The sequence below is a fragment of the Lissotriton vulgaris genome, unplaced genomic scaffold (assembly GCF_964263255.1).
Source record: "Lissotriton vulgaris unplaced genomic scaffold, aLisVul1.2 SCAFFOLD_599, whole genome shotgun sequence".
Taxonomy (NCBI): Eukaryota; Metazoa; Chordata; class Amphibia; order Caudata; family Salamandridae; genus Lissotriton; species Lissotriton vulgaris.
In genome coordinates, this window is record NW_028243097.1 from 721,282 (window position 1) to 865,460 (window position 144,179).

Here is a 144,179-nt window from a genome sequence, read left to right on the forward strand (position 1 = left end):
AAGTAGGGGTGGGCGGAATTGGCGCGAACTTGGTACAATAAATCCGCAATATTTCGTTCCGTCAGATTTCCAGTTAATAAAATAGAAACCTCATATATTCAAGGTAAAATAACAAGTATTTCAACATGCTAAAATGCATATAGTCATTTCACAAAAGTGAAATTAGCTTCCAGCAAGCAGTGAGAGAGGTGATGATTTTGAGATCAAGCCCCTGCAAACCATTATGGGACGAGATTAGCAGTGGGAAGTGAATATTATAGTATCCAAATAATTCTACAAAGAGCTGCAGTTCACCTCGTTCTCCCCAGTTGTCCCCAAGAGGCAAATGCAATAGCATTTAAAATATTATACATCAAGCTGCAGTTCACCTCATGGTCCCTAGATGTCCCTGATGAGGCAAATGCAATAGCATTGAAAATATTACACATCAAGCTGCAGTTCACCTCATTTCCCTAGATGCCCCTGATGATGCAAATGCAATAGCATTTAAAATATTATATATCAAGCTGCAGTTCACCTCGCCGTCCCTAGATGTCCCTGATGAGGCAAATGCAATAGCATTTAAAATATTACACATCAAGCTGCAGTTCACCTCGTCGTCCCAAGATGTCCCGGATGAGTAAAATTCAAAAACATTGAAACCCTTTCATGAATGCTAAAAATTATGCTAAACTTATCCCATAATGCTTTGCAGGGCCTTTTAGTTGTATTTTTGCCCATAACTGTGATTGGGGTGGTTCTAAGAGAATGGGACCTCCACTGAATTACTATTTAAAGGGAGCAGCAATGTATAGAACCTGGGAAGAAAAAACAACTTTCGTGACGGAATGCCCCCAGTGATTGTCACGCCCCCAGCACACACCCACAGCACAATGCAGACACGCCCACAAGGGACTACTTTGCTGGCACGGTTCTTTTACATTTTAAATGTATATGGTGGGCGTCTGCATAGCCTATGTCCTTCTGCTGCAACTGCCCTTTCCAACGCTGTATTGGGTGTTGTGATTGGTGCTGTGGTTCCCGAGTTTACCTGGCCAAAAGGTGCAAGTTCTCTCTTTATAATAGTAGTATAGATTAGTATGGATGGATAATTGCATCTACATTAGCAAGTATACAGTACTTATATAAAAAATTACAACTTTATATCAATTCCCATATTAGTTTTATCAATACTCTTTTCATGTTACAAGCTTATTACACCATTTAGTAATTGAAACATTGCTAAGCTAAATTTTACAAAAAACAAATTATTATAGCATTGGTTATCTAATCAATATCGGTGCTCACGTTCCATTTTCTCAATACCTAAAACGACTTTATTCATAGACGTATAAGGAATTTCTATATTATCGTTTGCCTGTTATTGTTCATTTATGCATAAAGAAAATACATATCAATATCTTTATTAACTTCTCATTAGTTCATCAGTGGTTAGGTATCATCACAAATCTACTTCTAACATTGTGCATGCTTTTATGATGCAGTATCTAGATCAAACTTCATTTGCGTGCACGGTTCTTAAAGCATGATAACTCTACACACATTTGTCATATCTGTAAATTATTGTCCTTTTTCCAGGGAGAATTCATCGAGATCAGATGAACGATAAGACCCAGGCTCTATCAACTGCATTTCTGTGCCTCTCCAGGGACTTTAGGAAGATTCACTGGAACCGGTCAGAGGGAGGTGCTGTGAACAACCATCATGCAGACAGGTCAGTGGCCCCTCTGCAGGTTGTCTCCACCCCTCGCATGGCCTTGAACCCACAACCCAAGGCAGGAGCCTGTTTCTGTAGCAGGCGGCGGCACAGGCGCTGAGCCCACGTGCTGCCTGTTGGTACTGAAGAAGCCTGACCCCTAGCGACAGAACAGAGCACTGCGTGCCTTCGCTCCTTGCAATTTCAATTTAAAGGTATTAAAATCATTCCTACCTATGTCACACAAAAACTAATTTATTACGCCATTCGAGAAAACGAAGCTTACGCTTTTCACGCGATAATAAGCAGCATTGTCCAAGTTCATTGCGTGCAACACGATTCTTTTATGACAATAAAGCGGACAAATCCTCCAGGAAATGTCTTTCAAAAATTCTGTCATATAATAAATCACTGCCACGCGAAGTGCAAGTTTTTTTTTTTTTTTTTTTAAATTTCAAAAACCTTTATTTAGTATAAAAAGGCAGTACAAGTTAGCCAGTCCTTGAACAGGTGGCACGACAAAGAACCATGTGTAGACTGTACACAGTACATAATCAGCACTCTGGTGTACATATCAAGTATTGTCATCAGAGGTCAGATAAAATCTTTATAGATTTTAGTGCAAGTGACTATCAAAGCCAGGGGACTTCGTGTTAATCCGCAGTTCCGACGAACACTTTATTTCAGGACAACCTAATAATCTTATTCACCTACTGATGGTAGAGTGACGCCTCAGCTTTTTGCAATCAACACTTTATAGTATAGTAGACCAGCATACTGTAGTACATATAAATCAATACATTATTTTTAATCCACAAAAATGAAAGAGATTTTCCATGTGGCGCTGTATGTAGATACGACGCAAAGGATTGTGGGAGTGTGGGTGCGCCTCATGGCCGAGGATGCTGCTGAGCTGCCTTCAGACTGGACTCGGGCGAGGCCACGTGATTGGACCTCGGGTGCTGCTGCTGCTTTTACGCAGGCCTGGCCATGCATGAGAGGGGAGACTGCCCGGGGTACCAGGCGCGGTGGGTTCCTCTCTCCTGGAGCCGCTGGAGAGCTGTGCTTGTCCCGGTTGCCTCCTCTGCCAGGGTGACCAGGCGTCCCGGTTGTTGTGTAATATCTGGTATCCCCGTGGGATCGTGTATCCCCTTCGTTTCGGCCGTTTTCGGAGAATTCTGTCAGCCCGGGCAGGATCAGACAGAAGCAGTCGATCTCTGCTCGGGCTGAGTGCGGGGGGGGGCATATTATCAAGGGCCTTATCACCGCTTTAGCGGGACTAAGCTAGTATTCATCTTGGGGCCCACTTTGCATGTCAGCAATAATTATCGTTAATGACATGCAAAGTGGGCGTGCCAAGATGTTAGCGACTGGAAACAGTCACTATCATCGCTATCTCTTATTACCAGTGCTTTAAATGGGCCGGTACTCACCGGTACTGAGTACCGGCACTTACATTTTTTTTATCCCTTCAAGTACCGGCACTTCTCTCCACGCCAAGGAGAGTACCGGTACTGTCATATACATATTGTTCATTGCTAATCCTGGTGGAGGCAGGGTGGCGCCTGCCTCTATGATGATACTTCGACAGGCAAAGTGCCCCTGTAGCCTTGTGCTGAGCCCCTGAGGAACCGGAACCTTTCAAATGCAGCTCAGTTGCGTTACGTCTTTCATGTGCAGGTGTCGAGAATTTCACCTTCACGCTGAGCTTGACAGAGCATTGTCCATATCATTCAGACATTGCTCTGTCAATCACATTTACACTATGGTGTGAATTGTGCGCACCCTGGAATCCGGGCGACCCACTGTGAGCGGCAATTAAGGAACCACTGGACGTAAAGAGGTAAAAATGCCCTTTACCCTGCGTGAGCCTTTTGTGTGAGTGTGTGACTGCTTGTGGGTGTTTAATGGCTTGTGTGTGTGTTTATGTGTAAGGGAAAGAGGAAGATGGATAGACCGAGAAGGTGTTTTAAAGAAAGTGTGCGTACTGCTCTGTATCCATCCAAGAAAGCCCCGAGCTTTAGAAACGCACACCACAAAGAAGAGTTCATCTGAACTTTTATTCACCTGAGGCAGCAATTAAAACCAAATTAATCCCCATCGCAAGACCTCTGCAACTCCCTCGCCTCATACTTCCACAACAAGATCGCGGACATACACAACAGCTTCAACAACCAACCAACGCACACCATGACCGAACAACCACCCCCCACCACCACCCTCCACGCCTGGACCCCGATCAGCACCGAAGACACCATCCGCACGATGAACTCCATCCACTCCGGATCACCGACCGACCCCTGCCCTCACCACGTCTTCAACAAGGCCGACGCTGTCATCGCACCCCACTTGCGAGACATCATCAACACATCCTTCGACACCACCATCTTCCCTGAGAGCTGGAAACACGCCGAACTCAGCGCTCTACTCAAGAAACCAACAGCAGACCCCACCGACCTCAAGAACTACCGCCCCATCTCGCTCCTCCCGTTTCCAGCTAAAGTAATCGAGAAGACCGTCAACAAGCAGATGGCCGCCTTCCTCGAGACGAACGGATCCCTCGACCCCTCACAGTCCGGCTTCCGAGCCAATCACAGCACCGAGACCGCCCTCATCGCCGCCACCGATGACATCCGAGCCCTGATGGACAATGGAGAAACAGTGGCCCTCATCCTCCTAGACCTCTCCGCGGCATTCGACACGGTCTGCCACCGCACCCTAGTACGGCGCCTCAGCAACATCGGAATCCAGGACAAGGCGCTGGAATGGATCATCTCCTTCCTCGACGGAAGAACACAGAGAGTCCGCCTACCACCGTTCAAGTCAGAGGCCTCCGAAGTCATCTGCGGCGTCCCTCAAGGATCATCTCTGAGCCCCACCCTCTTCAACGTCTACATGAGCCCCCTCGCGGCCATCGTACGCAAACACAACCTCAGCATAATCTCCTACGCCGACGACACCCAGCTGATCCTCTCCCTGACCAACGACCCCGCCGCCGCCAGAGCCAACCTGCACGAAGGGATGAAAGAGGTGGCCGAGTGGATGACGACCAGCCGCCTGAAACTGAACTCGGACAAGACGGAGGTCCTCATCCTGGGCTCCTCGCCCTCCGCCTGGGACGACTCCTGGTGGCCTCCCGCCCTGGGCACCGCACCCAAACCGACAGACCACGCACGCAACCTGGGCTTCATCCTGGACTCCTCCCTCTCCATGACCAGGCAAGTCAACAACGTCTCCTCGGCGTGCTTCAACATCCTACGCATGCTACGGAAGATCTTCTGGTGGATTCCGACCGAGACTAGGAAGACCGTCACCCAGGCCCTCGTCACCAGCCGACTGGACTACGGCAACGCCCTCTACGCCGGTACCACCGCCAAGCTCCAGAAGAGACTCCAGCGGATCCAGAACGCCTCAGCCAGACTCATCCTCGACATCCCACGAACCAGCCACATCTCCGGACATCTGAGAGACCTTCACTGGCTCCCCGTCAACAAAAGAATCACCTTCCGCCTCCTCACCCACGCACACAAAGCCCTACACGACCAAGGCCCGAGCTACCTCAACAGCCGACTCAACTTCTACGCTCCCAAACGCCACCTCCGATCAGCCAACCACGCCCTCGCCGCCGTCCCCCGCATCCGAAGAGCGACTACAGGAGGAAGGTCCTTCTCCTACCTGGCCGCCAAGACCTGGAACTCCCTCCCTCCCGACCTGCGCCTGACCCAAGACCACCTCTCCTTCAGGAAGAAGCTGAAGACCTGGCTGTTCGAGCAGTAGCGGCACCCCCCCCCCGCCCCCCAGCGCCTTGAGACCCTACGGGTATGTAGCGCGCTTTATAAGTGTCACTGATTGATTGATTAATTAGTGTCCCTGACGCGTTTCAATGCCTCCTGGCATCTTAATCATAGGGTGGGTGGTTTGGAAAATCAGGTACGGACTACAGCTTCTTTTTCCACAGTATGCTTTCTCCAGTGAAATGCATGCTCGTAGCTGTAGTCCCAATTATTCCCCTTCGGTGGGGTCCGTTTTTTCCAAGTTAATTTTGCTCCCCATTTCACTGCAAATGTTTTCTTGGCCCTCCGGTGGGCTTCAGGTTTGTAATTCTGCCTAATAATGGTTTGCTTCTTTGTGCTGGAAACAGGCTGCAACAACGTTATGCAGCCCCACAGACCTTCAACATGATGCTCGTGGCGGTGCAGTCTCTTACGGCCGGAGTTGCCGTGTAACATATCCATCCAAGAAAGCCCCGAGCTTTAGAAACGCACACCACGAAGAAGAGTTCATCTGAACTTTTATTCACCTGAGGCAGCAATTAAAACCAAATTAATTAGTGTCCCTGACGCGTTTCAATGCCTCCTGGCATCTTAATCATAGGGTGGGTGGCTTCTTTTTCCACAGTATGCTTTCTCCAGTGAAATGCATGCTCGTAGCTGTAGTCCCAATTATTCCCCTTCGGTGGGGTCCGTTTTTTCCAAGTTCATTTTGCTCCCCATTTCACTGCAAAAAAAAAAAAAAAAAGTACTGCTCTGTATGTGTATGTGTGCTCGGGCCTGTGTGAGTCTGTGCGCGCACGCGAATTTGAGTATTTAAACCCAATGCAAATAATCATAATAATCAGAGCCACTTCAATTATGCATTAGGGTTGATTAAATTAAGCAGCAAGAAAAGGCAACTTATGCTGCATAATGCAGAATAGTTAGTGATTGTCTTACTTCATTATTTTGTCATTTGTATTCTTGTTAACACTGTCTGGGCATAGGTTGCCCTTCAGCTTAAACATAACAATAAGCAACAGAAAGGTGAGAAGTCAGCCTTTGGAAAGGACATTCCAATGCGCCGCAGCACGTGTTGGTACAATTTTACTAACTTTTGAACTGTTTGAGGTAGAAACGATTTTTTGTTGTTAAAATATGAAGATTATGCATCAGATGATGTGGCAAATGCGGCAGATCCATAATTTATGTGAAAAGTGATTACTTAATTCTAGGTATGAGCGGATTTTGCGGATTGGCAATACGCGAATTTGCGGATTTGCGGATTTGCGGATTGCCAAAATCCGCAAAATCCGCGAATCCGCGCGGATTTTTATTTTTTTTATGTTCGCACGGGTTTCTGCAAGTTCGCACGCGTTTTGTACAATTTCGCAAATTGCGAAATTGTACAAAACGCGTGCGAACTTGCAGCAACCCGTGCGAACACGAAGAGAAAGAAGCTCCTGGTCACAGGAACAGCACGGGGATTGCGCTCATGAAAGTCAAGGATGCAAAGGCCTCTACCCAGCATCACAGCTGATTTTCCACGGTAGATTTGGGAAGAGGCACACCTGTCCAGCCTCGAAGACGCTCATGATTGTTTTTGGGCTAATGAATGAGTCACTGAATTTGAGCATCAACTAGTTCGAGTGACCATGTGTGTGTTACTATGCAATCGCCCTGAAGGGCGCAGGGGTCCCTTGAGTGACCTGGCTGTGCTGGCTGTAACTATTTTACAATGGCGCCAGCAAGCTGCCAGCGCCGTTGTAAAATAGTTACAAAGTTAGCTTGCACAGGAAGCACTTAGATAAAATAAAGCAGCACCTGCTTCGTTTTATCTAGTGGTTCCTGTGCAAGCTAACTTTGTAACTATTTTACAACGGCGCTGGCAGCTTGCTGGCGCCATTGTAAAGTAGTTACATGAGTGTGGGTTCAACTTTTGAACCCGTTACGTTCGCGGATTTTTTTTGAGGATTTTGCGGGAAATCCGCAAAATTTGCGGATTGCGGATTTCCCGAAAATCCGCAAAATCCGCGAGCGAAACGGATTTCACGCTCATGCTTACTTAATTCCACTTTCCTGACAATAACAGTGTGGTATCAAGAAGCTGCACTAGATAAACAAGTATTGGCAAAGCCATTAGGTGTCGTCTTGGTAATGCTAGTGCAATTGTTAATTCAAAAAAGATTATTCCACTAATATGCGACAAAAAAAGAAAACATGCCTCCTATATGTGGTGAGCTGAAGCATCCAAAAATGTATTTAAATAAAAAAGGATTTACCATTGCATATAAATTAACAGTATCAGTGCGCCCTATCAGGCATGTGAATTAGAATTGTTTTTTGGTTGTGGGGTGGGGGGGGAGTTTAATACAGTGCAAACTAGACTCCAAGGTATTAAAGCACTTTACATGAGCACCAGTTGCGTTACAGATGGGAATTTTGTCGCGAGGCACAGGGATATTCATTGATGTTGAGCATCCTTGTTGAGACTCAAACCCTGTTCTCCAGCTTCAAGTTCAACTGCTCTAGTTGTTGGGCAACATCCTCTCCTCAAGTGCCCTAATTAACATACTAAACTACCAACACCCAGTATCCCACAGTGCTGAGATCTCATTGCCTTTAAGGGCAGATGAGGATGAGCCCTTTAAATGAGGATCTCCTGAAAACTATGGTGTTAAAGGAGGGACGGTGCCCAGGACTGTACAAATACGGTTTGCTGTTACCTGGTTTAAAAGAAAAAAATGATAAAGCAGTCGTCTAGGAATGTGCATGTTGAAGCTGCTGTGCCAGGGGTTTCCCCCGCAATCTCCTTTCATGTAGTAAAGATAGGTGGGAGGACCATGGCTACTTACATTACAGACCCCCAATGCATGCATGTCAACAGATTCGGAATACCGAAGAGTTATTAGAGAGATACATTTCAATTGTATTTCCTGTTAGGTTTCCAGAGAATGAAACAAAATGGATGAGAAACTCCAAATATAAGTTAAAGCTAAAAATCTCCTCTCTGTTTCACCAGTTTTTGCAAGCCTGTCATTATGAACCAAGTGCTATTCTTCGGGAGCTCATCCTGATCTTTTCGTGGTCTGTGTTCTCCGTGAGAAACAAGGTACAGTGCGAAGATCTGAAATTCCAGAGGCAAGGTCTGATAGGGCTGAACCAGGACCCCACATCACTGGCACAAGATACTACATAGGTTGCCCAACATCACTCAGTGCTGGCTAAATACATCAACGGCTCATGATCAGACAAGGAAGGTTTAAAAATCACACAGTGTTGAGCAGTGTGAAAACATTTCTGGCCAAAGACCACACAGAATATGTCAAGATCACTTTTAAGTGCAATGGGCTGCATACATATTTTAGTAGTTAAATAACAACAAATTGCCTATTAATTACTAAGCATGTAATATGCCACGTGTGCAGAGGGACATATAGGGAATTTGAGATTACCAACAAGGACAATGCAAATACAAAATGAATATACATCAGATGAAAGAAGTGCCATTTTATCATATCTCACCCCTAGCCCCGCCCACTAGCCACACCCCTAACTCAATTTGATGAGTACCTGCACATATTTTTTTTCCATTTAAAGCACTACCTATTACCTACTTTTGAAAATAATCGCGCTAAGCGCGATTATCTCCAAAAGCTAACGCCTGCCCAGAGCAGTTTTTAGCCATGTTATCCAATGGTAGGTGGATAACATGGCTAAGAGCATTTGCTCAGTAATGCATGAAAATCGCTGACTTTTCAGCGATATTCATGCATTTCGGCCGATTTTTATCGCTTAGGAGATAAACCTTGATAATAGCAAGGCTCCTAAGTGATAGAAATAGGCGAAGCACTTCGATATGATTATAGCCGCTAACCAAGCTTAGCGATATTTTTCGCTTATCCTTGGTAATATGCCCCACGATTCCATGGGATACCAGACAGTCACAGGCTACAAATGATCTCCCGTTTCTTTAATACTGGAGCCGCAGCTGCGCAGAAGACAGGGAAGCAAGTCGCAAGCAGTCCACAGTAGGAACGGTTAAATAAACAACATTAAATGGACACCGAGTCGAAGTGAAAGAATGGAGGGGCATAGAAGCCATGTTAGATGTCTTCACATCTAACATGGGCTTCAATTGGAATTCATAGAGCATATTATCAAGCACATTATCGTCGCTTTATCGGCATTTTCCTGCTGATAAAAGTGGCGATAATGTAACGCCCGTTCTTGATAATATGCCCCGGAATGCTTATTTTCCAAGCAAATCGCAACAAGCACAAAGAAAGAAAGGCGAAATAAAAGAAAATTAAATGAATGCACGCTCGGAGACAAAGGGGCATATTACCAAGCAGGGCGATAGGCAATTATCGCCGCTTTAGCGGCCGTTTTCAGCCGCTAAGCGGCGATAATTCTATCGCTCTTTTAGTAAGTTATTAGAACGTACCCCTGTTTGCTTTCAGGTGATCTAGAGGCTGATTTGGACCTCCTGCAGACCTGGCTTATGCAGCGCCTGGATGAACTAGCTCCTCTCCAGGCTGCTCGTAAAAACTCCTCTCGCACATCGGCTCCTTGGTTCACACCAGCTCTCAATGAGAGTCCGAGGCATTGTAAAAAAGCGGAGAGATCGTGGTGTGTCAATTATGATGGACTACTAAAAGGAATTTATAGAGAGTGCATTAAGACTTATCACAGAGACATCTTTCTAGAGAAACAGTCTTTTTTTGCGAGGAGAATAGAAGATGCCTTTAATACCAGCAAGGAAATTTTTGCGATAGTAAGGGAATTTACATCCCCTCTTTCTATAACATCCGAGTGCTCCCACTCTGAACTGTGGGTTGCTCAACTAGAAGATTTCTTTGCTAACAAAATTAAGAGCATTCAGGCATCTTTTTTGCCGGCAAATGTGGCAGCAGCGGCCAATGTAACTCTCCATTCATCTCTCTCTGTCTCTGAAGGGCCCATCCTCTCTAACTTTCCTACCCTCTCCCTTCCGACCTCTTTTGACCCTTTAACCAAATTGAAGTCGAGCTCCCCACTGGATCCTTGCCCGGCCAAACTTTTGGCCAAAACAGCGCATGTCATGAATCCCTTAATCAACCCAGTGCTTAATCTATCACTCAGCACGGGAGAGGTTCCTCAGGCCTGGAAGCAGGCCCTTATCCTCCCTCTCTTAAAAAAGCCTAATCTGGACCCCAATTCACATGCTAACTACAGACCTATTTCTCTTCTTCCGGCTGTTGCTAAAGTCGTAGAGAAGCATGTTCATGCTTCCCTCTCCAGTTTTTTAGAGACGTATGACATTCTCCACCACACCCAGTCTGGGTTCCGTGCAAATCTGAGCACGGAAACAGCACTGTTGGAGGTGACGGAAGCAATCAAGGAAGTTATGGATTCGGGAGGAAAGGCGATGTTGGTGATGTTGGATCTTTCGGCGGCTTTTGATACCGTCCCCCACAGCCGGCTCCTTTCAATACTCTTTGAGATCGGCTTGAGGGGGACGGCTTTTAGCTGGTTCGAATCTTTCCTGGTTGACCACCGACAAACAGTCTGGGCCCCTCTGTACCCAGCCGCAGTGCCGCCTCTGGAGGTAGGAGTCCCGCAGGGCTCGATCCTGATCCCTACTCTATTTAATATCTATATGGCCCCACTGGCGGTGCAGGCTGATTCCCATGGCACCCATATTGTTTCGTACACAGATGACACTCAGCTTCTCTTTACCTGTGACAGGAATATCGATTTCAACGGAGAGAGCATTATGAGCTGTCTTGGAGCAGTTTTTAGTTGGTTCCAACTGAATAACCTTAAGTGCAATTCAGATAAGTCTGAGGTGCTCTTTTTCGTCTGTCCTCCCGATCCCACTGGAAGTCCTGGTGGCCGGTGGCCATGTTTCCTCCTTCCATCGCCTCCTCTGCGGCCAAGAATCTGGGAGTGAAGGTGGACAATGGTCTCACTTTCAAGCCACAGATCCTTGGCTTAGTGGGTCAGTGCTTTGGGCTCTTAAAAATGCTCAGGAAGTTTCTACCACTATTATCCTTAGCCCATAGCAGAATCATTGTCCAGGCGTTGACAGGTTCGCGTTTGGACTATGCCAATGTGTTATACCTGGGCCTTCCTGAATATCTTCTGTCCCGTCTGCAAATTGTGCAAAATTCTGCTGCATGAGCAATTTTCGGTCTTCATCGAAGATCTAGCGCAACAGTCCTTTTAAAGGCCCGCCATTGGCTTCCGGTTCATAAACGTGTCATTTTTAAAATGCTAACTTTAGCTTTTAAAGCTCTTTATGGCACTGGCACCAGATATATCAGGAAAAGATTGAACTTCTATCAGCCTTCTAGGTCGCTTCGGTCCTCTTCACTGGCCTTTGCTACTGTCCCGACAATCAGGCGAGCGCGCATTGGTGGACGCTCTTTTAAACGTCTTGCTCCCCAATTGTGGAATGCCCTGCCCCAGTCTTTACGGAAGACCGACAATCTTTTAGCCTTTAGGAAAGATCTCAAGACATGGCTATTCGGACAGTAAGCTTGCTACCCTCTCCTGCTCTGTGCCTTTTGGTCTATAGCGCCGGGACACTCTTCTTGAGTAGCTGAGCGCTTTACAAAACCCAATTTAACATAACATAACAAGCAGTCGCTAACTGGTGTTAGCGACAGCTTTAGGCGATAGCAAGCGGTTTGGGTCCAGCTTTGCATGTCAGCGATATTTATCGCTAATGACATGCAAAGTGGGCATACCCAACCTGTTACCGACTGAAAGCAGTCGCTAACGTCGCTATCGTCTATTAGCAAGGCAGGCGTAGCGATGGAAATATTCCCGCTATCGCCAAAAACTAACGCCTGCTCTGACCAGTTCTTAGCCATGTTATCCAATGGGAGGTGTATAACATGGCTAAGTGCATTTTGTCGCTAATGCGTGAATATCGCTCTATTCTCAGCGATATTCACGCTATCGCCGGAAAATGTTTCGCTTTGGAGATAAACGTTGCAAATAGCACGTTATCTCAGCGATAATTTCCGGCGATGCTTAGCGATAAAAAACTTGTTGCTAAGCCTAGTTAGCGATAAATATCGCTAATATTGGTAATATGCCCCAAAGTGAAATAATTGAATGTTTACCGATATTTATCGCTAAATAGGCTTAGCACATTTTTTTTTCCTCTGAGCATCGCCGGATATTATCGCAGAGATAACATGCTATTAGCACCGTTTATCTCTGAAGCGATAAAATATCCGGCGTTAGCGGCGAAATGCATGAATGTGGCTGTAAATCCAGCGATATTCAGGCATTATCGCAAACAGGGACTTAGCCTGAATATCCACCTCCCATTGGGTATAGAGGCTAAGAACTAGTCTGAGCAGGCATTAGGTTTTGGAGATATTCGCGCTTAGCGCCAATATTTCCATTGCTATGCCTGCGTTGAAAATAAGCGATAGCGATGTTAGCGACTGCTTTCAGTCGCTAACAGGTTGGGTATGCCCATTTTGCATGTCATTAGCGATAAATATCGCTGACATGCAAAGCAGTCTCCATACCGCTTGCTATCGCCTACAAGCTGTCGTTAACTGCTGTTAGCAACAGCTTGCTAATAGGGCGATAGAATTATCGCCGCTGAGCGGCCGAAAACGGCCGCTAAAGCGGCGATAATCTCTCATCGTCCGCCTTGATAATATGCCCCATTATTTTTAATGCAAGTGGCAAGTAGTACAAAGAAGGAAGCCGTAAACTAAATGAAAATTCAATAAATGCACGCACGGAGTCACAGTGAAAGAATAGATTTTTTTTTAAGCAAGTGGCAAGTAGTACAAAGAAAGAAGCGTGAAATAAATGAAAATTAAACATATGCACGGAGTCAGAGTGGAAGAATGGAATTTTTATTTTTTAAACAAATCGCAAGTAGTACAAAGAAAGAAACGTGGAATAAGTGAAAATTAAACATATGCACAGAGTCGGAGTGAAAGAATGGAATTTGAATTTTTGAGATGGAATCACATTGTAAATTAAAACATGAGGAGAGAGAATGACAGAGCAGGGAACATAACCGCCAAGGTTTTAGATTGCTATGTGTTATATTCTCATAAATTCAGTGTAATTATGAGTGACATTTCAACAACTATCAATCAATCAATCAATAATTTGTAAAGAGCACTACTCACCCGTGAGGGTCTCAAGGCGCTGGGGGGTGGGGGGGTGGGGAGGTGCAGCTACTGCTTGAAAAACCAGGTCTTGAGCCATCTCCTGAAGGTCAGCAGGTCTTGGGTCTGCCGTAGGTTGATGGGGTGAATGTTCCAAGTCTGGGCAGCGAGGTGGGAGAAGATCTTCCACCTGCGGTCATTCTTCGGATGCGTGAGTTGGTGGCGTGGGCGAGGTCAGCGGAGCGGAGCTGGCGGTACGGGGTTTAGAAGGTGAGTCATCTGTTGAGGTATGCTGGTCCGGTGTTGTGGAGTGCCTTGTGGGCATGGGTGGGAGTTTGAAGGTGATCCTTTTGTTGAAGGGATCCAGTGTAGGTCTCTCAGGTGTTTTGTGATGTGGCGGGTGATGTCTAGGATGAGGCGTGCAGAGGCGTTCTGTATGTGTCGGAGTCGCGTCTGGAGTTTGGCCGTGGTTCCTGCGTAGAGGGGGTTGCCATAGTCCAGTTTGCTGCTGATGAGAGCCTGGGTGACCGTCCTTCTGTTCTTGGTGGGGATCCATTTGTAGATATTGTGGAGCATGCAGAGGTTGTTGAAGCAGGAGAATGAGACGGCGTTGACTTACTGGGTCATTGATAGCAATGATTCTAGGATGATTCCCAGGTTGCTTGCGTGGTCAGTGGGTTTCGGTGCGGCTCGCAGTGTGGCCGGCCACCAGGAGTCATTCCAGGCTGAGGGGGTTGATCCGAGGATGAGGACCTCCGTCTTCTCCGAGTTCAGCTTCAGGAGGCTGTTCTTTATCCATTCGGCGACGGCCTTCATTCCCTCGTGGAGGTTGGTTTTGGCTGTGGTGGGGTCATTGGTGATGGAGAGGATTAGCTGGGTGTCGTCTGTGTATGAGATGATGTTGAGGTGGTGCGATCGGACGCTGTTGGCGAGCGGTGCCATGTAGACGTTGAAGAGTGTCGGGCTGAGTGAGGATCCTTGGGGTATGCCGGAGATGATCTTGGTGGCTTCCGAGCGAAAGAGGGTGAGGTGGACACATATAATTTATATATCTTGACCATTTCCTATAATAATTAGGTCATCCCTTATAAGTTTATGCCTCATATCCTCAATTGTTTCTTTTGATATCGTAGAGCTATTCTCAGTTTCCTCTATCAGTTGTTTTTGTGCAACTAGATTTTCTTTTTGTTGTGTCAAATTCCAACGTACTTTTGATGCATTATTTTGGTCTTGGCCAACATACCTTTGTTTTTCATTTTGGCTAGTTAGTGAGGTTTCAGGATCAAGGGAGGTTAGGGATCTCGGGCCATATTATCAAGCCTGGGCGATACATTATCGCCACTTTTATCGGCAAGAAACTGCTGCTAAAGTGGCGATAATGGGCTTGATAATAGGCTCAATGGAATTCCAATCAAAGCTCATGTTAGATGCCCTTCACATGTGACATGACCTTCAATTGGAATTCCATAGAGCCTATTATCAAGCCCATTATCGCCACTTTAGCGGCAGTGTCCTGCCGATAAAAGGGGCGTTAATGTATCGCCCAGGCTTGATAATACGGCCCCTTGTTTTTTAATCGGGGTTGATTTGAATATCAATCATAAGTTCATTTGTTAATACACAACCATCTCCTTTTTGCCTATGTATTTCTTCTTTATCTTGGGCTTTCTTTCCCTCTAATTTTACTACGTCAGCTTTTCGATCAGTATTATCCATTAATATAATTGTATTTGTTGGGAGTGGTTTTAGGTCTGCAAGGTGTTTCCCAGGCTTTATAAATATATTATAATATTTTTCATTTTTTTCCAATAATTTTGCAGACTAACTCCCGGATACATCGCTATCAATTTTTTTACCACCAAATACTATTTGGTGGTAAATAACGAATACCTGTGTACATGCACATCTGTGCATGTAAACCTGTGCCATGTGGCACACAGACATGCCCTAAGGGCATGTCTGTGTGTCACATGGCACACAAGCCTGAATCAGGGGTGCAACAGGGTTTCCAAGTGACACCCTTCCCCCTTGCAAAATCGGTAATTGCCATTGATTCCTATGGGCCTCAAGGCCCATAGGAATCAATGGCAATTACCGAATCGGTAAATACCGATTTGGTCATTTCCGAATCATACAGATTCGGTAAAAATTACCGATTTTTTTACCTACATCTGATTTACCGAATCTAAAATACTGAATCGGTAAAATTCGGTATTCTAGAGTTGGTAAATCAGATTTACCTACATCGGGCCCTTTGTGAGCAAAAAACATGGTAAACATGGTGGTAAATAACGAATCGGTAATGGCCTGTGGCACTGTTTAAAGTGCCACCTACATCTGTATTTACCGATTCGGTAAATGTACCGATTCAGTATTTTACAGAATCGTTAAATTTACCGAATCGGTAAATATACCGATTCTGTAACTATAGTTGCCAGTTTGTTTATTATGGGTGCACATGTGCAATCGAAATAATTTGAGGCTGCTTCTTTTGGAGCTTTGTTTATTAGGTTGTTTAACTCAATTAATTTATGATCCATTCCGACGACTGCATTGGCAATGTCTCCAAGGGGCATATTTATGTTGCCTGACACATCTCTGCAAATCAGCAGAGATGCGCCAGGAAAGATGCGGCACGCAAGTTTATCCTTGCGCCACCCATGATGCGCCGCATTTACAATGCGGCGCACCATGGCGCAGGAATAAACAGATGCGTGTCGCGTCTTGGTCGTGAAGTTGGTGCAGTGCTGAAGTTGTGTTGCATGCGGCACGCAACTCCAGCACTTTTCCAACTTGCCCTATCTGTTAACGTGGTGCATCAAGCCTTACGCCTGCTTCAAGCAGGCTCAGGGTTTTGACGCATCAGCGTTGGTAAAGTGACTCAGTGAAAACTTGTAGATTTCACTGAGTCACTTTTCAGGGGCGTTCCTGCGATGGAACCCCGCCTTCGTGGAAACGCCCACATGAAACCTGACGCAGGTTTCATGTGGCGCAGGGCTTTACAACGTGATGCATCTCTCAGATGCGTCACGTTGTAAATACCCCGCACCATGGCACATCTTTTGCGCCGCCGCTGCGTCACCAAAGTGATGCAACGGCGGCATAAAAGAGGCGCAAGGGGCTTGTAAATCTGCTCCTAAGTATTTAAATGTAAGTATCCATTGTATTCGCTTGATATGTCAGTGCTTCCGGAGTTAGTGTTAAAGTTTGATAAAATTGATCCAGTATGGATCCTAGATCCTGATTGCCTGCATTTTAAAAATTTTGATTAATGTGTATTTTGTCAGTGTCAACCTGGCGAATTGCTTGGTTTTCTGTTTGAATTTTTGATTTAACCGAGTTATTATGTTTACAGGATGTTAGACCTGTCAGCCCTAGGGTGGTCTTTCCCTATTTTATTTTAGCCTTGGCCTCATGTTTCACACCTACTTTTTGTTGGCCTTAGGTCTATGGGCACCTTCCCATTGTTTCCCAATGTTAAGGTGCAGGTGCTCTCTTCCCCTAAGATGGCTGCCACTGACCCTTGCTACTGCAGCGTGGTCTTTGTAGGAGCACTCTAGTAGCTAGGAGCTGGCTGGAACCCTTAAACAATGTTGCGATGCCTGCCTGGCACCCTGCCCATAGCTAGAATGAGGGAAGCTCCTAGAACCTTCTAGAATAGGGGAGGTGACACCAACAGCCACTGCCAACTGCCAACTGTCGATATATAAGGAAAGGGAGGGAAACTTTCCAGTCAGAGCAGAGTAGAGCAGTTGGGGCATCACTGACCAGGGGGACCCACGCAGGAGACTTAGCCAGTAGGGCCTAGTCAGGAACCTACACCACTGGGGGTGACAGGGTTTAGGCGCTGCCCACCAAGCTGTGTGAGGAACACTGAACTAGCCCGCTGATCTGGCCCGGCGGGAGGGGAACCCAGGGACCACCTGAAGTGACCTGCTGAGGAGAACCTTCAACTCCAACCCCTCCCCTCCCCTCAATAAACCAAAGAATTGACTCTTAATGACGCAGGACCCAACAAGCGCCGGGAAGACCCCCTGTCTGTGCCCCTAAAAACTGCTGGGAATCAACCAGGTAACCAGCGCCTGTCATCTGTCTTGCATGAACTGCCTGATCTGTGTTATCCTCCTCTCCTATCAACCTGAGGCACCTCACTGTTTGCGCTGTCCTGCCTGGTTTCAATGCTGACATTGCCCCAACACTAGCCCTCTGCACTGTCTGCGCAGCGCTCCCCGTGACTAGCGCTCTCTCCTGAGGTGTCCTCCTGCCGGAAGCGCTAGATCCCTGAGACGCCCCACAGCTCCCTAGCGCTGGGCCTGGACGCTCTGCGTCCCACAGAACTGCTCATAGCCCTGAAGTGCTAGACCCTAGCGGCGCTATCTCTGCTGAGTGCTGTGCTGCCAAAAGCGCGGCTCGACCTACCTCTGAGCTGGCTGGTTGCCCGTTGCAGTCCCGCACCCTGTGAGGAGCCATTCTCGCCGACCTTTGCCCCGGCGGCCCCCGGTGCCAGAGGAGGGCCGCCTTTGTGCTGGTGTGGGCCGCGCCCGGCCTGAAGCCTGTGAGAGACGTTGTGATCAGTGAACGCTCCACGCTAGGCCTGAAGCCTGCAGCACAGCTCACGTAACGGGGACGTCGGAAGAGATTCCACCCCCGCCACACCGTGACTGGTCCCCCAAGCCCTGCCTCTAAAGCACCTCCCTGTCAGGCTGCATCTACGGGGCCGGCCCGTCCATCAGCGCGTCCCCGTCCCCCGCAGTGCGGGAGATACCTGGGAGGGCCCCGGGAAGAGCGAGGGCACTCCACCCTTACCCGGGAGACGCCGCAAGGGCCCTGAAGGGCCGAAGATCGCAGGTAACCCCTGGGGGAGGAGGGCGGCACGCTCGAGTGGATGCGGGACCCCTAGAGTGCCTGAAGGAGGCCCGGGATCGCCCCTCTCCCGGGAAGACTGTTAGTGGGCCCGGTTGGCCCTGTTTAGCCCCACAAGAAGAACCAGAACGGGACTGGAGCCCTGGAAGACCATTTGGGCCCTTCAGTACAGTAAAGTTAACCCCTGGTTAGGGGTCGGTACTACATAGTGAGATGCTGTGTAACTCTACCTGATGGTTAATGACTTGTTTATCCCGGGGTAAGGCAATGGTTACTCCTGATTAGGGAGCTGGTAAATCTCCATGAAATGCTTACTCCTACACAGTGCCACATCTCTTGACCGCTTACAGCAATATAAGGCCTGGTTATCACTGCGTAAAGAAACGTTATTTCTTTCCTGATAGGAATATTGAAATGTGATGATAAAATGTTTTAAGGAAGAATTCATGCCTTTATTGCCAAAGACTCCTGGATGTTTCCAGACACTAAATGAAATGGTTAATGATGCTCGATGCAATGTTAATTGAATACCTTTAAAAAGAATTCCTTGCAGGTGCTAATTAAGAGCAAGGCCGTTGCCAGACATACAGGTATCTAATATTTAATATTTATTCATTTTAGTATTTATTGCTGAGTGATGAAACCCAAGTGTTTTTAAGAGAAGCTAGTAAGTTATACTCCTGTGAATTTTTGATCACCCTGATGCTAATCTTATATAAATAACTTATTGATTTGAATCCAGTATACTTGTGTGGTCTCAGTCATTGCGTGCACAGTTATTGTCTCAGTGGATGCGTGTGCTGTGTAGTCACTTAACACCTGAGCCTTCGGGTGCCTACCTGCTCGTGCCAGGCTACACCCGGGGAACTGGTGACCCCAGTTCCTACACAGGTGTATTCAGGTTTTTACTACCACTTGCTCATTGCCTCCCATATTTTTGATAATCATTGTTTTTAACTGGTTAGGAGTGTCACAATCTTGATTTCTATAACTCAATTCCAAATTTCTTTCTCCAATCTTTCTTATTGGCATGATTGTCACCAATACAGAATTCATTATATCAGTAGTTGGCGTTTTCTTTTCTTGTATGACTTTGTCGGCATTACTTAATATGTGCTCGTGATCTATTGACTTACTATGTAATGTGCAGTCATTAGCTGGTTCACTTTTTTTTCCTTATTTCAACTTCAACTTCCAATGGTAATGGAACCCCCGCAGTCATTGGGCTCATAGGCTTATCAACTTGTGACAGATCTTTTGTTGGTTTTCCAACCCATATCCCTCTCTTCTGTTTGAGATAGCAATACTGGGTTTTGTAATTCCAGATCCACTCTTTGTTCAATTATTTGGCCCTCTAGATCCTTGTTTTGCGTGTTGCTAACGTAGTCGCACTCCCACTCTGAACCAACTGCTAGTATATTTCTTTCCTAGATGTTAGTTGGCTTAATCAGTGTCTGTAACTGTTTTGATTCTGCATCTGATTCCATTGATATAAGTGCTCCTGTTGGATCGCTCATAAAATCAAATTTCTGTGGTATTTTTGTCGATTTTTCGAACATCCTGTTGGTGAAATTAAAGTTTGATTTGCTCCTTTTATCTGTGCTTTAGCTTTTTTTTAACTCGGCACCACCCGTGTTCTCCAAGTTCAAATACGACTACGACTTTTCAAATTACAATTTTCAGTTCCATAGTGTAAGTGTAGTTACAGCTTTCAATTTTCCATGTTGCACAAGTGGTGGATAAGTTAAACCTTATTTTACGCAGCTTATTTCCAATCCTTATTTGCACAGCTATGCCACAGCTCTGCCACAATTCTGCCACTCAATTTACCAGACAACCTCTGGGCCACACCACAAGCCACACCGCAAGCCCACTACAAGCTGTGTTCCGTCTCAAACTCAAATGAGGGACAGCCTAGCCGCTTCCGTGAAGGCAAGGTGGGCACGGGGGGGGCATGTAGGAGCTATATAGGCCAACGCTTTAACTCCCTCAGTGGCTTGAAAAAATGGGAACTGGTAAATGGCAAATGGTAAGACAGCATAGGCATAGGCTGTAACTCGCTCCCACTTGCTCCCACATGCTATTACTCACTGCCACAGATGTCCGCACACGGTCTGACCCACCTCAGTGTCAGTGTCCGCATCTGCCGTCAGTCGTCACCACTTCCGCCTCAGTGAACAACCCCAACCGCAGCTGCAGCTCCAACCGCAGTGGCTGTAGCACAATGCACCGAAGGGAGTAAGTGCAAGTCCGAAGTGTAAGTGCACAAAGTGCAGAATACGGAGCCATCCTCGCGGCTCCTGCACCAAAATGGGGTAGAGAAATGCCTGCGGACCGCTCTCACTCGTGTTACCCGCTCCCCGACTCCCTCCCAGCCGTGCACCAAAGGAGGGGAAGAATGCTTGCGGGACCGCCCGCTGATCGCAGCACTGCAGCTGTTCTTTTTCAGCTTTTTCGATGTCGCAGCGCAACTGCAGCCCACCTCTCCCCGCTCCTGCCTGTCAGCTGTTGCGGGGGCTATGGGGGTTTGGGGGCTTCAGGTAGAAGAGCGACGTCCTCCCTGCTCCTCACCCGCACGCTCACTCACGATTCATTCCAGCGTCCGGCGTCAGCCTACTCCTTGCACAGAATCGCTGGCTGACCGGCGCAGCCTGGAAAACATGGACTGGCTCAGCAAACCTGCATGAGTAAACTTGTGTTCAAAGTCACTCAAAATACAGCAGTCAGTGGGAATACATTATCCGTATATTAACTGTCTCCTCCTAGAGAGGGAAACATAATTTATTTTCTTTATTGTTTTATTTGTAAGTTTACAACACATACAACAACAGCAATACACAATTGCATATGAATAGTGGTTGACTAGACAATCAGAGTCATGAGGGCACGTTTATACTCACTGAAGCACATGTTGTATCTTTCACTTTGAGAGTCCCAAGAAACATCCAATGTCCCTATATCCATAATAACGGACTGCCAGCCTGCATGGGCTCCCAATGGGAGACACTAGCAAACCAATAGAAAGAAAAATAAACAAGCATTGGAAATGCAATAGGTCTCGCATTTGTTGGAGGTGAAGGTATTGGCATTGTAAATGGCAATGTTTTTTACTATTGCAATAGTTATTTATTTGTTGGAGCTGGTTTGAGACCTGGCTCCGGTTCAATATTCTATGGGCAATTCATTTAATCCCAATAGTCATAAAACACAAAAAATAAATAACATGACCGTACGTTTTGTTACCTGGTGCTCTTTCAATTACTCTAATGCCCTTACCTACATGTGTGCTTCATAAGACTGCAAGAACACATAAACAAATATCTGAAACCTGAAGGCTCACATTCTGATTAGGGTGTTAGTTATCTATAAGCTCCACACCCAGTGTGTCTCCTCTCCTAATGCCTCACTCCCCTAACCCAACAACATTGCAAGTTCTCAGAAAAACACATATCATTGTCTAAAGTAACTTAGAACCAACGTTGATGTAATATTATGCCAGTCTCTAACCTAGGGAGAGGATCAACAGATGCCTTGCACACAAAGAACATAAACAAAAAGCGCATTTTGTTAAACTTCATTGGTGGTCCCATCTTCTTAGGACTACCACCAGCACAGTTATTGGCATAAAAAATAATCCCAACCAAAGTCCCTGCAAAGCATTATGGGATGAAATTAGCAGTGGGCAGTGATTATACTATCCAATGTCAAAATAATTCTACAAAAAGCTGCAGTTCACCTAGTGATTACTAGATGTCCCTCACGAGTCAAATGCAAAGCATTGAAATTATTCTTACATCTAGCTGCAGTTCCACTAGCTGTAACTAGATGTCCCTCATGAGTCAAATGCAATACCATTGAAACCCTTTCATCAAGCATTTGCATTTGACTCGTGAAAGTACTATATGCTCTTTAGCATAAAAAAAAAAAAGCATATAAAGATAGAGATACTTATTTTATCATAACTGGAACTGTGTAGGATGCCATTTGCAATTATTTTACAGTGCAGAAAAGTACACAGTGCCATCAGCTACGCTATGCAGTACTACGTGCTGCTACGCAAACTGCGCCCAGGGTTATTCAAAACACAATAGTGAAAGACATTTTAATAATGTGAGCATGCGGCGTGCTCTTAAGGTGTACGGTTTACGGTAGACCCACCTGCACCACTAGGCCTGGGTTGTAGAATTCAGAGTGAGCCTCTTGTTTATCTTTGTGCTGAAGGCAAACGGTGAGCAAGTTGCTATGAAAGGCGCAATTCGGCAGCCAAACTGGTAGAGGGGTAATGAAACTCCCACCGCTGGGTGAGTGTGTCACCCTCCAGTAACATTACCGATTTCACACAAGATCAGCAGGTTGACAAACTGGAAAGAAAAAGAATGTGGCCTACATGAACAGTCGGTGCCCTAAAGCCACAGGGGCAGGAGCTGGAGCACAGGGGTCCGGGGCTCCCTTAACCCCACCTTTCACTACGCAAGGACAGGGTCAGCAATGCCGCTTTAATGTAAACCAGGAGACAGTCTTTATCCTTTGAACAAGGATCAGTAGTCAAGAAGTAAACAAAGCTTGCATTACACTATTGGTGAACAGCAGCCAGTCATATTCAAACAGAGGTGTCACCTTGCATTAGCCACGCCCTGGTATCCTGCCATTTTACAGTGCTGGGTTCCGATGAACTGGTGTGTTTAACTGAATATGCGAAGGAAATCTGTGAGGGGTAATGCAGGAAGCTGATCTAACTTTCAAAGTTTAAATTTTCAGATAAACGACTGGCAGGTTTGAATTCCAATTGCCTTCATTTTTCAATGGAAAACACACCAGAATGAGGGTTTACACAGTTTACCTGACTTAAGCCACGTCATAGAATCGAACTGGTGCCCTCCCAAAGCTCCGATAAGCATGAAACAAATACGTCAAGGTAGGGGGAATAGCTTTGAACATGCACCCTCCCTCGCAACTGAAATAAAACAAGCTAGGGGTGTGGCATAATAAACAAAGCTATCGTAAGTGTTTTGCCGGTGCAGGCCGTGCCTTCATAGGAATATATGACGTTACAACACAAACAATTACAATGCATGCCTTTACAACGCAGGTTTTACATTGCAGCTACCTTTACAACTCAAGATTTTTCAAGGCATGCCACTACAGCTCATTTTTATAAACTACCTGTACAACGCATTCCATTTCAACGCATTCCATTACAACGCATACAATTACAACGCATAATACTTTTAGGGTAACAGTGGGGTAAGTGTTGGATAGTGTAGGGGTAACATCCCACTCCAGTGAGTGCAACAGTAGGGTTAGTGTTCGACAGTGTAGGCGGGGTAAAAAAGTACTATCCCCACTCCAGTGAATGCAACAGTAGGGTAAGTGTTGGACAGTGCAGGGGTAAACATTAGTCTTCCTATGTGCCCCCAAGCCCATACCCACCCTAAAACAAAAAAACACCATTACTGACCTTATAATGTGTTGTAATGGCATGCATTGTAATGGTATCCATTGTAACGGCATGCATTATCTATACTACTATTATAAAGAGAGAACTTGCACCTTTTGGCCAGGTAAACTCGGGAACCACAGCACCAATCACAACACCCAATACAGCGATGGAAAGAGCAGTTGCAGCAGAAGGACATAGGCTATGCAGACGCCCACCATATACATTTAAAATGTAAAAGAACCGTGCCAGCAAAGTAGTCCCTTGTGGGCGTGTCTGCATTGTGCTGTGGGTGTGTGCTGGGGGCGTGACAATCGCTGGGGGCATTCCGTCACAAGTGTTGTTTTTTCTTCCCAGGTTCTATACATTCCTGCTCCCTTTAAATAGTAATTCAGTGGAGGTCCCATTCTCTTAGAGCCACCCCAAGCACAGTTATGGGCAAAAATACAACTAAAAGGCCCTGCAAAGCATTATAGGATAAGTTTAGCATAATTTTTTAGCATTCATGAAAGGGTTTCAATGTTTTTGAATTTTACTCATCAGGGACATCTAGGGACATGAGGTAAACTGCAGCTTGATGTGTAATATTTTAAATGCTATTGCATTTGCCTCTTGGGGTCAACTGGGGAGAACGAGGTGAACTGCAGCTCTTTGTAGAATTATTTGGATACTATAATATTCACTTCCCACTGCTAATCTCGTCCCATAATGGTATGCAGGGGCTTGATTTCAAAATCATCACCTCTCTCACTGCTTGCTGGAAGCTAATTTCACTTTTGTGAAATGACTATATGCATTTTAGCATGTAGAAATACTTGTTATTTTACCTTGAATATATGAGGTTTCTGTTTTAAAAATTGAAAATCTGACGGAACGAAATATTGCGGATTTATTGTACCAAGTTCGTGCCAATTCCGCCCACCCCTACTTTAAATACCCCTGCACCCCACAATCATAACCCACCCTTACTCTATAAAATACCCCAACTCCCTTAAACACTAACCCATCTTAACCCTATAAATCTACCCTGTACCCCAAAACCCAAACCTATCTCTAAACCCTAAAAATACCCCTGTACCCCAAAACCAAAACCTAGCCCTGAACCCTATAAATACCCCTGTACCTCAAAACCCAAACATACCCCTGAAACCTAAAAATACCCCTGTACCTCAAAACCCAAACCTACCCCTGAACCCTAAAATACCCCTGTATCCCAAAACCCAAACCTAGCCCTGAACCCTAAAAATACCCCTGTACCCCAAAACCCAAACCTAGCCCAGAACCCTTAAAATACCCCTGTACCCCAAAACCCAAACCTACCCCTGAACTCTAAAAATACCCCTATACCCCAAAACCCAAACCTAGCCCTGAACGCTAAAAATACCCCTGTACCCCATAACCCAAAACTATATCTGAACCATTAAAATACCCAAACACCCCAAAACATATACCTCAGTACCCCAAAACATATACCCGTATACCCATACTTGCCTTATCCAAACATTTTTTTAAAACATGCTTTTACCATTCATGCATTTACAACGAATTTCGCTGTAAATGTATGTGTGTTAAAAGCATATAAAATGGAATGCCATGCGTTATAAGGGCATTGCAGAGTCATGGTACTTTCGTAATGAAAGTATGCAGAGTGATGGTATGCGGAAAGAAATTTGCGGAATAATGGATGTTTACCCTCCCCCGTAAGTACATTGGTGGCACAGCGGCCCACATCTCCAGCAACATACTCATATTTTTTCACCACCAATTGGAAAATGCACAAGTCTCTCTCATTGATACCCAGCACCGACATACACTTTTAGACACACCTCCCACCACAAGTTCTAGAATTGCGAACTTTAGAGATGGGCAGCTACGTTAGAATCTCGGCATCAGCTCAACATCCTGTGATTCCAGGCAAATCGCTTTGTCTCCCCGTGCCTACCACAAATCAATGTGTTCTTCTGTAATGTAAATTGTGCTCATGCCATGTTGTCGAGTTCGCGCTGTATAATATTGCAAGGAAAATAAAATAGGGAAACTCGAGTTCCCACACTACTGGACGCGCACTCTTAAGTGAATCAGCAGTGCACTGTGAATCGGAGCGTTTCACAGGCCTGTCACAGATAAGAAATGCTATCAAAATGAAATCTTATGAAACAATATACTACTGGCCGGCAGCAATTCATACCCGGACAACGTCGGGACGGGCTGCTAGTCTATACTACTATTATAAAGGAACAACTTTGAACCTTTGAGGCGGGTAAACTCGGTAACCACAGCGCCAATCCACACACCCGATACATCATTGTAATCGGCAGGGTGTGCAGACGGACATAGGCTATATAAACGTAATAAATATATGTTATTTAAAAAATGTACCCAAAAAAAAGTAGTCCCTTGGAAGAAGCGCCGGCCGGGACGTGCGTGCCCGACGTGAGGAGCGCGGGGAGGAGCGGCGTCCAGGAGCACGAGGAGGACCGGCGGACATGGCGCGGGGAGGAACGGTGAGGAGCGGCAGACAGGCGGTGAGGAGCGGCAGACAGGCGGTGAGGAGCAGCGGACAGGCGGTGAGGAGCAGCGGACAGGCGGGGAGACAGGCAGGGAGGAGCGGTGAGCGCAGATGAGGTAGGTTATTTATTTATTTATTTATGAGTGGTGAGCGGCGGAAAAATGAAGCAAAAATGAAAATCTTGAGCAGGAGGAAGCAAATGGAGCATTACAAAAGTTAGCCAAACGGTGCATTACAGGAGGAAAAAGTTACGTGTGCAGGTTACAAAAGCGTACATCGTGAGCAAGAGGAAGCAAACGGAGCATTACAAAAGTGAGCCAAACGGTGCATTACAGGAGGAAAAAGTTACATGTGCAGGTTACAAAAGCGTAGAAAGTAAACATAGAGGTATAGGAGGAAAAAGTGACGTGTGCAGGTAGCAAGAGGAAGCAAACTGAGCATTAAAAAAGTGAGCCAAACGGTGCATTACAGGAGGAAAAAGTTACGTGTGCAGGTTACAAAAGCGTACAAAGTAAACATAGAGGTATAATACTGCAATATATGGAGGAAGGCTTCGGGGGAACCACGGACAACATCGGGGTGGGCGGGGGCCCTGAAGCCTAATTGCTCCCGGACAACGTTGGGACGGGCTGCTAGTATGGTATAATTTGTAATTGGCATGCGTTGTTGTGACAAAATCCTAAACTTACTACCATTTTGGTATTCACAGATGGCACTTATCATTTTGGTATTCACAGAAGGCACGTACTAATTTCGGCATTCAAAGAAGTTAGCAGTCCTAACTTTAGGACTCCCAAATGCCTTCTGTGAATATTGAAAGTCATAAAGTTAGGATTTGTCTCAGTTTAGGAGTAGTAAACTTAGGGGTCCTAACTTTAGGACTCCTAAACTGAGAAAAATCCTAACTTTAAGACTTTCGGTATTAGGAGTCATAACTTTACTACTCCTAAACTGAAAAAAATTCTAGCTTTAAGACTTTCGGTATGCACAGAAGGTATTTAGGAGTCCCAAAGTTAGGATTCCTAACTTCGGTGAATACCGAAATGAGTAAGTGCCTTCTGTGAATACCAAAATGAGTAAGTGGCTTCGGTGAATACCAAAATGAGTAAGTGGCTTCGGTGAATACCAAAATGGTAGTAAGTTTAGGATTTTGTCTTAAGTTAGTTCTGTGAATCGGGCCTGTAGTGCAATGTAATGACTGCGTTGTAATGGTTGTTTCCCTTTCATACAATCCTATCGCTCTGCCTGCTCATTTGTATTGAGTGCCTCTGCTCGAATCAGGAGCAAGGGCTCCAAGGTAGCCCTGCAATGGCTCCCATATATTCCGAGGGCACGCCTGCACAGGCATTAATTCCCATTCTTTAAAACTGGGTTTGTGGTTGCGACACCAGCAAATTGCCACCCGCCTCTTAGCCAGGAACAACAGCAAAGCCGCCAGCTTCCTATTTTCGGCCGGCCCTTTTTGTACATATCCCAGGAGTGCAGTCAGCGGATAACGGTCAAATATATAACTTATCATTTCATCCAACACATCAAAGACTCTACCTCAGTTCCTGTCAACAGTCGGACACTCCCAAGCCAGGTGCAGGAAGGAGCCTCTGGTGTCCTGCAATGCACACATTATGCATCTGCAGTCAGCCCAGCTCTATGCAGCCACACAGGGGTCCTATACAACCTATTAATAAATGTAATATGTATCAATCTCAATCTTTAGTTGGGTGACAGCTCCCTGGCCTGTGTGCAGCAGTAGGCCCAAATACCCTCCTCAAATGGAACTCCCTGGCATTTCTCTCATTCTTGCTGAGCCGGGGAAATACTTATCGGAGATTCACGCTGCATTCCTGAATATAAGCGTGTAATGGGTTTACAGGGTATGGGGTTAGCTAAGAACTCTTCTAGGACTCAAAATGTTGGTGGTGCAACCGGGAACGAATCGTATAGAGCGCGCAGCGCTGCCCTCAACTGAAAGTATGTAATTTGATCTAAAAGACCTGTGCGTTCGTCCCCGAGGGCAGGATCCATGAAAATGAAGATGCCGCCCGGAAACGCCCGCCCCATCATTTGCAACTGCAGCTTCCACGGTCGTTGGCATACCCCGTCTCTACAGTACAGGATAATGCGGGCACTGTGAGTGCAAATAGTGAGTGGCACTGAGGGTGCAAATAGATTGTCCAGGCGTGCCCTGCGCCTGAGTTCCCGCCATGCCCAAACTGTGCAGCCAACCGTAATAATCTCAGCCTGAGGGCGGCTCTGGGGCTTGTACAATGCCATGTGCAGTGGGGTCGGGTCCACCTGGCCACTCTCAGGGGCAGTGTGTGCCATGAATGGGGTGGGCTAAATCCAGTGGAACCTGAATTGGGCCTGTGCACATTTATAATACAACTCCATGTCCGAGGCTCCCAAACCCCCTTACTCAAATACAAGCGTAAGAGTCTCCCATGCCACTCGGGGGTGCCCACCCGCCCATACGGGGGATATTAGATTCCAGCAGAGCCTCCTCTTGAATTCCGCAGTGCTTTGAAATTTGGGGTTATAATAATAATTGTGCTAAGCTACAAATCGTTGAATTTTTTAAAAAAAAATTAAGGGGCATATTACCAAGCAATAGCTATGCATGGTTAGCGGCTATAATATTATCGCCGCGCTCCGACAATTGTTACCGCTGAGATACCTTGATATTATCAAGGTTTATCTCAAAAGTGGTAAAAATCCTGCGAAATGCACGAATATCGCTGAAAAATCAGCGATATTCATGCATTATCGTAACAATGCTCTTAGCCATGTTATCCACCTTCCATTGGATAACATGGCTAAGAACTGCTCTGGGTAGGCGTTAGCTTTTGGAGATAATCGAGCTTATTGTATTGTATTGTATTGTATTGTATTTATTATTTGTATCGTGCAACTGTCACCCTACAGGCATCCGGATGCCCAAACAGGAAGTAGTCAGATGGAACAACAATGCACTAGCTGTCATGACATATAAAACAGCCGCCAGATCTATTAGATAGAATCAAGGGGATTATACTTTGGCAAACAGCCATGTTTTCAGGCTCTTTCTGAATCCTAGCAGAGTGTTAATTTGCCTGATGTTCTGGGGAAGCTCGTTCCACAGGCTAGATGCGGAAGTGCAGAAGGCTCTGCCTCCCATCCCGATCTCCTGATCCTGGTGGTTGCAGCCAAACCCAGGCTAGAGGAACGCAGGGACCTTTTAGGCTTATACCAGTTGAGCCTTTCCTGTAAAGGAATATGTCCCGTGTTGTGCAGAGCTCTATGCACAATACATAGGGACTTAAAAGCGACTCTACTCCCGATTGGCAGCCAGTGTAGATCTCTGAGCGCCAACGTAGTGGAAGAGCTGCGAGGTCTTTTAAGTGCCAGCTTGGCCGCTATGGACTGGACCCTCTGGAGCCTCTGTAAGATGTATAAGGGGGCCCCTAGATATAGGGAGTTACAGTAGTCCAGTCTGGCCAGGATCACACTTAAGCATGGGCGAATTTTGCGAATCTGGCGTTCGCGAATTTCGCAATCTGCAAAATCCGTGAATTCTCGCAAATTTGCGGATTTATTTTTGTGTTCGCAAGGGTTTCTGCCAGTTCGCGAGGATTTTGTACCAGTTCGCGATTGCGAACTTACTTGTCGGCACGCAATGGTCGCGACTATGTTGTTTCTACGTCTGGTTCATCATCAAAGGTTCCCAGCACCCTCTGTTTCAACACTGCCACCCTCTGTTTCATCCATGCCACCCTCTGGTACATCAATGCCACCCTCTGGTTCATCATCATCACTGTAGATTATGGGGGGAAAAAGGAAGCACACCTGCCCTGCTTCAACTGATATGAATTAATTTGGGGTTGATTTATTAATGTGTCACTGTTTTAAAATTCCAGTCTGGCACCTGCTTCCTTATCTGTAATTTGCTTTCTGTTGCAGTGCAATTTTTTTCCAGGACCTTTTGGCCTACTTGTAGCTATTCTATGATCCGGCTGTGAGGGTCAGAGCAGGGTCATACAATTGTTGCAACTAGCAACTGAACTCTGGAGGAGCCCCAGTCAGGAAGCACTACAGGGAATGGTTACTAAGGACGAATTTGAACTTTTGCACCTGCTGCTGAGTGCTTTCAGTTTAGCACAACTCGTTTTTCTACAGAACAGCAAATGTAATGCCCCAAACAAACTTACATGTGAAAGTTTATTTCTAATCCAAAAGTGATCCAAAGGAAGTCAAAAGGCCTCAAATCCAAAAAAGGGCAGGCAAATGTCAACCTGAGGAGTTATTCTGATAAAAATCATCATTTTCAGAAGGTCTATGCTGCTTGCTAGTGGATTTCTTGTGTAGAATTGCAAATGTTGTAATTTTGCGAGTGCGAGATTGTTGCTGCCCGCCGCACCTACATGTTCGCAATTGCAAACTTACACCGCACGCCGCAAAATTGTATCACCAAAAAAAAAAAATCCGCTGCGTGCGAATTTGCGGATTTTCGGTTAATTCGCGAGCGTTCGCGGATCGCGAATTTACAGAAAATCCGCAAAATCCGCGAGCTTAACGGATTTTCCGCCCACCCTTAATCACACTCCTAACCACTAGCGGTCTAGACTCATCAGGCAGAAGGGGCAAAATCTGTCTGAGCGCTTTAAGCAATCCAAAGCAGACACTGATGGTTTTATTGGTCCGAGAAGTCATTTGGAGATCCGCATCAAACTTTACCCCTAGATTGCGCACGGTCCTGACTGGGATGCAAGGATCAGCTCCTGGCGCAAGCCTGATCTCATAGGAGGGTTGCTGACTCAATTTGGCTGACGAGCAGTAGACTACCTCTGTGTTACCCTCGTTAAATTGGAGGGAGTTTATTTTCAGCCACCTGGAGACCTGCTCATGCAGTTCTGAAAGGACTCCATGGTCACCGCCTGTCTTCCTTCTAAGGAGAACACTAGTTGGATGTCGTCAGCGTAGTTTATCAAATCTATTCCATAGGATTTGATCATGGGGATCAGAGGCTGCAGATAGAGATTAAAAAGAATAGGGCTGATCGAGGAGCCCTGAGGTACTCCATGACTGACTGGGGAATTGGGAGATGAAAAGGGTGCTAGGGTCACCACCTGTTGTCTGCCTGTCAGGGAGGATTGTATCCACCTCAGGGCCTTGCCCTTCACGCCCAGTTTTTCCAGCCTACTTAGCAGAACTGCATGGCTAACCGTATCGAATGCGGCCGACATGTCCAACAGCACCAAGACTGAGGAGTTGCCAATGTCGGCTCACATTCGTAGGGTGTCCAACATGGTTGCCAATGCAGTTTCTGTTCCGTGGCCTGGGCGGAAGCCAGATTGGTCCTTGTCCAATAGACAGTTGTCTTCCAGATATCCTGACAGGGATCTACTGACCACCTTTTCCACGATTTTTATCGGGTAGGGCAGGAGGGATATGGGCCTGAAGTGCGCCGGAATAGTAGGGTCCAGCGAAGGCTTTTTAAGCAGGGGGGTAACTACTGCCTGCTTCCATGCTTCCGGAACTGTGCCTTCCTCAAGGGATTGGCTGCAAATCTGATGCATCCAGGGGAACAGCTGTGGCCCATATTCCTTCCAGATCCTATGCGGAAGGGGGTCTAGAGGCGACCCTGATGACACATTATGGGCCAGACTAAAAAAGAGCTCCTCTGTAAGAGGGGTGAAATTTTCCAATGATGACAATATTGGTAGAGGTTCCTCTTCTTCTATCTGTGCCACTGCCTCTTTGCAGCTAGCCATTTCCTCCTTCAGTCCCCCCACAATTTTAGCAATCTTTTCCTCAAAATAGAATGCAATCTCATCACATAGTTCTTGAGTAGCAACCACCTTATTACTCATACAAGTGGGGTGTGAGAGATCCCTTATGATGTTAAAAAGGGTTTTAGTACTGTTAGGGGACTGAAGAATAGTAGTGGCATAGAAGAGTGCCTTAGCTTTGGAAATAGCTCCTTTATATTTTGCCTGTTCCATTTTCAGCAGTTTTTTTATCCCGCTCTGAATAGCATCTACGCCATTTCTTTTCTGCCTGTCGGCGTGCATTGCGTAGGGATTTCAGCTCCTCATTAAACCAGGGAGCAGATGGTTTTCTCTTATTTTGTATATTTTTCAGAGGGGCAAATGTATCCAGGGTATTTATGATTTGTTTACAATACTTTTGAGAGTTCAGGTCTACCGATTCCTCTGGATCATAGGATATGTTGCTTATAAAGATAGGCTTTGTTTTATCCTTTGGTAATTTAGACCGATTCCGTCCCTTCCTATAAGTCACCGGGCACTCACTTCCTTTCCCCTCAGTGAGTATGGAGATCTGTAAATGGATTAAGGAGTGGTCAGTCCAGCACTGAGGTATGATATCAATCACCTTAGTCTCAGTCTGGTTTGCCAAGACCATATCTAGGATATGTCCCCCTGAGTGGGTTGGTTTTTGTACCAGCTGATCAAGGCCCCAGTTACCACAGATGTCATTCAGATCCCTCAGATGGCTCCCCAGGGACCCATTGTCCCATAGATTAAAACCTCCCAAAATCAGCATTCTGAAGTGAGACAGGTCAAGGGTAGCAATAGTGTCAAACAGCGCCTGGTATTGTGTATCCGCACCAGGTGGTCTATAACATAACAATCTATAAAGAGGGGTCCACAAAGTTTAGTAGTAGATAAACAAATTCAGTTTATTCAGCATACATGGAAAGACCTCCAGCTCCTTCTCCAGCTTCTTCTTACTGGCACAATACTCAAGGCATAACATTCTAAGCACCCAGCAACTAACAACGAGTTCTATGAATGCAGCTTCAGATGCATTGAGCATAGATCCCAACACATCTCCCCCATTACAAATAATAATAAAAATACAACACGAAGAAAGATAATACAGTTATAAGGAAAGCAAAATACATTAAGGAGCAAAACACTTCGCAACATTGCCACAGCTCCAGGCAGAGCCATCTGACAAAATTAGAACATTTCTTTTGACACTCCTGATTTGCATGGGTTGAGAGAACTTGCTATCACCTTTGACAACAAATCCTCCTTTCTTAGCCACAACCCAATCTCCCACTTTGAAATCATTTTCACGTATCCTCGTTCTTGAATTATACGACAGAGCACAATTACCCTGCTGTTTTTCAACCCCATACTTCACTCCCTTGCGATCGACCCATACACACTCCTTGCTTCTCAACCAACCAGGAACCTCCTTGAGACCAGGCTCCCGACCTTTAAGAGAAACAAACGGTGAAACACCAGTAACTGAATCCGGGGTAACTCTGTAGGACCACATCATTTTCTTTAGTTCGTTAGACCAAGTCAAACCATTGACAAGAGACAATTGAATATTTTCCATTAGCAACCTATTCACCCTTTCCACCAATCCATTGGCTTGTGGCCTGAATAATGCCACTCTTTCATGGCAGACTCCCATTCCATCCAGAAACTCCTTCATTTCCCTAGAAACCAATTGCACACCGTTATCCGACACTAAAGTTTTAGGAATCCCCTCACTCAAAAATGCCCTCTCCAAAAATCCTATAACTCTTCTGGTATCAATAAACTCAGTGGACTCTACCACAAACCATTTGGAATGATAGTCCACAAGCACCATCAAAAACCTGTTACGCACGCCCAATCTGTGAATAGGACCTAGAAAATCTATAGCCAATTTCTCCCATGGCTGTTCTGGAAATTCAACACATTGGAGGGGAGGTTGTCTGACCACTTTGGTCTTGTCGCTGCTTGCACATGCATGACAATTCTTCACAATCTCATCTATTTCCCCATCCATACCTGGCCACCAATAAGATTCACGAACTCTCCTCTTCGTCATGTTACGACCCAAATGGCCTTCATGTGCCAAGCTCATAATTTTAGATCTGAGACTGCACGGTGGAACCAATCTACTTCTACGCCACAATTTTCCTTCCGAAACACTTAATTCCCCCTCCACATGAAAGAAACCTTTTAACCTAGCACCACATGACTCTCTTGACCAACCACCAGACACGTTATCCATAACTATTTTTAACAAATGATCATCATTCATGGCACCTTCCCATTCGTTTTTATCAAATGCCAAAATTTCATTGCAAGTCGCACAAAATTCATCACCCACAAAATCTTCAGACACCACATTGACTGGCATCCTAGATAAATAATCCGCAGCCACATTTTTCTCACCCTTGACATACTCCATATCAAAATTGTACTCCAGAACCGACAAAATCCACTTTGATATTCTAGGAGTAGCATTACCCTCAAGGCCTCTACCCCCTTTGAACAGATGCACCAGAGGTTTATGATCTGTCCTTACCCTGAATGGTAACCCCCACAGAAAATACCTAAAATGCTTGATACCCCAGGTACAAACGAGAGCTTCTCTCTCAATTACTGAATAAGAAGTTTCCGCACCTTGAAGCCTTCTAGAAGCGAATCCAATGATTCTTTCAACACCATCAGAAACTTGAGTCAACACTGCTCCAAGCCCCACACTACTTGCATCTGTAGTCACCAAGGTTTTGGCCCGAACATCAAAATGACTCAAGCTTGGAGCATGCAATATACCATTCTTCACACTTTTAAATGCCTCCTCACAACTTCCACTTCAATTGAACACAACACCATTCTTCATTAGCAATCTTAAGGGTTCCACAACGTCAGCAAAACCCTTAATAAATTTTGAGCAATATTCCGCTAAGCCTAAAAATGACCTAAGCTGATTCTTTGCAAGTAGGTGTGGGAGCATTAGTGATCGCAGAAACAATGCTCTTCTTAGGTTTAATTCCCAGACCAGATATCTCATGACCCAAGTAAGTAACACAGTCACGTTTAAGCTGACATTTCTCTTTCTTTATGGTTAATCCATTCTTTTCCATTCGCACCAACAGTTCAGTCAAAATCTTATCGTGATGTTCACAATCTTTTCCGACAACCAACACATCATCTTGAAAACACAAGACATTTTCTATACCAGTCAAGACTTTTTGCATCACTCTCTGAAATACTGCAGAAGCAGATGCCAACCCGAAGGCATCCTACAATACCTGAAAGCCCCTAGAGGAGTCACAAAAGAGGTAAGATGACGTGATCCTCTTCCAAATCTATTTGATGGTACGCAGCCGACATGTCGATTACACTAAAAACTACGCCCCCACCCATTGCACTAAGCATTTCAGAAATATTGGGTAAAGGCTGCCTGTCCACCCAAATATTTAGATTCAAATCACGTAAGTCCACACATAGACGAATTTTTGTCCCCCCATCCTTTGGCGCGACAACAATGGGCGCAAACCATTCAGAGGCTTCAATGGGCTCAATTATTTTCAAATCCATTAATTTGTCTAGTTCATCTTTCAGGGGAGCCCTCATTAAATGTGGAACATTCCTAGCCTTGTGAACTACAGGCACTGAATTTTTTTAAAAATTATCCTGTGTGAAAATCCTTTTAATTTACCCAGCTTATCAGTGAAGACATCAGGAAATTTTTTCATAATGTCAATCTCATACCCATCAACATTGAGAACAGTAAAGGAAGACACTGGCTGAGCTGCATTGGGATTTAACGTAATGCCTAAATCCTTCTGGTGGCGCCACCAAAGCAAATTAGATCCTTGCTTGGTCAAGTAAACCCTTCCAAATACTTTCCTAGAAGAAAAAGTTATTACCATCCATTTCAATCCCAAAATGTCAATGGTCTTACCACCATAACCTACAGCTTTGATGTCTGGAGACTCCCAAGAAGAAAGATCACTATCATCCGCCCAAACACTAATGTACATGTCTCTAGACAATAACTTGTAGAGACTACCTGAATCAATTAACATTTTGACATTCTTTGATCCAGGATGTTTGGGATCTCTGGAGTCAAAACTGATTAAGCTGTGTGGTTTCTCCAACTTATCTGTACTCTCATTGGGAATATCAATTAAACATACGGGATCTCTAAGGATTATTAATTTCCTCATCTACCCCATCAATGCACAACATAAATTCTTGAACATTTTCACAACAGTCATCAATTTCACTGACAGATTGAGACTTTAAATTGCAAACTTTTGCTAAATGTCCCCTTTTCCCACAATTTCTACAAATGGCATTTCTCGCCATACAACGTGTACTCGAAGCTATATGTCCAGGAGCTCCACACCTATAACATTTCACTAATCGAAAACTCCCTTGTTGCACAGAAGTCGTAGAATTAGAACGGAGAATATTAGCAGATTTACTTGAAGACTTGAAATCACTCTTCCCTAATGGTTTAACAATTTTAGTTTCATTAACACTAGTTTGAACCAAAGAAGGCTTATCAGTACTATCAGATTGTTTTGTAGAAATTTCCTTGGACATCGCTGAACTGGAACATTTATCCATTTCCTTTATCCATAAATCAGTATTTTCAAGTCCTTTAGAAATCTGGATTGCTTCTTCTAGTGTACAGTCTTTTGTAAGCAACTTTTCTCTAATTCTTTTGTTATTGCTGCATTTTACTATCTGGTCGCGAATTAAAGAATCAGCCAAATCTTTGAACTGACAGTTAATAGATAAGCCTCTTAAAGCTGCTACGTAGCTTGCAACATCTTCATCACTTCTTTGCACACGACAAAAGAATTTATGTCTTTCTAACACAGTATTAATTTTAGTCATAAATCTTTTCTCGAGCATCTGCATACTCATCTCATATACATAATGAGGTTCTCCATTACCAATGCCCAAAGAAATTTCAGGCAAATCCTCATAGAGCCTCCTTTCCTCTACTCCCAAAATATGAAGTAAAATTGCTTGTCTGCGAATGGGACCAAACTTATCTGAGCCACTAGCTAAAATATAAGTTAAAAAAAATTTCTTCCATTCTTTCCAAGGCACTACAGGCTCACCAGGAGTAGGAAGAAAAGCAGGAGGAGTAGCAAAAGCTTGTTCACCCATGGTAAAATGTCAGAGGAAAATTGAGCTGACAAGAATGTTGTATTGAAATATATAAGTATTGCTCCCTGCGTGGTACAGCCTTAAAGAAAACAAAACATGTCAAAGGTTATTTATAAAACACACTTATCCTCATATGCGGTAATACTTCGCTGTGGTCGTTCAGCTCTGCTTCGGTCGTTCAGCTCTTAAATGCGTTCAAAAACGCTTAAACCCAGATGCAGCAACTCTGCTCTTAAATGCGCTTTGAACTTGAAAGCGCAATGCGGAAGAGCGATTACGAACAGCTTGATCCGGTTGCTAAGTAACGAGGAAACAAGATGGCCGCAGAGGGAAGGGTCACGCAGGTCACGCAGCATAACGACGCGGTGACATCAGAGCTGGGAATAGCTTCGGAATTCAGAGACGCTGAAGACGCTGAACAAAATGGATCGAAGACAAGGTAAACAAAGCTCTGTCACGAAGCAAAAATTCCAGATGAGAGCGTGACGGCAGGTGCGCTTACAGTTCAGAAATTTTAAAGAATGCACATTGAGATGGGAGCAAACTTATATAACTAATGAGAGAAATTCATCAGAAATCCATAGAAGCTCACACGGGGGTAGCGAAAATAGACAAAGAGTCTAAAGTAGTCCAAATAAAGTCCAAATCCAATAAAGTAGATGCACAATAGAAGGAGGAAATGTATACTACCAGCTCCAGGTAGTATCGTCCAGGGATGAAGGTCAAAATCACTCTGTTCCCTGCCAGAGCTTCTCCACCTCGTCGCCAATGTAAAGAGGGGTCCACAAAGTTTAGTAGTAGATAAACAAATTCAGTTTATTCAGCATACATGGAAAGACCTCCAGCTCCTTCTCCAGCTTCTTCTTACTGGCACAATACTCAAGGCATAACATTCTAAGCACCTAGCAACTAACAAAGAGTTCTATGAATGCAGCTTCAGATGCATTGAGCATAGATCCCAACACAATCCAGTCAGGATCCTACCTTTTGGGGTTCTTGCAAGGAGAACCCCCGTAGCTCCACCCCCGCCACCACGTCAATCTGTAAAGGGGAAAAGTCCCACTTGTCTTTATAAATCACTCCAAGCCCCCCTCCTCTACCCAGTGGCCTAGGTTTATGGAATAACTTATACCCTTCCGGGCACGACAAACCCAGCGCGATTATTTCCAAAAGTAGGTAATAGGAGATAGCGATGTTAGCGACGGTTTCCAGTCACTAACATCTTGGCACGCCCACTTTGCATGTCATTAGCGATAATTATCGCTGACATGCAAAGTGGGCCCCAAGATGATCGCTATCTCCTACTAGCTGTCGCTAACTGGTGTTAGCGACAGCTAGGTAATAGGGCGATAAAATTATCGCCGCTTTAGCAGGACAAATTCCTGCTAAAGCAGCGATAAGGCCCTTGGTAATAGCCCCTAAGATCCTTGCTCTTAGTCCTCAAATTGACATCCTCGTACATTCATCATCAGGAGGTGGGTATTTGCTATGTGGTGGATTCGATTGGAATATCACCCATTCTTAAATGGATCTCAATCTGGTCCAATCCTGACTTGGTGTTAAATAAGGAGATTATACGAGATTGCAAGTCCCTAGATAGGGTCAGCAATATACCGTGGTTGAGACATTTGAAAAGCACAGCTGATTTATTAGGCCGCCCAGTCTTGTTTGGCAACCTAGAAACAAATGGGCAGATTTACAAGCCCCTTGTGCCACGTTTACGCCGCTGTTGCGTGACGCAAGGCGGCGTAAACGTGGCGCATCCCTACGAGGCATTTACAACGTCACGCATCTATGAAGATGCATCACGGTGTAAGGCCCTGCGCCACATGAAACCTGCGTCAGGTTTCATGTAGGCGTTCTGGTGCAGGGGGGGGGGTTTCGTCGAAGGAACGCCCCTGAAAAGTGACTCAGTGAAATATACAAGATTTCAATGAGTCACTTACCCAACGCTGATGCGTCAAAACCCTGCGTCTTCTTGAGGGAGGTGTAAGGCTTGACGCACCACGTTAAAGATAGGGCAAGTTGGAATAGTGCTGGAGTTGCGTGCCGCACGCAACACAACTTCAGCACTGCACCAACTTTACGCCCAAGCTGCGACACGCATCTGTTCATTCCTGCGCCATGGTGCGCGGCATTGTAAATGCGGCGCATCATGGGTGGCGCAAGGATGAACTTGCGTGCCGTATCTTTCCTGGCGCATCTCTGCTGATTTGCAGAGATGCGTCAGGCAACGTAAATTTGCCCCAATATGCAAAAAGACCTCTTGTGGGCCAAGACCTCGTTTCTGCACATACCGTCATTAGAAAGAGAGGCCACGGAATTACTGAAACGCACTGCTCGTGCCCACCAGCTCCTAAAAACTTCTCATTTTATGGAGCCTGATCTGGATATTGTCGCCAAGTCTCAGCACCGTTTTTTTCTGACGAGATTTAGGTTTAATTATCTACATCTCTTGCTGGCTGACCCTTCAGGTTGGGCTAAGATAAAGGCCTGGCTCTTGCGATTGTTTCTCAAGGTAGGACACCATGGGCCTCATTTATGAGGCTGTGCGTCACTTTTACGCCGCTGGTGCGTCACTTTTTGTGATGCACCAGCAGCGTAAAAAATGTGGCTTGTTGCACTAAATTTACAAAGTGACGCATCTAGGTAGATGCGTCACTTTGTAAACCCCTGCGCCACATTATACCTGCGCCAGGTATAATGTATGCAAGGGGGGCGTATTGACGCAAGAAAGGGTCGTAGAAGTGATGCAGTGAAATCTATGTATTTCACTTCGCCACTTCTAGGACACAAATGCATCAATTTCCTACGCCTGCCTCACAGCAGGCGTAAGACTGACACAGGCCCTTTCACATGGGGCTTGCCCCATGTAAATGTAAATGTGGGATACTTGTAAAGCACACTGTTACTCTACCCGAGAGTCCTGGCATATAGACCGCTGGGGAACCTGTCCTGGTTTTCCCTGTGAGATGGTCCCTTTCTGGGTATCTCCAGGGTGAAACCAGGCATCCCTGGGGTCTGTGCGAGGCCGTTGTGGAGATTAGGTAAGCTTAATGCCCAGAGTTGCCGAGTGTGTTCCCTGGTTAGAGTAGGCACTGAGGCGAGAATTATCGAGTCCATTGACCCTGGTCCAAGACCCTGCCGCGCCGGGAATTGAACCCTGGTCCTGGGCCGTTCTCTGCTTACAGGTCTGCTGCCTCTAACCAGTGAGCCACACCACTCCACTCCTGAAAGAATACATTGCTGTAGTTGCGTCACTTTTGTGACACACTCCAGCAATGCGCCACTTTTCCGCCATACAGATACCTCAGAAAAACTGACGTATCTGTAACTCCTTGCGCAATGATTTATTTGTTTTTAAACTTTATTTGTGAATGTATATTCGCCACATACCTTTACAGTATTATCAACAGACATGTAATAGACCACGTTTTTCAATTTACTCCCAGTCCCAATAGAAAGGGCAGAGACTCGTCCTCTAGGGTTTTTCCATACAAATTTGTGCACAGTGTTAGAGGTCTCCATTAGTATCAGGACATGCCCTTATTCCCGCCCATTCGCACCCCAACTATCCCTCCCCCACCCAACCAACTCAGGTGTACATTCCCTTCTAACATTTCTGTCTCAGCTCCCCAGCGTCGACCACTTTCTTCCAGGAGTATGTAATATAAGCTCTGTTTTCAACCACCCCCTCCCCGCCTCGGTGACCAATATACACTATATTCATCCCTCAGGGTCTCAGTGTGATCAATTGTCCTGGGACAGGGGCCGATCTATACTATCTAATTCCAGTAGCATAACTTCCCAATCCAGGGCCATCGGGATTTTTTGCCTCCCACCTTCTTCCTCCTTTCTAAGGGCAACGCATTCTGCCCTACCCCATTTCACCACGTCTGCCCGCCATGTCTCCACCCTAGGCGCTCTCGGGGACTTCCACTGCATTGTAATCTTCCTGATCGCTAGTAGGAAAGCTAAGTCCACAAATCGTAGTTTGGGTTTTTATGACTTGGGGTGGGGCCGGGCTCCTACCAGGCAATACAGTGCACTTTCCTTCACCTGTATCTGAGACACCTCTCTCATCGTCTGACAGACCTCTCTCCAGTAACCGCCCAGCTGTGGGCACGACCAAAGCATATGTAGGAGGCCTGCCCCGTCCCCCCTACATCTCGGGCACTGATGAGAGGCGTTGGGAAACATCTTGTGAATCCTCTCCGGGGTGAGGTAAGCCCTGTGGAGTACCATGGCTTGGATGTATTTGAATTTCACGTTCCGGGAAACCCTCTTTGGATGTTCCAGGGCCACCCGCCATGTCATATCAGTAAACTCCTCCCCTGTGTCCCGTGACCAGGTCTCTCGCAGAGTGTCCCGGGATAATGCAGCGTGAGTTCTAATCCTCGTGTACAGCCATCGTACCAGGTGGCTGCCGGCTGCCACATAGTGTACTAGGTGCACTAGTTCGTGTTGCTGTGGTTGAATGCGTTGTGGCGCACAAGTCGTCCTGATGAAATGAGAGACAGTGGCGTGCAGTAAGTAATGTCTGTCCGAAGTCCCAGTCGCCTGTACGAATGAGCGATGGTCCAACAGTAGGTAGTTGTGTGGTGTCGGGATACCTAGTAAGGGAATATTCTCTGCGTATGGTGTTACCGTAGACGTGTAAGCCAATGCCTTCTTCCAACAAAGAAGGGCGGTACGGAGCAGCGGGTGGCAGTCTCGTGGAAGGTTGCTCTTAGGTAGCAGTAAGGTGTGCAAAACCGGCTTAGTTGTTCAGTTGTCCATCCGATCTCGTGGAGATTCCTCCCGGCCAGCCAATAAGACAACCATTGGAGTTGGCTTGCGTAAAAATATCCTTGGAAGTCGGGGGGACCGATTCCCCCCTGGGAAGTGCTAAGTTGTAATTTACGCAGGCTGAGCCGTCGTCTGCCTGGCCCCCATATAAGGGTGATCAGTAAGGACTTAATGGACTCAAAGGTACGATGCGGGGTGCATATAGGTAGATTTACGAATTAGTACAGCAAGCGTGGTAGCATTACCATCTTTGCTATCGCAATGCGGCCCATAACTGAAAAGGGGAGTGAGGTCCAAAATCCAATGATGCCACGGAGACCTGCAATGGCTCTAGAAATGTTACCATCCAGCTGGTCCTCCGACCTCCTATATATGCGGATTCCCAGGTATTTAAAGCTGGACTGTGCAACCGGATCCTGTAGGTGCCAAATGGCAGAGAGGGTGGATGAGGCCCGTCTTGGAAGTAGAATCCCACAGATTTTTCCGGGTTGATGGCTAGTCCCGATACCGTTTCAAATTTACGGAAGGTGTCATATAGAAGCATGTGGTCCGCCTCTAGGTCCCGGAGGTACAATAACATATTGTCTGCATAGACGGACAGGAGATGGGATGTACCCGCCACCGGTATTCCCAGCGCGTCTGCGTGTTTGCAAAGAGCAATGGCCAGAGGTTCCAGTGCTAACACAAACAGCATTGGGGACAGGGGGCATCCCTGCCTGGTGCCCCGGAAGACTGGGTATTCAGCAGATATATGCCGTCCCGTTCGCGCCCTATCTGTGGGATCGGTGTACAGCAACCTGATCCATCTTATTAACGGGCTGGGAAGCCAAATCGGCGCAGGGCTTCGAACATAAAGGACCAAGAAAGCGAATCAAACGCTTGTTTAAGGTCCAACGCAATGCATCCCGCCTGTACCAGTTTAGCCGGCGACGCTGTCACTATAGCGTGCAGGCGCCTCATGTTCCTCCTGGCCCAGCGTCCCCCGGCTGGATCACAGGGCCCGGCTTCGCCTCTCCCAGTTCCTCTCGCCGTGCCTCGTTGACCCCTCCTCTGTCCGGTGGTGTCCTCGTAGGGTCAGGCGGCCGTCTCCACCGTCCGCAAGGCGCCGGCTCCGCCTCCGCAGGCCCGGCGCCTACTCCAGTCAGGTCCCAGGATGTACAGGGCCGCTGCCGGGACTCTCCACCACTCCACCTCCCGGTCTCATAGGCCCGAGCCGCAAGTCTCGGCGCGGCTCAGAAGTCGCCCTTTCCAGCGCCCTCTCTCGCCGCCACACAGGATCCCGGACTCCGAGCAGAGTCCTGCGGCTGTTGCGGGCGGTTCAGCAGGGCGATGTCCCCCTCAGGTCTGTAGAATCCAGATATAGCCTGGCCGGGCACGGAGCTCTAGTGGAAGCCGTCCGCCATCGTGGCTGTTCGGCCACGCCCCCTCTGTGAAAAGTGACGCATCGCTGTTTTCACGCAGCGATGCGTCACTTTTCATAAATGAGGCCCCATGCATTTTGTCCTGTTTTGTGATTATTACTAACCCATACGCAGGCGCTATATCCTCCCAATTTAAAAGAACAAAAGTTTCCTGCAGGCTAGACCAGCGCTTATATATCTGCAGATGTTGAGTAGTCCTTGGGAAACTTTTAGCATTGCAAGCTTTTTAGCAGCAGCGGTTAGACTAAGGAAAAAAACAAGAAATTGCGAGCAAACAGGCTTAGGTAATACGATCCTCGTTTGAATCATTGACCTAATGTGTATGAAATGTTTTTATACTGTTTGTATCTTATAGTGGCATATTTATATTCGGATTTTGGATTATATTTTAATTATGATTGATTTTATATAAAAATTTCTAACTTTGAAACGTGATGGGTATTTTTGACATGCTTTTATGGTTTTAAATAACCGAATAAAGTGATTTTGACTGACTGACTGAATTCCGCAGTGGGAGATTGACAAAAACATCCAGGAACTTGGGTAGTAGTATCACCATTTTGGCGATTAAGATACTGTAATTTCTAATTCTGCTGCTAATACCACATTGTCTGCAGGTGATTCCAGGACCCCCCAAGATGCTTTGTCCGCTGTGACTTCCTTGGGTGATTTGACAGTCAACAGAGAGATTATTCGCTGAAGGAAATTACCTTATAAATTAAAAAACTATGGGGCATATTATCGAGGAGTGCGTTGGAAAACGCACAAAGCACATTCCCGTATCGCCGGCTATCGCCGGATTTCATCGCCTTTTCAGCGCGCAATTATCAATGCGCATCAGGCAGGCGAATAATAATCCGTTGATAGTCGGCGATATGGCACATTAGCGCATGAAAACAAACCTTTTCACGCGCTAATGTGGGCCTTGATAATATGGGGGGCTGGATTCAGCTTTATGATCCACACCCCCATGTTAACAATGCCTAACGCCTGGTCAGAGCAGGCGTTGGGAGACCTGCGATAAATGAGTTTATCGCAGGTCTTTTCCTCCCATCGCCTTCCTTGGTAATAGGGTGTTCCCACCTCCAACCACATTTATCATGTGGTTGGACGTGGGAACGCCCACTTTGCATGTCATTAGCGATGTTTATCGCCGACATGCAAAGTGGGCTTGGGGCAGGCTTTAAAATGCCTTGTGGATAGGCCTCTGGCAGTATCGCTGCTTTCTCGGCACTATTCGCCGAGAAAGCGGCGATATTTGCCCTTGGTAAAATGCCCCTATATATTGGAATAACTTTTTACATTTACTTCGTAGGTTGCAAGACAAAGTCTGTTTCATCTGCATACCTAATGTTGTATTGTACAATTTTCTGTATTACGTAACAATGTAAATTCTTTTTTTGTTTTTGCTTCTTCCTTATGTTTGTTGAGGGGGGAAATGTTGTGATATAAAAGTGTCTTGCGCCTCGCGAGGGAGGCACATGCGGTCTCCTCGAGACCGATGTTATTAAAGTAGAGGCTTGCTGTTGTCATTCAGTTATGTTCCATGCTCAGGCGGTGGAACAGCAATGGAGGCCTCCCTGCAACTATTCAGTTACGGTTGAGATCTGCGGATCAGCGGATGCCGGACGCTCCCGGTAGGGGGTGTTTTGACTTGCACTCAATAAACCTTGATTTGGATCTCTTTCTGCCTACTCTTGCATCTATCACAAGGACTTCTCTTTCATACTGAGAGCTACTGCCTCTTTTAGTCTGCAAGACTCTTATTTAATTGCTAAATTACCCTTTATCCTGTGTAACAAAACATTATAGTTCTAATTTATTAATCTACATTATGTTGTATTTTGGGACTATTGGTACAACTGGCTAACAGTATGAAATAACAACACAACCACTTGGCAGCTATGACAATGGAAGTAGCCCAGCTGGTTTATATGAGAGGCTGGCTGAGTTGTTTCCCGTAAGTGGCAAACATGTCTCACATGACATATTTGTAAAGAATGGTTTACAGAGCTGCTTGTCTAATGTTTTGCAGTGAGGGACCCGTGTAGAGAATAGTGGGGCATATTATCAAGAAGGGCGATAGGCAATTATCGTCGCTTTAACGGTCGTTTTCGGCCTCTAAGCGGCGATAATTTTATCGCACTATTAGCAAGCTGTCGCTAACTGATGTTAGCGACAGCTTTTAGGCGATAGTGAGCGGTTTGCGGCCCGCTTTGCATGTCAGAGATGTTTATCGCTAATGTGATGCAAAGTGGGCGTACCCAACCAGTTAGCGACTGAAGACAGTCGCTAACGTCGCTATTGACTATTAGCAAGGCAGGCGTAGCGATGAAAATATTCGCGCTAAGCGTGAATATCTCCAAAAACTAACACCTGCCCAGACCAGTTCTTAGCCATGTTATCCAATGGGAGGTGGATAACATGGCTTACAGCATTTCGGCGCTAATGCGTGAATATCGCTGTATTCTCAGCGATATTCACGCATTTCGCCGCTATCGCTGGATATTTTAGCACAATGGAGAAAAACGTTGCTAATAGCATGTTTTCTCCACTAACATATCCAGTGATAGGCAGCGATAAAAAAATCGTCGCTAAGCCTATTTAGCAATAATTATCGCTACTTGTTGGTAATATGCCCCAGTGCTCTTCTGAGGGCATGTCTGATGAGAATGCTTCCCATCACTGACTTAACGTGGATTCATCTAAATTGTGCTTCAGTGGTGGTTATTGCACCACACAACACTCCCGTACTCTCATTTATACTGCACTGTCTATGTGTCGCTGAATGAATGCCTCAGGACCTCCAGCTGTGCAAATTAAAGCCCCCCATGCCTCTCCATCACCATGCCCTGGCCCTTTTACCAATTCTTACCGGCAGCCCGTGTCTGTTCCAGTGCTGATGTTGGGTCTGACACTCTTCACCGGTGCACTGACCTGCCGAAAAGCACAGAGGCCTTCTGAGATAGCAATGCAAGGTTCAATTTCATACAAAGACCTACTCAAAAGCCATTGGTAGTGCAGGTGTCTCAAGAATGCAAACAAATTGTACACATAAAAAGGGCTGATGCAGCTCTGCTCACCTGGCACCATCAAGCCTCGGAACCCCAGCATAAAATTGCTTTTAGTTAATATCAGCGTCCGCGGCCAGAATACCCTTGATAGTATTCTGATGCTTTTTTCATCTCACGCTGTATACCCAGCCCAGTGGGCAATACTTAAGCGAGTGCCAAACTGGCCTCCACTGGCCAAGTAGCAGAAAATTGAGATTTTATTACAAGATCGGAGGCTTATATTATGCTTGTTCAAAGAAATGCAACAACAGAATCAGATACATGAGCAATAGGTTTACAATAAAATGTTTCACCAATCAGCAGATCTGAGGATGTCATTCAAACCTGCACTGGCCCAGAAGGCAAGAGAAGCCATAGCTCCTCTGGCCAAATGGTCACCAAAGGAAGCAGTATCAACCCCTGCCAAGGACATGATCCACTTAGCCCAGCGGGCTATAGGGGTGGAAAACAGGCTTATGGGGTTTCTAATAAGAAATGAATAACTGAGTAGAAGAGGAGGACCTAAAATCTGCTGTTCGTGAAATGTTCGATTTTAGGCAACACATAATTTAGGTAGAGAAGGTGAAAAGGGATAATGAACTATAGACAAATTAGTCTTGGTACGTCTATGAACATGAAAAGTAACACCATAAGGAGAATATTGAAAAGAGGACACAGCAAAATCTGTAACATTTGAAACACGTTTCACAGATATTAATAATATTAAGATTGGGCGGAGTGTGCGGATTTCTGCTCCACGGAACTCCGCAAAGTGCATAAAAACTCCGCCGTACTACAAGAAGCTCCGCAAGTGATGGAGTGCCTTGGATAAATGCTGTTCGTGGTGATTTTCAGTGCTAGGTGCTTGTCTGCACTGTGCAATCATCGTGAGCAGCACCATGGACATCGCAAGCGGCTGCTGCTTCCTTTCTGTTGCTCGAGTAGATTTTTACTCGAGCGGTAGCTTTCTCAAAATTAACGGACAATTTCTCAACTCGAGTGCCCGTGAGTTTACAAGACCACTTGCAATGAGAAATCTGACCGCCTGCAATAAGTAATCTTGCTGGAAGGTTGATTTTCCATGCTAGCGCTCACCAACTTGATGTTGACGATCGCGAATGAGGTAAAAAACTCTGCAAGCTCCGCGTAACGCGGAATGTGGAAATCTCTGCAAACTCCGCCAGCGGAGCGGAGTTCACCGCCCAGACTTAAATAACATTGTTAATTTTGCAGATAACTGTTTGAGAGAAAGAATTAAATCTTCTTGCCATGTAACAAACAAATTCAATACTAAACTGACATCCCATTAAGTCCTGTACTTAGTTAGAGGAGGATTTACATAATGTTCTCCCTTTAACAGATAGCAACACAAGGGGTGTTCTCCGATGGGTCTTCCATCAACTAGGATATGTTCAGCAGAAATAACTGACCTATAGGTGTTGATTGTGTGATGGGCTTTGCCTTACGAAGCCAGGGAGGCTAAAAAATTGACTAGAAGAGTTACATCCGCTTGAACGAAAGGGCAGGCAATATGATGAAGAACCAAGCATTATACTTGAAAGTCACAATTTTCTTTTGAACAAAACAAAGCGCTGATGAATTGGAGGAATATGTAACAGCCCTGAGGATCCTAGCCTCTGCTTGTGAGTTTGGAGCAGGTGTGGATATTCCCATACCAGATCAATTTGTCTTTCCATGTTATTCTCATTTAAGTGCCATATGGTTTGGCCTCAGCTGCTGGCGTTTTCAGAAAGGTCACAAATTCTCGTGTTTGAAGACATTCCTGGAGTCCAAAATTACCAGGATGATATTCTGGTGCGCACTAGCAGTCGAGAGACCCACAGTGACACATTGTCCAAAGTTCTCTCAAAATTGTACAGTGCTGGTATGAGCATTAGACACAAAAAATGCAGGTTTGGTGTTCAAGAACTTGACTATTTAGTACACACTTTGTCTCCAGATGGTATCAAACCTAAATGTTAATCAAAGCAATACGTGGAGCTGCCCCATCTAGAGATAAGAATGCTTTACACTATTTTTTAGGGTTCGCCGGACATTAAGTACGATTCGTGCATTGTTATGCTCAAATAGTAGAACCTTTAAGAGCGTTACTTAGAAAAGGTGCCAAATTCAAATAGAGTAAACAATTACACAACACAATTTCACAAGGTCAAACCCATCCTGGAACAGGCACCAGCTTTGCAACCCTTTAAGGATGAATGCAAATGTTTTCTTAAAGTAGATGCATGGGAGTGAACCTTGCCCAAGGGGCCGCTTCCCAACATTGCCAAAATGGATTTATAAAAAATCCCTGGGGCCTCATTTACGCGGCTGTGCGTCACTTTTACGCTGCTGGTGCATCACTTTTTGTGACGCACGAGTGGCGTAAAAAATGCACCTTTTTGCGCCATATTTACAAAGTGACGCATCTAGGTAGATGCGCCACTTTGTAAACCACTGCGCCACATTATACCTGTGCCAGGTATAATGTATGCAAGGGGGCTTATTGATGCAAGAAAGGGTCGTAGAAGTGTCGGAGTGAAATCTATGAGATTTCACTGCACCACTTCTAGGACACAAATGCGTCAATTTCTTACACCTGCCTCACAGCAGGCTTAAGACTGACGCAGGCCCTTTCCCATGTGAAAGGATACATTGCTGGAGTTGAGTCACTTTTGTGACACACTCCAGCAATGCGTCTCTTTTGCGCCATACAGATACGTCCGAAATACTGACGTATCTGTAACTCCTTGCGCAATGATGCGTCATACTGTAAATTTGACGCATCATTTGTGTCGCAAGGAGGACGCAGTGAAAAGTGACGCATCGCTGTTTTCATGCAGCGATGCGTCACTTTTCATGAATGAGGCCCCTGGTGTCTAGTGGATTCTGCCCCGCTTGGGGGCAGATTGACCTAAAACATAAGGCCTATCTGCCCCCAAGGGTGGTAGAAACGGGCAAAAGAATTACCCCAATAAAGGAAATTAACCCTTGCCCAAGGGCCGCCCCGACATTGCCAAATAAAATCCCTGGTGTCTAATGGAGTCTGCCCCCCTCAGGGCAGAAAGGCTTAAAAAGATAAGGCCAATCTTCACCCCAAGGGTGGCAGAAATGGCCAAAATAATTACCCACATTAAGGGGAGTGACCCTTGCCCAAGGGGCTGCTCCCCAACATAACAAAAATCGCAGGTGGACTGGTGGAGCACACATAATAAAATAAAAAAACAACTACCGATCTCACCCCTAGGGGGCAGAGATAGGACAAAGAGTTGCAGTGCTCAAGTGTGTAATTTCTCATTCAGCCTACCAATATATCCTGTTGGCTGTCTCTCTTACTGGTGGATTTAATACTAGCATTCCTCGACACTGGTCTTGTGAGGTGCCTAGAAGATACCAGTTTTCAACTAAAACCCAGATTATGAGACTCCGCCAATGGGTGGGCTGATGGGTATCTTCTATATCCTATTTTTTCACATTGCTGTCTGTTTCTCTCCTTAGAATGACTACTTCTTCACTCTACATCCAAGTGTTTAGCACTTTGTAGTCTCTTTCCAGACCCTTAGCATCCCCTGTGTGTTGTTACTTGTAGGTTTGGGGGACAGGATGCAAGCTGGTCTTTAAAAATCCCTTTCCCCTTAGACCCTCCCTCACATTGTTGATTTTCAGATAGCTGAAAGGACCCTTGACAGTTATGGAGAGCTGAGATAACTGACCGGGCCCTTCCGACCTCCATTGTGCTGGGTTCTCTGGCCTGCGAGGAAACCGGAACAGGAAGGCGCAGGTTTGTGGACCTGTAGAGGTGCGGCTATGAAGAGGAAAATAGACGGTTAGTGGGGACTGAGGCTTTCCGCTGTGGCTGGCCCGTGAGAAGCTGATTACCGACGAGCCTTATACTGGGCCCTCGTGACATAGGAGAGTGGAGGAACCTGGTCAGGCCTGGAGTTTACGGCAGAGGTAGAAATACCGCACTGAACACCAGTGTACGGCTGGACCCCCCAGTGACCAGAGATGTGGTGAGTCAAGATGTGCTTTAGTGGGGAGAGATGGTCGGGGAATTGCCCGGCGGACACCCCAGCAGCTATGAGGTGAATAGACCAGTGCAGTGGGCGGAGTGTACTCGCTCGGCTATTCCAAACCCCGCTGTACAGGGCTCTCTGACCCCTGAGAAATCAGGTACAGGAATGCGCAGGGTGGACAGGAGTGGCAGCAGCAGCAGTGGGGGGATGAGACTGTGGCTGTGAAGGCGATTACCTCCCTTGTCCTTTACGGCCAACCGAGTATGTGGGGCCTGTTGGGAACAAATATGACCCACGCAGCATAGTGCAGAAAACATTTCAGAGGTTGAGCAGCAGACCTCCACACTGAAAGAAGAAGGTAATACGACCTGTGAGAAACTACTTTGCATGGAGAAGGTGCTGGAGGTCATATAAAATGAAAACGAAGACCTCGAGGCCCTGTCTCGAAGAAACAACTTGCGAGTTTTTGGATTTCTAAGACCACATCCATGACCTGGATTGAGGACTATGTGGAAGAAATGCTCCGATCTCTCTTTGGAGATGCTTGGTCAGCGGTATGCATAGTGGACCGGGCCCACAGATCCCTTGACCCGAAACCCCTGTTGGGACCACCAGCCAGACCAATAGCAGTGAGACTTTTAAACTATAGGGATTGTGACGTGGTGTTTCACAGATCCCGGTACCTGCAGCAAATCAGATATCAGGGGAGAAGAGTTGGCCAAACGGCTAGGGCGGTCGACCTCCAATCTGGGAAACTAGGTTCGAGTCTCGGTAATGACGCTGAATATCCTGTGATTCTGGGCAAATTACTTAATCTCCCCGTGCCTAACAAAAAAAAATTTATGTGTCCTCATGTAATGCAATTGGTGCTATGTAAAGCGCTCTGATACCCGATTCGGGTCAAGTACGCGCTCTATAAAACTCTGTAAAAAAAAAAAGATATCAGTGCAATGCAGTCTCTTTCTACCTCGATTTCACCTTATCTGTCCAGGCTGCTGAATGAGAATTTGTGCCGGTTAAAAGACTGCTGCAGCAACTGGACATTGAGTACTCTTTGCTCTATCATGCAAAGCTTCGTATTTTTCATTCTAGTAAAAGCTTGTTCTTTACGGATCCCAAGACTGCCACCAAGTTTGTCCGCAGCCTCAAACTTTCCAAACCAGCAGCATCTGCAAACAAGGATAGAGTGGCAGAGGACCCTCTTAGTGAACATGATTGACAGTCTGACCCGGCATCAAGAGACAGGCCGGATAGGGACCTTCAATGCTCGGAGGGCCTGAACCTTCATTTGTGCTCCTCTACGGGTGGCACCTCTCTGGCACATTAGCTCACAGGAATTGAGCTTGGCCGCCTGATTGAATAAATGAGAGCCCCTCTTGGGTGTTCATTGTCCAGCCACCCAGCACTCAAACGCTGGAATATGCTGGGACCACTGGCGCCACCCTCTGGGATGAGTCCCATGTTGCACTTAGCAGTTGGCCCTTAGTGGCCTGGTTGGCGTAGAATTGTTTTCTGTCAGCCATGTTAGGCAGCTGTAGTGGGTGGGACGTGCTACTTTTGGGTGATTGGTAGTTTTACTTGGTTGCATTGCTTTTTTCTTGTCTTTCTTCCCCCCTCTACCCTCTCTGGTCTCACCTCAGCAGGTGACGGACGCTTCCCTAGTGCCAGCGCACATAGATATACTGGAATGCAGGTATAAGGTGAGAACGCCAGCAAAATGACCATGATGAAAGTGGTAAGGTGGAATGTGCGTGGACTGAATGACTGTAGAAAGATGCGATTAGTTGCAGCATATCTTAGCCAGCATGGTGCAGTCGTCTGCTTCCTGCAGGAGTTGCATTTGACGGGTGCCAGTTGTACGCGCCTGCGGGCGGGATGGAAGGCAGAAAAATTCATAGCGGGTTACTCCAACTATGCCAGAAGTACAGCCATCATTCTTAGGAAGGGGCTCCTGTGGCACATAGTTGGGGGGTGCTTGGAGGACACCAGACCAGGCTGTTATCGGTGTATGGTCCTAACACAGATGACCCCAGTGTTTTGGCGAGGTCTGGCATCTGGCGGAATCTTTGGGTCTCAGGGCAGTATTATAGGGAGGGGATTTCAATGTGATCCTTGACTCGGAAAAAGATAGACTAGGTGGCTCCTGCATACAACATCCACAGGCCGCGGAGCAGCTAGAAGTCCTCATGGAGGATCATGAATTGGTAGACATATGGCACCGTCAACATCCCCACAGTAGGGAGGTGACTTGTATCTCTACAGCGGTCCCCACCTGGTCTAGAATCGACTTTTGGCTGGCATCGCACGCTATAGACACCTGGGTCCGCACCGCAGCAGCACGCATCTTGCCCGAACCCTCTTGGATCATGCCCCATTCTTACTAGAATTCTCAGTGCCTGATGCACCGAGTAGGGCCTTCAGCTGGATGCTTCCTGCTGACGCCCTCAGGGACCAGGTCTGCCGGTAAGAGATTAGGTCTGCAATAACTTAATATTTCTAGATAAATGCCGGCTCGGTGGACTCTGCATCCACATTATGGGAGCCATTTAAAACTGTGCATTGCCAAGCAGGCGGGAGTCCTGCCTTCGCTTAGAGAGGACCTCAGCCACCTTGAGAGGGAGATACGGGGGCTTGAAGCAGAGTATTTCGCGACTAATCAGCTCGTGACCCTAGGGCAAATATGGGAAAAGGTGGTAGAATTTGAGGAGGCAGCATGCAGAGAGACACATTATCTGGGGAGGGAGGCACCTGCCCGCCAATACGGTGAGGGGGACCGTGCAGGGAATACTCTGGCTGGCCTCCTCAAAAATCCATGGGCAAATGAATACATCAGTGAGGTACGTGTCGGTGACGTAAGGTCTGTTGTGGGACAGGTGGCTTTACAGGCGGAAATGCTTGCCTTCTCCTCCTCACAATATACCGTCCGTCAATCAGAAGCACACCCTGATCTGCCCCCCTTCCTTGATTGGATTGGATTGGTATAGCTAAGCAATGACCAACTTAAATATTTAGATGAGCTGTACTCAGAGGAGGAGGTGATTGGTGTGATCCGGACCATGCCTGAGGACAAAGCACCGGGATTGGATGGACTCACGTCCACTTTCTACAAACAGTAAGCACCACTCCTTGCCCCCACTTCCTGAACATGTACTAGGACTCACTGGAGTGGGGGTGGAGTGCTCCCCCCTCTCTTAGAGAGGCATTTATAGTGACCATTATGAAACCGGATGAGGACCCACAGCTGTGTGACTCATACTCAATGATTAATCTTGATAATAAAATAAAATCCATGCAAAACTGAGGGCCACCCGATTGTTCCCATAACTCCCTACTGTGCTGAGACCTGATCCTTGCATTTTATTCCCCAGAAGGGGCACTTCTCACAACCTTTGCACTTTTTACGCGGCCATGCAAGAGATTGACCCCTCTCTCCCAGCCACTGTCTTTTTGGATGCCTCCAAGGCCTTCGATAAATTGGGTTGGCTGTAGCTTTTTACACTTCTCGCCCATATTGGCCTGAGTCCTGCCTTTTTAAAAAAAGTTGCTCTACTGTAATCTAATCCAACGGCAAGGCTACGGATCAATGGAGTGGTCTCCTTCCCCCCCCCCCCCTCATCAAGGTGGCTCGAGGCACGAGACGGGGGTGCCTTCTGTCACCCCTCGTCTTTGCTGTGGCTATGGAGCTGTTGGCGTCTAAATTGCGACAGCACCACGCAGAGCGCGTCCTGATCTTCGCCCCACGGGTGATCCTGGTGTCCATGTACGCAGATGATGTAACTCTATACGTTAAGCACCCCGTGACCAATTCGGACCCCTTCATTCGTAAAATCATCAGGTTTGGTGGCTTCTCTGGCATTAACATAAACTGAGGAAAGTCCACAATTTCCCGCTCACAGCTGCCATGGACACGTTCCAATCAGAATTTCTACTCAAATGGCCAGAATCCCCAGTGAAATACCTGGGTGTCTGGCTCAGTCTGGACCCTGAGGAGCTGTGGTGTTCCAATTGGATCACTGACAGAATATCGATCACCTAAATATCGACCTACAGGAATATCGAGTCAAAAATATCGAGGGCAAGAATATCGACATCCTATCTACAACATGGTAAGTACGAAAATATCGAAAAAATAATATAGATGTTAAAAATATCGATGTTAAAAATATCGTTTTTTTTTTAATATAAATGTAAAATAAAGTAAATAACACTAATAAATGAAATCAACATAGCTAAAAATATCTAGTAATGTTTAAAATTATTAAATAATACATATATAATAATAATACATTATTTAAATATATACAGTAAATATATAAGATATATGTACTGAACAATAAGTTGTAATAATTATTTTAAACATTTATGAATTATTAATATATATTATAAATTACTAATACATTTACAAACATCAAACATTAACATAAATAAAATGGAAAAAATATTTTAAAAAAAATAATCTTTTTAAAATTAATTATATAAAACACTAGCAGCCCGTCCCGACATTGTCCGGTATGAATTGCTGCCGGCCAGTAGTATATTGTTTTGTAGGATTTCGTTTTGATAGAATTTCCTAACTGTGACAGGCCTGTGAAACGCTCCGATTCACAGTGCACTGCTGATGCACTTAAGAGTGCGCATTCAGTAGTGTGTGAACTCCAGTTTCCCTACTTTATTTTTCCTTGCAATATTATATAGCGCGAACTCGACAACATGGCATGAGCACAATTTACATTACAGAAGAACACATTCATTTGTGGTAGGCACGGGGAGACAAAGCAATTTGCCTGGAATCACAGGATGTTGACCTGATGCCGAGATTCGAACGTAGCTCCCCAGCTCTAAAGTTCGCTATTCTAGAACTTGTTGCGGGAGGTGTGTTTAAAAGTGTATGTCGGTGCTGGCTATCAATGAGAGAGACCTGTGCATTTTTCAAATCGGTGGTGAAAAAATATGAGTATGTTGCTGGAGATGTGGGCCGCCGTGCCACCAATGTACTTACCGGGGTAGGGTAAACACCCATTATTCCGCAACTTTCTTCCTGCAGACCATCACTCCGCATACTTTCATTATGAAAGTACCATGACTCCGCAATGCCATTATAACGCATGGCATTACATTTTTTATGCTTTTACCACGCATACATTTACAACGAATTTTGTTGTAAATGCATGAATTGTAAAAGCATGTTTTTAAAAAATGTTTGGATAAGGCAAGTATGGGTATAGGGGTATATGTTTTGTGGTACTGAGGTATATGTTTTGGGGTGTTTGGGTATTTTAATGGTTTAGATATAGTTTTGGGTTATGGGGTACAGGGGTATTTTTAGGGTTCAGGGCTAGGTTTGGGTTTTGGGGTATAGGGGTATTTTTAGGGTCAGGGGTAGGTTTGGGTTTTGGGGTACAGGGGTATTTTAAGGGTTCAGGGCTAGGTTTGGGTTTTGGGGTACAGGGGTATTTTTAGGGTTCAGGGCTAGGTTTGGGTTTTGGGATACAGGGGTCTTTTAGGGTTCTGGGCTAGGTTTGGGTTTTGGGGTACAGGGGTATTTTTAGGGTTCAGGGGTAGGTTTGGGTTTTGGGGTACAGGGGTATTTTAAGGGTTATGGGCTAGGTTTGGGTTTTGGGGTACAGGGGTATTTTAGGGTTCAGGGGTAGGTTTGGGTTTTGGGGTACAGGGGTATTTTTAGGGTTCAGGGGTATGTTTGGGTTTTGAGGTACAGGGGTATTTATAGGCTTCAGGGCTAGGTTTTGGTTTTGGGGTACAGGGGTATTTTTAGGGTTTAGGGATAGGTTTGGGTTTTGGGTTACAGGGTAGATTTATAGGGTTAAGATGGGTTAGTGTTTAAGGGTGTTGGGGTATTTTATAGAGTAAGGGTGGGTTATGATTATGGGGTGCAGGGGTATTTAAAGTAGGGGTGGGCGGAATTGGCGCGAACTTGGTACAATAAATCCGCAATATTTCGTTCCGTCAGATTTCCAATTATTAAAACAGAACCCTCATATATTCAAGGTAAAATAACAAGTATTTCTACATGCTAAAATGCATATAGTCATTTCACAAAAGTGAAATTAGCTTCCAGCAAGCAGTGAGAGAGGTGATGATTTTGAGATCAAGCCCCTGCAAACCATTATGGGACGAGATTAGCAGTGGGAAGTGAATATTATAGTATCCAAATAATTCTACAAAGAGCTGCAGTTCACCTCGTTCTCCCCAGTTGTCTCCAAGAGGCAAATGCAATAGCATTTAAAATATTATACATCAAGCTGCAGTTCACCTCATGGTCCCTAGATGTCCCTGATGAGGCAAATGCAATAGCATTTAAAAAATTATACATCAAGCTGCAGTTCACCTCGTCGTCCCAAGATGTCCCTGATGAGTAAAATTCTAAAACATTGAAACCCTTTCATGAATGCTAAAGATTATGCTAAGCTTATCCCATAATGCTTTGCAGGGCCTTTTAGTTGTATTTTTGCCCATAACTGTGCTTGGGGTGGTTCTAAGAGAATGGGACATCCACTGAATTACTATTTAAAGGGAGCAGGAATGCATAGAACCTGGGAAGAAAAAACAACACTCGTGACGGAATGCCCCCAGCGATTGTCACGCCCCCAGCACACACCCACAGCACAATCCAGACACGCCCACAAGGGACTACTTTGCTAGCACGGTTCTTTTACATTTTAAATGTATATGGTGGGCGTCTGCATAGCCTATGTCCTTCTGCTGCAACTGCCCTTTCCAACGCTGTATTGGGTGTTGTGATTGGTGCTGTGGTTCCCGAGTTTACCTGGCCAAAAGGTGCAAGTTCTCTCTTTATAATAGTAGTATAGATTTCTAACTTTGAAACGTGATGGGTATTTTTGAAATGCTTTTATGGTTTCAAATAACCGAATAAAGTGATTTTGACTGACTGACTGAATTCCGCAGTGGGAGATTGACAAAAACATCCAGGAACTTGGGTAGTAGTATCACCATTTTGGCGATTAAGATACTGTAATTTCTAATTCTGCTGCTAATAACACATTGTCTGCAGGTGATTCCAGGACACCCCAAGATGCTTTGTCCGCTGTGACTTCCTTGGGTGATTTGACAGTCAACAGAGAGATTATTCGCTGTAGGAAATTACCTTGTAAATTAAAAAACTATGGGGCACATTATCGAGGAGTGCGTTGGAAAACGCACAAAGCACATTCCCTTATCGCCGGCTATCGAAACAGTCGCTAACATTGATATCTCCTATTACCAACTTTTGGAGATATTCGCGCTAAGCGCGAATATCTCCAAAAGCTAACACCTGCCCTGAACAGTTCTTAGCCATGTTATCCAATGGGAGGTGGATAACATGGCTAAGAGCATTAGCTCGCTAATGCATGAATATCGCTGACTTTTCAGCGATATTCATGCATTGCGGCCGATTTTTATCGCATTTGCGATAAACCTTGGTAATACCAAGGTTTATCTGTGATAAAAATCGCTGCAGCTCAGCGGTAAATTTTTGTCTCTAACCAAGCAATAGCGATAATTATCGCTATTGCTTGGTAATATGCCCCACAATTCTTTTTTTGTTCTTGCTTCTTCCTTATGTTTGTTGAGGGGGGAAATGTTGTGATATAAAAGTGTCTTGCGCATCGCGAGGGAGGCACATGCGGTCTCCTCGAGACCGATGTTATTAAAGTAGAGGCTTGCTGTTGTCATTCAGTTATGTTCCATGCTCAGGCGGGGGAACAGCAATGGAGGCCTCCCTGCAACTATTCAGTTGCGGTTGAGATCTGCGGATCAGCGGGTGCCGGACGCTCCTGGTAGTGGGTGTTTTGACTTGCACTCAATAAACCTTGATTTGGATCTCTTTCTGCCTACTCTTGCATCTATCACAAGGACTTCTGTTTCATACTGAGAGCTACTGCCTCTTTTAGTCTGCAAGACTCTTATTTAATTGCTAAATTACTCTTTATCCTGTGTAACAAAACATTATAGTTCTAATTTATTAATCTACATTATGTTGTATTTTGGGACTATTGGTACAACTGGCTAACAGTATGAAATAACAACACAACCACTTGGCAGCTATGACAATTGAAGTAGCTCAGCTGGTTTATGTGAGAGGCTGGCTGAGTTGTTTCCCGTAAGTGGCAAACATGTCTCACATGACATATTTGTAAAGAATGGTTTACAGAGCTCCTTGTCTAATGTTTTGCAGTGAGAGACCCGTGTAGAGAATAGTGGGGCATATTATCAAGAAGGGCGATAGGCAATTATCGTCGCTTTAACGGTCGTTTTCGGCCTCTAAGCGGCGATAATTTTATCGCACTATTAGCAAGCTGTCGCTAACTGATGTTAGCGACAGCTTTTAGGCGATAGTGAGCGGTTTGCGGCCCGCTTTGCATGTCAGAGATGTTTATCGCTAATGTGATGCAAAGTGGGCGTACCCAACCAGTTAGCGACTGAAGACAGTCGCTAACGTCGCTATTGACTATTAGCAAGGGAGGCGTAGCGATGAAAATATTCGCGCTAAGCGCGAATATCTCCAAAAACTAACACCTGCCCAGACCAGTTCTTAGCAATGTTATCCAATGGGAGGTGGATAACATGGCTAAGAGCATTTCGGCCCTATTGTGTGAATATCGCTGTATTCTCAGCGATATTCACACATTTTGCCGCTATCGCTGGATATTTTAGCACAATGGAGAAAAACGTTGCTAATAGCATGTTTTCTCCACTAACATATCCAGTGATAGGCAGCGATAAAAAAATCGTCGCTAAGCCTATTTAGCGATAATTATCGCTACTTGTTGGTAATATGCCCCAGTGTTCTTCTGAGGGCATGTCTGATGAGAAGGCTTCCCATCACTGACTTAACGTGGATTAATCTAAATTGTGCTTCTGTGGTGGTTATTGCACCACACAACACTCCCGTACTCTCATTTATACTGCACTGTCTATGTGTCGCTGAGTGAATGCCTCAGGATCTCCAGCTGTGCAAATTAAAGCCCCCTTGCCTCTCCATCACCATGCCCTGGCCCTTTTACCAATTCTGACCGGCAGCCCGTGTCTGTTCCAGTGCTGATGTTGGGTCTGACACTCTTCACCGGTGCACTGACCTGCCGAAAGGCACAGAGGCCTTCTGAGATGGCAATGCAAGGTTCAATTTCATACAAAGAGCTACTCAAAAGCCATTGGTAGCGCAGGTGTCTCAAGAATGCAAACAAATTGTACACATAAAAAGGGCTGATGCAGCTCTGCTCACCTGGCACCATCAAGCCTCGGAACCCCCGCATAAAATTGCTTTTAGTTAATATCAGCGTCCGCGGCCAGAATACCCTTGATAGTATTCTGATGCTTTTTTCATCTCGCGCTGTATACCCAGCCCAGTGGGCAATACTTAAGCGAGTGCCAAACTGGCCTCCACTGGCCAAGTAGCAGAAAATTGAGATTTTATTACAATACCGGAGGCTTATATTATGCTTGTTCAAAGAAATGCAACAACAGAATCAGATACATGAGCAATAGGTTTACAATAAAAGGTTTGACCAATCTGCAGATCTGAGGATGTCATTCAAACCTGCACTGGCCCAGAAGGCAAGAGAAGCCATAGCTCCTCTGGCCAAATGGTCACCAAAGGAAGCAGTATTAACCCCTGCCAAGGACATGATCCACTTAACCCAGCGGGCTAGAGGGGGAAAAACAGGCTTATGGGGTTTCTAATAAGAAATGAATAATGAGTAGAAGAGGAGGACCTCAAATCTGCTGTTCGTGAAATGTTCGATTTTAGGCAACACATAATTTATGTAGAGAAGGTGAAAGGGGATAATGAACTATAGACAAATTAGTCTTGGTACGTCTATGAACATGAAAAGTAACACCATAAGGAGAATATTGAAAAGAGGACACAGCAAAATCTGTAACATTTGAAACACGTTTCACTGATATTAACAACATTAAGCTTGGGCGGAGTGTGCGGATTTCTGCTCCACGGAACTCCGCAAAGTGCATAAAAACTCCGCCGTGCTACACGAAGCTCCGCAAGTGGTGGAGTGCCTTGGATAAATGCTGTTCGTGGTGATTTTCAGCGCCAGGTGCTTGTCTGCACTGTGCAATCATCGTGAGCAGCACCATGGACATCGCAAGCGGGTGCTGCTTCCTTTCTGTTGCTCGTGTAGATTTTTACTAGAGCGGTAGCTTTCTCAAAGTGAACGGACAGTTTCTCAACTCGAGTGCCCGTGAGTTTACAAGACCACTTGCAATGAGAAATCTGACCGCCTACACTAAGTAATCTTGCTGGAAGGTTGATTTTCCATGCTAGCGCTCACCAACTTGATGTTGACGATCGCGAATGAGGTAAAAAACTCTGCAAGCTCCGTGTAACGCCGAATGTGGAAATCTCTGCAAACTCCGCCAGTGGAGCGGAGTTCACCGCCCAGACTTAAATAACATTGTTAATTTTGCAGATAACTGTCTGAGAGAAAGAAGTAAATCATCTTGCCATGTAACAAACAAATTCAATACTAAACTGACATCCCATAAAGTCCTGTACTTAGTTAGAGGAGGATTTACATAATGTTCTCCCTTTAACAGATAGCAACACAAGGGGTGTTCTCCGATGGGTCTTCCATCAACTAGGATATGTTCAGCAGAAATAACTGACCTATAGGTGTTGATTGTGTGATGGGCTTTGCCTTACGAAAGCCAGGGAGGCTAAAAAATTGACTACAAGAGTTACATCCGCTTGAACGAAAGGGCAGCAATATGATGAAGAACCAAGCATTATACTTGATAGTCACAATTTTCTTTTGAACAAAACAAAGCGCTGATGAATATGAGGAATATGTAACAGCCCTAAGGATCCTAGCCTCTGCTTGTGAGTTTGAGGCAGGTGTGGATATTTCCATACCAGATCAATTTGTCTTTCCATGTTATTCTCATTTAAGTGCCATTTGGTTTGGCCTCAGCTGCTGGCGTTTTCCAAAAGGTCACGAATTCTCTTTTTGAAGACATTCCTGGAGTCCAAAATTACCAGGATGATATTCTGGTGCGCACTAGCAGTCGAGAGGCCCACAGTGACACATTGTCCAAAGTTCTCTCAAAATTGTACAGTGCTGGTATGAGCATTAGACACAAAAAATGCAAGTTTGGTGTTCAAGAGCTTGACTATTTAGTACACACTTTGTCTCCAGAAGGTATCAAACCTAAATGTTAATCAAAGCAATACGTGAAGCTGCCCCACCTAGAGATAAGAATGCTTTACACTATTTTTTAGGGTTGGCCGAATATTATGTACGATTTGTGCATTGTTATGCTCAAATAGTAGAACCTTTAAGAGCGTTACTTAGAAAAGGTGCCAAATTCAAATAGAGTAAATAATTACACAACACAATTAACAAGGTCAAAGATCTGTAACTCCTTGCGCAATGATGCGCATTCTGTAAAGATGACGCATCATTGGTGTTGCAAGGAGGAATTTTAATGGTTCAGATATAGTTTTGGGTTATGGGGTACAGGGGTATTTTTAGGGTTCAGGGCTAGGTTTTGGTTTTGGGGTATAGGGGTATTTTTTAGGGTTCAGGGGTAGGTTTGAGTTTTGGGGACAGGGGTATTTTAAGGGTTCAGGGCTAGGTTTGGGTTTTGGGGTGCAGGGGTATTTTTAGGGTTCAGGGCTAGGTTTGGGTTTTGGGATACAGGGTTATTTTAGGGTTCTGGGCTAGGTTTGGGTTTTGGGGTACAGGGGTATGTGAGAAGTTGGCCTGATATGCAGTGCTCACTATTCTAGTGATCACTATGCATCAGTCCAAACGACCCTTATGGTGATTGGTTATAAGTCAACCTTAGACCAGCTATCCTAGTAGCGTGGATACGAGCAGTCTTTGGGCTAAACTCTAGAGGGCGTGTTAAGTCAGCTGTTCTACCATCACATATACCCCTTGAACACCGAGTGAAAGGACACCACACAAGTGTTATGAAAATAAACAGTGTATTTATTTTAAGTCACAACAGCCCTGTACTCTTTATGAGGACAGGGTACTAAGCACACAACAAAACTCTTAGGAAAATACTTCAAGTGCACAATCTACACAAATGCCCGAGGGCACGGAAAGTTTAGTGTTCTCGGGCGAACCCGATAAGGTAAGTCGGAAGCGACAGTGACTCAGGACCCTTAGATAATGAGGCTATGCGGGCACCGAAATGCCGAAGTTACCTAGCCCAGGGGCTGCGGCTGCATAAGTCTTTACAGACGTCGGGAATCCTCGCTGACGAACCAGGAGCTGGAAGGAAGGAGTTGCTGGCCGGCGACCAGTGGAGATAGTTCGTAGAGATCCAAGCCTGGATCAGAGATGGATGACACCTGAAAGCAGAGGGGACCAAGTTCGTAACTACTAGCCAGTAGTCAGAGGGTACCAGGAGGGCACCGGATGATCGTCACCTCGACTAGGTGAGTGGGCGACGCTAGGCTCGGCAGTCTCACGGGCCAGGAGGCGTTGTCGGTGACCAGGATGGAGGTGCGAGCTGTCCCACGAAGGTTGATGCTGTCGGCGTCGCTGGCCCCAGGATTGGGGCAACAAGCCTTGGCATATTCAGGGCCACGTGGTGGACCTAAAATGGCGTCTTGAGTGGACCAGGAGGGTCCGGGGTGCTCCTCTTTCAGAAGGGAGCAAGGGCCAGTCTGGAGCAACCAGACCAGCAGCGTTGTTGTCGGGCATCGTCGAGAAGGCCACAAGCCAGCGGCTAGTAGTCAGACAACGTGATGAGTGGCAGAAAGCAGAAGGGCCCCACGCAGATCGTGGAGATGCTGGGAGGCTGAACTTCGGTGCTGGAGCTGCTCAGGGTCGGGGCTTCTCGGACCCCAAAGCACTCACCAGAGGATCCCTCGGTGGTCGTGCTGGTTTAGAAGTCGTGCAGGTTCTGATGATGGCCGGTCACTCGAGGTCTCGTCGCACCCACGGATCTCAGCTGAGCTGACGATGTGTGTAGAGGTCAGAGGTGCCAGGGAAGCCGGTTCTCGTCGAGCTGGGCAGTCGGATTCCTGAGGAAGGACGTGCAGCAAACCGCAGAGTTCTTAGATGGTGCCTGCGGATGCAGGGTGACTACTCCTTAGCCACAAGGGAGAAATCTTGAGAAGAGTCGAGAGTTCCTTTCGTAGAAAGTAGTTTCTTTTTTCAAAGATGATCTAATCTGGAAGGGTCCCCGCTCCTGCCTTTATCCTAAAGAAAGGGGTGGGTACGCGACTAGGTCCTGTCCTAGGGGTGGGACCAGGAAGGGGCGTGGTTACACCCCTCTCCCATGCCGGACTTTCCCCAGGTCAGGGGCGGGGGTGCCCCTGGAACTGGTTCTAGCCGGCAGATGCGTAGTGAGCACCGGGGTGCCACTCCGCAGTCACCTTCCTGTAAAGCCCTGTCTGGGATGGTGCGAGCACCGCCCCGGACAGGAAACCCTTTGTCCAAGCTCTCCTCGCTGGAAGGACTCCCAGCAGCAGGAGGTCAGACTCGTGTCTGTGGTGGCAGCATCCATTTTGTGGAGCTGAGGCTTCAGTTAACTTTAACCGGGGTTCACAGTTACGTACATGTTGTGTCCCTCTAGAAGGGTGGAATGCTAACCCCGTCGCCAGCATTGGTGAGGGGTCAGTATCCCAATTCGTATGACACCTTACTCGACATGTTTTGATAACGCGGTACCGAAGTTAGCATTAAAGAGTATATGGTACGCGTTATCATGGAACAGCCATTGGGACTTGGTTCCGCAAGCTGCAACCGGGCTCGGCTCATGCCAGAGCGCCAATTCACACGATTCCACGCACTCTGCCTTCAGGATTGTCAAGGCCTGCCATAGGAGTGACTGATAGGAATCCGGGTGTCCATTTTAGGGTTAGATATAGGTATACTATATCTAAAGCAAGGGGTGATTACACCTTCTTGCCCCAGCTGTCGTGCAGCCAGTTGTGTCAGATTTAGATGGCCATCCAGGGGTGGCATAATACATGCTTCAGCCCCTGGTAGGCCCTGGGTACACCGATGCCCTGAGTTACGGGGTCTGACAAGGTGGCCCAGTCCCAATTGGAAATGTACCTAAGGTACATGGAATCCATTTTAGAGAGAGAGCAGTAGGCCTGGGGTCCTGATTGGCAGGGCCCCAGGTCAACTAAGTCGGAACACCAGCAAAACACCAGGCAAAAAGTCGGGGGTAACCATAGTCCGGTATCTACCTTCCTACACAACCCCCCCAAACGAAAGGAGATACGGCTATCCTTGTCCAGGTAAGCCTATATTGCCTGAGTGGCCATATGAGGTGGTACATGCACTGGCATGGTTACCCCCTGTATCATGGTCCACTAAGCAACCCCTCACCCTAAGGGTATCTGAGGGTCTCCACCATAGGGAGTCACTACCTGTGGTGTGCTTTGGCAAAGTAACAGGCTGGTGTGGGAATGGAGTACTGAAGTGAGACTCCACTACTGTTGGGCTCAACTTCCTCCAATCACTATCCACCATATGTGCCTTTCTTTCCAGTACTGAGTTGCTATGGGCTCTCAGGGTCAACCTCTGGCTACCTAAAGCTGGAGGCTGAGTCCCTCTGTTTGGCTTACTGGAGGGACAGGTCAGGCTAGGGGTTTATAGGCCCCATGTTTGGCTGTGCCCAGCAGTGTCCAGCTGTGGGAGTTCCCTAGCTAAGTTTAAGGGGGATCCCTCAGGAGTGTGTTTTATTTTCACTTGGCTAGGACTACTAGCTTCAGTGATCCTAATCTGCTGATTGGGAAATTCTTTTGGACAGGGGGCCATTTGGGGTCCATCACTGGCCTCCCTGACCTCTACAGCCCTGGGCTGACTGAGGCAGGGTAGAGAGGGGCAGGTTACCTGCTCCAGACTGGGTCCCACCTGGGAAGGTTCCACTGTCATCAGGGGCTCTGCCAGGCTAGGCCTGACTACCTCTGTGGCAGTTCCTTCACCAGGGGTAGAGTCAGTTCCCTGAGGAGGCTGGCTCTCACCTAGTGTCTGGGAGGGGGAAGACTTTTCTTCCTCCTTAATGCTCTCTGTTTGAGTAGAGTGATCCATTGTTTCAGGCTTCACAACACTATTAGCGGTCTGAGTTTGATCTGTGGCCATCACAACTCCACCAACCTCTTCAGGAAGGGACTCAGTTTGGGTTTGGGCTGTGACCATCACAGCCTTGCCAACCTGTTCAGGAAAGGCATCTTTCTGGGGTAGGGCTGTGACTGGCACAGCCCTCCTGACCTGTTCAGGGAGGACTTCTGGGACTGGGGCTGTGGCTATCACGGCCCCACTAACCTTACCATGGAGGTTTACCATTTTAAAATGGGTTTCTTGCTCTACCTCAGCCCAGGCTGAGGTCTCTAAATCATTCCCAGCGGCAGCGGGCGCCATCTTAGCTTGGGCTAAACTTCCCATCACAGCCCTGCCACTCCTCCGCCGCTCCGCCCCTATTTAGGAGCGCGCTTTCCCTCTCCCTTCGTGACTGACCAGTGGCCCGGTGGCAGTGGGCTGATTGGTCAATACTTGGAGAGTTTGCTGCTTTCCACGCATCTCGCCCCGCTGACTACGAGCGGAGGCTACATTTCGGCGAATATTGGTTTTTAATATTGCCACTAACTTGTTTTTAAACTTATGCAGGTCCTGACATTATTTTGCTTCCAGGGGTGAGCTGCCGGCTGGGGCTGATCGTGTCCTCGCGGGCTCCCAGCGGCAGCGGGCGCCATCTTAGCTTGGGCTAAACTTCCCATCACAGCCCTGCCACTCCCCCGCTACTTAAACAGGTAATATGAGGCAGCGCAGTGGACGAGCGCAGCGGGCGCGACGGAGGCACGCCAGAGTTGCGCCTGAATTAAGCCCGTCTGCGCCCGTCCGCGGCCGAACGGGGCCAGGGGCACAAGATGCTGAGGGGTTGTGTCTCATACTCACCGTCCAACTATGCCTTCATTGGGCCCCCGGCCTCATCAGCCCTTCCACAACGACCTACTTACAGTATCTTGGTCTATACACCTCCCCACCCACTCCCCTCCCGGGATTGTATCACATTTAGCCTCACTACCTTCCATACCCTCCTCTATTTCCCCCTCACCTCTGGCCCCTTCTGCTCCTCTATTTAGCACTTCGGCTGCACTCCTTAACACTAGGTCTGCAGTCAATCACCAATACGAACTATTCGATTACATCGACTCCCATGAACCAGATCTCTTATTTTTAACCGAGACCTGGTTCAAGACCGACTCCCTGCCCAACGTGCTTGCCGCTTTACCATCTTCATATTCCGCCATTCGAGCGGATCGCGCAGAAGGCAAGCGGGTTGGAGGTGTGGCCCTAATAGCTCGTACTGATCTTAATTTTCAAGTCCTCTCTTCCCCCCTATCCCCGATGTTGATCACCTTGTAGCTCATTCAACTTCCCACCAGGCTCCCCTCACTTTTGTCTTAATCTATCGCCCTCCCCAACCCACTCCTTCATTTCTGTCCAATATTCAGACCCTCCTGGCTACCCTGGCAATTAATAACTCATCTGTACTAGTTTTAGGGGATCTCAACTTTTGGCCTAACGATCCTGCCGAAAGCCTTCAATCTAAGGAGTTTACCAGCCTTATGAATAGTTTGAACTTCTTGACGCTTATTCATAGCCCCACCCATATACATGGTCATACGCTAGACCAAATCTGGTCACTGAATGTTCCATCCACACCCCCCATTATATCCCCTTGCTCGTGGTCAGATCTCTCTACCATCACGTTCTCCCTTGCTCTAGCGCCTCTGGCCAAACCCCCGCTCCCCAAAAACACCTGGGTTCGGAAATGGGGCAAAACAGACATGCCTTCTCTCTGCTCAGCCCTGGCCAAAACCAGCCCTGATCTATCCGGACTTGCAGCTACCTCTCAGCTGGCCGCTATTAACAACTGGCTTACTGAGGCGGGTGATGAATTCGCCCCCTTAAGGCGGCTTACAGTCAAACGGGCCCACGCAACCAATCGCTGGTTCACTCCGGAACTCAAAGTGATGAAACTAGCTGCAAGGAGGGCCGAGCGAGTCTGGAGAAGTACTTACGACTCAGCACAAAAGGCAACTTATCCGCCTGTCTTGCAAACTTATAAAAAGGGCATTCTTGAAGCAAAAACCGAATATTATACCAACAGGATAATGACAGCTGAGTCCCAATCGAAGGAAATTTTCTCCACTGTCCCCGAACTAGCATCTTCCAGCAGAGCCACGGTTACCATCTCCCCTTCCCAGTCCCTCTGTGACTCGCTCAATGAGTTCTTTATAGACAAGGTGGCCAAAATTAAACACAACATTCCCCTGCCCTCCCCCACTTTTGACAACCCATCCCCACCCACTACTATCGTTAAATTGACTAACTTTCCACTTTTAACTAATGACACTCTCCTTCCTCTGCTTCACCGGGTCAAATCAGGCTCTCCCCTGGATTTTGCCCCTGCTCGTATCCTTAAGGAAATTTACTCAGCCTGCCCTACACCACCTCTGACCCTTCTTAATGACTCACTTACACACGGTTCTGTCCCCAGTCCTCATAAATCGGCAATTGTTATTCCAATTTTTAAAAAAACGGACACCGACTCATCCTCCCCCTCCAATTACCGCCCTATTTCACTCCTGCCTTACCTTGCTAAAGTTCTCGAAACCCATATCACCACCACTCTGAGCACCCACATTGAGGCAAATCATTGCCTCTCCCCCTGTCAAGCCGGTTTCCGTTCCCTGCCCTCTACAGAGAAAGTGGTCATCTCAGTGATGGAGAAATTGCGTGAAGGTATCTACACCAACCTTCCGCAAGCCTTCATACTCCTATACCTGTCCGCCGCTTTTGACACGGTGGACCACCCCATCCTCCTCAACCGTGTCAGGGCAGCGGGCATAGAAGGCTTGGCCTTCTCATGGCTTGAGTCTTTTCTCTCTGGGAGAACTCAAGCGGTCCGTTTGACTGGCTTCTCTACGGCCTCCCGCAAGGTAGAGTGCGGGGTCCCCCAGGGCTCATCACTTTCCCCTCTTTTGTTTAACCTATACATCTTTCCCCTCATTTTTATGTTACAGCAACTGGAGGTCACCGTGTTCAATTACGCGGATGACCTCCAGTTAATCTTCAACCTGTCTCATCCATCTTCATCCGCCTTGAACGTCCAGACAGTAATGACGTTCATTCAAGATTGGATGAACTGCAACCACCTCAAACTCAATCCGGACAAGACCGAGTTGGTCCTGACCGGAGGTGGCTGCAGTCCATGGTCCCCCTCCTTTTGGCCCCCTTCCCTTGGTGTTCCCCCACTCCCTGTGTCCAAAGTAAAAACACTGGGGATCCTTCTTAATTCTCAACTCACTGTCCATTCACAAGTTAGTTCCGTGGTTTCCTCTTGTTTTTTTTTCCCTCAGAAACATCAGGAAAGTTTCCCGTTTTTTTCCTCCCTCTGCTTTAAAAGTAATTGTGTTGGCCATGGTACTGTCTCGTATAGGGTGGAGAAAACAACCTAGGCGGGAGTCTAAGATTGCCTACACAATGGTCACAGGACAAAAACTAGAAAAGGACAGCTTCCAAAGATTTGTACTTTTTTTATACTAAATAAATTTATTATTAAGTAAGACAATATAAAAATACATATATCTGAGAACAAAATAAAATTACATTTCGAAAGTATAAATCACAATAAAAAACATATATTGATTCCTTTCACAAAATAGAAAAAGATGGTGTGTCAAGTTGTGTGTCGACGCGTTTCGGCGGCCAGCGCCTTTCTCAAGACAGAAGACAACTTTCTAAAAATAGAAACATATTTTAGTACAACATTAAACAAATTTGTAACTACATTTAAATCTTAAAAGTTCGCATTCACCTATTTATTATAGTATACATACTTTTGGTTAAAACAAGGGAAACTGTGCAAAAAAAGGTTTTTGTCCTGTTATTTAAGGCAATATTTATGCTCAGAAGATAAGAGCAGGAATCAATAGTAGCCTCTGCTGTAGCTCACATAATTCATATTGTCAGTAGACAGTATTATCCAATGATAAAGGAGTATAATGACTACATGAATACATTATTGCAGTACATACAATTCTGTTTGATCTTGTATAAGGTCTGAATACACCATTATTGAGAGCCAGAAATATAAAATACATAAAGAACTTATATTACAAATCATTAGAGTCATACTTCCAACAAGAACATTGAAAATGAACAAGTTCTTTCTAATTGCAAAAAAACCGCAAAATTTAAGAATACAGTGATAATTATGCCTCACTAACTGGAGATAAATAAGACAATACATTGTATGTAGTTGAACAGGCATTAGACAGGCATTTTCTGCTTTCTACCTTGTGGCATGAAACTTGAATAGTTTGGAAATCGGTCAAGATGGAATTATACTCTGAATTACTGGAAAAAATGATGGAAATATGTAAGTTGATAGTGAAGGCAAAAAAGATAGAAATTGAGATGAGATGATCCAGTCCTTGGAACCTTATATTTATGTCCTTAAGGTCCTATTCCTTCATTGTAGGTTATTATTTATACATGAAGAGGCAGATCTTATTAATTCAAAAAAAGTTTTCATGGTTCTATTTATGTGTTGTCTATATGATGTATTAATGCCTGGAATCTGAAATTGAGGTCATTTAGGACTTGTTTTGCTTACCTACAGCTGTAAGCAGCCTGTGGAACCGATATGTATTCGTTCTATTCAGATCTTTAAGCGATTAGAGGAATCACACAGCATTGGCGATGGAATTCTGCATTGTTTGTTAATAAGAAAAAAGGATTCATGTAAATCTCTATATTTATATAATTGTACGGAAAAAATGCAAAATTGTGTCCGGAAAATAACATACCTAATTTCAACAGTATTTTAATTCTTATATGTAGCTGATGTCGATATATATTCCATTCTTTGACTCAGTGCCTGGTAATTGGATAAACCTATGAGGGATATACAAAAAGGGGAAATACTCTAAGGATAACATGCTACTTTACTATCTCTCAATTTGTGCTCATTTGCCTAGTATAAGCGTCTAATTTACCTGGTATTAAAAACAATGTTGCGTCGCCTCCACGGGATATGACGAGTTAGAAAAGGGCCTTAAGATTGCACCTGCGCTGGAAATATATATAGAGAATACGGTTCAATATTTTCTGTGTTGATAGATTTAGATACCATACAAACAGGGTTGGGGCTAATCTTACCTAATTGTATGAATCACTATTCTTTAAACAGCGGCTGATGAGAACTTCTGGAGTCGATTTGATTATTTTGGTTATCGGATTGTTCGGCTCGCAGTCTGGCGTAAAAAAATCAACACTAGACTGGAAAAGAACAAAGGTTTTGTTACGGTGTTACTTTACATCGAGGACACCCATGTACCCCCTTAAAAAATAAAGCAATTGTTGGCATACCTTATGAACAAGGTTGTTCTCGGTTTGCTTCTAGGGCGTTGCCTCGATATTGACGAACGCTGAGGGTGTAAGCATCTAGGTTTCACCTACGACCCAATATAGTTAAGACATTGTTAGAAACCAACCCATAAACCCCATGCCAGTCTCACAGACAAGAGTATCTAAGTCAGGGGACCTGGTTAGGCCAGAGTCCCCAGGCACTCCCAAAGAAAATGCACCCAGATTCTTGGGGGCACTTCCACCACCTGGGGGATTACTACTAGTAGTAACAGGAGGCTGGGAAGCTTTATTTGGGGGTATGTTCTCCTTATTGTCAGTTTTGTAATGGCCTACCTGTTTGGAGGTATGACAATAAGGTTTCTTTTGGGTTTTGGGAGAAGTTGGGGACCCACCCTTTTCAGAGGAATTTTGGGGCTCTGTGGTTTGATCAGAAGATTTATTCCCACCCTTCTCTTGAGGCTTGGTTGATTCCTTCTTTTGGTCACCACCCTGGTTCTTAGGCCTGACCCTGGTTCTGACCCATTTGTCTGCCCTCTTACCCAATTCTTGTGGAGAGGTCAGATCAGAGTCTACCAGGTGTTGGTGTAATAACTGGTTCTGACAATTACTTAAGATTTGCTCTCTCATAATTAGATTGTACAATCCTTTAAAATCAGTAACCTTACTTCCCAGTAGCCAGCCTTCAAAAGCCTTAGTGGCACAATCAACAAAGTCAGTCCAATCCTGAGACTGAGTTTTCTGGGTGTCTCTGAACATCAACCTGTACTGTTCAGTGGTTAAACCAATCCCATCAATCAGTGTATTCTTCAGGACTTGGTAATTGTTAGCATCCTCAGCTCTAGTAGTGAGGAGCTTATCTCTACCTTTGCCTTCAAAGGAGAGCCACAAGATAGCTGCCCACTGACTCTGGGGGACACACTGTACAGTGCAAGCCCTCTCCAAAGCAGTCATCCATTTGTGGATGTCATCCCCTTGTTTAAAGGGGGGCACTATCTTACTCAGGTGTCTAGTGTCTAAACTCCTGTTTTCCCTTGGGGGAATGCTGCCACCAGTGGGATTTGTCCCACTCAATTCTTGCTCTCTAGCAAAGGCAAGTCTTTCTTTGGCCAGGGCAAGTGCTTCCCTTTCAATCCTTAGATTGACTTCCCTCACTTTGGCTTCGTACATTCTCCTCTGAGGGGATGTCATCCCTCTTTGAGAAGAGCCCTGAGAGCCATTGGTTCGAACGGATCTGTTAGAACCTCTCGATAGAGACCTAACTCGTCCGTTCCCAATGTTAAGCTGGCCTGAGAGGGGCCCCAGGGATCTCCTAGTACCATTCTCGTGCCTGCTTAAGTTGTCCCTAGTTAGCTGGCTAACTACTACTGGACCTTTGTCTGCCTCGTCCTCAGATGGCTCTAGATCCTCATCCTCCTCTTAACCTTCTGCGGAGAGATGGATAAGGTCAGGGTCACCTAAGGTTCCCTCGAGGGGACAGGGGAGGCATATTCCCATCTGGATGAGAAGGTTCTGTGTTACCAGCCCTCCTAGCATCATAAGTCTCCAAGAGACCAAATAAGAAACGGAATTGTAGGGTTTGCACCCTGTTTTAGCTGCCTGGATGTACAGATCTGTCGCATCTCTTGGAAGCTAAGTGCAGCATATCTGGAAGTGAACTGTGGAGGGTCGACTGACACAAGGGGAGACTCAGAGTTTCCTCCTTTGTCTGACATGCTGCTTCTAGTGTGGTGTAAGTGATGCACCTACCTACACTATATGTTTACCTACTGATCCCTTGCTAAGAGTTGTAGCCAAGGTGTGCTAAGCCTTGAGGAGCTACAACAGCTGGTTCAGTAGAACTCAAAGTATTCTAAGCTAAGTTATATGTACCTGGAGTACTTATGCGATATTTCACAAGATATTCTTAGGATACACGTGGTAAAACAACAGCAAGCTCAAATACCAACCGCTGCTCACTAATGTGAGAAGTTGGCCTGATATGCAGTGCTCACTATTCTAGTGATCACTATGCATCAGTCCAAACGACCCTTATGGTGATTGGTTGTAAGTCAACCTTAGACCAGCTATCCTAGTAGCGTGGATACGAGCAGTCTTCGGGCTAAACTCTAGAGGGCGTGTTAAGCCAGCTGTTATACCATCACATATACCCCTTGAACACCAAGTGAAAGGACACCACACAAGTGTTATGAAAATAAACAGTGTATTTATTTTAAGTCACAACAGCCCTGTACTCTTTATGGGGACAGGGTACTAAGCACACAACAAAACTCTTAGGAAAATACTTCAAGTGCACAATCTACACAAATGCCCGAGGGCACGGAAAGTTTAGTGTTCTCGGGCGAACCCGATAAGGTAAGTCAGAAGCGACAGTGACTCAGGACCCTTAGATAATGAGGCTATGCGGGCACCGAAATGCCGAAGTTACCTAGCCCAGGGGCTGCGGCTGCATAAGTCTTTACAGACGTCGGGAATCCTCGCTGACGAACCAGGAGACGGAAGGAAGGAGTTGCTGGCCGGTGACCAGTGGAGATAGTTCGTAGAGATCCAAGCCTGGATCAGAGATGGATGACACCTGAAAGCAGAAGGGACCAAGTTCGTAACTACTAGCCAGTAGTCAGAGGGTACCAGGAGGGCACCGGATTGAGGAAAATTAAATTTTGGTCATGTTGTGTTCCCTAGCGCGTACCCCACCGACTCCATGTACCAGCCTAAAGTGCATGTAACTTCCCTCCTGTGCCAGCTATGAAGACGCAAATACATTTGCGTCCACCGTTAACTTGTCCTCTTTCAGATCCACCATGAATGGATTATATAGTCCGTTCCTAAGTAGGCTATGCCACCGTCTTTTTGTAGTACACTTTTCGTATTTTTCCTGCTCTAGCAAGAGTAGGCCCTGAATTCCTGCCATCTGAACCTCTTTTGTGGCTCCTGACTCTGCCCAGGCTACCTCTGTACTCGTGAACTCTGTCCTACTTTCAGCGCGGCCCCTCGCGCTCAGCTCAGCCTGCTTTCTGCCAAGACTGACTATAACCTTCGAGTTATCTGTTCCGCTCCCCGAGAATACATTCCTGCCTACTAGATCCTGTAAACATCCTCCCCAGCTGCAGAGCCAAAGGGCCGACCTGTCTTAATGCAAGTAATTCATAGCCTCCGTTGCCATGCTTCCATGGAAGGCCCCGTGCCCCACGCTTCACATGTAGACACTCAGGCGCTTATACACGCATCCACAGTTAGCATAGAATAGCTTCTGCCCTAGAGACCTTTCCGCCCAGATAGTATAGTTCCTAAACATCAGATATCAGATATGATAGAAGTACAAGTTGATCTGACATGCCAGACTTCTGTCTCTTTCCGTCAGTGTAAATGTCAAGTCCCCTGCACCCCGTCAATCACACGTCATGCAGCTGCGCGCGCATCCAAGCTTTCCGATTTCTGCTGACATTGCAACATTCTGTTAGCACCACCCCTTGGTGCCACCCACTTGCGTCACCTATCAGTGACGTTTCTAGCACACACCTCTGGTTTACGCCTAGTTCACGCCTAGTTTACGCCTCTTGATGATGTATTAGTACCACGTGTATAATGTTATCTTGTCTTCTCTCAGCTGTTACGCCTCTTACATTGATTCTTATGGTATAAATCAAGTATATAAGCTATGTATTGTTAATAAACAGGGAGCGCTCATCTATCCCTTCTGACACCCCTGTGGTGGTCAGAACATGATATCCTGATTCCTTTATGAGGAATAAAACCCTTAGAAACTCTAACACCACGGACTCTGTTTTTTTCATTCTGATTGAGTTATTATTGATTAAGTACTTACCTGCATAGAAATTAAGAGAGTAAATTAATTATTTACGTCATTTTGGCGCCCGAATAGGGACCCCTCCCCCACCTCACGCGCCGGTTGGTGCGTCGCATACTGTGTCCCCTGCCATCAGTTAGATGGAATACACGTGTACTGGCAGGATTTCCTGCATCTCCCTCTGACCCACGGAGGTGACGAAGACTGCGATCAGTGCCCAGACGAGGCGGTGAGGAGTGCGGAGGATCCCGACCAGAGCCCAGCCGAAAGAAGCAAGGTCCGAGGTGTGAAGAGGCCCACCAGTTTTCCGAAGTTTTCCGAAGTTTTCCGAAGTTTTCCGAAGTTCCGAGTCGAGTCCAGTCGAGTTTTCCGAGGCCTTCTGTTTTCCGTGCTTCCCGGTGAGTACCATTGCTGGGTCGTATCTAGACGGGTTTGGGTACGCAAGTCCGGTCTGCACTGTTTTTAGGCAGTGTATCTGTACTGTTTAGCAGTATATCAAGTATTCCGAATTTCTGCACTGTTACACCAGTGTATCTGTACTGTTGAGCAGTACATCCAGTATAGGGGGGTAGTCATCTATGTCTTCAATGGTTTTTTTTGTGATTAATGTTGTGGTATGAATGTGACTGTTTAAACGTGTATTATTGTGTTTCTTGCATAATATAGCTGTAACTCGTATTAAGGAATAAGGATCTAGCATTTAGTGATAAGTAAGCAGGATGCCGTTTTTTAACAAGTTAAAACAGATAGGAACTAGGAAAGGGTTACTGGAGGAAGAAATTCCTATCCCCCCTAGGGACACTCCAGGCAATTTTATGTATCAGAAACATGGCATAGATGCCATATTATATCTAGATTTATGGGCCGATTACACCAAACACCTAGACGAAAGACACAGATGGCCTGTTACCGGAACATGGGATGCCGAGTGCATCATGAGGGTAGAAGAAGCATTATGGAAAAAGAAAGCTAGACAATCTCAGAAGGACGCCATAGAATTTTGGCGTAAGGAATCGCGTAAGCGTGCTGACAAAGCACTCCGTAAAGAAGACAGACTTAAAGAATCAGAAAAAGGCCAAGAAAACGAATTAGTTACTGAAGGGATCCGAGTAAAAATAGAACAAATAGACCGTGCCCGAAATAATCTTGTAAACGGTATGTATCTTGCAGCAGATGGCACATCTGAAGCCCAATCAGAAATACCGAAAAAGTTACCGACACCATTAGTTCCAACTAAAGTAATGCATAAAACTACTAAAGACATATTCCTAAATTCATATCTAGAGGATGTAGCACCAGCTTACACCAATCTGCCTGTTCGTGCCCTGCCTACTGACAGGGATGGGGGTGGCACTACACCCCCAGATCCGGTTCCGCCGGTACCACGACAGACCTCCCCCGTTCCGCCAGCTCCGCCACTCCCCGTACTTAAGACAGACCTACCGAAACCAGTCCTACCTGATCTTACTAAACGACAAATTCAAGTCCAAATCCAGACTCCGCGGAGAGATAATGCTCAAGCATCCGCCTCAGGAGGTGCGACTGCGGGTCTTCAGACCCCGCCACCGACACACAGACTGCATTTAAGGGACACGCAGAATCCTTTCCAGTCTCCCCACTTATCCCGCCTAGACGCATTCAAAGATAAGATGTCAGTTTGCAGATATGATCCAGTACCCGGAAAAGACGATTTAATGATATTAGCATCACTTCGATTAAGATCTGCCACCGATAACTTGCTATGCTATGTAGGAATGCAGGAACTTCTCGACAGACTATATAAGTTTGTACAGACAGGGAAAGACCCTGACAGTGTCAAAGCTGTCATGCATAAACAGAAGGTTGACACTCAAGCACTGATATTACGATTTTTTATAAATTGTGTAATAAGAGAACGAGACAGGCCCGGGACAGATCAAAGTGAACTAGACGCATTAAACAAGTGGGGTCAAAATATAGCCGATGGAAAGCATGATAAAGGGACTTGCATAGCCAGTATGTCCCAGAAAATCAGAAAGGCAGTATTGACTGCACACCAGGAAGAGAATGATAAAGCTTCCTCCGAGGAGGAAGATGAACCTGAAGTATCAGGAAAGTCTACAGATACTATAGCATATGTAGGTAGGGGAGCCTACCTTAGGAAAGGTGTCCGTCCAGAAAGCAAGAGAGTCTTTCTCTCTGAGTTAACAAATCCGAATTCTTCTGAACATCAGTTCCAGGAAACTGATAAAAGACTTCGAGACCGAATGGGGTACCATGTACTGAACTCTATGGACGAACAGGAATTAGCCCGGTCAGCTGTATTATGGGCCGAAAACCCAGACATGTATAATGATGACACGTTAGTGCAGATATTCTTGAACCTTTCCCCGGAAGAACAGAAAATAGCAGGTGTATATATGATTCAGCACCTCCTCATCAAGTTCAGAAACCATCATTCTGATCCAGGTCCCTTACATGAAACATTAGAAGCCCTACTCATGGATAGATGGAGAGGTTTCAGTACCAAAATAATACAAATAATTCTAGAACAACGACGTAAGTATTACACCTTCCTAAGCTCTGAATATGTTCCCGCCCCACCTCCAGAAAGAAAAACGTACCACATGCAATGCGGTGGTGGCATTGAAAGTCAGAATCCCTTACGAGAAGTACATCCAGTTATAGGTGAGGACCAACGCTTGAAGCGTGTGTATGTTCACACACCACTGACTAAGTTAGAACTGTTAGAAATGAAGAAATTAGTTCCGTGCCATGATAAAGACCCTGCAGGTTTTCACAGAGAGCTTAAAGACATGTTACTGATGGGAGACTACACGTATGATGATATTATGAAAATGTTAAAAGTACTGTTGCCCACGGGCATTTACGAGAAATTAAAGGAGAAGGATTGGGAGGTGGGAGAGTCAAAGATAGCATGGGCAGAAATAGAAGACGAAGAAAGCAAACGAGTCCCAGGGGTAGGCCTTGGGGACAAGACAAAAGCATTACCAGGTTTAATCGTACAGGTTTTGCCAAGATTATTGACAACAAGAAAGGAAGATTGGGACGCAATCTCGTCCTGTAAACAGAAACAAGATGAAGATACTAGTGACTTTTATTCAAGATTCGAGAAATGTTTCATCATAAATAGTGGTCTAAAAACTAGTAGCGAGTCATATCCACACCTTTTTGTAACAAAATTAGTCGAGAACGCCCTACCATTAGTTAAAAATAGAGTGTACAAAGTAGAAAGTACTTGGCAGGCAAATACGCCATCCCAGATGTTACAAATGTTACAATATCACCAGAATAGAATTAGGGAAGAACAAGATCAGGAACAGAAACGTATGAAAGACACGAAAATGAAAATGTTAGTAGCTCAGACGATTCCAGCCGACGGTCATAGAAAAGGTGGGGCCCAGACCAATCATTCTGCCGCTCCCGTTAAAGGGACATGTAATTATTGCAAGCAGCCAGGTCACTACGTACATGAATGTCCAGTCCTGAAACATAACATCGAGACAGGTAAAACTAAAGAAAGACCGCGTCCGCCTAGACATGAACAGGGTCATCAACAGACCTCACAGAACGAACAGCCAATGCAGAATACACAGCCTATACATGATCAGTCCCACACAGTACAGACAGTAGCAGTACCGCAGCCACAGCATGCTCAGACACAGCCTGCTGCCGCAACTCGGCAAGTCTCACAACAGATGTACCAGTATGCCCAGTCGGCATATCCAGATTATCAGCGATATACATGAAACAGCCTAGGGAGGGAAAGTGATTTGCCTCTTATTGAAATTCCTGTAGATCAAGAAGGTCCTTATGTACACAGTCACGTATTAGGAAAAGACAGAAAGTTTTTAATTGACACAGGGGCAAGTCGCACTACAATAAGTCACAATGAAGTCCCAGGGGCACCCCTCTCAGGCTCACAGAATGTTTCCCTTGGTTTTTCAGGACAGCCTATTGTAAATGAAGTATCAGAACCAGTACCACTAGCTGTGGGTCCATTATCTCGAGTTACAGATTTGTTACTTACGAAATCATGTCCAGAAAATCTGTTAGGAATTAAAACGCTGAAGGCTCTAGGAGCTATCATATGCTGTTCCCCGGAAGGAGTCAGACTCTTTCTACGGGATTTCAAGGGTCATTATGTGTTACGTGACTTTGATGTCAGATTGAAAAATGTACCAGATCACTTATGGGCAAAAGGTCCAGCAGATGTAGGTTGTATGCATATCACTCCATATCGTGTAACACTCAAGACAGGAGTTGTTCTACCCAGAATCAGACAATACAAGTTACCACCCGATGCTGTAGTGGCTTTACTGAAAATAATTGAAGAGCTTATTGTCCAAGGAGTGGTCGTAGAGACCGACTCCAATATCTGTAATTCACCCATCATTCCAATTCTTAAACGTACAGACCGCAATGCACCGCCAGTATATCGGCTGGTGATTGATCTTCGAGAACTGAACAAATGCATTGTACCACAGTATCCTGTGGTCCCCGATATCTCTTCCCTATTGACTGCTATTGATTCAGAAGCAACGTTCTTTACTGTAATCGATCTCAAGAACGCTTTCTTCAGTGTACCTATTGACCCGGAGAGCCAATATCTCTTCGGATTCAGTTTAAATGGACGAAGTTTCAAATTTTCCCGCGCACCTCAAGGATTTACAGAAAGCCCCAGCATCTATAGTCAAGCACTGAAAAGACAACTAGATTGTATTCAAATGCCAGCTAATACCGCTTTACTACAATACGTCGATGATCTATTGATCACCGCACGAAGTGAGCCCGAATGTGAACAAGCATCTCTGACAGTTTTGCATTTCCTGGCCGACAAGGGACACAAGGTGTCTCCTTCGAAGCTACAATTCTGTGTTCAGCAAGTTGTGTACTTGGGTCACTTGCTGTCCAAAGTGGGGAGACAGCTCACTCCCGATCGCATTCAGTTAATTGTAAACATGCCACGACCCCAGACACAAAAGGAAGTGCGGGCCTTCATAGGCCTCACCTCGTACTGTAGACAATGGATTCCTCAATATGCATTTCTAGCTAAACCACTCATCCAGTTAACGACGCAGGAGGTAGCAACTTCCATTGCCCTCCCTTGGACTCAGGAACACACACAAGCCTTTGAGGAATTAAAGAAAGCATTATGCCAAGCACCAGTTTTAGCAACACCATGTTACAGCAAACCGTTTACACTTTTTGTTACAGAACGTGATGGTACAGCGTTGTCTGTCCTCACTCAAGATCAAGCAGGTTCACATAAGCCTTGTGCTTATTTTTCAAGTACATTGGATTCAGTAGCCCAGGCACTCCCTGCGTGCTTAAAGTCAGTAGCAGCAACAGCATTAGCAATCAGACAAAGCGACTCAATTGTTTTAGGTCATCAGTTAACAGTACAAGTTCCACATTCTGTAGAGGTTCTGTTAAACAGAACCCAGACTCAACACTTGACTATAGCACGACTGACAGGTTACGAATTGACACTATTCCAGCCACACATAGAAATCAGACGCTGCAGTATCTTGAACCCAGCAACACTGTTACCTACAGTTATGACAGATCCAGCTCCACATGATTGTATAGAGATCATTAATACAGTAACAAAACCCCGACGAGATTTAACAGATGTTCCATTGACAAATCCAGACCTGACACTTTATGTGGATGGTTCATGCATGAGAACAAGTACAGGAGAGTTGGTGGCCGCGTATGCAGTGACCACTGAAACTGAAGTTAAAGAAACACATCGTATAGATACACTGTCTGCTCAAGCAGCAGAGCTCATCGCTCTGACCCGAGCCTGTATTCTAGCCAAGAACAGAAATGTCAACATATACACAGATTCCCGTTATGCGTTCGGAGTCGTACACGACTTCGGCATGCTGTGGCAAGAAAGAGGTTTTCTGACCTCTCATGGCACAAAGATACAACATGGTCCACTCATTCAAGCACTGTTAGAAGCAATACATCTGCCTTCAGCCATATCCGTCATGAAGTGTAAAGCACATACTAAAGTCACAGATTCTGTTTCCCAGGGTAACGACCTGGCAGATCAAACAGCGAAACATACAGCACTGACTCACACTCAGACAACTGACACGACAAAGACAACAGACCCGACAAACTGTATGACAGTCAGAGATCCCACACTAGATGTTATTGATATTCAGACACATGCTACTGCAGACGAAATAAAGAAATGGATCGAACTAGGAGGGATCCAGACAGATCAAGGTTGGATGACGAAGGGAAAATCCACATGGTTTCTCCCTGACTCTATGGTTCAAGTCATGATAAATACAGCACATAGTCCTGCACATTTAGGAGAAAAGGCAATGCTAGACAGTTTACAAAATCTCTGGAACAATAAACACTTACAAACAGCCGCAAAACAGAAAGTGCGTACTTGCATGATCTGTTGTCAGTTCAATCCAGGTAAAAGCGTCCCTGTAGAGCAAGGTGGATTTCATCCTCCCGATCACCCTTTTGAAGTCCTCCAGATGGATTATATCCAGATGGACCGTTGTCGAGGATTTAAATATGTTCTCGTAGTTGTCTGTGCTCTGTCCCGCTGGACCGAAGCATACCCAGTCCCAGATTACACTGCTCCGACCACTGCCAAACAGCTGGTTCGTGAATTCTTCCCACGATACGGCATGCCTCGTGTCGTGTACTCAGATAACGGTCAGCCATTCTCGTCTGCCTTAATGAAAGAAGTTTCCTTGTTACTGGGATACCAGTGGAAGTTCCATTGTGTCCGACATCCAGAAGCAGCAGGCCTTGTAGAAAGGCATAATCAGACATTAAAGATCCGCCTTGCCAAAATATGTCAGGACAAAGGGGTCGACTGGATAGTCGCCCTGCCAGTGGCGCTATTCTATATGAGAATGGTCGCCCATTCGAGATCAGGGCTATCCCCGTACGAGGTGGTCTTTGGCAGACCACCGAATATGTGGGGGACGCCCATTCCTAAAAAGATTACTGATGTTGATTCTAATATGTTGACAGATTACCTTGCCTCCTTGATGTCTGCACTCCAATCATGTCGTTCACAGGTTGCCGCAGCCTTCCCTGACAACACTGATGTGAAGCCGCATGACGTCCGCCCCGGGGATATTGTCCTTTGTCCGCAACTTCGACAGAAAAAGTCCGTTGGAGCCCCGCTGGAAGTCTCCGAAGACCGTTCTTCTTACCACGAGGACCGCAGTCAAATTGGAAGGCAGAAAGGGGTGGGTCCACCTGAGCCATATCAAAACATTCCCAGGACTGAAACCGGAACAAGACTCACCCACCCCCACCAAAGACTGTGTTAACAAAGACTTTGCCGAATCCAAACGAGAAAAGACTCCTCAAGAACAATATCGTATGAAATTGCGATCTAGCAAGTCAGACAGTTTAATTGTTTAAGTCCTCCCCTAGGTGAATCGGTTAAATAATTTCTGACATGTATCCCCTAGATCGAGATAGAGAGAGAGAAGCAAAGAAACGTACCTATTGCAAATCACTCCGTAGTCACTGCATAGTGACACTAATAATCATGTTTATTGTCAGTGTTTTAATTATTATTGCTAGCATCTTATTACCTATCTACTATCCTATTTTCAAGCGTGAACAATCTGCTTACAATGTATCTGCTGAACACACTTTTAGTGAGTTACCTCCTCACGAGCTTTCCTACAGATTTGCGCTGCGCAACAATACATTCATTAGTATGTTACATCATTCTCATCAAACTAACAATGCTACAAATTGCTGGATATGTGGCCGACTCCCTCCCTTCCAGAATTACAAGGGAGCTCTGCCTCTCTTTCCGTATCCGTTCACTCACAATGGCTCCTGTGGAGCATGGTTTAAAATAATTAATTCTTTAGATCCCGACATTGCTGTTTTCGATGGGGGTTGGGTTTGGGGAAACCTGAACTTGGTCCTGCTCGACGCCTGTTACCCAGATAAGGAGGGACTCCCCACCAGAATAGGAACTGATCTAGAAAATGAAGTATATGGATTAGGTAATTATACAATTAGCCTTATGATTCTTACTGTCGAATCCGAAGCCACACCAGTTCTACCGATTATGTCAGTACTGCCAGTCACTGGTGAATTATGTATCAAGAAGAAAGGTTCAGTACACTTAGGTCATAGTAAATGCACTACTGTGGTCGAATTCAGTGATGATGGAAAATCATCTTTCAAAGCTATCAGTCATTCTTACTTTGTTTGTGGTCATACCGCATACATTCGTCTACCTCCAGATTGGGATGGTACCTGTTACATTGCATTCCTTCTGCCACCTGTTTTTCTAGCTCCTCCTGATTACCATAGAAATAGCAATCTAGTAAAGAATAGACCCAGAAGAGATGCCCCACTTGTCGACTACACAGAAACGGCATGGGAACAGTACACTGATTTTAATAAAGGATTCTTTTTCTTTTTAGGACCTGTCCAGAATAGTAAACTAATACGCAGATTAACTAGAACACTTGAAGCCGTAGTAAACGAAACTACCTCCGCCTTAGGTAACTTAACAGAAGAGCAGTCCGCTATGCGGGTTGTTGTCCTTCAGAATCGTCTTGTAATTGACGTCATCTTGGCAGATAGAGGTGGAGCCTGTAAGGTCATCGGGTCAAGCTGCTGTGTTTTCATTCCACAAAATGCACCATCTGTATATCAAGCTATCACCCGTCTCCATAAAATTGCAAATCAGATACATCAGAATCCAGGCACCTGGACTTGGTCCGGTTGGTTCTGGACAACGTTAACAGCTTGGGGATGGAAGATCCTATCCTTCCTAGGCATTGGCCTAGTCCTAGTATTCAGTTGCTGCCTGTGCCTGCAGTGTGGGCCAGCGATTTGTGGACTGTGTGCCACCTCTTGTATTGAACATTCCAGTTTTCACTCAAAACGTAACCGAAAGAAAGAAGAACAAATGATGTTACAAGAACAGACTGATCGATTCATGAGGATCGATATTTCATGAAGGGTCCGTAGGGAACAAGGAGGGAATGAGGAAAATTAAATTTTGGTCATGTTGTGTTCCCTAGCGCGTACCCCACCGACTCCATGTACCAGCCTAAAGTGCATGTAACTTCCCTCCTGTGCCAGCTATGAAGACGCAAATACATTTGCGTCCACCGTTAACTTGTCCTCTTTCAGATCCACCATGAATGGATTATATAGTCCGTTCCTAAGTAGGCTATGCCACCGTCTTTTTGTAGTACACTTTTCGTATTTTTCCTGCTCTAGCAAGAGTAGGCCCTGAATTCCTGCCATCTGAACCTCTTTTGTGGCTCCTGACTCTGCCCAGGCTACCTCTGTACTCGTGAACTCTGTCCTACTTTCAGCGCGGCCCCTCGCGCTCAGCTCAGCCTGCTTTCTGCCAAGACTGACTATAACCTTCGAGTTATCTGTTCCGCTCCCCGAGAATACATTCCTGCCTACTAGATCCTGTAAACATCCTCCCCAGCTGCAGAGCCAAAGGGCCGACCTGTCTTAATGCAAGTAATTCATAGCCTCCGTTGCCATGCTTCCATGGAAGGCCCCGTGCCCCACGCTTCACATGTAGACACTCAGGCGCTTATACACGCATCCACAGTTAGCATAGAATAGCTTCTGCCCTAGAGACCTTTCCGCCCAGATAGTATAGTTCCTAAACATCAGATATCAGATATGATAGAAGTACAAGTTGATCTGACATGCCAGACTTCTGTCTCTTTCCGTCAGTGTAAATGTCAAGTCCCCTGCACCCCGTCAATCACACGTCATGCAGCTGCGCGCGCATCCAAGCTTTCCGATTTCTGCTGACATTGCAACATTCTGTTAGCACCACCCCTTGGTGCCACCCACTTGCGTCACCTATCAGTGACGTTTCTAGCACACACCTCTGGTTTACGCCTAGTTCACGCCTAGTTTACGCCTCTTGATGATGTATTAGTACCACGTGTATAATGTTATCTTGTCTTCTCTCAGCTGTTACGCCTCTTACATTGATTCTTATGGTATAAATCAAGTATATAAGCTATGTATTGTTAATAAACAGGGAGCGCTCATCTATCCCTTCTGACACCCCTGTGGTGGTCAGAACATGATATCCTGATTCCTTTATGAGGAATAAAACCCTTAGAAACTCTAACACCACGGACTCTGTTTTTTTCATTCTGATTGAGTTATTATTGATTAAGTACTTACCTGCATAGAAATTAAGAGAGTAAATTAATTATTTACGTCAGGATGATCGTCACCTCGACTAGGTGAGTGGGCGACGCTAGGCTCGGCAGTCTCACGGACCAGGAGGCGTTGTCGGCGACCAGGATGGAGGTGCGAGCTGTCCCACAAAGGTTGATGCTGTCGGCGTCGCTGGGCCCAGGATTGGGGCAACAAGCCTTGGCAAATTCAGGGTCACATGGTGGACCTAAAATGGCGTCTTGAGTGGACCAGGAGGGTCCGGGGTGCTCCTCTTTCAGAAGGGAGCAAGGGCCAGTCTGGAGCAACCAGACCAGCAGCGTTGTTGTCGGGCGTCGTCAAGAAGGCCACAAGCCAGCGGCTAGTAGTCAGACAACGTGATGAGCGGCAGAAAGCAGAAGGGCCCCACGCAGATCGTGGAGATGCTGGGAGGCTGAACTTCGGTGCTGGAGCTGCTCAGGGTCGGGGCTTCTCGGACCCCAAAGCACTCACCAGAGGATCCCTCGGTGGTCGTGCTGGTTTAGAAGTCGTGCAGGTTCTGATGATGGCCGGTCCCTTGAGGTCTCGTCGCACCCACGGATCTCAGCTGAGCTGACGATGTGTGTAGAGGTCAGAGGTGCCAGGGAAGCCGGTTCTCGTCGAGCTGGGTAGTTGGATACCTGAGGAAGGACGTGCAGCAAACCGCAGAGTTCTTAGATGGTGCCTGCGGATGCAGGGTGACTACTCCTTAGCCACAAGGGAGAAATCTTGAGAAGAGTCGAGAGTTCCTTTCGTAGAAAGTAGTTTCTTGATTCAAAGATGATCTAATCTGGAAGGGTCCCCGCTCCTGCCTTTATCCTAAAGAAAGGGGTGGGTACGCGACTAGGTCCTGCCCTAGGGGTGGGACCAGGAAGGGGGGTGGTTACACCCCTCTCCCATGCCGGACTTTCCCCAGGTCAGGGGCTGGGGTGCCCCTGGAACTGGTTCTAGCCGGCAGATGCGTAGTGAGCACCGGGGTGCCACTCCGCAGTCACCTTCCTGTAAAGCCCTGCCTACCCAGGATACACAAAACCCTGTCTGGGATGGTGCGAGCACCGCCCCGGACAGGAAACCCTTTGTCCAAGCCCTCCTCGCTGGAAGGACTCCCAGCAGCAGGAGGTCAGGCTCGTGTCTGTGGTGGCAGCATCCATTTTGTGGAGCTGAGGCTTCAGTTAACTTTAACCGGGGTTCACAGTTACGTACATGTCGTGTCCCTCTAGAAGGGTGGAATGCTAACCCCATCACCAGCATTGGTGAGGGGTCAGTATCCCAATTCGTATGACACCTTACTCGACATGTTTTGATAACGCGGTACCGAAGTTAACATTAAAGAGTATATGGTACGCGTTATCATGGAACAGCCATTGGGACTTGGTTCCGCAAGCTGCAACCGGGCTCGGCTCATGCCAGAGCGCCAATTCACACAATTCCACGCACTCTGCCTTCAGGATTGTCAAGGCCTGCCATAGGAGTGACTGATAGGAATACGGGTGTCCATTTTAGGGTTAGATATAGGTATACTATATCTAAAGCAAGGGGTGATTACACCACCTTGCCCCAGCTGTCGTGCAGCCAGTTGTGTCAGATTTAGATGGCCATCCAGGGGTGGCATAATACATGCTTCAGCCCCTGGTAGGCCCTGGGTACACCGATGCCCTGAGTTAAGGGGTCTGACAAGGTGGCCCAGTCCCAATTGGAAATGTACCTAAGGTACATGGAATCCATTTTAGAAAGAGAGCAGTAGGCCTGGGGTCCTGATTGGCAGGGCCCCAGGTCAACTAAGTCGGAAAACCAGCAAAACACCAGGCAAAAAGTAGGGGGTAACCATAGTCAGGTATCTACCTTCCTACAGGGTATTTTTAGGGTTCAGGGGTAGGTTTGGGTTTTGGGGTACAGGGGTATTTTAAGGGTTATGGGCTAGGTTTGGGTTTTGAGGTACAGGGGTATTTATAGAGTTCAGGGCTAGGTTTTGGTTTTGGGGTACAGGGGTATTTTTAGGGTTTAGGGATAGGTTTGGGTTTTGGGGTACAAGGTAGATTTATAGGGTTAAGATGGGTTAGTGTTTAAGGGTGTTGGGGTATTTTATAGAGTAAGGGTGGGTTATGATTATGGGGTGCAGGGGTATTTAAAGTAGGGGTGGGCAAAATTGGCGCAAACTTGGTACAATAAATTCGCAATATTTCGTTCCGTCAGATTTCCAAATATTAAAACAGAAACCTCATATATTCAAGGTAAAATAGCAAGTATTTCTACATGCTAAAATGCATATAGTCATTTCACAAAAGTGAAATTAGCTTCCAGCAAGCAGTGAGAGAGGTGATGATTTTGAGAACAAGCCCCTGCAAACCATTAAGGGACGAGATTAGCAGTGGGAAGTGAATATTATAGTATCCAAATAATTCTACAAAGAGCTGCAGTTCACCTCGTTCTCCCTAGTTGTCCCCAAGAGGCAAATGCAATAGCATTTAAAATATTATACATCAAGCTGCAGTTATGATCATGGTCCCTAGATGTTCCTGATGAGGCAAATGCAATAGCATTTAAAACAGGGGTCTCCAACCGGTCGATCGCGAGCTACCGGTAGCTCGCCGAGACCCTGTGAGTAGCTCGCCGAGTGCTGCTCAATTTATTAGCAAACACAACAGGTGATGGACCGAATGTGGATCAATGTCACACACTCACCCCAGTCCAAAGATCTGGGCCCAAATCCATCGTTGTTTTGCACTCCACACCACCCTGCGTTAGACAATGGCGATATGCAAATCAGCTCTGACCCTGTGCCCCATGGGAACAGTCCAGTCCGAACTACAAAAGCCATGTCCTTCCCAGAACGGAATCAAGCATCCGAGGACCGGACCGGTTTCGAGGTAACACCTCTCATCAGCCCGGCTAGCTTGACTCCAGTGGTGTGGAGTGCCTGGGACCCACGTCTGGGCATCCCTAGCGCACCCAGGGCGGAATATGCAAACACAAAAGGTGATGGACCGAATGTGGATCAATGTCACACACTCACCCCAGTCCAAAGATCTGGGCCCAAATCCATCGTTTTTTGCACTCCACACCACCCTGGGTTAGACAATGGCGATATGCAAATCAGCTCTGACCCTGTGCCCCATGGGAACAGTCCAGTCCGAACTACAAAAGCCATGTCCTTCCCAGAACGGAATCAAGCATCCGAGGACCGGACCGGTTTCGAGGTAACACCTCTCATCAGCCCGGCTAGCTTGACTCCAGTGGTGTGGAGTGCCTGAGACCCACTTCTGGGCATCCCCAGCGCACCCAGGGCGGAATATGCAAACGCAACAGGTTGAGGTTCCGTGACAATTGTAAGTGGTGTTTTCGACTCGCACGAATATGGTCGAGTCTGGTATCTATGAACCGCAAATGACGAGTTTAGTGGGTGTACGCGTTTTCGCTGTGCTAGCCTAAACCGTTTGTTTGTTTCGTGGGTTTCTTCATCTGAACCCACGGGTTCCATCTTAGATACGGCGTCCATTTTGTTTTTTGCCCTCAAGTAGCCAGCGAACGGACGCTGTCCTCTTCGCGACCCTGGTATTCCCAAATTCTTGCGGAAGACACGTTTCCTTTGAAGGTGTCTTTATGATGAGGGGGATGATACTGTAAGGCAGATGGCCCCGCTCGAGGCTCATCTTGCCGTGCCGGTCTATTGTCTCAGTTGTGCATTCATTAGGCACGTCCCCTTTGATGCCTGCAACTCGTGTTTCCTGATACCACCCCTTTTACACCCTCTTCGATCTGTTCACTGTCCTCGTCTTCCTCTGCACCTGTTTCTGTCTCTTCCTTGACTCGTTTACTGTTGATTGGAATGTACTAATGGTGGGAAGATGTACTTTACAGTTGGGAACCGCCAAATGTTACTGTAATTATTTTCCGGGCCCTGAATACATGAAAGCGACCCCCTTATGGTCTTTACGATTGGAACCAAGTTGTAAACCTTTGTGCACCATGTTATCCTATGCTTGAAAATTGTATAAGAAGAGCGATCCACAGATACAAGTTGAAGCAGTCTCCGTGAACTTACATGCTATGTACTTCTCGTGACTTCTGTGTTCCCTGCAGTAATAAACCTCGAATCTTTGACGCCGAAGGAAGTGTCCCGTGTCTCTGTCATTTGTACGCCGGAACAGGTTACCCACGAAGGTTTTAGGTGTTATCCCTGGCACCGCTGGGTCTTAGAAAAACCCAGTCCTTCAGTTGGCGCCCACGTGGGGCTGCATCAGTGGTACCGGTCCAAAGCCCGACGATCGTGAGGAACTTCGTGTGAAATCTCCGAGGGAAGGTGCACCCCGCTTCATCGATCCTGTTGTCGAAACAAGTGGCCCGACGACTTTTCCCGCGAAGATCCCCGCCTCCTGACGGCTGCGACGGACTGCTGCCCTGACTGTAGACCTGTTTTGGCGCCTGGAGTAGACCTTGGTACAGCGAGACGATTGACGGGCCTTCCTGGTGACGCCATTGATCTTTGAGTTAAGTATTTGTGCGTCGCTCCCAGAGTCCTTTGTTGTGGGTGCTTAGTTGTTGCATGGTTCCATTGCATTTGTGGTTCTTAGTACTTTGTTCTTTGTTGTGATATTTGGCGTCTGCAGTCGCCAAAAACCGAGGGTTTTTGCTCTTTGCAGGGACATTGTAAATCCTATAACCCTTGACGTTTGTGAAACTCGGTTAGTGTGCACGATGCCTGGCCGTAGTACTTTGTTCAGTTGCTTTAGAAGTTGTGGTGCGGATTACCGACTGGAGGACTCGTGTCCGATACCTCTGGTCGGAACTCCAACTTACGAGTTGTACAGTCGACACGGTTTGGGTCCAATTACATTTAATGAGTGTTGGGTTCATTACACTAAAAAAGACGGTGTCCTTAGTTGGCCACCTCATGGTAGTTTTGAGGTCCCGATTTTAGATAATCTTGAAGCTAAATTGTTCCAGAGAAAAGCAAGGCCGGCCATGTTTGATTCCTTTCGGTTGTGGCGTAAAGAAGCCAAGCAGAGAGAAATCAAACAGATTAAACGTAATAAGAGAGAAGGAATTGTTACAACGGTAAGAAACGCAGAGCAGTTCCAGCGAGATAAGGAGGAAACGGAAAAGGAAGTTTTCGATAGATTGCAGCGTATGACTATTGATAAGTGTTACCCCGCTTTACCGACGGGTACGGATAAGCAGGATGAATCAGTAGAGGACCCCTTGTTGTCCTATCTCTTGAAGTCACCACCTCCGTACGCACAGGGTACCGCAGTTCCTGTGGTTCCCCCTGTCCCTGTTCCTCCACCTGCTCCTGTTCCTGTACCCCAACCTGTTCCCGTTCTTCAACCTGTTCCTGCTCCATTACCTGCTCCTGTCCCTACTGCTCCCCCGCTTGTACTTCCTCATACTCCTGCTCCCGCTGCTCCTACTGCTCTGGTTACTCCTGCTGTCTCTTCTGTTCCTGACACTTCTCTTGTTACCCCGTTGAGTTACTGTTCTTCTCCATCTGCTCGACGTCGTACCCCTTCTGTCGCTGCTAACTTCTTTAATTCTCTTGGACCCGTTCTTGAGTCCGCTGGTTCTGATGGTCCCCAAAGGCGAAGTCAGCTTCCCGGTAGTAGGGAACGTGACTCGCTGTACAACATGGCGATGGGTTGGATTAGATACCCCCTTAGAAATCCTCCACGTGTGGTGCTAGATACGTTTTGTCAATTCAACGAACCGACACAAAGGTTCGTGTTTGAAGAAATGTGCAAGCTTTTACGTGACCAAATATCGGCTGATGCATCTGACGATGTATTGACTGCTCTGACTAATCTTCAGCTCCAGTTTGCGAGCGGAATAATGGTGGGTAGCAATGTTCGACGTGCTGTCGAGCAGTTGCTGTCTTTTCGTCCTTCTATAATGCCTCAGGCATTGTTTTTAGAGGACATTGAGGAACCACTTGCAGCGCCTGGTCAGTATCCCATGCGCGAAGTTCCACCAGTGTGGATGCCAGGCAACCCTAATGCTGCTCCGCCGATCTTACCATTCTTCCAGAGAGTGTGGATACACCTCCCGTGGAAGCGATCGGAAGTTTTGCAGGTGAAGCAATCTTTGCCTGACCCTCGGAAAAATCCTGCAGGGTACTATAAGGAATTGTCTCAGCTAGTGGATGCGACGGTGATGAATCTTGCCGACATTGATATGTTATTTGGCAATGTCGTACCGCAACCGGTATGGGCAAAGATTCGTCAGGAAAATCATGTAGCAGAATTAGGTGGTGATTGGGCTGCTCTTATAGCGGCGGATACACAACAAATTGGTGGGGCCAAGCCCGAACAGCTAATTACGGCTTTGCCCCAGAGAATTATTACCCTTATGAAAACGCTTATGCCAGCTATGAAGGTGAATTGGGACAAACTGTCCGCTTGCAAAAGAAGGATGAGAGTGTCTCTGATTTCTTTACCAGATTTGAGGAGGCGTTCATTGATCACAGTGGTAAAGATATGGGTACTGAGGGAGGTCAGAGGTTGTTTGTGGACAAGTTTGTGTCAAATTTGTTGCCGGACCTAAGCAACAAATTACGAAATTCAGAGAGTGCGTGGGCTGTTTCCACTTCTGCTCAAATATTGGCTACGGCCCAATATTATGAGAATAGAGAGAAAGAGGAAAATGATTGCGCCGATAAAAAGACGAAAGAACTCAAAACTAAGGTGTTGTTGCAGCAAGCGTATCCTCCACGTTCGAATCAGAATGATTCGCAACAACGGAATCGATCGCAGTCTCAGTCGAATAGGTCGCAATCACGAAATGACTCCTCTTCGCAGAGATCTACATTGGGGTACAATCAGTGTGCCTATTGTAGGGGAGAGGGTCATCTGAAATTTGATTGTCCAGTTTTGCGTGATCGAAATAGTGGTAATTCATCTAGAGAAGGTTGTAGTGGTCCTCAGCAGGCATCACGTGGTAGAGGTCGCGGTGCTCAAAATGATCGTTCTAACAATTCTTCTGATTCTAATAATTGTTTCGATCAGCGTGGATCGTCGCAAGGAAGATCTGCGCAGTACAATGTGGACGATTATTACGTCGATCAGGACGCTGACAACGGTAATTAATAGGACAGCCATAGACAAGGAGAGGGAGTAGTATCAGTTCCGGTTGATCAGAGAGGGCCTTACGTCGCAGTTGCCACCTCGGGCGTCGTTGAGCCTTTTCTGTTGGACACTGGTGCAGCGAAAAGTTCCATCATGCATTCAAAACTCCCTGGCGCACCTTTGTCTGGCCTAACAAATGTTTCCGTTTGATTCTCTGGCGCCCCTGTTAGCAATCCGGCTTTGCGCCCTTTGCCTCTTGCCATTGGGCCACGTGAGCTGAAAGCTCCTTTGATTTTGACTACTGGTTGTGGTGAAAATCTTTTGGGCTTGGATTTGCTAAAACATCTGCATGCGACTTTGTATTGTTCTCCTGCGGGAGTAAAACTTACATTGGGTGAGAAAGTTGTCTCTCCTATGTATTTGTCCATCGATAAGCTTCCACCGGAATTGAGTTCTCTTCCTGCATCTTTGTGGGCAACAGGTCCCAATGACGTGGGCCTGCTTGATATCTCCCCTTATGTTGTTCATTTGAAATCTAATGTGCGATTGCCACGTATTCCCCAGTATCGTATCTCCCTTGATGGTGAGCGAGCGCTGTTAGCGATCATTTACGACTTGATCGAGAAAGATGTTATCGAGGAGACTCAGGGAAACGTGTGCATTAACCCTGTGCTGCCCATTCTGAAATGCACTGATCCATCGAAGCCCCCTGTTTATCGTTTTGTTATCGATTTACGGGAGGTGAATAAAATTGTGATTCCTCAGTTCCCTGTGGTGCCCGACATAACGGCTCTACTGACTCTGATTCCAGCTTCTGCATCTTGGTTCTCAGTGATCGATCTGAAGAATGCCTTCTTCAGCATTCCGATTGCTGAGGAGAGTAGGGACCTTTTCAGTTTCTCTCTTGGTGGCCGCAGCTTTAGGTTTAAACGCGCTCCTCAGGGCTACTGTGAGAGTCCATCGATATACAGCCAAGCCTTGAAGAGCCAACTTGATGCGTTTGTGTTGCCGGCCGGTGCGGCCTTGATCCAATATGTCGATGACTTATTGGTGGCTGCGGATACTCAGGACATTTGTAAACTTGCTACGGTGTCGTTGTTGCAGCATCTCTGTGACTTACATCACAAGGTGTCACCTTCTAAACTGCAATATTGTTGCCAAGAAGTAACCTATCTAGGTCACTTATTGTCAAAGGAGGGAAGGAGGTTGACCCCAGAGAGAATTGCAGCAATTGCTCGAATGACTGTGCCAACAACTCAGAGAGATGTACGTGCCTTTTTAGGTATCACGTCATACTGCAGGCAATGGATCCCAAATTTTTCATTGCTAGCGAAACCATTGGTGGCTCTTACGTGCAAGGATGTTCCAACTCCTTTACCATGGACGGAAGAATGTCAGAATTTTTTTTCTGAATTACGTGATGCGTTGTGTTCGGCTCCTGTGTTAGGTACCCCTGACTACAGTAAGCCGTTTACACTATACGTTCACGAGAGGGAAGGTTGTGCGTTGAGTGTTTTGACGCAACAATTCGGCGGTAAGCAACGTCCATGTGCATATTTTTCCTCGACCTTGGACCCAGTCGCTAGAGCATTGCCGAGTTGTTTGAGAGCAACAGCGGCAGCTGCGGTGATCCGACAATCTGCAGGATTGGTCATGGATAATATGCTTACGGTGATGGTTCCGCATGCAGTTGACACTCTCTTGAATCGTACGAAAACCCAACACCTGACGAGCGCAAGGTTGTCTGGGTATGAGCTGACGCTTTTGGCAAGTCACATTCAAATAAAACGCTGTAATGTCCTGAACCCGGCGACTTTGTTGCCAATCAGTATGGAATCAGACGAAGTAGCACCTCATGACTGCTACTTACGAACTGAGGAGGAAACAAAAGGTCGTGTTGATTTGAAAAATACTCCATTGGAGGATCCCGATGGGACCCTGTATGTGGATGGGTTGTGTTTTAAGTTGCCGAATGGTGATGTGACGACTGCGTATGCTGTGGTGACATTGAGTACGGTTGTGGAGACTGCGAGATTGAATCAGAATTCTGCGCAGGCGGCAGAGCTGATTGCTTTGACTAGAGCGTGCGTGTTGTCGAAAGGGAAACGGGTGAATGTGTTTACGGACAGCCAGTATGCATTTGGTGTTGCGCATAGTTTTGGACGTTTGTGGAGAGAGAGAGGTTTTATGACATCGCATGGCACAAAGATTCAGCATGGACAGCTTGTGAATGATCTTTTGGATGCACTTACATTGCCCGAGCAGGTGGCGATTATTAAATGTAGTGCACACCGTAAGGTGACGGATGATGTTGGTCGTGGTAATGCGTTTGCTGATGAGATTGCTAAGGAGACTGCCCGGAACCTTAGCACTAAAATGTATGTGACGAGTTCGGTAAGGTGGCCTGCAGAAACTGGTATGTGTGAGGACACTATCGAGAGTGTGAAAGCGATTCAGAACGAGGCCACTGAGTCTGAAAAGACGAAGTGGAAAGAGAGTATGGGAAAGTTGGCTGCGAATGGTTGTTGGATCGATTTGTCGGAGAATAAGAGGTGGATGTTGCCGGATGCATATGTGCTAGCTGTTGTGACGATGGCACACGCTTGGCACATATTAGTGTGAAAGGCATCTGCAAGTTGTTGTCTCCTGTATGGAAGAATGATAGTATTGCTAAGTGTGCTGAGAGATTGGTTAAGAATTGTATGATATGTATGATGTACAATCCTGGTAAGGGAACTCCTACACCCCCTGGCCATTTTGCTCCCCCTTCATGTCCCTTTGAGGTGATTCAGCTAGACTTCATCCATATGGAGCGATGCAATAACCTGAAGTATGTTTTAGTTGTGGTTTGCGCATTCTCCCGATGGATTGAAGCCTACCCTCTCAAAGACAACACTGCTCTGTCCCCTGCAAAAATCCTACTGAAGGAATACTTTCCTCGGTATGGAATGCCACGGATTGTATGGTCTGATAACGGAAGTGAGTTCGTGGGGAGTGTGATGAAGAGTGTGTGTAAGGGCCTTGGAATTACACAGAAATTCCACAGTGCCAATCATCCCCAGTCAGCAGGTTTGGTTGAAGGGTATAATGGCACCCTTAAATTGAAACTAGCGAAGATTCAGGCTACGACTGGTCTCTCGTGGTCTGACGCTTTGCCTCTAGCTCTTCTGTCAACTAGGGCGACGGTACACTCCCGAGTAGGGCTCAGTCCCTATGAGATTGTGTTCGGCCGCCCTGCCAATGTTTGGGGGGTCCCTAGACCCAGTGTGTTTTCTGATCTTGAGTACCCAATGTTGATCGATTATCTTCATGATCTGACTGCTAAACTGAGGTTAATTCACCAACAGGTCTTTGAAGCACTGCCGACGCAGACGGAGGGTCCAGGCCACCAGCTCCAGCCCGGATACTGGGTGGTGACGAGGAATTTTGCCCGGAAGCGCAACCTTGAGCCTCGTTTCACCGGGCCCTACCAAGTGCTCCTTGCCACAAGGACTGCTGTTTGTTTGGAAGGACGCAAGAACTGGGTGCATGCCACCCATACCAAAAAGGTACCTATACCTGTACCAGCAGACTCGTGGGTGAGGAAGGGCATCGCCTCGTCTGAGGTCGAAACTGTGCCGACCTTCGTCCCTTTTAGAGACGCCCAGCCTGTCGGAGAAACCTCAGTGCAGCAGAACGACATTGTTGAACATTTGTCATCACAAAACTCTGGATCTGAACAATTGACTGATCAACAGAACTCTGTCTCATCATCGGATCAGCTGTTTGACGAACAGACACGTCCTGGGAGAAGCCGATATTTTCTTCGATCCAATACTAGAGACTAATAAAGTATCTTTGCTTTCTCCCCTGACATCCACGTTACCCCATTGCCACTATTCAGTCTGAACACACTCGTATAATTGTAATTTTTGTAAATTTTGAGCCTTTTTCTATGTATGTGTTTTTGCTTCCACAGCTAGGAGATCTTGTATATATTGTTAATTAAAGATACCTTACATCCGGGCGGACCGTAGGGCCGCGCGGGTACTTCCTTCTGGTTAGTAGGTCTTGACACTAGGTCAGAGACCGTCGATTCCTAGGAACTCCTGGGGATTGACTACTGCTACACAGAACAAAGTGCGTCAAGAACGTAGCGGACGGTTTTAGAGGATGGCTTTCTCGAAGCTGTCGGAATTGGAAAAAGCTCTGGCCCAAAGATTCAAGTTGCAACAAATTGCTCGTACAAAATGCTTCATGTTTCAGGTGTTCCTTCTGTTTTTAACTGTTTCCTCGTTATTGGTGGGTGGGGTGTATTACATGATACAGTCATTGTTGCCTTCTGCCTCACCTACCCCTTCTTCTGAACCTAAACTTACCTCCACTGTTTCTCCTCACTCCTTCCACATCTTACCCCAACACGAGCAGGTTAGACGTGCGGAATTCATGAACAATTCCTTCGTTCAGCTCCTTCATCAGCATCAGTTGGTGATGAACACTACCAATTGTTGGGTGTGCTGATTAATGCCACATACCACCGATAAGGGAATTCCGTACTTGGTCCTTCCTTATAGTTCCCAGGGTTCAGCTCGAGCATTCCAAACAATGTTTCGAAGTGCACTAGATTCTTACCCCAATCGAGAGCCACGTTCTCCACACTTTGGTCCCGGTCCGTACCATAAGCCTTTGGCAATAGCGATTGCTGATTTAGATAGAGATATCTATGAGCCGTCGCTCATCCCAGAGGAAGAGGTGCGAGCCTATAAGGATCTCAGTGAGGTTGAGTATAATGCGCTCGTGGGCGAAAGACAGCTCAAAAGCTCGTCTCCGATATGGATCGTACCCCACCTTGGTAATTTCTGTCTAAAAGGCCGTGGCCGAAGCCCGAGAGCTCACCTTGGAGAGAGTGCTTGCTCTGAGACGTATGTCTTACCAATGCTCTCTTCCCCTGTTCTCCTGACTGCCAAGGGTACGTACTTTGTCTGTTATGACCGTGCATATACATGGTTGCCCCTTGACTTTGCGGGCACCTGTTATATTGCAAACTTGTTGCCACCGACTTTTACAGTCGCCTCCGATTACCACAAGACCAGAGTTGTGAGGGGCGTGATTAGCAAAGAGGACACTGCCGGTCAAGAGGCAGGAGACTTTTTCAAGGGTTTCTTGCCGTTTTGGGGGCCTTTGATCAATAGTAGGAACCTGAGACAGTTGACTCGAGTGGTGGAATCGACAGCTAATATCACTGCCACTGCCCTTGGTAATATCACAGCAGAGCTTCAGGCGGATAGATTGATGACGTTACAAAATCGTATGGTTTTAGACGTTGTCTTAGCAGATCGAGGTGGAGTATGTAAGGTGATCCATTCGAGCTGTTGTATTTTCATTCCAGACAACGCTCCGACTGTCTATCAAGCCATCTCGAAGTTGCATAAGATCTCTGAGTCCAAACACGTGGACGTAGGGGATTGGACGTTACTCGGGTGGTTTTGGGGCCTAATGTCGACTTGGGGTTGGAAAATTCTGATGATCATCGGGGTTGTCGTAGCATTCCTGTTCACGTGTTGTCTTTGCGCGCAGTGTGGTCCTGCCTTATGTGGCCTCTGTGCTACGACGTGTATAAGGCAGCCGCCTGTTACCAAAGGAACTCTGATGGATAGAATTATGTTGCAGAAGCATCTAGATGGTCTGATGAATATCGAGATCGATTATGATTCCGACTAGTGCTTGCCTACATGAGGGCAAAAGGAGCGTCTGAGGTTCTGTGACAATTGTAAGTGGTGTTTTCGACTCGCACGAATATGGTCGAGTCTGGTATCTATGAACCGCAAATGACGAGTTTAGTGGGTGTACGCGTTTTCGCTGTGCTAGCCTAAACCGTTTGTTTGTTTCTTCATCTGAACCCACGGGTTCCATCTTAGATACGGCATCCATTTTGTTTCTTGCCCTCAAGTAGCCAGCGAACGGACGCTGTCCGCTTCGCGACCCTGGGATTCCCAAACTCTTGCGGAAGACACGTTTCCTTTGAAGGTGTCTTTATGATGAGGGGGATGATACTGTAAGGCAGATGGCCCCGCTCGAGGCTCATCTTGCCGTGCCGGTCTATTGTCTCAGTTGTGCATTCATTAGGCACGTCCCATTTGATGCCTGCAACTCGTGTTTCCTGATACCACCCCTTTTACACCCTCTTCGATCTGTTCACTGTCCTCGTCTTCCTCTGCACCTGTTTCTGTCTCTTCCTCGACTCGTTTACTGTTGATTGGAATGTACTAATGGTGGGAAGATGTACTTTACAGTTGGGAACCGCCAAATGTTACTGTAATTATGTTCCGGGCCCTGAATATATGAAAGCGACCCCCTTATGGTCTTTACGATGGGAACCAAGTTGTAAACCTTTGTGCACCATGTTATCCTATGCTTGAAAATTGTATAAGAAGAGCGATCCACAGATACAAGTTGAAGCAGTCTCCGTGAACTTACATGCTATGTACTTCTCGTGACTTCTGTGTTCCCTGCAGTAATAAACCTCGAATCTTTGACGCCGAAGGAAGTGTCCCGTGTCTCTGTCATTTGTACGCCGGAACAGGTTACCCACGAAGGTTTTAGGTGTTATCCCTGGCACCGCTGGGTCTTAGAAAAACCCAGTCCTTCAAGGTGATGGACCGAATGTGGATCAATGTCACACACTCACCCCAGTCCAAAGATCTGGGCCCAAATCCTTCGTTTTTTTGCACTCCAAACCACCCTGGGTTAGACAATGGCGGTATGCAAATCAGCTCTGACCCTGTTCCCCATGGGAACAGTCCAGTCCGAACTACAAAAGCCATGTCCTTCCCAGAACGGAATCAAGCATCCGAGGACCGGACCGGTTTCGAGGTAACACCTCTCATCAGCCAGGCTAGCTTGACTCCAGTGGTGTGGAGTGCCTGGGACCCACGTCTGGGCATCCCCAGCGCACCCAGGGCGGAATATGCAAACACAACAGGTGATGGACCGAATGTGGATCAATGTCACACACTCACCCCAGTCCAAAGATCTGGGCCCAAATCCATCGTTTTTTTGCACTCCACATCACCCTGGGTTAGACAATGGCGATATGCAAATCAGCTCTGATCCTGTGCCCCATGGGAACAGTCCAGTCCGAACTACAAAAGCCATGTCCTTCCCAGAACGGAATCAAGCATCCGAGGACCGGACCAGTTTCGAGGTAACACCTCTCATCAGCCCGGCTAGCTTGACTCCAGTGGTGTGGAGTATCTGGGACCCACGTCTGGGCATCCCCAGCGCACCCAGGGCGGAATATGCAAACACAACAGGTGATGGACCGAATGTGGATCAATGTCACACACTCACCCCAGTCCAAAGATCTGGGCCCAAATCCATCGTTTTTTTGCACTCCCCACCACCCTGGGTTAGACAATGGCGATATGCAAATCAGCTCTGACCCTGTGCCCCATGGGAACAGTCCAGTCCGAACTACAAAAGCCATGTCCTTCCCAGAACGGAATCAAGCATCCGAGGACCGGACCGGTTTCGAGGTAACACCTCTCATCAGCCCGGCTAGCTTGACTCCAGTGGTGTGGAGTGCCTGGGACCCACGTCTGGGCATCCCCAGCGCACCCAGGGCAGAATATGCAAACCCAACAGGTGATGGACCGAATGTGGATCAATGTCGCTCACTCACCCCAGTCCAAAGATCTGGGCCCAAATCCATCGTTTTTTTGCACTCCACACCACCCTGGGTTAGACAATGGCGATATGCAAATTAGCTCTGACCCTGTGCCCCATGGGAACAGTCCAGTCCGAACTACAAAAGCCATGTCCTTCCCAGAACGGAATCAAGCATCCGAGGACTGGATAGGTCATTAGTTTTATTTTCGGCTGTTCAGGCTTATTTCCGTGTCTGTTGCCCGCCCTCACCCAACGCAGCTGCTCCAACTGGCTTGCGCTTAGATGGGGTGGGGCGGGCCGAAGAGGATGACGTTCATTGTTGCAGTCTCGCGAGAGGGAGGATCAGTGGAATGGTGACGAGGGCCGAAGCAATGTGCAAGTCGAGGGAAAATGCCCTAAGGGCATGGACTCACCGCCGAAAAATCTACCTCCCGACGCGATGCATCAGACCTAGAGGCACAGGCGGCTGCTTTCGCACAACCCCGGAGGCCCATAGACCCTGGGCAGCCCCCAGTGCTCCACCGACATTGTTTCCCCCCCCCCCCCGACTATGGGCCGAGGCGTGACGCGGCCTTTTGCAAGCCTATTCCCCAACCCCCCCCCCCAAGTAAAACCCGGCGGCCGCGAAGATATCTCGTGGTCAGTGCGGGGCTGAGCCTCTCAGTGACTGTCTACCCGCAGCGGACCAGAGCCAGCTCTGCTGGCAGTCAAAATATACCGGGAGTTGTGGTGAGGGGGGAGAGGGGCTCATAAGTGGAGGCCCCCGCCAACACAAAGGGGGAGGGGTGAACCTGGAACCCCGATCAGGCTTGGGAGACGAGTGCTATGCGCTACATCGCAACATGCTTAAAGGCAACCTTCCCGGTGTCCAACCCTCCGGCTGAGAGGAGGAAGGACCCCTCGTAGCTGGACCCCGCTGGAGAGACATGGTGAGGGGCAGGACAGACAAGGGCAGGAGGAGACAGTGGTGCTAGGGAGAGACTGGGGCGCTGGAAAGAGAGTGAGAGAGAGAGAGGCGCAGCTGTACTGAAAGAGACCGCAAGGAGCAAGAGAGAGGGGCTGGGGAGAGACAGTTGGGGCGGAGAAAGACAGTGAGGGGCAGACAAAGACAGTGAGGGGCAGACAAGAGAGGAGCTTGGGAGAGACAGTGGAGGCGCAGAGATACCATGAGAGGCAGGACGGAAAGGGGGCCTGGTGGAGACAGTAGGGGTAGGAGGAGAGAGAGGGGCTGGGGAGAGACAGTGGGGATGGAGAGAGACAGAGGGTTCAACGAGAAGATTGTTGAGATGTCACCGACAGACTTAGGGCGTAGACCGGGAGAGAGGGGGTCAAGGAAAGAGTGAGGGAGAGCCAGAGACGGTGAACAGGGCTCAGGACAGGAGCAAGGGCAGGATTAGGGCAGTGTAGGGTTGGAGAAGGGGCAGGGAGCATGGGCAAGGTGCAGTAACGGAGAGCGTGTCCGGGAGCCAGGACAGAGTGCAGGGGTTGGGGCAGGGAGCAGAGGCAGAAAGGCAGACATGTTGGGCAGAACAAGGGATAGGGGGGAGTGCAACGATAGAGGACATTGGTGAGCAGGGCAGGTACAGGTGCAGGGACCTTAGCCATGGATATGCAGTGAGTAGGGAGTGGGACAGAGGCAGGGTCCTGTGGCACAGAACCGAGCAGACAGGGGGTACCGGAAGCACAGAGTGAGAGCAGGGGAGGACAGAGAGCAGAAACAGGGGACAGGGTGCAGGGGGCAATAGCATGGGCATGGGACAGGAAGAGGGCACCGGAAGCACATTTCAAGCTGGTCCATTCTGACCCTGTGCTGACTGAACCAGAGGTGGGCTGGACCACAATGATCCTTTTCACTGGCCTCTGTGTGCTCTTCAGGGACACAGGCAGCTCTGGCTTCCCAGCTCTGGCCTCTCCACAGTGAGGCCTTGACTGTTTCATGGTGTCGTGTGGCCACTCAGGATGTTATGTATGGTTCTTTTGTGGTATGTTTGTGTGACAATTTTATTGGTTGGTAGTCTGTGCCAATGCTTGTCTGTGGGTTTTTGGCTATTTGTGTGCCGATTTTATTGGCTGGTGGGCTGCCTTTTATTGTAAATTTTCTGATCGTACCAAACATTGCCTGCTGCAAGCACAATAGCCAAGTAGTCTTCCATACCTTGAAAAACACTGTCCTACAACATGTCTAAGTTTTACTTATTTTGAAAATGTGGGCCACTTTTGTTTAGCTATTACATTTGCCTGCCCTACATTTAATAACATAAGAGGTCTAGTTGCAAAGCACACGATTACCAGAAGGTGTCCTGGGGCTGAATAACAGATGTTTATTGTTACCCAACTCAAGGCTATTCATTATATTGACCTCAAATGGATGAAAGGATGAGTGGACCTGCTGGGATTTAAACCTGTGACCATGAGGTCAAGCACAGGCCCCTGCAGTGGCTGCTTTAGTGCAGTGAGACATCAGACACGGCTTATGGGGCTGCCTTTAATTTGGTGCCAGAGCCTCTTTCTGTCCCATTCCGACAAGCATCAGCCTCCGCTTGCACGGCTTGTGCTTTTGTTGTGTCACTGTTGTGGCTTGTGCTTTAGCTTTTTGTCTCACTGTGCTGCAGAAGGCAGTGCACAGGTAAAAAGGGAAAAAAGTAGTTTCTTTCAGTGTTATTGTGTTGAAGCCACAGTATGGGGCCCATGGGCTCTGAAGAAATAGGCTTAACGTCAATAAAACTGGGCGGGGGAGGTCGCTCGAAAAATGCGCGAGTTGCTTCGTGTTTAGTAGCTCACAGCGATTTTCACTGACCAGAAGTAGCTCACACTACACAAAAGGTTGGAGACCCCTGATTTAAAATATTACACATCAAGCTGCAGTTCACCTCATGTCCCTAGATGTCCGTGATGATGCAAATGCAATAGCATTTAAAATATTATGTATCAAGCTGCAGTTCACCTCGCCGTCCCTAGATGTCCCTGATGAGGCAAATGCAATAGCATTTAAAAATTTTATACATCAAGCTGCAGTTCACCTCGTCGTCCCAAGATGTCCCTTATGAGTAAAATTCAAAAACATTGAAACCCTTTCATGAATGCTTAAAATTATGCTAAGCTTATCCCATAATGCTTTGCAGGGCCTTTTAGTTGTATTTTTGCCCATAACTGTGCTTGGGGTGGTTCTAAGAGAATGGGACCTCCACTGAATTACTATTTAAAGGGAGCAGGAATGTATAGAACCTGGGAAGAAAAAACAACACTTGTGACGGAATGCCCCCAGCGATTGTCACGCCCCCAGCACACACCCACAGCACAATGCAGACACGCCCACAAGGGACTACTTTGCTGGCACGGTTCCTTTATATTTTAAATGTATATGGTGGGCGTCTGCTTAGCCTATGTCCTTCTGCTGCAACTGCCCTTTCCAACGCTGTATTGGGTGTTGTCATTGGTGCTGTGGTTCCCGAGTTTACCTGGACAAAAGGTGCAAGTTCTCTCTTTATAATAGTAGTATAGATAGATTTCGTGCTCCCATGTTTTTTTTTTAACTCACTTTCATGTGGACGGGCACCACGCTTTGTATGAGCAGGGGACCAGCTTTCATGTTTTTTTACATCAACCGTCGCTGTTTTTGCCCACCTTTATAAAAGGCATTGTATTTATTTTTCATTATATTTATGTGAGGACTGACCGCTTTCCACGCTCTCCAAAAAAAAAAAAACTATTCCGCTCATCAAACTTGTGAGAGGATAGGCGAGCAAAAAGTGTTTGCGGTAGGTGAGCTGCACTACGGAGCTAGTGACTTTTTTTTCATGGTTGTTTGAGCCCGTCATTACTTCCGCCCACCCTTCAACACAAATGCATCAGTACAAACATCAAACCACATCTGTATTTACCAAAAGCTTTTTTTAAATTATATTTGCGTGCGGCCACACTTCACCTGCAATGTTCCACTATCACAGTGTACACTGCCCTATTTCCGCGCTCTCCAGAAAACAAAATTACTGGCTTGTTCGAGCTCTACAGAAACCTGTGAGAGGTGAGCAGGGGATGGCTGGACTATGGAGCTGAGTGTGGTAACTTTATTTTAAAATGGTGGATCTGCCCCCGTTGCTGCTTCCGCCATCCCACACAAATACAGCATTGCCCATTACTGCTTCTGCCCACCACAAATACATCAACTGAAAACATCAAGATTCGCCCGGATTTAACAAAGGCATACTGCATATCCCGTCAGCTTTTTCCTTTTATTCACTCGCCATTCTATTTTTTAAATCGTTTTAAATTAATTTTGCATGCATGTACCGCTGCGGTACTTCAATGTTATTAGCGGCACACACTTCACAAACGTGCAATAGAACACAGGGGCATATTCACATGGACTTATCTCAGATTTATCTACACTTGAACGCAACTAAAGTTGAGATAAATTTAGCACCCTATTCACAAGCTGGTGCAAACTGCAGACATCACCAGTATTCCCGCAATAACTGCCCCAAAATGTATCGCCACAGTGGACACCACCAAATAACACTAATGAGATGAAGAGTAGGCGTTCCAGTGAAAAAACACACGAAAAAACCACATCACAACTTTCACAACGAAATCCAAAAACTGTAATGCAAAACAAATTCTGGCGATAAGCCATGTTAGCATCAGGATTTTTACACCTGCCTTTTGGCTGGTGTTAAGCAGGACGACAGCATGTAAGAAAACACAGCCAAGAGCCACACCGGAAGACCCACAGGTGCCACGGGGACAATGAGCATGATACGCGGATACCCATGAGGGCCACAACACTCACCCCAACCACCCCAGGCCCGACAACCCCCCCCCCAAACCAAAATTCATGTAGCTCCGATTTCTGGTTTAAGTTGCGCTTCTGACAACAGACAGCCAATAGCAGGAGGTCATGAGTGGCATGGAGCAGGCATGTGCAAGAGCGGCAAGTCACTAAAAAATGTGAAGCCACTCAATGCCAGGTGTGCCGTGGAGCTGCTGGACAGACCACAGAATGCAAACAAGAGGAATGGCCATGTGGAGATCAACTGCTGGAACATGGGGTGCAAGGGAAAGTGGAGGCCACCATGTCCCCACAGTCTGTGGTGCCGAATGCGGAAATGTCTCATGTCACGTCCGCCCCTGCATGCGCATGCGTAGTGGGGTGGACCAGCGTACGTCAGGCCTGAGTAGGGGTGTGAACAAAAAGCAGTTCACAATGGGTGTGGTTCCTTTTCCAGAATGGCCAATGTGTCTGCCAGGTCGGCGCCTCTCAGCCTGCCGGGAGTCCTGCACCGAGCGCGGCGGGGCCTGTGTCCCTGTGTGCCTGAGGCACCCAGGGCTGCTTGCCCACAGACCCGTCCAGGCTGACCCAGCGCACCAATGACCCACCGCACAACTGCCTACAACGGCGTGTGTCAAAGAGAGCCGACCACATGGCCATGAAAGCTCCAGACAACAGTTCCACCAGCTCTGCAGGCTCCGCAGACCATCGCTGGCACACCCGACGCAGGCCCCCATCACTCCTTTTTCATTGACTTGCTCCACCGGCGTGCCCTACGGCACAGTAGCTCCCAAATGTGGAACTGTGTCCTGAGTCCTAAATGGCATTGACCCCAAGTCCGTGGCAGCGGCCATAGCACCAGACTCCCTTAGATCAGTGAGGCACAGTGCCATTGGGACGTCCGGCGACAAATGGTGTCATTAACCCTGTTCAACACCTGCCTGCGACACGTGGTGCCACTAACCCTGTGCAATCTAAGCCGTGAAACTGGGTGCCACTAACCCTATTCAGCCCACGTCGTCGACTCATGGTGCCACTAACCCTGTGCAATCCAAGCCGCGAAACTGGGTGCCACTAACCCTGTTCAACCCAAGTCATCAACTCATGGTGCCACTAACCCTGTGCAATCCAAGCCGGAGACACATGGCTGTGTGCCTCTGCAGAGCGTTGCCTCAGTCCTTCACTGTGGCATAGGTCATACATCATGAACTGAGACTTGTTTATTCATGGCAGAGTCCATATCAATGTACAGACATAATTGCAAACTGCATGCCCTTTCAGCTCCAGTGCCAAGAAGTCAGTGGCCCAACATTTATGTATAGACTCTTATTGACATTGATGGCATCTGAGTCTATGGCCTGGGGGTCGTATTCACCATCATGTAGTTGTTACTGACTCTGTGGTAAAAAGTGAGGCTGTAGCATTCCACTCCACCATTTGGCCTGTTTCTGGCAGGTCTCCCCTCTGCATTAACCCCTACAACTACACCTTCCACTCTGCCCCGTAAACATGTGCGACATGCACCTCCGACATCGACTTTGACCAGTGTGGCCCTACCTCTGTGTACCGGAAGTCTACGTCCCGTGGTGGCAGGCCGGTGCAGGGCCTACCACCAAGGGGCTCTTAACTCTCTGCAGCACAAATCATGGTGCCCTCATGGTATAATTGATGTGTCCTTTACGATGTACACTGTTTTCGATTAGTGACTGCACCAGGAAGCCCTTTCTGTCTGGTGTGCACGCACCCCACACACATCCAACACAGGTGTCACTCAGTATGTGTGCCTGCTAATAAATGTGTCCATGTGCATGTAGCCACTTACACCATCGGAGAAAGTGTGTCCCATTGGTCATCGTGTCAGCATGATGGGCATGGGCCCTGCAACATCACAGTGTGCTGCGTTCAGCGGACGTCACCATGTCACCTCAGCGTTGGCAGTGACCCTGGACATGTAGCTACGCACGTATCCCCCTGAATGCACAAGCGCTGTGTGCTGGTCCGGCGTACACAGGTCAGCGCAGGGGTGTACTCATTCGGCAGGGGGAGCAGGGTGTAGCTCACACATGTCCTTATGCAGGAAGTGCGGTACTGCATTGTGCATGTGTGATAATGTGCCCATTTCACACCCCCCCCTCCCTCAGTCCATGCTTGTTCATCTTCCTGGTGCTGTTGTGTCTGTTGTTTCGGACACTTTTCTGTCCCCGAGTCCTACCACCATCACCAGACCTTTGTGGTGGACAAAATTTCCTCCATATCATCCAGCTCCTGGGGTGGGGTTGGACTCCCAAATCCGGTGTGCTTTGCTGCCTTCTTGTTGTTGGCACGTTTCAGCTTGTTTGTGCCTTTCACAACATTCCATATAATATGGTTTTCTTCCATTACACTCCTCCACTCTAAGGTTGCATTCACCTTGTCCAAGATGGCATGGCATAAGCAATGTTTATTTTCCTTTATTGCTTGTAGGGTTGTACGTAGACTCGGGTTGCCTCCATTGTGCTTGGCACTTATTTCTGGTTCGGTTTCTCTTATTTTTTCATAGATTTTTTGTGCTTATTCCCAGCTGACTTGTCAGGCTCGGGGCTGGTAGTGATTATCCTGGCTTTCCTCTTCGCGAATGAGCTCTTCGCATGTTTTTCTGCGTTGAGGTTTGTGTTTTTATCACCTTCGAGGTGGTTTTATCACGGACATTGTCCACGTTATCGGCAGACTATCGCATGCTAGAGCCGTATTGTGAATTGCACGTTGACTATGGTGATGTTTAACACACGTTCTTGTGAATATCCCCCACAGTGTCGTAGATGGGCTTGCATCTTTTAAAAATATCACCAGCAGTCTGCTTTCATTTCAAATAAACTTGCGTCCGATCTATCGACCTTAGTAGTCTCTGGTTTTCATTCTTCTGCTTGGGTCACCTCCTAGAGCATAAAAGGAAGCAAAAATGCATTGCGAAACACTCACGCACAATGAAGTCCTGACATACAATCCAGCTCTACACGACTTAAGCAAAGTTATTTTGCAAATACCATGTCTGCCTTCTGTCAATACACAAAGAAGGGAAGTTCAACCCCTACCGATCAGACATGGTTCCAACTAAAGTTTTCATTATTTTTTAATAACTGCATATTCATGAATGAATTTTCTAAAATCTGCATTTAGCTTCCTGAGGAACAAGTGGAACAAGGTGTGACACAAAGGCATTCTTCTCCACCCTCTCCTCACACTTGAACACCCAAACCGAACAGGCTAGGTTTTCTGTCAGGCATACCAGCACACAGCTCACTGGGTTGATGTGCCGGCTGTAGAGATCTGTGTGTCAGTGTAGATCAGGTATAGGAAAACTCAGCGGATTTGTGCACTTCCTACAGGTGTGTGCACTGGTGTGTAATCCTCAGTTCACAGGTTACAAAAAAACAAAAATGGCTCAGCGAGTTTGCGCACCTGCTGCAGTTTGTGGGGCAGATTTACAATTACTGGCGCATCCCTGCATATCAGCAGGAATGCGCCAGTAATTGTGCGCCACAGCTCCGCCACCCATGATGCGCCGCATTTACAATGCATGAAACAACAAAGGGTTTGGCTAAAGCGCAGTAAGGCCGCGCCGTATATGATTCTCAACAAAACAATATGCCAGTACTGCTATCTGATTTAACACATTTCAATGCACAATGACTTAAACAATTGTAGCATTACCACACAACAAATTGTGACTGTATTACTCTTTTTTATTTTTTGAATATTCTCAATTATTCCAGAACAGCATTATTTCAAAAATTCTAAAGAGATTTCATAAAGGAGAGGAAATATTTAAAATCTATAATCCATTTGGGTGTGAAAAAGTGGGTGCTTTTTAGACACCTAAAGAGAAATGTATTTTAGAAGTGTTGGGGCTACAATTGCACATCACATTCATCCTCTGTCATTAAGTCAATACAACAGTCCTATGCATTCATCTCACAATCAAAGGAAGTGTGCTTCAAGAAATGAAAGGAAAAAAGAAGAAAGAAAAACATGAATAGTCTCACTAGGGTTCAAACGAACCGCTTATTAATGGATGCAGTGGGGTGCTATTTTAATTTTATATTTCTAACGATAACATCAAATATCAGGCCATCAAAACTTTTTACAATCTCAATAATTCACAATCATATTGTCACAAGATTAGCCTGAAAAAAGAAAGAAGGTCGACGCGTTTCGAAACCCCTAAATCATGGGGGTTCTCTTCAGGACCTTGGGGGATCAGTCCTGCAAAAGAATAAAACAACAGTTCTTACTAACCTAACTCCTGAGTAAAAACTTCGGGGCAGATTTATGAGTTCTGGCGCATCTCTGCAAATCAGCAGGGATGCGCCAGAACTGATGCGTCAAGCAATTCCCTCCTTGCGGCACCACAGATGCGCCGCATTTACAATGCTGTGCACCATGGTGCAAGGAAGGGCAGATGCGTGACGCATCTTGTGGTGTACGGGCGGCGCATTGCTGGAGTAGCGTCGCAAGTGCGACGCAACTCCTGCAATGTACAGGGGCCGCCCATACATAACGTGGTGCGTCACTCCGTACGCCTGCTTCAAGCAGGCGTAAGAATTTGACCCAGCAGCTTCGTAAAACTGACTCAGTGAAATCTTGTAGATTTCACTGCGTCAGTTTTACGGGGCTTTCCTACGAGGGAACGCCCACCCTGCGACAGAACGCCCACATGAAACCTGACGCAGGTTTCATGTGGCGCAGGGCTTTACAACATGACTCATCTGCCTAGATGCGTCACTTTGTAAATAGGTCGCAGGGATGCGCCACGTTTCCGCGCCGTTGTGTGACGCAACGGCGGCGTAAACGTGGCGCAAGTCCGACATAAATCTGCCCCTTCAACTTTTAAACAGACAAGCGTCCTCAGCTGATTTTACCTTGTCTTCAAAACAATGCTGCGTAACTCTTAGTTGCAATGCGCTATTTCACTTGGAATTCAAGACCAAATTTAAAACAGACAATCAATTTCCAAACGGCTAGCGTCGTGGTCTACGAAACAAGGCAAAAACCATGTGATGTTGTATGATACACCAACAATATAAAGAACAACATATGACTCGCAATTCGCAGATAATTACCTTCCTAAAGAGGGAGAATCTTCCTGAAGTGAAACAGGCGCTGACTCATGCAGTTCTTATTTCATCACCCAATTCCTGTGTTGGATGTAGGAAAATAAAGCGGAGTCGGTTTTATGTTGAAAATTAAACCGTGTTACATCTTCCTTCAAGAATTTCATCTTAAATAATCCTGAACTCAATGGACATCCGTACTTGTCCCGTTTCCATGGAGACCTGATGCCATGTCTCTGAGTAGAATCTTTGCACAAGATTAAAAAAGTTCCCACTCGGACCGCAACTTGTCTACAATTACTACAAGCGGAGGCAGTTTCCTAGCTCATGCAGTTTCGAGAATGCCTTATTGCACAATGCGTTTACTCTTCAGTGGTCTTTCTCATTCAGATTTCTGAGACATAATGTCATGTAGTCGTAGATGCGGTCAGCATAAGATCACAGGACACCAAAGGAGGTTGCCTATTTTCTTTATTATCTTTGTGGTGTCAGCGTGGCGCAGCACGTCTGTTCTCGTCCTCTGTCCCTAGTCGTCTGTCCACTTCCTGTCCCCTACAGGATGTCGTGTCCAGTGACCTGGTCACTGCCCTGTGACCCACATGGTCCTAGTGCCCTACGTCAGTGGTCACTACATCTCCCCCCTTGTCACAAATAAAACTTCTTTGTCACATGAGCAAACTCTTGGTACATTATCCATATAGTGATGAGGGAAAGAAAGAAAAAGAAAGAGAGAGAGAGAGAGAGAGAGAGAGAGAGAGAGAGAGAGAGAGAGAGAGAGAGAGAGAGAGAGAGAGAGAGAGAGAGAGAGAGATTCTCAACATTTCTTCAACTAATTTTCTTGGCTTCTTGCACACTCTGCTTGGTCTTTGTTCTCTGTTAGGTTCTTGTCCTCCGTTTTCCACTTTCAGTGATATTGTCTCTCTGCTAGTTCCTTGCTCTCTTTCTTCCACATTTGGTGATGTTGTCACTGGTCCTTCCTCTTCTATTTTGAGCTCCTTGAAGTGGGAACTATTTCTTTTTTTTTTTTTTTTGGTAGACCTTTATTGCACATTATACATATACACAGCGGTGTGCCTACAACCCACTGGTAGGGCCGGCCGCAATCAGTGTACCAGCCGAGGCAGATGAGCCCAGGAACATATATCACCAGTAGAAGTGTACAGCGTAGTAAGGCACAGCTCGTGAAGGCACAATAGTTGTCCAGAATAAAATGTTCAAAGTACACCATAAGACTGTGGCCGTAGCGCCCTGATGGTATCTCGGTCTCATTTTACAGTTTTGAAGAAACAAATCAAGCAATAACAGAACCCAACTCCCCCCCACCCCTCCCGATCCTGGTCCTTGTGAGTATTCCGAGCCTGTTAGGAACAGTATCCAAAAGGTAATCAACCCCAGAGGTGGCAGACGGGCATCAACCAGGGTAGGCAGCAGTTCATGGGGCCATTCACCGTGGTTCTAACAACAGCGGGCACATGGATGACCGTTAGGCCTCGCTGTCCAGTTATGGTGCATGTGGAACCTCCAAGTATATCCATAGCTCAGACATACTATGCAGGACAGACGGCACACGCGCACTCAGTCAATACTCATTCGGGTTCACCGCCTCCGTCCGATAATTCGGCACTCACACTCCTCTCGCTATCAGTATCTGCTAGGGAAAGCATATAGAGCGTAAATGGAGCCCATATATCCCGTGGCCGCGTCTTCTCCGGCAGTCCCTCATAGTAACAATTCAGTTGATCCCTACAATAAGCCATGTCATTCAGCCACAGCTGCACATCAGGCGCTTTCCTCCCTCCCCAACCTATAGCAACTCTCCGTTTGGCCAATTGGAGCGCCAACACAACGAAGCAATTCCCAGGAGGCAAAGGCGCACATCCAATGCAACTTCGGTCGATGTCATGGCAGTAAGCGTCTCAGACACCGCCACCCAGAAGTCATACACACGGGAACATCCCCAGGCCAGGTGCACAAAGTCAGCGTCATCCTCTCCGCACCGGACACACTGGGCAGACTCTCGAAGACCAAACCTAGCCAGCTGAACCGGCGTGTAGTACCACTGATGTATATACTTATAATGCAGAAGACGAAAATTACCATTAATCACATACCCCCCAGTCATAGCACAACATTCGGTCCACTCGTCATCACTCAAAGGATCTGGGAGACTCTTATCCCATCTGGCCCTAGCTAGGGCTGCGCCCCCTCCCTCATCTTCCTGTGCAGCTCGATAAAGTTTAGATAGCAATTTAGTCCTATCCGTGGCAGTGTAAAGCGACTGTAAAGCCCCGAGTGCCAACGGCTCCTCCGGGTACGTTGGATATAGAGCATGTATCGCAGCCCGAAGCCTAACGTATATAAAGGTAGACATAGCAGCGTTAGTGGAGCGGGCCGTCATGGACTGCAAGGGAAGAAACGATGCCCCAGGGAAAAGATCCCCCATAGTTTGAAGTCCAGCTTCCCTCAGAACCTGTAACCCTCCAATCTCTCCAGATACCGATATACCTGAGTGATAAAGCAGCGGCATAGCCGGCGCATATAACGGCAACCTGTCTGCCCGTCTGCCTAATTCTTCCCAGGCAGCCGCCGTGATCCGCACAGTGTCGATCTCCCCCTTCTCAAACACCGAATGTTCATTAACAATCATGGCCCTTAGGGGATGTGGCAGGACAGCACTGGCTTCGAGCGCCACGTGCGGAGTGTACGGTGGAGCACACACCAGTAAGTCGCAAAATGCGCTTGCGCACAGAGATAATAAAGCTTCATGTCCGGCACAGCAAACCCCCCCAGTTCGTACAGTTTGGTCAGTACCTCCCACGTAACACGTGGCTTCTTACCGGCCCAGGTGAGGGATATCAGTAGGGACCGCAGTCTGGCAAAGAAGTGCGACTTCAGCGGGACAGGTATATTGACAAAGAGATAAAGAAATTTCGGCAGAACCACCATTTTAATTAAGGACACTCGATCTGCCAGAGTCAGAGGGAGACGGGTCCAACGCGCTACCTGATCCTCCAATTTAGAGATTGCAACGCCATAATTAGCCCTTATAATTTCTTGGGAGTCCCTGTGCACCCAGACGCCTAGGTATCGAACCGACTCAGTAACCCATTACAGGGGAAATTCCAAGGGGATCTGGTGCGTAACGTCTGTGAGAGGTAGCACTACAGATTTGTCCCAGTTAATGGTCAGTCCAGAGTGGCGACCAAACTTAATGAATTCCCGGAGTATGTTCTCCAGGTGGAGCGCTGGTTCACGAACATAGAGGACCATGTCGTCAGCATACATTGACACAGCCAAGGATCTAAGAGGGAACTTCAACGCCGCTTCCGCATACCTCTGCCGCAAGATACAGGCCAGTGGTTCCATCATGATAGCAAAAAGTAAAGGCTAGAGCGGGCAACCCTACCTTGTTCCCCTCTGAATCGGAAATGGGGAGGAGACATGGCCATTGATCCTCACTCTCGCTGTGGGCTCAGTATATAAGAGAGCAACCAGCGAAGTAAAAAAAAAGGGTACCCCCATCCGGTGCAGGACAGCCAACATATACTTCCACGCCACCGAATCAAAGGCCTTGGCAGCGCCAAGCATGACCGCCACCGCAGCCAGCTCCGGTTTAAGCAGGTGTAGCACAGCAAACAAAGCCCTCAGATTGTGAGTAGTTGACCTGAGAGGAACAAACCCCGATTGATCCGGCAGCACCATGACTGGAAGGAGTAAACGCAGTCTCATGGCTAAGACCTTGGCAATTATTTTAACATCGGTGTTCATGAGTGATAGGGGGCGATACGAATCGCATTTGTTTGGGGGCTTCCCTGGTTTAGGCAAGGCTACCAGTAGCGCCTCTCTCATTGTCGCCGGGAGCCGGCCGCATTCAAACGCTTCCTCCAAGACGATCGCCAGTTGTGGAATCAGCAAATCTGCATATTCTTTATAGAATTCGGAGGATAGACCATCCGTGCCAGGCGCCTTCCCGTTCGGAAGAGCTGCAATCGCCTCCCTAAACTCAGCCTCAGTGACATGATGCATGAGAAATTCCTGCTGTCCCCTGGACAACCATACCAAAGCTATGTCCTCGAAGTACCTATTCACTTCCTCCTCATCTGCCGTGTCCCTGTGCTCATAGAGTTGTGCATAGTGTTTCGCAAAGCAGGCCAGAATACCGTCCGTGCTAGTCACCATGACCCTCAATCTCCTGTACCGTACACTGGCGTGCCCAGGGATCTCTGACCCGTTCCGCTAGCCCCCTCCCTGGCCTACCCCCTTCTCCATAATATCTAGCTGTGGCGCGTTTGGATAGGAATTTCACCTCCTGCTCCGCCAGTTCATTATATTCAGTGACTTTTGATCTGATGTCCGCTAGCAACGTGGCCTCCGCACATACCTCCAGCTTACGCTCCAGAACCAACAACTCTTTTTCCAGCCTGGCCATGGAATCCCGGATAGACGTGAGCACCCCTGATCTTAGGCCAATACACGCCCCCCTCACCGTCACCTTGAAGGCCTCTCATACTGTACTCATATTGTCAACAGACCCCACATTGTTCACAAAAAACTCCTCAATAATCTGACGTAATCGCTCACGTAACACCTGATCAGTCAACACACCAGGGGAGAAACGCCAAGTGAAAGGAGCAGGCGCATGTGCTGGCATCTGTAGCACCAGTTTAACAGGTGCGTGGTCGGAGATAGTGCGAGGCAGATGTTCAACACCCAACACCCATCCACTCACATCTCAAGTTACCAGCCAGTAATCTAATCTCGACCACGTATCATGCGCCGACGTGTAGCATGTCCCCTCTCGCTTGCTCGGGTACGCCAATCTCCAGACATCCAATAGTTGCAGCCCACGCATACACTCACATACCGCATCAGCCGCTTTCTTGGCACACACACGGTCTGTCCTGCTTCTTGTCCAAGTCAGCATCCAGCGTGACATTCAGATCACCACCGCAGAGGATAGCCGACGGAGGAAGCATATACAGTTTGTTCCAAAGTGTAACATAAAAGTCAGGATCATCTACATTCGGTCCGTATACATTAAGAAGGGTGATCCGCGTACCACACAATTTACCCTGCACAATGATATATCTACCATCCTGGTCAATCTCCTCATGGTGTATTTCAAACAGGACATTTTTCTTTATCAGAATCATCACCCCACGGGCATAAGAGGAATATGCCGTGGCCAGTCGTACTCCCGCCCAGTGCTTACCCACTATTTCAGCCGCCTTACCACGAAGGTGAGTTTCCTGAAGAAAAACAACCTGAGCACTATGTCTATTTAGAAAAGCATTTACAACAAGGGGTGGTGAGGGACAGAGTCTCTGAATTAAGCAGAAAGCTCTTACCCAGTCAAGAGATCAGGGCTAGATCCAACACCGTTTTTTAGCTCACTGCACCATCCCAGTTTCAGAACCTGGCTGTATGCAAATTAGTCTGTTCCTGTCCCAGTGCATGATGGGAACAGGGCAAACCAAACTACAGAAGCCAATTCTTACACTGGGAAGGAAACAAGCTCCCGGGGACCGGTTTCTGGCATTACAGCCGTCTTCGGCCCGGTTTGCTTGAATCCTGATGGTGCAATGAGCAAGGGTCTCACATCTGAGAATACCCTTCCACGCTTAGGGTGGACAAAAATATTTACAACAAGGGGTGGTGAGGGACAGAGTCTCTGAATTAAGCAGAAAGCTCTTACCCAGTCAAGAGATCAGGGCTAGATCCAACACCGTTTTTTAGCTCACTGCACCATCCCAGTTTCAGAACCTGGCTGTATGCAAATTAGTCTGTTCCTGTCCCAGTGCATGATGGGAACAAGGCAAACCAAACTACAGAAGCCAATTCTTACACTGGGAAGGAAACAAGCTCCCGGGGACCGGTTTCTGGCATTACAGCCGTCTTCGGCCCGGTTTGCTTGAATCCTGATGGTGCAATGAGCAAGGGTCTCACATCTGAGAATACCCTTCCACGCTTAGGGTGGACAAAAATATTTACAACAAGGGGTGGTGAGGGACAGAGTCTCTGAATTAAGCAGAAAGCTCTTACCCAGTCAAGAGATCAGGGCTAGATCCAACACCGTTTTTTAGCTCACTGCACCATCCCAGTTTCAGAACCTGGCTGTATGCAAATTAGTCTGTTCCTGTCCCAGTGCATGATGGGAACAGGGCAAACCAAACTACAGAAGCCAATTCTTACACTGGGAAGGAAACAAGCTCCCGGGGACCGGTTTCTGGCATTACAGCCGTCTTCGGCCCGGTTTGCTTGAATCCTGATGGTGCAATGAGCAAGGGTCTCACATCTGAGAATACCCTTCCACGCTTAGGGTGGACAAAAATATTTACAACAAGGGGTGGTGAGGGACAGAGTCTCTGAATTAAGCAGAAAGCTCTTACCCAGTCAAGAGATCAGGGCTAGATCCAACACCGTTTTTTAGCTCACTGCACCATCCCAGTTTCAGAACCTGGCTGTATGCAAATTAGTCTGTTCCTGTCCCAGTGCATGATGGGAACAGGGCAAACCAAACTACAGAAGCCAATTCTTACACTGGGAAGGAAACAAGCTCCCGGGGACCGGTTTCTGGCATTACAGCCGTCTTCGGCCCGGTTTGCTTGAATCCTGATGGTGCAATGAGCAAGGGTCTCACATCTGAGAATACCCTTCCACGCTTAGGGTGGACAAAAATATTTACAACAAGGGGTGGTGAGGGACAGAGTCTCTGAATTAAGCAGAAAGCTCTTACCCAGTCAAGAGATCAGGGCTAGATCCAACACCGTTTTTTAGCTCACTGCACCATCCCAGTTTCAGAACCTGGCTGTATGCAAATTAGTCTGTTCCTGTCCCAGTGCATGATGGGAACAGGGCAAACCAAACTACAGAAGCCAATTCTTACACTGGGAAGGAAACAAGCTCCCGGGGACCGGTTTCTGGCATTACAGCCGTCTTCGGCCCGGTTTGCTTGAATCCTGATGGTGCAATGAGCAAGGGTCTCACATCTGAGAATACCCTTCCACGCTTAGGGTGGACAAAAATATTTACAACAAGGGGTGGTGAGGGACAGAGTCTCTGAATTAAGCAGAAAGCTCTTACCCAGTCAAGAGATCAGGGCTAGATCCAACACCGTTTTTTAGCTCACTGCACCATCCCAGTTTCAGAACCTGGCTGTATGCAAATTAGTCTGTTCCTGTCCCAGTGCATGATGGGAACAGGGCAAACCAAACTACAGAAGCCAATTCTTACACTGGGAAGGAAACAAGCTCCCGGGGACCGGTTTCTGGCATTACAGCCGTCTTCGGCCCGGTTTGCTTGAATCCTGATGGTGCAATGAGCAAGGGTCTCACATCTGAGAATACCCTTCCACGCTTAGGGTGGACAAAAATATTTACAACAAGGGGTGGTGAGGGACAGAGTCTCTGAATTAAGCAGAAAGCTCTTACCCAGTCAAGAGATCAGGGCTAGATCCAACACCGTTTTTTAGCTCACTGCACCATCCCAGTTTCAGAACCTGGCTGTATGCAAATTAGTCTGTTCCTGTCCCAGTGCATGATGGGAACAGGGCAAACCAAACTACAGAAGCCAATTCTTACACTGGGAAGGAAACAAGCTCCCGGGGACCGGTTTCTGGCATTACAGCCGTCTTCGGCCCGGTTTGCTTGAATCCTGATGGTGCAATGAGCAAGGGTCTCACATCTGAGAATACCCTTCCACGCTTAGGGTGGACAAAAATATTTACAACAAGGGGTGGTGAGGGACAGAGTCTCTGAATTAAGCAGAAAGCTCTTACCCAGTCAAGAGATCAGGGCTAGATCCAACACCGTTTTTTAGCTCACTGCACCATCCCAGTTTCAGAACCTGGCTGTATGCAAATTAGTCTGTTCCTGTCCCAGTGCATGATGGGAACAGGGCAAACCAAACTACAGAAGCCAATTCTTACACTGGGAAGAAAACAAGCTCCCGGGGACCGGTTTCTGGCATTACAGCCGTCTTCGGCCCGGTTTGCTTGAATCCTGATGGTGCAATGAGCAAGGGTCTCACATCTGAGAATACCCTTCCACGCTTAGGGTGGACAAAAATATTTACAACAAGGGGTGGTGAGGGACAGAGTCTCTGAATTAAGCAGAAAGCTCTTACCCAGTCAAGAGATCAGGGCTAGATCCAACACCGTTTTTTAGCTCACTGCACCATCCCAGTTTCAGAACCTGGCTGTATGCAAATTAGTCTGTTCCTGTCCCAGTGCATGATGGGAACAGGGCAAACCAAACTACAGAAGCCAATTCTTACACTGGGAAGGAAACAAGCTCCCGGGGACCGGTTTCTGGCATTACAGCCGTTTGCTTGAATCCTGATCGTGCAATGAGCAAGGGTCCCCGGTGGCTTGTCTCCTTTCTGTGTCTCCTTTCTGGTGAAGAATTGGCTTGGTAGTTTAGTCTGCCCTGTTCCCATGATGCACTGGGCCAGGGACAGACTGATTTGCATATAGCCAGGTTCTGAGCTGGGATGGTGCAGTGAGATAAATAACGGTGATGGATCAAGCCCTGATCTTTGGACTGGGTAAGAGTGGTCTGCTTAATTCAGACACTCTGTTCATCACCACCCCCTTTTCTGTATCGTTTTTGGCCACTATAGGTGTGGCAGGGTATACTCAGACATGAGTCCCTTTCTCACTGCACCATCAGGATTCAAGCAAGCCGGGCCGAAGACGGCTGAAATGCCAGAAACCGGTCCCCGGTGGCTTGTCTCCTTTCTGGTGAAGAATTGGCTTGGTAGTTTCGTCTGCCCTGTTCCCATGATGCACTGGGCCAGGGACAGACTGAATTGCATATAGCCAGGTTCTGAGCTGGGATGGTGCAGTGAGATAAATAACAGTGATGGATCAAGCCCTGATCTTTGGACTGGGTAAGAGTGGTCTGCTTAATTCAGACACTCTGTTCATCACCACCCCCTTTTCTGTATCGTTTTTGGCCACTATAGGTGTGGCAGGGTATACTCAGACATGAGTCCCTTTCTCACTGCACCATCAGGATTCAAGCAAGCCGGGCCGAAGACGGCTGAAATGCCAGAAACCGGTCCCCGGTGGCTTGTCTCCTTTCTGGTGAAGAATTGGCTTGGTAGTTTAGTCTGCCCTGTTCCCATGATGCACTGGGCCAGGGACAGACTGATTTGCATATAGCCAGGTTCTGAGCTGGGATGTTGCAGTGAGATAAATAACGGTGATGGATCAAGCCCTGATCTTTGGACTGGGTAAGAGTGGTCTGCTTAATTCAGACACTCTGTTCATCACCACCCCCTTTTCTGTATCGTTTTTGGCCACTATAGGTGTGGCAGGGTATACTCAGACATGAGTCCCTTTCTCACTGCACCATCAGGATTCAAGCAAGCCGGGCCGAAGACGGCTGAAATGCCAGAAACCGGTCCCCGGTGGCTTGCCTCCTTTCTGGTGAAGAATTGGCTTGGTAGTTTAGTCTGCCCTGGTCCCATGATGCACTGGGCCAGGGACAGACTGATTTGCATATAGCCAGGTTCTGAGCTGGGATGGTGCAGTGAGATAAATAACGGTGATGGATCAAGCCCTGATCTTTGAACTGGGTAAGAGTGGTCTGCTTAATTCAGACACTCTGTTCATCACCACCCCCTTTTCTGTATCGTTTTTGGCCACTATAGGTGTGGCAGGGTATACTCAGACATGAGTCCCTTTCTCACTGCACCATCAGGATTCAAGCAAGCCGGGCCGAAGACGGCTGAAATGCCAGAAACCGGTCCCCGGTGGCTTGTCTCCTTTCTGGTGAAGAATTGGCTTGGTAGTTTAGTCTGCCCTGTTCCCATGATGCACTGGGCCAGGGACAGACTGATTTGCATATAGCCAGGTTCTGAGCTGGGATGGTGCAGTGAGATAAATAATGGTGATGGATCAAGCCCTGATCTTTGGACTGGGTAAGAGTGGTCTGCTTAATTCAGACACTCTGTTCATCACAACCCCCCTTTTCTGTATCGTTTTTGGCCACTATAGGTGTGGCAGGGTATACTCAGACATGAGTCCCTTTCTCACTGCACCATCAGGATTCAAGCAAGCCGGGCCGAAGACGGCTGAAATGCCAGAAACCGGTCCCCGGTGGCTTGTCTCCTTTCTGGTGAAGAATTGGCTTGGTAGTTTAGTCTGCCCTGTTCCCATGATGCACTGGGCCAGGGACAGACTGATTTGCATATAGCCAGGTTCTGAGCTGGGATGGTGCAGTGAGATAAATAACGGTGATGGATCAAGCCCTGATCTTTGGACTGGGTAAGAGTGGTCTGCTTAATTCAGACACTCTGTTCATCACCACCCCCTTTTCTGTATCGTTTTTGGCCACTATAGGTGTGGCAGGGTATACTCAGACATGAGTCCCTTTCTCACTGCACCATCAGGATTCAAGCAAGCCGGGCCGAAGACGGCTGAAATGCCAGAAACCGGTCCCCGGTGGCTTGTCTCCTTTCTGGTGAAGAATTGGCTTGGTAGTTTAGTCTGCTCTGTTCCCATGATGCACTGGGCCAGGGACAGACTGATTTGCATATAGCCAGGTTCTGAGCTGGGATGGTGCAGTGAGATAAATAACGGTGATGGATCAAGCCCTGATCTTTGGACTGGGTAAGAGTGGTCTGCTTAATTCAGACACTCTGTTCATCACCACCCCCTTTTCTGTATCGTTTTTGGCCACTATAGGTGTGGCAGGGTATACTCAGACATGAGTCCCTTTCTCACTGCACCATCAGGATTCAAGCAAGCCGGGCCGAAGACGGCTGAAATGCCAGAAACCGGTCCCCGGTGGCTTGCCTCCTTTCTGGTGAAGAATTGGCTTGGTAGTTTAGTCTGCCCTGGTCCCATGATGCACTGGGCCAGGGACAGACTGATTTGCATATAGCCAGGTTCTGAGCTGGGATGGTGCAGTGAGATAAATAACGGTGATGGATCAAGCCCTGATCTTTGGACTGGGTAAGAGTGGTCTGCTTAATTCAGACACTCTGTTCATCACCACCCCCTTTTCTGTATCGTTTTTGGCCACTATAGGTGTGGCAGGGTATACTCAGACATGAGTCCCTTTCTCACTGCACCATCAGGATTCAAGCAAGCCGGGCCGAAGACGGCTGAAATGCCAGAAACCGGTCCCCGGTGGCTTGCCTCCTTTCTGGTGAAGAATTGGCTTGGTAGTTTAGTCTGCCCTGGTCCCATGATGCACTGGGCCAGGGACAGACTGATTTGCATATAGCCAGGTTCTGAGCTGGGATGGTGCAGTGAGATAAATAACGGTGATGGATCAAGCCCTGATCTTTGAACTGGGTAAGAGTGGTCTGCTTAATTCAGACACTCTGTTCATCACCACCCCCTTTTCTGTATCGTTTTTGGCCACTATAGGTGTGGCAGGGTATACTCAGACATGAGTCCCTTTCTCACTGCACCATCAGGATTCAAGCAAGCCGGGCCGAAGACGGCTGAAATGCCAGAAACCGGTCCCCGGTGGCTTGTCTCCTTTCTGGTGAAGAATTGGCTTGGTAGTTTAGTCTGCCCTGTTCCCATGATGCACTGGGCCAGGGACAGACTGATTTGCATATAGCCAGGTTCTGAGCTGGGATGGTGCAGTGAGATAAATAACGGTGATGGATCAAGCCCTGATCTTTGGACTGGGTAAGAGTGGTCTGCTTAATTCAGACACTCTTTTCATCACCACCCCCTTTTCTGTATTATTTAGAAAAGCAAGCATTTGTCGTGTCTTTTGCGGCCGATTGAGACCCCGCACATTCCATGTGACACAAGTGAGTTTACCCCCCCCCTATCCATATCGCCAACCTCTCAAGCAACCCAGCAACCATAAGACCCCTACCAATTCCCACCCGTCAACCCAATAGTCGTTACCCAGTGACTTAAAAAGGCAATGAGCGCTCCTGCAAGGCACAGCATACGAATACCAACAATGGACAATACATCCTACAGGTAATTCAGAGCCCCGACCACTGACCAGGATAAACAACAACTCCCCTACAAGCTCCAAAAACCCTTCCCCCATCCCACCACCCACTTCAGCAGCCCCAATTTGCCAAAGCCATCCCATACCCCCCCCTTGCAACCCCCAACAATGCAAACAACTGTGTGTGGGGATCTCCCATATCCAGGGGCGTAGTGGCGCACAACTCTCGCCAGAAAACTGACGAGAGCAAGACCATTCTCAATAACCAAAACCCCAACCCTCTGCACCCCATCTTCGTGGTCAGAGGAAAAGGCATAACATCATCCTAATATCAGAACATTGCAATATGACGCCCATTGATTCTGTCATGGTTCAGTAGAGGCGGCAACTGAGGCCGACAGCGCCAGAAGCAGTCATCGCGGCATGCGCACGTGCCCCCCTCCATCCACAGCAACAAGCCAGGCCCCCCACAACCCTCACAGGATGCATGGTCAATACAACAGCACATATGGTTTGACTAGGAAAAATAACGCAGGCCAGTTCGCTTGTCCCACGACAGCAGTCATGGGGGCTGTACGAGGCAATCCAGTCACCAGAGTACTGCAGGAGCGGGCCGCAGCGACCAACTGCACAATTTCAAAGAAGGCACAATACAGTACTGCACAGCCGTGCCCCCCCTCTATGGAGTATATGTAACAGGTCAGGCTACTTCATCCTGCCGTTCCTCCTCGCCATCCAGAAGCCCATTTGACGCTCTCTTGCGTTTTTTCTGCTTTTTGACGTAGTCCATGGCCGCCTTAGGGGAGGAGAAGATCTTATTATCCAACGGAGGCCCTATCCGAAGGCGAGCGGGATATAACATGGCATATGGAATGTCTTCAGCACGCAAAAGCTGCTTCACTGTGGCAAATTCCTTGCGCGCCGTCTGCACTGCCATGGTAAAGTCAGGATAGAACTCAAGTTTGTTTCCCTGATATTCAATGGAGCCCTTTTCCCTTGCAAGGCGTAGAATGGTATCTCGGTCCCTATAGTTCAAAATCCTGGCCACTATCGGACGCGGTGGCGCCCCGGGCGGTGGGCGTTTTGCCAGGGAGCGATGAGCACGTTCCACTATGAAGACACGAGACAACTGGTCCGCCCCAAAAATGTCTATTAGCATGCGTTCCATATAGTCCTCCATGCGACCAACATTCGTGGACTCCGGCAGGCCCGTGACGCGGACATTATTCCTTCTGGACCTCCCTTCCAACTCCTCGTTCTTTGCCTGTATGACCGCCAACACCCTCTCCATGTTGAAAACCTTAGTGGAGACCGTGGCAAGGCCATCTTCGATGGTGGACACTCTTTGCTCCACCTCCCCCATCCGCTCGTTTTGGCGGTCGAACTGTGTCGCCATTTGGTCCAGGCGGTGATTAACAGATTCGATGGTGCCTTCAATGGATTGGAGGGTCTTTTGCATAGCCACTAGCGTAGATTCCAAATTTGGGGCGCCCCCAACTGCCCCCCCCTGCTCAGCGTCCGGCGGCCCCTGGGAGGACATGAGCGCCGTCTTTTTAGCCTCAAATGTGATCTTCGGCTGATTCCTCTCCGGCCTGCCCATGGTGGCGACCAGAGCAGCCCAGTCTGGGGTACAGAAATACAGAGAGGGTGTATCAGGCGAGAGGCCCCTAGCAAAAACAAATCATACACCGGCTGCCCCACACCAAGGAGAGGGCCCTCGCCTCCACGACAATATCCAGCCTGGGTCAGACAGAGCCACCGCGCCCGGAGGAGAAAGCGCGCCAAAGTGTCCTAGAATCAGCCTCCCAGCTCTCGCAATAATGTCAGCCCAACAGTGCCCAAAATCAGATTAGCGACTATATCGCCAGGGCTACAGCCTGTGTACGTTCCTCCTGGCAGTGCCCGCGTCGTAAATAGGGATCCCAAGGCGGTACTCTCCTCCCAGCCACCGGTCCGGAAAGGAGGTCACAAAATGGCAGGCGCAGAAGGTTCCCTCCACTATATAGCAGCACCCCCACCTCCTCGCTGTGCAGCGGCCGCAGAGAATAGCCAGCCCCCACGTAGTGCAGTCCGCCAAGCTGCGCGAGCCTCTCCTCCACTCTGCAGGCCTTCTCCCCGTGCCCCCCGCCGGCTACAGCTCGCGCGGCGCGGCCCAGCTCGATCCGGCGCCACCTCCGCAGCCCCGGGCTTGCGTAGCGCCCCGCCCCACTCACCGCAACCAACAGGGCCGAGATCAGGCCGTTCGTTGTCCTGTTGCCGCTCGGAGAGATCTTCACCGGCTCCACCACCACAAGCACAGGGCACCGCTTCTGTCAGGCTCGCCCCACAGACGGCAGGTGGGTCTCCAGCCCGGACCGCAGCAAGACGGGTACCCCACGAGGGCCGAGGATCCGCAGGCGGGACTCCGGTGGAGGGCAGCTCGGCTCCGGGGGTGTCCGCCGCAGCCGCCGCCCAGGAGAAAAGCACAGCGTCGACTCCCCAAAGTCAGCGGGGAGTGCAGAACTCAGGTACGGGGCCCAAGAGTCAGGATTTGTAGGATAAATAAGCGAATATTAGATGGTCTCGGCGGAGCCTCACGCAAGTGCGGCCATCTTGCTCGGCGCCCTCTAGCGCCCCCCCGGGGAACTGTTTCTTGTTATTCTTTGATGGTCTGATGCTGCAGTTACCATTGATCCTTTTACGTTGGTCACAACTAGCGGATCTTTTGAAAATGACTATCTGACTTCCGTTGTTGTCTCTGTCTCACTACCACCAGATCTCCTTCATTTAGCTGGTGTTCAGATGCATTTCTCCTTTTGTCAGCATATTCTTTCATTTTTTCTTTGCTTGATGATCTCTTTCTGCAATGTCGCTTCTATTCATGCTTGCTTTTGCGTCTATTTGAGGCAGTCTTGTTTTGCTTGATCTTCCCAGCACCAGTTCCGCTGGGCATCTACCAGTAGAGCTGTGAGGGGTGTTTCTATAGTCTCTTAGTACTTGACATAATGCTTGTCCAATTGATATCTGTGTCAATTTTGCTCGCTGGACGGCTTTCTTTATCGTCCCCATGAACCGTTCTGCCATTCCATTGGCCTGTGGCCACAGGGGAGCTATTTTCCGATGTTTGATCCCCAAGTATTCCATGAATCTACGGAATTCTTCTCCAGAAAATGGAGGGCCATTGTCTGTTTTCAATGTTTGTGGTGAGCCCCAGGCGGCAAATATGTTGTCTAGCGCTGGTAATGTGGCACTTGCTGATGTTGACGATACATCTCTCACTATTGGAAATCTTGAAAATTCGTCGATAACCACTAGCAGGTATTTTCCAGTCTCTAATGGTCCATAGAAATCTGCTGCCAACTCGGTCCATACTGCTGGTGGCAATTCTGACATCTTTAATGGTGCTGGCTTGGCAGGTGGTCCTGTCACTTGATACTTCTTCTTCCACCATGTTGTCCAATCCTGGGAACCATACTTTTTCTCTCAACATCTTCTTTGTCGCTACAATGCCTCGATGTGATTCGTGAGCTAGTTCAACGGTTCTCTTTCTCAGGCGATGTGGTATCACAATTCTTGAACCTCTCATCAGAATTCCGTTTTTAATTGCAGACAGCTCTTCACTTATCTTTTTGAAGGCTAGCAATTCTTCTTTTATGATCCCTTCTCCTGCAGGGCTGTTATTGTTAATGTGTCTCCATCTCTGTTGCCGCACTATCGTCCCGATTGCCTGCATTGTCGGGTCTCTTTTTGTTTCTCGCTCTAGTTCTGCACTTGTTATTGATGACGGAGTGTTCTGTTTTAGAATGAAGTTTAGATATTCTTCTGCCATGGTGGTGCCACCTTCTCGATGTGGAAGCGGGTGTCGTGACATATAATCCGCTGGGTTTTGGTCTTTCCCAGGCTTGTGGACAATCTTGAAGTTGTAGTCCATCAGTCTGATCCCCCATCATTCAATTCTTGGTGGTATTTTGGCATTTGGGTTTCCGTAGATGGTCACTAGTGCTTGGTGGTCTGTTACTATCGTGAATGGCTTCCCATATATGAACATGTGGTAGTGCTCACATGCCCATACTACCGCCAAACTCTCCTTTTCTGGTTGAGAGTATGCTTTCTCAATGTCCGACAGACTCTTGCTTCCATATGCTACGATCTGTCAAAGTGAGTCTTTTCCAGGCTTGTGTTGTGCTAGTATTGCGCCAAGACCTACCGGGCTGGCGTCTACTGTCAATTCGGTGCATAGGCTCGGGTCAAAATTTGCCAGGTGGTCTACTGCCGTTACTGACGCCCTTATTTCTTCAAACGCCTTGCGGCATTCTGTGGTCCATCCGAATGTTTGGCCCTGCTTCGTTAGCTCTCGCAGTGGGGTGCTCACCGTTGCGAAGTCCTTGATGTATCGCGCACAATAGCTGGCAAGGCCGAGGAATGAGCGCACTTCAGCGACATCTTTTGGTTCTTTTGCCTTTTCGAGGGTGTCTACATTACTGCGATCTGGTCTCATTCCTTTCTTCGAAAAGATGTGTCCGAAGAACACTAGTTCTTCTCTTCCCAGTTCACATTTCTTCTCATTTACTGTTAGGCCCACATCTACCAGCTGTGAGCATACTTCCCTCAATGCTTTGTCGTGTTCTTCATCCGATTTGCCAAATACCAGGATATCATCACTGTAGTTTAGGCTATTTTTGATTGGTCTAATGATCTGCCTGATCGTTTCCTGGAAAATCTCAGCTGCTGACGATATTCCAAAACTTAATCGTTTGTAGCGACATAGGCCTCGATATGTTGAGAAGGTCGTTATGTACCTGGATTGCTGGTCCAGCTCCAGTTGGTGGTATCCCTTACATAGGTCTAGCTTGGAGAATTTTCTCCTTCCCGTCAGGCAACTTATCATGTCATCTAGATGCGGCCCTGGATGTCGTTCTCGTTCAATAGCTGTGTTGGGGATTCTCATGTCCACACATATCCTAATCTGTGTGGTGTCCTTTTTTGGTACAGCCACTATTGGGGATACCCATGGCGTTGGCCCTTCAGCTGCCTCAATGATGTCTTGTTCTAGTAGTGCCTTTATTTCTTCTTCCACCTGAGGTTGTAGATGGATGGGTACCCTGCGGTGATGCTGGGCGACCGGTCTGACTGATTCCTTTATGTGCAATTTGATCTGTCGTCCTTTCAGCTTTCCAAGTCCTTTCGTTATCTTTGGGTACTCTTGTAAAATGTTCTCTTTGTCCGACACATGATACATCATCTTTAATAGGCCCATGATTTTCGCTGTTACATTGCTTAGTAAACATGGTGCGGGAATGTCTCCTCATTGCACATGGATTTCCTCAGTGACGGTCTTGCCCTTGTGTGTCATGGTGTCCGTGAATTTTCCCATGTTTGTTACCGGATTTTGCGCACCCTAGGTAAACCCTCGTATACTTGATGGCTGTAAGGGTGGTTTTCTCTTCATTTTGTTATATTCTGTGGCGCACATAATGTTACACGTGGCCCCACTGTCCAGCACAAATTCCTTTTGGTGAGGTCCTACGTCGATGGTCACCCAGTCTGTCTTCTTTATTGATTTCCTATCCACTAATCTGATGTGCTCTTCCTCATGCCCTTCGTCCGTTGACATGAGGTATAGACGTTCCACCTTCCCTGCTGTTTCTTCTTCTTCTTCCTCTCCCGACTCCAACAACGAGCTCCTGGTGGTCGCTTCCATGTGTCGTACATGTCTGTTTGTTGTTGTTCTCGGTCTCCCTGGCCTTCCCCGTTCATTTTTGAATTGCATTCCTTGGCACATGGTGGCAAAATGGTTACTTCTGTTACATTTTCTGCATGTTTGACCGAATGCTGGGCAGGTTCCTCGGTGTGGAAACTCCAACCCGCATCTGTAGCATTGGGACCCTTGTTTCCTTTGATCCTCTCTTCCAATTCCCAGTTCTGCTTGTGTCTGTCATTCTGTGGACTTGCTCTTCTCTTCGGTCCATCTGTCTTGCGTGCACCATTGCCCTTGCTTCCGCTCTCGCTAGATCTAGAATCTTTTCTAGAGTGATAGGTTCATTTAGTAGTCTTGTGCGAAAGTCTGTGTCACGACAGCCTTCTATCAGTCTTAGGCGGATGGCCTGTTCATTGTCGTATTTTTCGAATTCGCAATGAGCTACTAATTTTCTCAGCCTTGTTGCAAAATCGTCCATTGACTCCTCCGGCTGTTGAAATGCTATGTTGAAACTGTATCTTTCAAAGTCGCCGTTTCTTTGAGGGTCGAACTTGTTTGTTAGACATTTTATTAGTCTTTCGTATGTTTCCGTTTCGCTCTTTGGGAGTGTTATCAGGAGGTCATCCACTTCATCCTCCACCAGATTTAGGAATAGTCCTAGTTTCTTTCCCTCTACTACATCTGTCGCCTCCATGTATCGCTCAAACTTCACAATCCACTTCTCCCATCTTATTCCCACTTGTGGCTCTGATACACTGAAAGGCATTGGTCAGCGATATTGTGCACTTTGCTTTGTTTCAGGAATTTTGCTTTCTTTTCTTTTGTTGCCTTTGTATTTCTTTTATTTTTGATGTTTTTTTTTGTGACCTTCTTATTGTTTTCTCTTTGTATTTTATTACTTGTTATTTCTTGTTGTAGGGGATCTCTCTGTGTTTTCTGCCCCTTTATTCTTCTATTTTCTTTGTTTTCTGCTTTCTTTCGTTTTTTAACTGCCCTTACAATAGCTGGCCTGTATCTTCTCTTGTTATTTCCCTTTTTGTCCCAGTTAAAATGGCCGCCCGTGTTCCCGCGAGATTTCGCGATCGAAATCTCGCTTCTCCTGACTCTAAGATGGCCGCCGCGTTATTCCTTAGTTCTTATTGGCTTTCCTACCTGTTCCTAAAATGGCCACCGATGTTTGCCACCTCTCGCGAGACTTCGGGCTTAAATTTCCGAGCGCGATAGCCTCGCGCTTCTTGCTCGGGCACTAGCGCTGCTCCTGGGCGCTTCTTACCGCGCTTTGTTGTTTCTCGTTGGACGCTGATCGGGGTGGGCTCCCGTGTAGCTCCGTGCGTCTATCTTTCACCGCCGACCTTGATCACGCCGGCCGATGTCTTTCACACGTGGCAATCGTTTCTACCTCGTCGCCAGATGTCATGTAGTCGTAGATGGGGTCAGCATAAGATCACAGGACACCAAAGGAGGTTGGCTATTTTCTTTATTATCTTTGTGGTGTCAGCGTGGCGCAGCACATCTGTCCTCGTCCTCTGTCCCCAGTCGTCTGTCCACTTCCTGTCCCCTAGAGGATGTCGTGTCCAGTGACCTGGTCACTGCCCTGTGACCCACAGGGTCCTAGTGCCATACGTCAGTGGTCACTACACATACCTTGTTTTTTGGAACGGATCTCCTCTCGACCGGCACAGCGTCTCACAGTCCGCTGCTGCACTCTGGGTCTGTGGCTTCCCCGGCTCCGTTAGATTACGTTCTTCTTGGCGCATGGCATTGTGGGGATTATAGTTTTTTCTGCAAGACGGTGCGACCGCTTTTGCCAAAAAACAGCGGTTTTCATTTCAATTTCTATTCCGTGATTTTTATTAATGACTAGCAGCCCATCCCGACGTTGTCTGGGTATGAATTGCTGCCGGCCAGTAGTATATTGTTTTGTAGGATTTCGCTTTGATAGCATTTCTTATCTGTGACAGTCCTGTGAAACGCTCCCTTTCACAGTGCACTGCTGATGCACTTAAGAGTGCGCATTCAGTAGTGTGTGAACTCGAGTTTCCCTACTTTATTTTTCCTTGCAATATTATATAGCGCAAACTCGACAACATGGCATGAGCACAATTTACATTACAGAAGAACACATTAATTTGTGGTAGGCACGGGGAGACAAAGCAATTTGCCTGGAATCACAGGATGTTGAGCTGATGCCGAGATTCGAACGTAGCTCCCCAGCTCTAAAGTTCGCAATTCTAGAACTTGTGGCGGGAGGTGTGTCTAAAAGTGTATGTCGTGCTGGCCATCAATGAGAGAGACCTGTGCATTTTTCAAATCGGTGGTGAAAAAATATGAGTATGTTGCTGGAGAGGTGGGACGCCGTGCCACCAATGTACTTACCGGTGGAGGGTAAACACCCATTATTCCGCAACTTTCTTTCCGCAGACCATCACTCCGCATACTTTGATTATGAAAGTACCATGACTCCGTAATTCCATTATAACGCATGGCATTACATTTGCTATGCTTTAACCACGCATACATATACAACGAAATTCGTTGTAAATGCATGAATTGTAAAAGCATTTTTTTTTTATGTTTGGATAAGGTAAGTATGGGTTTAGGGGTACATGTTTTCGGGTACTGAGGTATATGTTTTGGGGTGTTTGGGTATTTTAAGGGTTCAGATATAGTTTTGGGTTATGGGGTACAGGGGTAGCTTTAGTGTTTCGGGATAGGTATGGGTTTTGGGGTACAGGTGTATTTTTAGGGTTCAGGGCTAGGTTTGGGTTTTGGAGTAAAGGGGTATTTTTAGGGTTCAGGGGTAGTTTTGGGTTTTGGGGTATAGGGGTATTTTAAGGGTTCAGGGCTAGGTTTGGGTTTTGGGGTACAGGGGTATATTTAGGGTTCAGGGCTAGGTTTGGGTTTTTGGGTACAGGGGTATTTTAGGGTTCAGGGGTAGGTTTGGGTTTTATGGTACAGGGTTATTTTTATGGTTCAGGGCTAGGTTTGAGTTTTGGGATGCTGGGGTATTCTTAGGGTTCAGGGGTAGGTTTGGATTTTGGGGTACAAGGGTATTTTAAGGAGTTAGGGCTAGGTTTGGGTTTTGGGGTACAGGGATATTTTAGGGTTCAGGGGTAGGTTTGTTTTTTGGGGTACAGGGGTATTTTTAGGATTTAGGTATAGGTTTGGGTTTTGGGGTACAGGGTATATTTATAGGGCTAAGATGGGTTAGTGTTTAAGGGTGTTGGGGTATTTTAAGGAGTAAGGGTGGGTTTTGATTATGGGGTGCAGGGGTATTTAAAGGGAGCAGGGTGGACACCCGGAGCTGGAATGTACAGAACCTAGGAAGAAAAAACAATGAAATATTTGACACAACGCACGCCCCGCTCACACTCACACCCCCAGCACACGATATGAGACATGGCTTGAAGGGCACACACAATATGAGACATGGCTTGAAGGGCATAATGTATAAACAACAGTTGATGGACAGATGGCAGAACAATGTCATACATTCACCCCAATACAAAGATCTGGGCCTAAATCCATCACATGTTTTTGCACTCCACACCACCCAAGTTCAGACATAGCCATATGCAAATCAGCCTTGACCCTGTCCCTCATGGGAACAGTCCAGCCCGAACTGCCAAGCCATGTCTTTCCTGGACCAGACTCAAGTATCCTAGTACCAATTTCTGGCAATCAGGCATCTGCAGCCAGGATAGCTTGACTCCAGTGGTTTGGAGAGCATGGGACTCACGTCTCAGCATACCCATACCACTCGGGGTGACAAATGCAAAAACAACAGTTGATGGACAGAATGCAGAACAATGTCATACATTCACCCCAGTACAGAGATCTGGGCCTAAATCCATCGTTTTTTTGCACTCCACACCACCCTAGTTCAGACATGGCAATATGCAAATCAGCCTTGGCCCTGTGCCTCATGGGAACAGTCCAGCCCGAAGGGCGGAACGTACCACACGCCCCCAGCATTTGTCACGCCCCCCCAGCACAAGCCCACAGCACAACGCAGACATGCCCACAAAATGGACTACTTTGCTGGCACGGTTCTTTTACTTTTTAAATGTATATGGTGGGCGTCTGCATAGCCTATGTCCCTCTGCTGCAACTGCCCTTTCCAACGCTGTATTGGGTGTTGTGATTGGTGCTGTGGTTCCTGAGATTACCCGCCTCAAAGGTTTGGGCTCTCTCCTTATTATATTAGTACTAGCAGCCCGTCCCGAGGTTGTCCGGGTATGAATTGCTGCCGGCCAGTAGTATATTGTTTTGTAGGATTTCGTTTTGATAGCATTTTTTATCTGTAAAAGGCCTGTGAAATGCTCCGATTCACAGTGCACTGCTGATGCACTTAAGAGTGCGCGTTCAGTAGTGTGTGAACTCGAGTTTCCCTACTTTATTTTTCCTTGCAATATTATATAGCGCGAACTCGACAACATGGCAAGATCACAATTTACATTACAGAAGAACACATTAATTTGTGGTAGGCACGGGGAGACAAAGCAATTTGCCTGGATTCACAGGATGTTGACCTAATGCCGAGATTCGAACGTAGCTCCCCAGCTCTAAAGTTTGTAATTCTAGAACTTGTGGCGGGAGGTGTGTCTAAAAGTGTATGTCGGTGCTGGCCATCAATGAGAGAGACCTGCGCATTTTTCAAATCGGTGGTGAAAAAATATGAGTATGTTTGCTGGAGATGTGGCCCGCCGTGCCACCTATGTACTCACCGGGGGAGGGTAAACACCCATTATTCCGCAACTTTCTTTCCGCAGACCTTCACTTCGCATACTTTCATTATGAAAGTACCATGACTCCGCAATGCCATTATAACGCATGGCATTACATTTTATATGCTATGCTTTTACCACGCATACATTTACAACGAAATTTGTTGTAAATGCATAATGGTAAAAGCATGTTTTTTTTTAAATGTTTGGATAAGGTAAGTATGGGTATAGGGGTACATGTTTTGGGGTAATGAGGTACATGTTTCGGGGTGTTTGAGTATTTTAAGGGTTCAGATATAGTTTTGGGTTATGGGGTACAACGGTAGTTTTAGCGTTTAGGGATAGGTATGGGTTTTGGGGTACAGGCATATTTTTAGGGTTCAGGGCTAGGTTTGGGTTTGGGGGTTTTGGGGTATTTTTAGGGTTCAGGAGTCGGTTTGGGTTTTGGGGTACAGGGGTATTTTAAGGGTTCAGGGCTAGGTTTGGGTTTTGGGTACAGGGGTATTTTTAGGGTTCAGGGCTAGGTTTGGGTTTTGGGGTACAGGGGTATTTTAGGGTTCAGGGGTAGGTTTGGGGTTTGGGGTACAGGGTTATTTTTATGGTTCGGGCTAGGTTTGGGTTTTGGGGTGCAGGGGTATTTTTAGGGCTCAAGGGTAAGTTTGGGTTTTAGGGTACAGGGGTATTTTAAGGGTTCAGGGCTAGGTTTGGGTTTTGAGGTACAGGGGTATTTTAGGGTTCAGGGGTAGGTTTGGTTTTTGGGGTACAGGGGTATTTTTAGGATTTAGGTATAGGTTTGGGTTTTGGGGTACAGGGCATATTTATAGGGTTAAGATGGGTTAGTGTTTAAGGGTGTTGGGGTATTTTAAGGAGTAAGGGTGGGTTTTGATTATGGGGTGCAGGGGTATTTAAAGGGAGCAGGGTGGACACCCGAAGCTGGAAACTACAGAACCTGGGAAAAAAAACCAATGAAATATTTATCACAACACGCGCTGACACGCACACGCCCACACCCCCAGCACACTATATGAGTCATGGCAAGAAGGGCAGAATGTAAAACAACAGTTGATGGACAGAATGCAGAACAATGTCATCCATTCACCCCAATACAGAGATCTGGGGCTAAATCCCTCCATTTTTTTTGCACTCCACACCACCTCAGCCTTGACGGTGTGCCTCATGGGAACATTCAAAGCCAAACTGCCAAGGCATGTTTTTCTTGGACATGACTCAAGCATTCTAGAACTGATTTCTGGCTATCAACCATCTTCAGCCAGTATAGCTTGACTCCAGTGGTGTAGAGAGCATGGGACTCATATCTGAGCATACCCATCCCTCTCGGGGTGACAAATGCAAAAGCAACAGTTGATGGACAGAATGCAGAACAATGTAATACATTCACCCCAGTACAGAAATCTGAGCCTAAATCCATCGTTTTTTTGCACTCCACACCACCCCAGTTCAGACATGGCCATATGCAAATCAGCCTTGACCCTGTGCCTCATGGGAACAGTCCAGCCCGAAGGGCGGAACGTACCACACGCCCCCAGCATTTGTCACGCCCCCCCCAGCACAAGCCCACAGCACAACACAGACACGCCCACAAGGGACTACTTTGTTGGCACGGTTCTTTTACTTTTAAAATGTATATGGTGGGCGTCTGCATAGCCTATGTCCTTCTGCTGCAACTGCCCTTTCCAACGCTGTATTGGGAGTTGCGATTGGTGGTGTACTTTTCGAGTTTACCTGGCTCAAAGAACACAGTTTTCTCTTTATAATAGTAGTATAGATGGATAGACCACTCTTCAAGGAAGTTTGTGACGTTGTTGTATTAATGGTCCTTAATGGACGGATTCCTCTTGGTTCCCCAAAAGGGGTTCATTGTTTTGTAGCCTTGGTCGAGTTGGATCTTGGGCAATGTAGTTAGATGATTTTTTAGTTGTCCTTGTATAAGTCCTTGATCCACGAAACTTTGTTCAATGGTGGGTGTAGTGGTGCATTACGGATGATATAACTCTGACATCTTGGGCAATGTGGTTTGATGATTTTGGGTCTCATTGCTTAGATGTCTTTATATAAGTCCTTTGATCCACTGAACTTTTTTTTTTAAATCCCATTGTGGGTGTAGTAGAGATGGTATAATTCTGACATCTCATGTCCTGTGACTGCAGAGTTGTATTTTAAAATTAGAGTCACTTCTCGCGAAGACAATTTTTCTTCCAGGTCACCCCCTCTCGGGTCGGGTTCCACCTTGCAGATCACGGTCCATTTCAGATCATTTTCTGAGTGTGAATATTCAGTCCAGTGTTGTACGAGTGGTGCAGTGAGGATGATTCTCTTGATTCGCGATGTATGCTTATTTATTCGCTGTCTCACCTCTTGGCTGGTTTTTCCTATATAAAGTCGGTTACAAGGGCATAAAATGCCCTAAATCACAAACTTAGTTTTACGGTTTGTAAATTTTGAGTGCCTCCATGAAATGCCATTATGTTGGAACAAGTCTCCCTCCATTGTCAGCGGACAACATACGCATGTTCCACACTGATGGTGGGCTGTGTATTCCCTGAGTGATGGGGGCTTTTTCATTGGCATGGATGCTCGGACTATGTGGTTTGCCACACTCTTATCTTTCTTGAACGCAAAAAGCGGTGTTTCATTTAGGTGTTCATACAATGCGGCGCACCACGGGGTAAAAAATGTGAAGATGCGTGACGCATCTGTGCCGTAAATGTGACGCATTGCCGGAGTTGCGTCGCAAGCGCGACACAGCTCCAGCAATGCCCGGGGGGTGCCCTATTCTTCTAATGCTGCGTCAAGCCTTACGCCTGCTTCCAGCAGGCGCAGGGTTTTGATGCAGCATTGGCCAAAAAGGGACTGAGTGAAATATTGTAGATTTCACTCAGCCACTTTTAGGAGGGGTTCCTGCACCGGAACGCCCCTCCCCGGCTCAGGAACGCCTATATGTGGTGCAGGGTTTTACAACGTGACACATCTCCAGATGCAGCACGTTGTAAGTACCCAGCACCATGGTGCAGGATTTGCGCCGCCGCTACGTCACAAAAGTGATGCAACGGCAGCGTAAATGAGGCGTAAGGGGCTTGTAAATCTGCCCCGGTGTGTTTGTGATAGTTATTATAGCTCGATTAGCTTGGCGCACCTGCTACAAAACATAACAATTGTTTCTTTCTGTACATGTGCTATTGCTGCTTTTTCCACTTTTAAATTATCAGATGTATCAATGCCTATATTAATAGCTCCATCAACAAATGATAAATTGACTGCCTTACCGAAATTCGAACATGTAGGCAAAAGGTCATCCACGGATCCCTTCAACAGTAATGGAATTTACTCAGAAGTGAGCAAACTCTTAATGTTAATCTTATAGCGCCTGATATTATTATTATTATTATTATTCTGAGTTTTGTATAGCGCCTGGTTTCTCCCTAACAGATGTATGATGATACAACGCGTACCGTTACAACGCGTACCATTACGACACAGGTTTTACAACGCAAGTCGTTACAACGACTTGCGTTGGAGTGCGCTGGATAGTGAATAGTTTAATTTACCCATCCAACTCCAGTCCCCGTGGATAGTAGGGAAGGTGTTGGATAGTAAATTAAACTATTCCCTATCCTACAGCGCCCTCCAGCGAAAGTCGTTATAACGACTTTCGTTGTAAATCCGGCATTGTAACGGTACCGCGTTGTAACGGTTCCGTTGTGAATGTAAATGTAAATGTACATGTATTTATATAGCATAAACCGCCCACATCGCAGGCATCTATGCGCTTGCTTAGGGAACCCGTCCTGGTATTCCCCGGCAGGGTATCCACAAGGTGAAAGCCAGGCATCCCGCCGCCAGGGGCCGTTGTGGAGATTAAGCAAGCTATTGCCCAGAGTCGCAGAGTGTGAACCCGTGAGTCGAGTAGGCACCGGAGTGAGAATTATCGAGTCCGTGGAATTATTGAGCCCAACCCCCGTCGGGGCGGGGAATTGAACCCTGGTCCAGGGTCGATCCCAGCTTCCGGGTCTGCCGCCTCTAACCCCTGAGCCACACTTCTCCACCTCCCTAACTATCTCCCTAACCACTGCCACCCTCACCACTGCCACCCTTTCATTCAACTGGGCTCTCTATTGTCATAAAATATCCAAATTTGTAAAGAACGATTTTCAACTCATTAATCTCTTGTTGTTTTCATGGAATTTTGTTTACTCTTCAGTAGCTTCCCCTCACATGAAAAATGCACCTATGTATCCAGTATACTTGTCTATAGCCATGTATTGACCTGTCGGCCTATTTCATGGAAATCAATATGTGAATGTTGAGAAGGATACAGCTGTGAGAGCTCACTGGGCAGATTCATATTAGCATAAAATTAATTTCTGATTAACTTCTACAGATTAATTGCTGTGCGGTGGGAATATGAAAGCGTAGGGGCATGTTATTAAGACAGGCGATAACATTATCACTGATTTAGCGGCAGAAAACTGTCGCTAAAACGGCGATAATGGGCTTAATAATAGGCCTAATGGAATTCCAATTGAAGCCCATGTTAGATGAGAAGGACATCTAACATGGGCTTCAATTGGAATTCCATAGAACATATTATCAAGTCCGTTATCGCCGTTTTAGCAGCAGTTTTCTGCCGCTAAAATGGCGATAATTGTATCGCCTGTCTTGATAATATGCCCCGTAGTGTTCATCGCAGTACATGGTATAGAGCAACTGAATAACAGAGTCAATCCTGCTTCGAAGACTGGTTGTGTGTCGTTTACTTCCTCTTCTTGTGTTTCTCCCTCCACTGAAGCCTGGCCTCATTATATGTGTCTTTCCAATGCTTACTTTTCAGGCAGTCTTTTTTTTTGTTGGTTAAGCACTCCATCAATCAATCAATCAATCAAAGACATTTATATAGCGTACTACTTACCCGTAGGGTCTCAAGGCGCTTGGGGGGGGGGTGCCGTTACTGCTCGAACAGCCAGGTCTTGAGCTTCTTCCTGAAGGAGAGGTGGTCTTGGGTCAGGCGCAGGTCAGTCGGGAGGGAGTTCCAGGTCTTGGCGGCCAGGTAGGAGAAGGACCTTCCTCCTGTTGTCGCTCTTCGGGTGCGGGGGACGGCGGCGAGGGCGTGGCTGGCTGATCGGAGGTGGCGTTTGGGAGCGTAGAAGTTGATTCGGCTGTTGAGGTAGCTCGGGCCTTGATCGTGAAGGGCTCTGTGTGCGTGGGTGAGGAGACGGAAGGTGATTCTTTTGTTGACGGGGAGCCAATGCAGGTCTCTCAGATGTCCGGAGATGTGGCTGTGTCGTGGGATGTCGAGGATGAGTCTGGCTGAGGTGTTCTGGATCCGCTGGAGTCTCTTCTGGAGCTTGGCGGTGGTAACGGCGTAGAGGGCGTTGCCGTAGTCCAGTCGGCTGGTGACGAGGGCCTGGGTGACGGTTTTCCTGGTCTCGGTGGGGATCCATCAGAAGATCTTCCGTAGCATGCGAAGGATGTTGAAGCACGACGAGGAGACGGCGTTGACTTGCAAACTCCATGATTTCCTGCTCTCTTCCTCGTGTACTTCTCTTCGCCCCTCCACTGTGCTTCAAGTTGCTCTTGTTTGTGTGCTTCTCTCCCACCCAGCGCGGTCTTAGCATCATTATAGGCCCCCAGGCAAATCAGGGCACTGGGCCCTACCTAAAGAACTACAAACAGGAATAAAAAACGTTTAACGTAAAATTGGTGTTAAATTATCTTCTGCATGTATCCCTATGCTAGCGGAGCCCCCGGCCAACTGCCCAGCGTGTCCTTGCGTTAAGACGGCACTGCCCCCACCACTTCTGTGTTGTGCTTGTGCTTGCGTGCCTTCTCCCCTACATTGCTTTCTTGCCGGTTTGCTCCCACAATCCACGTTGCTCTCTCACCTGTGTTGGATGACTTTTCCTGTCACCCTGTGTGGCTTCCCGCCCTGCACTGCGTGATGCTTCACCCCAACTGCGCCCTCCATGTTGCCACCCCACACACTTTTTATTTTATTGAAAAGATGCTTTTGCATTGCCCTTTTTTTATTACCAGTCCAACTTGGATAAGTAAAGAATAAGAGAAAAGGCACCTGCGCATTTTGCAGGTGCATGCGTGCATGGTGCATACACAAACAATTGTATACAGGACATGGAGCACTTAAGCCTTGTGGTACTAAATGGTCGCTTTCTGGGAGACCACCCCCCGCCCCGCAGAAACTTATCACAAAGCCATGGCCAGCTCTATACTAGATTAAACGCTGGTTACTCTACAATTGTTTAGTAGGATTTCTAGCTTTAAGATCGGAATAATAGAGCATAGTGACCATCAGCCCCAGGAAATGTCACTGTGTATAAAGGAGAGGCCCTCGATGCTCCCAGTGGAGGATCCTGCAACTATTTATACTGTGCATCTCAGGAGGCACAATTGCAAAACAAGCCAACCTGACAAACTCCAAATCGTAGCTAAGTCAATTTGGGAAAAGCAAGCAGAGATACATAGTAATGCGAAAGCCCGCTGGGAAACAGTGACAAAACAAGTAGAGGAGCAATTTGCCAATAGATCAGAGGGCCGAGTACCAGAAAGTCGATCACCAAATATAGAGATTGTAAGAGCTCAAGCAGGAAACCAACTTAACCATTTACCAATCTCGTGTATACCAAATCTGAGGGCCCTCAATAAAGAGATAAATAAAACTTTACGAAAGCTAAGACAAAGGGGTAATGAACCTACTCTACAAAATACCCTTGCTCAATTAAAAAAACTAAGAAGAAAACAATATGGCAAGCGAAAAGGGAGGCAGAAGAATCTTTGTGGGCCAAGCTCCTGTTTGATGCAAAGACAAATCAAAGCCAACATTTTGGCGAACAATAAATAATTTAGGTAAAACCCACGTGCAGGGCATCAACTCCCACCTAACAGAGGAAACATGGGCAGGCCACCTCCACGATCACTTTAACCCAAGAGGGGAAAGCTCCGGTGCGGCACAACCAGGGTCAGGACAGCCTGACAAGCTAAGCACCCATGGTAACATCGGCAGGAGGTCAACAAGAGAACTGCACTTCACGATTTTGCAGATTAAAAACCGAGTAGCCAAAGGTAGGCCAGTGGGGCACCGGGCCCTGACGATATCCCCCCAATATTATTTAAAGCTGATCCGTACTACTGGGCGGCTGCATTATTACAAGTGTTCAACTCCATAGAAGAAGGGGCTGGCATCCCAGACTACTGGAAAGGCTCCATAATATCCCCAATCTATAAGAAGGGTGATAAGAATAAACCTACTAGCTACAGACTTGTAGCCTTAATTGATGTCGAGGCAAAATACTATGCCGGTCTTCTTTTGGAAGAAATAACAGTATGGGCAAATGAAAAATCCCTCATCCCTATCAATCAGACAGGCTTCTCCAAAGGCAATGGGACCATCACAAATCTACTTGCCCTGACGCTACTGAGGGACGGTGCCAAAGCAGCAAATCTCCCCCTATTTTTCTGCTTCATCGATTATTCTGCTGCTTTCGACAGTATAAACAGGCAGAAGCTGTGGGCTAAACTAGCAAAGATGGAAATTGCAGCAGCACTATTAAAACAGATAATCCACTTACACACTAACACTTGGGTTCAAATAAAACTAGGAACCGGAGAATATCTGTCAAGGATAATATCAACATCTAGCGGATTGAAGCAGGGCTGCGTACTGGCCCACACGCTTTTTAACTGGTTTATGGCAGACCTTTCCACAGAATTTAACAACAGCATGCTGCATCTAATGGTTTAACCATCAACCTAGATAAGTCAAAAATCATGCGGTTCAACCCGAAAAAGAATACCACAGGGTTTCATTGGAACCTGGCAGGTGCACCTATGGAAGTCGTGTCAGAATACAAATATCTAGGGGTAATACTGGATGAGAAAGGTACCTTCAAGCCACAAAAAGAAGCCATAAAACGGAAAGGAAATACAATAACGGTAGCTCTAAAATCTCTGAAACACAAAACTGCTGGGCCAAGCTTTTATCCCTTACTACAAGTACTACAAGCAAAGCTAATCCCAGCTATTACCTACGGAAGCGAATGCCTCAGAGGAAAAGATGAAGAGACATTGGAACAAACTGTGCTAAGAGCTGCAAGAATAATCTTTAGCCTACCAAATTATGTCTCTCCTGCGCAAATCAGGCTGGAGCTTGGCCTACAGTCACAAAAAATAGCTCGCAACGCAGTTTATGTGAAATGTTGGTTTAGCATCAGAAGCTCCGATAACTGCTCCCTGAATTTCCACCTATGGAAAGAGATAAACTCAAGGAGTGCTTGTATCCCAAGGGATTACCTGACCACATCGATAAACCGCCTAGGCCTGAAGGAACTCTGGGCTACTATGGGAACGCAGAATAGTTTTAAGACTTTGTTAAACAAGACAGTAAAAAAATCTATCAGTACTTGAAGATAAGGAAACGCTCAGGAGACGATCACACGGCTGGTGCGTGCTGCAGAGCTACACAAGACCTGGTCCTCAAGACTACCTGCATGCGGCTTCAGCCGGAGGCTAAAAGAGAAACACCTCAGGTTTCGATAGGGAATTCTTCCTGTCGTCCCGCATCTACCACCATGGAACCGAACCGCAGAAAACAACTGAGTGCCGCCTCTGTGGAGAAGCTGAAGAGAGCATCATGCATCTACTATGCATTTGCCATGGTCTGGACCTAGAACGATGCTTGTTATTGAAATCTATCTTCAACACCAAGAGGAGAAGAACCTGCAGGCAAGCAGTGAAGGCTTGCTTTGGTGGCGGAGACATAAAGCTGACATGCCGGTTTGTACAATTTATGTGGGCGGCAGAAGAGAAAATGAAAGGACCTGGAATACCATAAAACAGGTCTAAATTAGAGGGTTACTCTGTATGGTCCTTAATATAATACAGCGCTGACTGTCCAATTAACCATTCACAGAAGACAAGTTGGGTCTCTAAATACCAGCTTCCCATTAAAAATTTATGATAGCGTAAAGAGCTAAATGGAACGTTTATGAAGGGGAATGTCAGCAGTTCGAATCCCGAACTTGCAACAACTGCTACAAAGAATTAATTCCACATGAACATTTTTGAGAAATAACGTAAAGAAAAAAAAATGCGATGTTCAGGATGTTAGGGCATTAATACTTTCAATATTGTATGCTGTATCATTATTCATGTACGTGTACATTCAAAGCTGTTTCGTCATGTACATCAATGGATGCATGTATGGATGGATGAAGGGTGTATGGTTGGACGGGTGAAGCGCTGGGTGGTTGGATGGACGGGAGAAAGGCTGGGTGGGTGAATGGATGGATGAAAGGGTGGATGGAAGATGGTTGCATGGATGAATGATATATGGATGATGGGCTGGTGGATGGATGGGTGAGAGGGTGGGTGAACGGATGAAGGGTGTGTGGCTGGATGGGTGAAAGGTGGAAGGCAAGATGTATGCATGGATGGATGGATGGGCGGATGAAGAATGGGTGGGTGTATGGATGGATGGATGTGGGGCTGGTAGGGTGCGGATGGATGAAGGATGGGTCAATGGATGGATGAATGGATGGATGGAAGGGTGGATGGCCCATTGGGGTGTCTCAGGTAATTAGTATTATGCCAATGTTCCCAAAATTGCAATTATTGTTATTTGAACTCCAATGGGCCTCTGAATGTCCATGCCAGCTTTTGGAATTATCTGCTGCCATCCGCTGCACCAAAGAGAGGCTCGGAAAGATTAGGATGGTGCTGTCTTCACAGCAGGACGGCCGCATTAATATATTCAAACCCCAATGCCCATAGAGATCCCCTTTCAAGTGAACCTCCTTTTCCCGCTTTTCCTCACCCTGCATGGTCTAACCCCATATGCGTGATGCTTGGCAAAGCTGATGGTCCAACTGTTACACAGCTTTTCTCACAAATGCCAACATTTCAGGAAAATTGGTAAACTCCTTATCACTTGAAAACTAATGTGATGCAGAGATTACCCGAATCATCCCCACAATTTAACAAGGACTCAAAATTTGAATTGCCACTTACTGAGAATTGTAGAAATTCTTTGACAAAATGTAGAGAGATAATGTGCAAAGTCTAATACCCCCCATTACATAGGTCTGGTAAATGGTATGGCATTTATCACACTTTATAACGTCTGCAGAGTCAACATTTATTGAGGTCAATACATAACACCCAATTCATTTTTGGGGGTGAGTAACATGTACGTTTTCTTTGCTTTCCGTACCAAAATTGTTTGCATGTCTTACTAAATACTGAGTGTTTTCCCCGCAATAATTATTGACACGTTGGAGCTGATGATATTTATTACAAAACAAATGGAAAGGGGCGACCACTCGGTCCCCCCGAACGTATGGTGGAGTACCCCGATCCCCCCGGGAAGCCATCTTGGGCGGGAGGCGAGTCTCGGCTGGTATGCCTGAAGCGGCGTAGCCGGGGCGCGCTTTTTCCCGCCCTAGAGTGGGTTGTCCTAGACACTGAAGCCGCCAGCCACGCCCCCGGAGGCGGGTTTACGCCCGCCCGAAGAAGGATAAAAGGAGCAACAAGCCAAGGAAGCATCCTCTTGTTCCTGTGCTCTGAAGCTGCACCTCCCCGCTGCACGTGAGCTCGAGACGGAACGAAGAGCCAATTTTGAGCGTTGTAATTTTGTCCTTGTTCTTTCAGATATCTTCGTTGGAGAATGCCGAGCAAGAAGGTCGGAAAGCGGGTCGGCACCGATCAGATGCTCCGCATGCTCGTAAAGGATATGGCCGAGATGAAGAAGCAGATGGCGGCAATGAACGGGGCAGGAGGCCCGAAGAGCATCGTCGGGCCAGCATTGCCGGGTGTAGTCCCCAGCGGTAGAGGCAAGAGGTCCAAGAGGGGGGCATCTGGGGGAGAGGCCCCGGTTCCCGAGACACCGATGGAGGAGCCAATCTCGGTTCCGAAGGAGGGGCATCCGATCCCCGTCGTAGTCACCCCTGTGAACGGGGGGGATATGCCTCCCGAGTTGGCTGCACAACTGGCAGCGTGGTTGGGGAAAGATAGTGAGGGCACCACGGCAGATGACGCCAGGGCAGTAATGAGGCAACTGCGAGAATCTAGAGAGGCTGCGAAGGCATCATCTTCTGTTCCCCCACACGCTCCGGTGGGTGAAACCGCAGCGGGCACGAGTTCGGCAGCGACTACAGCTTCTAATTTAGGTAAGCGGCTACTGCCGATTGCGGGGGAGGGGTCTGCACCCTCACGGAGGGAGAAAGTGGCCCAGCATATTCCAATTGAAGTCAAGGAAAAGATTTGGGCTGATAAGTATGTAAACATGTTTTCTTTGCTTACCGATCACTACGAGATCGAGCATGTGAAGGGTCAAAAAGAGTTTCTGCATCCGAGTGTTTGGCGCGCAAAGATGGCCGCCTTTAAGGTCGATGAGAACATAGGTAACTGGGGCAGAGCGTTTGGCATATTCACTTCAATTATGGGGGAACGAAGGCCTGAGTTGTTGCCCGAGTTGCCCATATATCAGACACGTATCATGGAGTATTCTCAATCATATGAGGGCAATCAGTGGTTTTGCTATGATAATGTTTTTCGGAAGGCCAAGGAGCACGACACAGCTTTGACCTGGGATTGTTACGACTCCATTTCTTGGCAAAAGATGGAGAATTCAGGCATGTTAAAGGCACCATTGTCGGGGGGTAACGGGGGTGAGTTTTCCCGCCATTCGTCTGGGACGCCCTTTCGGACAGGGGCAGGTAACGAGCATCACTCGAAGCCGAGTGGCAACGCAGGTAAAAAGGGGATCCGTTGGAATTTTAATAGGGGAAAATGTACAAGGCCCCAGGGGTCATGCAAGTTTAGGCACGATTGTGGGGGGTGTGGACAGTCCTCGCATCCTGAGACCATGTGCACAGCCAAAACGGGTGATAACGGTGGTAGGGGAAGCGCCAAAACAGGTCTGAAATAGTTCGAGGGGCGCCTTTACCTACCCCGGTTGATACCATGGCAATGATTCCTTGGCTCAATGAATACCCGGATCATGTCTCCGCTGGGGTGTTGCGGGACGGGTTTTCGTATGGTTTCCGCATTCCAGTGGGGAATTTTCAGGGTAAGGCACGTTGTAAGAACCAACTGTCGGTCCTGCAAAATACGGCGGTGGTACAGGTAAAGATTGGGAAAGAGGTGACTCGAGGGCGGGTTGCCGGACCATTCGATATACCACCAGTGGCTAACTTTGTTTGTTCCCCCTTAGGAGTGGTCCCAAAGAAGGACCCGGGTGAGTTTAGACTAATACATAATTTGTCAGCCCCACGAGGTC